Source organism: Lampetra fluviatilis, chromosome 3, assembly GCF_964198595.1.
Source record: "Lampetra fluviatilis chromosome 3, kcLamFluv1.1, whole genome shotgun sequence".
Taxonomy (NCBI): Eukaryota; Metazoa; Chordata; class Hyperoartia; order Petromyzontiformes; family Petromyzontidae; genus Lampetra; species Lampetra fluviatilis.
In genome coordinates this window covers 32,318,590-32,440,485 of record NC_136277.1, presented here as the reverse complement: position 1 = coordinate 32,440,485, position 121,896 = coordinate 32,318,590, and the positions used below count along the sequence as shown (strand labels likewise).

At 46.3% G+C, this 121,896-nt stretch overlaps 3 protein-coding genes across 4 annotated transcripts; 1 reads left to right on the top strand and 2 right to left on the bottom strand.

The window, feature by feature from the left end:
* Positions 1-5,315: 5,315 nt before the first annotated feature.
* LOC144950269 (potassium/sodium hyperpolarization-activated cyclic nucleotide-gated channel 4-like) lies at positions 5,316-41,771 on the bottom strand. Its single transcript, XM_078880342.1, has 8 exons — positions 41,104-41,771; positions 38,260-38,683; positions 34,469-34,630; positions 31,801-32,019; positions 25,047-25,193; positions 18,528-18,768; positions 14,171-14,335; positions 5,316-7,084 (listed from the first exon to the last, which is right to left on the bottom strand). Exons 1-8 carry the CDS (start codon positions 41,694-41,696, stop codon positions 5,316-5,318), a joined length of 3,720 nt encoding a protein of 1,239 aa, XP_078736468.1. The 5' UTR covers positions 41,697-41,771.
* A 6,719-nt stretch (positions 41,772-48,490) lies between these two features.
* REC114 (REC114 meiotic recombination protein) lies at positions 48,491-61,255 on the top strand. The gene is made up of 6 exons (XM_078879788.1): positions 48,491-48,805; positions 51,964-52,053; positions 53,053-53,145; positions 55,281-55,466; positions 56,665-56,742; positions 61,079-61,255. The coding sequence occupies exons 1-6, from the start codon at positions 48,491-48,493 to the stop codon at positions 61,253-61,255; spliced, it is 939 nt and encodes a 312-aa protein (XP_078735914.1).
* An 8,552-nt stretch (positions 61,256-69,807) lies between these two features.
* LOC144931022 (ubiquitin-conjugating enzyme E2 Q2-like) lies at positions 69,808-76,768 on the bottom strand. 2 transcript variants are annotated; one of them, XM_078854893.1, is made up of 13 exons: positions 76,396-76,768; positions 75,190-75,294; positions 74,894-74,998; positions 74,350-74,403; positions 72,888-73,028; positions 72,452-72,536; positions 72,283-72,343; positions 71,840-71,930; positions 71,650-71,708; positions 71,314-71,362; positions 70,959-71,054; positions 70,742-70,808; positions 69,808-70,634 (listed from the first exon to the last, which is right to left on the bottom strand). In XM_078854893.1, exons 1-13 carry the CDS (start codon positions 76,762-76,764, stop codon positions 70,603-70,605), a joined length of 1,314 nt encoding a protein of 437 aa, XP_078711019.1. In that variant the 5' UTR covers positions 76,765-76,768; the 3' UTR covers positions 69,808-70,602. The 2 variants fall into 2 exon arrangements, with proteins under 2 accessions (XP_078711019.1, XP_078711018.1); XM_078854892.1 differs by having other exon boundaries at positions 70,742-70,826; positions 76,396-76,767.
* Positions 76,769-121,896: the final 45,128 nt, after the last annotated feature.

The following is a 121,896-nucleotide window of genomic DNA, read 5'->3' as shown; positions in this document are numbered from 1 at the left end:
ACCACTGATGCTAGCCCAATCTCTGTGGTTCTGGTGCCCAGACTTCACAACCCCACGCTGGCCAGTGGGGTGAAGCAGGGTTAATCAACCCGCAAGACTGGCATGGTGTGCAGGTGAAGGTTGCCACCCGTTCCGGGTTTCCCAGTATCATCTTATTTTCGAGGTAGCTACTGTCCTGGGAAATGTACAAGTCTTCACGGGACATTACAAGTTGCATCACAATAATACAAATGATGATGATGATGGTGATACAACACTCAAGACAATACATTGCCACGCATGTACTGTGAATGATTCTCTTTCCCATGATATGTCCCGTTTTTTTGTTTGTTAAAGAAGAAGAATAAGTGGCAACCCCCATCGGGAATGCATCCCGTCGACCCCAGATCCTGCAAGGGGTTTATCAGTTCTGGAAGGTGTGAGCGTGCAAACGCCAGGCCGAGGCAACAACGCGCGCGCAATTCTTCTTACCCCACCCCCTGCCACCCTCTATCCTGCCCCCCCCCACAACCACCTCCCCCATCTAGATGCGCCGCTGCGTTGTCTCTTCTCAGAATAGACACTTTCAAAAAGCCAGACCTGTGTCACGCAAGTCAGTGTTTGAGCGGAAGCCTTGTCTCCGTAAGGTCCCAATTTTCTTAACCGTCGTGCGCAACAACAATGAGCACGGAAAGGTTCTCATGGATTTTAGTTTGTTTTGTTGCTTTTAAGGGGGGGGGGGGGAGGATGGCCATCGCGACTGGCTGCAATTACGCTGGCACGGGGCGGTGGGGGGCATTGTACAGCACAAGCCGAGGTCGGGTTTGCTGGATATAACGGATTGTCCTGCTGGCACAATGAGTGCTGTGATTTGGCCAAAAGAAACGGAGGTGGTTATTGACCGGCTCGCAAGCCGAGTGTGCCTCACCGCACCTGAGACGGAGCAGGAAGCACGTGGCAACGTGACGCCATTCCCGTGGCTTGCCCAAAAAAAAAAGGATCGTTGAAGCTTAATTGTGTAATATATTTATGTTTTACAGCACAATTTTGTGTCTGTGTGTGTTTAATTTGTTGTCCTTTCCCCCACGCCTTCGTTTAGCATGGTTGGCTACGTACGGCGCGAAAGAAGTCCAACATACATACACACACGTACACAGGCCCAAATTCCCCGAAACCGCTAAGAAGCCAGGAGCAAACATCACCCTTGAAAGTGTAATAGATAACAATGAATGTCTGTTGAATGTGAGCAAGGTTATATAAGAACTTGGCAAAGAGGAGATACTGGGGGGGAATTCCAGGGTTGAGCCGTGCGACGAAACAAGGAGAAGGAGAGCTGTTTTTTGACCTGCAGTTTGGTGGTTGAACAAAGTATGGATGAGACGAAACGTTCACATTTCATTGAGGCAAATGTCCTACAATTGCATATATATATTTTGTTTTTATAATGGCGTGAAGGTGACCTGCATGATACCGCAGTAGTAGTGGTGGTGGTGTGTGGTGACGTCCCCACGTGCACCATCGAACGAGGAAAAAGGAAAATCATCTTCGGGGTGAACTCTTGAAACTTTATTGTCAACAATACACACGAGGAGCTGGGAATAAATGTTGGTCTGAGTGAGGAACACGTGTACATGGTTCGGTTGTGACGAGCGGCTTGTGACGAGGTGCTGTGACGCGCAAAAAAAAGGTACAGCCGATGAACGAAATCAAAAAGATCCAGCAGCATTCTCCCCCAATAATACACGGCCCCACGACATCGGATCGCATGTCAACAATATTGGCCCCGACCCTAACGGGTATTGTAAAACGTTGGATTTCGTACAACCTTGTTACCGTGAAATAGGATCCCATAGGGTTGCATCCGTTCACGCGCAGAAACCCGCTGATAACACTGGTGGTTATTAGGAAAGTTATAATTCACCCCGCCAAGGCGGTTTGATGATTTGAGGTCCCGATTCCACTGAAATCGATTCTTTTGTCGCCTTGTTTTTAGAGATTAATTTGTATTCGTTCTTGCTTTTACTGTCTCGTTTGTGGTTTTGTTCAGTCGCCAAGATGCAATATTATCACTTATTTTGTATGTAATTTGCAAACTTTGTAACTAATCGATTCTCAGACCCATGCTTGAGTGCACGTGTCGTGAATTAAGAATGTTTTTTAACGATGCATCGATGTTTTATTCCACGTCCAGTAGTTATAAAAGCACGTGACTGGATTCCACAGGGCTAGGATTGTTAACGTGAGATCACATTCCTTCTGGCAAGTCGAGTTCATTTGCATCCAGATCGTACTCGGATGTGTTTTTTGGTTTAAACAATCCATTGGACTGGACGCAGATGTCTGTTTCCCGAATGCCTTGTAAGGACGTAGATGGCTGGGCCATTGACTCGCGTGCACTGCACTACGATCACGGCCACCTGAGTTCTATTCCTGGCCAGGGCTCGACATCGGTGGTTGAGCGATATCCGAACTGGTCCTGTCCCGCAAGGCCCTCTCACTGACCAGCGTGGTGAAGTATGTTCAAACAAAACCTCACGAACGGCACATCGAGCGAGGGGAGGCCTTCGTCCAGCGGTTGATTGACAATTACTTAATTAATTACCTATTTATATTTTAGTGACTTTTCTCTATTTTTGCACTACTATCGCTGTTGTTTGTATTATTTGCTGTTGTTAAAAAACATAGCCTCGTAGCTCAGCTGCTTCCTCCTCTCGTCTCAACAAAGATTATGATTCTGACCAAGCTGCCTCTACGTCGGCATCACCGCATGCCAGGTGGATTGCGCGCGGCGCGAGTCTTTTGTTAGCAAGCGATTTCATTAGCAAGGGGTTACTTTTCTTTTTGCACGGCGCCGGTAGCGTTGGGTTTTTTTTGTTTGTTGCGTCACAGCACTGGGTGATGTGGCACGGTGTGGTTCTGGCGACGAACCACACGTGGTGTGGGGGGGGAGCGGTGGGGTGGGGGGCTGGGATGGCAGTGTGGATATTGGGGGGGGGGGGGAGCGGTGGGGGGGGGGGCAAAGAACAGCATAGACCTTACACCAAGCCAGGCGTAAAATTGAAATAGAAAAGGAGAAAACAAAACAAAATAAACAGTAAAGGTCACGTCCCGTACTCGGCAAGAGCACATAACGGCACTATTTTGTGTGTGTGTTAAACACGAACAGCGAACATTAATTTAAAATAAACGTGTGATCTCTCAATCTAAAAAATAACTTTTTTTTAAATTCAGCTACAAAGTGTGCAAACGTATCTTTAAACGAGTAAATTTCACAGATCCTTAGATATCAAATACTGCTTTTGGATCGGTCGAGCGAGATAAAGGGTCCACCAATCTTTGGCCCTAGCTGGCTGTAAGATGCAGGTAGGATCCTCTAACCGACCTTATTTGGTTGTCTACCGACCGAACAAGCCCTGTCTGGACCCTGACAGTAAAGCCACCTTTTACAAGGGAGCTCCACGCAACAGACAGCGTTCCACCACCGCTGCCAGCAACATCAAGGCTCGCTCATCCCATTGCATTTGAACATCTCAAGGGGGTTAAACACTTTGCTGGCTCCACACGGGTTGTTAACACCACATCTCTTGGTCTTGTGCAGCTCCTGAACAAATATTTCCAGTGGGAAATCATACAAATCACTTAAAACAACAACAACAAAAAACGACACATCGTAAGACAACTTTGTATCTTGCCCGAATCCGAAACATTCTAGTTGTCCATATGGTAAACACATTTACCACAATATATGATTCGTACTTCAAAAGACAAACACCAACGTCTTTTATAAACATAGTTTAAAACGGGAAGCGTATACATTAAACACATCACAGGGGGAGAAAGCGGCAGCTGTTAGACAAGTCTAAAACGGGATAGGTTACTGGTAGTTGTTGTTTTTGTCTTTGTGCAGCTGCCTACGCCTGTTGGCTGTTCGGGGGAAGTGGGAAAGTTGACCGGACTTTCCTTTAAACAGAAAAAAAGGAACAAAGACGGGGTTGAGACGGACACACAAACAAAATTAACCGTATGTACAACATAGCACTGCGACAATTATTGGTCCATCAAACAAATGGAATTGGATTTCGTTTAATCATCGGCTTTCAAGTACGTTTGAGACTCGTGTACGTTTCCTTCGCTGAACTTTTACAAAGCTGCTTGAAATGATTTCAACCCCACCCAGCCCCCTTCGGCGGTATCGGATACAGACAAACGCGAGAGATATATGCAGCGATGAGCGTGGGGAGAGAGCCATGATTACCCGGGCGCGAACCGATACTTTAGGGGTGTGTGCGTGTGTGTGTGTGTGTCATGATATACACAAGATATAGACTCCCCCTGGTGTGCTCAGTGGGCCCCCAGGGTTTTTGCATACGCACAAAACGAAGACGCCTTCTCTCGCGACCGTGACACTTTCCGTCCTCCAAAGTACACGGGGTTAAAGTGCATTGGGCGAAAACACTCTCATTGGTTCAAGGCTTCATTCCGTGTAATTCTTCATATTGCTTTTCTTCAAGTTTTGGGCTGAAGGTCCCATTTATCCGATTGTTTCGTTTTTTTAAATGCAGGTATGGAAGACTATACAACAATGGAAGAAGGCTCTCTGACACATTTATACATTAGCAAAAAAATCCAGACACTACCACCCTAAACCTCTACTGTACATCCGTTCAGACTACAAAATAAAAACTGTTAGCATACTATGAAAATAATTCTTTAGAATACTATGACAGTGTACTTGTAAATAAATCTTTCAATAAAACCGTTAATATGTAGAAGTAAATATACTTTCTTCAAGTATACTTTTACAGTAATAGTTTTATAATTTACATATACATGGGCTCTACGCCCATTAGACTATATATATGTGTATTTATATATGTATATATACTTTATATATATTTGGGTAAATTACAACAATGTCCAATGGGGGGGGGGGCTCCTTCACAAATGTTGACGATGTTGAGGTTGCTGCATAAAAGAGACGTGGAATGCATGCAATTCCAGTCAAGGACCCACTTGGCTTCCCAAGCGACGCACGGTTTTCTGTGCCCAGTTTCTACGGCGGCGTCGCTCGTTGTTAACGTTCCAGCATAGCGGGAAAAGAAGAACACAAGCAAACCAACACCCCTAGTGGCAGATTCCCTGAGGAGCGAGACCACTCTGCTCTTCATTCCAAAGGACATTTGACTGGGGGTCAGCTTCAAGTTATCAAATGCGGACGTGAAAGCTTGCCTTTTTCTTTATTACTTCCAGCAGAAGCAGATATCACGCCTTGTGTGCGTGTTAACCCAATATGAGTCTTTCCATTTAGCATTTACACTTGTGTCTGGCGTTCCTCCTCACGGCTTGGGCGCACTTGGCGGTGGTTCGGTTGCTGAAGTTCTTGATGAGGCCTGTGCAGCATCAGGAGCTGGGCCGGAGGGCATCGCATCTCCGGGGTGGCCTGACGGGCCCGACTCCTTTCCCAAGGAGGCTGTGCTTGGTGCCGACGTGTGCGGAGTGGGATGCGCGTCCTTTGCGCCGGGCGACGGGCTGTACGATTGCGCTAACGTTTGTGCCGGAGGGGCGGAGGGCATCTTCGCGCCGGATGAGGAGGTGGACTCCGCGATCGAGGAAAGTGCACAAGAAAACTGGGTGGCGGCGGTGGCGGCGGTGGCCGTGGCTGCAACCGCGGCGGGCGTCTTGAAGGCGGCAGCCGCCTCTGGCGTAGCCGCGGCGTCTCTGGACGCAACGAGCGGGCTCATCAGGGGGCTCGCGCCGGGCGAAGGGGCCGCCGAGAGTGAGGCGACGTCTTTCGAAGCAGTGGAAAGCAGCGGGGAGTATGGCTGCTTCGACACGCTGGCGACGACCTTCGACGCCGACGCCTGCAGGGCCTGCAGCGACGAGGCGAGCGCGGTGGTCTCTTTCGGCGGCGCCGGCTGCGCCACGGGCGCGGCGGGCCCCGGCAAGCAGGGAAGTGCGGTCACGGACGAGGCGGCGCTCCTGGCCAGCGGGCTGCCCGGCGGCGTGGGCCGAGGGGAGGACGAGACGCTGGAGTCTCGCGCTGGAGCCGGCGAGAGGAAGCTCACGTGCGGCAGGGACGGCTGGGATGCCGAGAGCGGCTTGAGGTCCCGGTTGAGCCTGCCGCCGCTCGTGCCCTGCAGCGTCTGCGCCAGGGGGTGAAGCTGCGGCTGGGTCGGGCTGGCGGCGTCATGCTGGCTCGCGATCGACAGCTGCGAGCTGGCGGGGCTCGGCGAGCCCCTGCCTAGGCCCACCTCTCTGGGCCCGACCAGTTGTCCCGTCTTATTGAAGCGAGGTATGCTGTCGCTGGGCCAGTGGCCGAGCAGGGAGGATGGAGAGCCGACCAACTCTTGCTTTGGAAGCGGAGACCTTCGCGAAGGGCCGGACGATGGTGTGGATGGCCTGGACCCGAGTGGGGACACGTAGGCCTGGCTTTGTTCGGTCGGTTTGAAATGAACCGGGGAGCTCCTTCCCGTACCGGGGGACATGGTGGACTGATGGGCAAAGTGTTCGGTGGGGCCGGGTAACCACTCGGCGGCCCTCAACGACTGCTGGCTCTGAGCAGGCGAGTGTGCGGCCGAGCTGGGCGAACGCTGCCCAGCGGCCCCAAGCGGCTGCGAGCTGACGACCGCCGACCTCCGAACGCTCTCCTGCGGCGCGGGAGAGCGCTGGAAGATATCTGCGGACATCTGCGTCAGCCCGGGCGACTGCTGCCCTCGCTGACCTTGCACGGGCGACTCTTGCTTGGCTCTGGTCAGCAGCTGCGACTGCCGAGGGCTCGGCGACTGCACCATGGGGCTCTCGGAAGGCACGCTCTGCCCGCCGGCTGGCGTGCCCGCCACGGGCGGCAGCAGCGCCTCAGCCTCCGCCTGCAGGCTGTGGTGGTGCTGCATGAAGGCCAGGATGGAGGTGGTGGCCAGCAGATGCACGGCCGAGTTGAGGCCCACCGGGCTGTCCGGGTTGGTGACGGTGACGCCGAGGCGAGCCTGCTCGGCCATCTCGCGATCGCGGCTCACCATCTTCTGGATGAGCTCGCTCTCGCGGTTGTTGGAGATGCCCATGTTCCGCTCGTGCTGCACCTTGTGCAGGAGGATGGAATTCTTCTTCCCTGCAAGGCAGCAAAAATGGGGGCGTTTAATGTTTGTTGATGTTTGTTGTACCGGACGTTTGTGATATTTGTCTCGTGACCTCGAGCTGCTTTGGTTTGAATTTGCCGTGGCCTCAATCAATCTGATGGAGTAGCTGTACTAAATATATTGATCTGTTGGTATGTACTGAGCATACATTTAGGGTGGGGCCTTCAGGGTTAGGGCTGGGCCGATAAGGAAAATTTACCTCATTCATAGGACAAGCTGCCCTCTAGTAAAGTAATTATAAAACGTTACATTCGTAGCAATACTTTGGAATGTGGCTTATGTCATGCAGTCGCATTTTTTTAAAAACTAAAGTTTCAAACATTCTTCGAATATAAACCAATATAGTTTTACTCCCGACATTTTGATTTGGCATGCAAGTGAAATTGAACTGAAGACACTCCAACTTTATTTCATTTGACCGAGTTCAGCGTATGTGCATGCACGTACGTGTGGTATAGAAGCGCGCAGGGTAGGTAAAACATTTGTTTTCTCTTATTGAATATCTATCGGGTAGTTTTCATGCGACCTATATGAACGACTTCTAGGAATTCAGATGGGACTGCGTTTCCTGTTGCCATGACAGACTCTTCTTCCTGTTTGAAACGTTCCTCCCCCTCCCCGAGGGAAAGTCCCTTTCTCTAAAAACCCCTCTCCCTCCCCTCTTGTTAACATTCAAAAATTCCACTCCACCACATAACAGGGCTACTCCCCGGGCTGTTATCTCTGGGGTGGTGGTGGGGGCTCTCATTTGCACGTACAGTGAGAGTGATCCAAGACGTGAGTGAGCTAAACATCCCCTATGAGAGGCGCAACGAAAAGCAACGCTTGAGGTGATGTCACGTAAATTGTAAATGGCATTTCCCTCCAAAAACATGGCACACACACACACACTTAACTGCAAAGTGATAGGATCCATTGGACTGTTTGCTTAAGAAGGGGCAGGGGGGGTTTGTCTTCGTATTTCATTTAATCACCCGGGTGAACTGAAACGTGACTGATTTACACGCAAGCCTCGCTGTCTGATCCGCAGAAGACTGGAAACGCGCTTGGAAACGAGATTTTTTGAAAAGTATGAGTTGGGGAGTTGACTTCAGAATTAGAATCCGATTATTTAGTTAGACCGGAGGAATCCGATGAGCTATAAAGCTCTTTTTTACAGATCTCCAAGTGGGGCACGGGGTAAGAACGTTACAACAACAAACGGTGCACAAAAACACGACAGGAGTGCAAAGTACAAGAAAGGTAAACAAATCACACAAAAAAAATACAACTAAAACCATCCCAATCCTGCCAGGCAAAGCCCACGGAAGTATGAACTTATTTTTTCAGAAGCGACCTTGCCACAAATGATAGCTCAACAAAGTGAGCACAAAAATGAAATAATCAATATTGGCGAGTGCAGGATCCTTAATAAATATCGCACAACTAACTAACGATGTGTTTAACAGGAGGGAAAGATTAGACGGAAAAAAACCCCCACCACAATCGGGTTCTATAAAATGGTGGAAGAAACAACCACAACAATTTTGTTTTTTTACAAAAACACGATTTAAGTACGAGAACATGGTTAAAGTGTCCATAATGTGGAGGCAGTGTTTGTTGATTATTTTGAGAGTCTTGTACGACGAATGGCATTTTCGTGTATTGTTGAACGAGTAGGCAGGCACGCGTTTAATGATAGGTGGCAAGGTGACATTGGCGTCGACTGAAAAAATGTTAATGGTTTTGCCAGCGTCACGACAACGCGTTGGGAATGTATAATGTGTTGCCATGACGATCTGACGTTATGAGAAGAATTTTATTCCCCACGCTTTGCTCGCGTTTGTACAACATTATCCACCCCCCCCCCCCGCCGCAATTCGGCCGCTATTGATTTGTGTCGACCATTAACGCGTGGAGGGGTTCGAGACGCGCCTCAGTCAAAGCCGAAAACGGGGCGATATTTGCTCATGCCGTGTCCTGCGCTAGCTCTCAGGCATGCATTATTATTATGTGAGTGAAAAAAAAACTCATTGTTTGCCACTAATTTGTGTTGATAATTCCTCAGAAATGTTATCCCCATCCCTCTTAGATTTCGTTGTGTTCGGACAGCGTGAGTGATTGTTGTGTGTGTGTTTTTTTTTGTTGCGAGCAATGTTCATGCCCGTACCTTGGGGTTTCCCCCATTTTAAACCACCGTCCAATAAAGAGCGCCTTATTAAAGTTTATGACGTGGAAGTTGTTATTGCAATGTCCAGCAACTCGCTCGGTAATTGCACCTGGCCACATTTGAAAGGTAAACATTACAGCCACTTGAGCGTGACAAAGAATAAAAACCCTTTGTACATTTACAGTGGCATGTAACGGAGAGATAGGTTAGAAATTTGGGATCGAAAAGAGTGTCAATTTTTCCCCTTGTTGGTTTTCATTATTAGTTTTAATGCTGATTTCTGCCCCGTGTTTTAAAAAAATAACAACGTTGATATAAATTTAGATTTAAAGCTTTCGTGACTGCAGGGATTCATATTCTTGGTTCTTTCGGTAAAGTCACGTAGAAGGGAAATAATAAAATAATAAAAATATAAAACAATAAAAATTCTCACGACGTTTCGACTGCAACACAAGCAATCATCACCTGTGTGAAATCCAGACCTGATGATGATTGCTTGTGTTGCAGTCAAAACGTCGTGAGAATTTTTATTGGTATATTTATTTATTTATTATTTCCATTCTACGTGACTTCAAAGAAAGAACCAAGAATATAACGTTGATATAAATAATACAAATACTCATTTTGAAAAGCTGGAAACCTGAAAATGTGATGAATGTTCCAGGATATATATATATTTTTTTTTACGACCCATACACTTCTTCATCGCCGTGTAAAAGTGGCCAAAGCTCCCTTTGTTAGGAACCGAAGGAGCTTCAGCAACTTGAAGAACGTGGAGCGAAACGTCGCACACCATGCGTGCGGAACAACTCGAAAACGCGTCTCAGAGCCGCGATCGTAAAGCCGGACTTTCATTACTCCAATGTGCAAACTGTATATTTAAAAAAATACATACTCATTATGCTGTTTTAGTGTTTCTGCTGTGCTGCAAAGATGTGCCACTTAAATGAGTTCAATGGTTCAGTGTGCGTTGCGCTTGAGTTGGCATTGTCATGCGAGTGCATTTTTTCTTTCTTTTGTGAAGAGATTGCAGCCATTTAACGTCTCTAATTTAGGAGATATTCTCATTAAATGAGCCAATTAGAGAAAAAAATTTCGGTGAATGTACAATAGAATAGTAAACACTGTCATATAAAATGTAGTAATTCCCTCCAACTTAGATCATAATTTACATGTGCACATAAAAAAATAAAAAAAATTGACACTCGCATGACTGAAAATGTAGAAGCAGAGCAGTTTAGTTTTTTCCCCCTCGGATGTCTGGGTTTTATAATCTGAGCTCGATTGATCTGAATGTTCGTGATCACATTTTACTTTTGAATGCTCCGCTTCTAAGCCGAGGAAATAATTCTGCTCGGTAACAGACACATGTTGATTGGTTTTCCACCGAGAGAAGCACTCTTTACTTAAATGGATTACTGAGACCCTGGGGGACAAGGAGCTTGGCAATACGTGAGAATAAGTGTTCCCAAATTTCTCAAGTCAACTTTTACAATGTTGCTTTCTCTGGGGGGCCGTACACTAGCCTGGGGGGGGGGGGGGGCAGGGTGGGGGGGAGTAAGGGGGTGCTTCCACGGCATGATTAAATCAGCCATCCGCCAAACACCACGTAAAATATGAATTAGCGGCGAAGAACGGCCCGCGTCGCAAAGACGACTTTGCGTGGGAGGCTCCGCCGAGGGCACGCAAGTGAGTGCTAGGCGCCGCTCGCTAACATGTGTACGCTTTAAATTTTAATAGGACCCAATGTGTGGGCCCATCTTCGCTTTCGTTTGGAGGCGTCGACTGTGAGCGGAGCCTTCACAAACGGCGCGCTGGCCGTCACCCGGGGGGGGGGGGATTCCCCTTCAAAGTTGTAATCACTTCACGAACCGCGCCGGCGGTGTGGGGGTAGACGCACAGGGGCGAGCGTCCTTTGGGGCCGTCCATAAATGACGTCACGCGATTTTGACGATTTTTGACCCCCCTCCCCTCGTCACACGGCGTCACAAAAAGTCAGACCCCCCCTCAAATATGACGTCACAAAGCTCTGCCCCCCCCCCAAAATTAAACAAATCGCTTTAAACTATTGTCATTGTAGTGCGCATTTAATCTGGCGCTGCACTCTGACTTTGTAGGAGAAAACATTTATTAAAGTCTAATTAAGTAGAACGTGTTGTTTATATTTATTTAAAGTTGCGCATTTTGATGTGACGTCACATTTCTCGCACCCCCCCCCCCTCCTCGTCACACATCGTCAAAAATGTCTGACCCCCTAGGTGCGTGACGTCATTTATGGACGGCCCCTTTAGCGCTCGCTCGGCTTTGACAAACGCTGACATTCTGTGGGCATTCGACCTTTTTGCTCACAGCAGATGAGCGACTCTCCAGGGGGCCCATCCATAGCGACATTTGATCTGCGATTACAAGCTGGCAAGAGACGTCTTGCATTAGGTGGCAGTGTCCCACACTTTACCCCGCCGCATGCGATCTGCTTAACTGTGGCGTAACCACCTCGGTACAGTTGGGCGGACAGAGGTGGCGTGGGTGGGGGGAGATTTAATAAATTCGCGACATTATTTCAACTCTTACCACGGGGAGATTAAGTCGGCGGCGACTTCGGGTTTGCAAATGAGTGCAGGCGGGCACCATTGATGATCATATTGTCCCATAACGTCCGGTGGTGGAGGGTTATGGTTAACACTTGCATTGTACCTACACAACGATATAACCCTAAATAAACGAATCATGAAACATAATATTGGTCGTGAAACTCGACGTATAAAATGAATAACCCACTGACGTTTGCCATAATGTTTAACTTTGTGATTTAATTTGTCTCAGGATCTCATTTCTATGACTGTGCTCGCTGTTTACGATGCCTTTGCTCTGCAGTTGAATGTGTTCCTCCAGTGTCCTGTTGCAGTTATTAGCCATTTCATCTTGGTTTTCCCTAAAAAAGAGAATGCTGCTCTCAAATGGGATCTTAAATGACAAGAGTAGTGATGATGATGATATAAATGCACAAGCCTTTTTCAATACGCTGTTGAATGAATGTCTTGACCCCATGCCATATCACCCGTGGTAATGTTTGACCATATTTCACCACAATGGTCAACGTGTGTGTGTTACCGAAGGCATTTACCAGTCCTTTTAAGTAAAGAAAATGTATTGTTTTGTTTTCTCGTACAACTATATGAAACGATGAATCTCAAAGCATTTCAAAGATAATCCACCTCTGTGAGGGCAGCTGATTGATATGAAACATTTTATGCATGTTCGCTGACTTTCATTAAATAAAAATGTTTTGCCAGTTGATTGCTTTATATACTTTCAAAGTGTACCTTAATTACGTATTGCGCGTGTTCATTTCGTGACACCTCAAATTAGACCGTCAAAACAAACATTGCCGGGGCGATTGCCTCCCAGTCCAAGGATCAACGGCCCATCTGGAACCCCAACTCGGGAATGATCCGTTCGGCTGACCTGTACCCTTCGGCTCACCTGTACCCTTCGGCTGACCTGTACCCTTCGGCTGACCTGTACCCTTCGGCTGACCTGTACCCTTCGGCTGACCTGTACCCTTCGGCATTCCGCCCCAGAGCGGGCCCAGTGTGGAAATATGTCCGTCATAAATCCTTGCACTTCAGAGATTGCACGACCTTGCTTTTAAATGGCTTGCATAATTAATCGTACGTAAGCGTGAATGATGACGGTGAATAACTGTGGTTCAACGGCTGATGCATTTGTCCAGAGAGCACTGCGGTTAAGGTTTGCCGCTCGGCTCGCCATCAGAAGACTCTCAGTTAAAATCCCGCTGGACTCGGTCTACTTAACCTTCTCATGATCGCCGTCAGCTAAAGATTAAACCACTGCTGGGTGAAGGCCTCCCCGAGGAGGAGACGTGTGACCACACTTCGCCACCTGACATTGGGAGCCCAATCATCAAACTGAGGTGACACCTAACCACTTGGGAGTTATCCAAGTTTCACTCTTATAGGGTAGATAAAATAAGTACCGCTTTGTGGGATGTCTGGAGTGGTGATGTTATGCAGAGTGTGACCGTTTAAGTAGTGAGGCACTTTTTAATTGAGAGGCCACAGTAACTTGCACAAAAAATAGCGAGACGGAGAAAGAGTTTTTTTAAAAATCCTTTATATTAAGTTCACTTGCTTGCTTGCGTGCTTACGACCGTGCAAATCTTTCGGTCGTTTTTTAACCCACTTCCCGTGATCCAATCGAGCTGACGTTTTGCACACAGACTCGTTGTGCGTGACAATTTATTTTCGTGAAATTTTTTCCCAAAATTTTACACTTTTTAGGAATTTTTATTTATTATATTTAATTACCAATTGCTTAATGGTGACAGGCAATCATCTGACCCATAGGTGGCAGCCATCTCAAGCCAGAGGACGAGAGGACTCTAGCCGCCACGCATATAAAGGATTTATAGTGAAAAACTTTGTTTTTACGGGTTAAATTTTTTCCTGTTGACTGCTAATGCGGAGGGTTTTCTTGGTTATGCTGGGGATCGTATCTTATCGCGTGTTGTTCTGCGCGACGTCTGACGTTTCGTTCCAGGTACCGAGCTTCTTTAGGAACTGAACATTGTTCTGCTGGCTGACCTGTACCCCACCAGGAAGTGAACGTTCATCTCTATGAAGAAGTTCCCAGCAGGTCGAGCGAAACGTGAAGACTTCGTGCCCAGCAACACGCGGCTACAACCCACCAACGCATCGGGGAGCTATCCAGAACTGAACACATTCGTCGATAACACCGCCCTAAAGAGGAAAGGTCACATACTAGGTGGCATCTCATGCAGTAGGCTCTTCTTTATGGCACAGAGATCAGTTTGTGTTGTTGCTGTTGCTGTTGCATAAACGACAACTGACAGTGTGGATTGATGGCAGGGACGGGGGGTGGTTCTCACCGATGCGGTTGAGCCGATCGATGGCCACCTGCTCGAAGGCGCGTCGCATCATGGGGTACTCCTCGAGCACCTCGTTGAAGTGGTCCACGGAGAGCGAGAAGAGGCGGCAGTAGGTGTCGGAGCGCACACTGGCCGTGCGACGGCCCCGCGTCAACAGGCAGATCTCTGCGGGAGACAGGAGAAGAGGCGCAAGGGGGCGGGGGGAGTGGTGGGCGGGGGGTTGAGAGTGGGGGAGAGAGGGGGAGGAGGAACCGGGGGATCTCAGCTGTCGAGGTTCTGCAGGTGATGCCCACCAGCACCTTGTACGCCACGCGTGGAATCATTTCACTCGGGCCGGGCGGTGATGGTTGGTGGATCGTGCCTACGTGGGTAGCTCGGTGCCTGGCGCTGGTAGTACAGCAAGTAGGCCGCTGACTAATCTGTGCAGCAGTTAAGTACAAAGTATGAGTGTTCACTCGGCACTTTGGATTCTTCCAACATGGGATTGGGATCGAACCCAGGACCTCCTGTATACCGGGCGAGGTGGTTAACATCTCGCCACCGTGGCCTGGGAACAAAAGTATCTCTCAGATTGGCTGGTTCATAGCACAGTCGTCTCACCACTGCGCCACCAATCTCAAACAGTTAATCGGAATTCATATTTTTTTTTTATGTGTCATTATTCTAAGCAAAATTTTTATATTGAAACCATGCAGTGTTCATCTTTGCTACTCTGTGGTCTGCCAGCATTTTTTGTTATTTGTGTTTATATATAAATAAATAACGTCAGCGTCCTCCTCCATCCATCTCAATTGTCCTTGCTCATGCGGTGCTGAACACTCACTCATGCATGACGTACTACATAGGAACCCTGTGTGTGCGCGTTGTGCGTGTGCGCGTTGTGCGTGTGCGCGTGTGCGCGTTGCGCGTGTGCGCGTTGTGCGTGTGCGTGCAGTCGCCCTCCAACAACAACGGAGGGCGGAGGAGCGACGCTCACAACAACGAGCGGAGCGCCGGGTGGCTAAAGCACAGCAAGTTGGCACAGTAGGGGACACAGGTGGTGCATCAGCCAGTCATCTCGGTCATCTCAGTCAGTCGACCCGTGGCACCTGGGTCTGCCCCGTGACCTCCTGCCAGCGGGCGTTCGACACTTCACGTGGCCTCAAGGTGCACACAGCCTGGCACAAGCGTCGTGGTGACGTCACCGCCACTTAGTGGCGAATGGCGGTTGTTGTTGTACGTGCAGTGGAGCGGTTAGCGCGCCGCGCTACGAACCAGGCGACCCCAGTTCCATTCCCGCTTGCGGACAACAACGTTGACGATTATTTGAACCGGTGCTGGGTCTCCTCTACGTAGACTCAGCCTCAAATGAGTACCTGGTGCGGTGTGTAAGATCATTGCCATTGGGGAGACAAAGGCGGTCGGGAGAGTTTGCTGGCCACCCAGCCCCTCTCGTACCACCAGGCTTTATAGGGGCTGCTCGCTAACAGCACTTGCCCCAACAGTCTGTGAAGGCTACACGGAGGGATCTTTGTCTTTGTTAGTGTGCACACGCGTGCGTGTGTGCTTGCATTCGTTCGGCGGAGATGGAACAGATGGATGTTTTTCTTCTCTGGCACATGCGAGAAGGCAGTGCAACACGTTTGCATAAGTAATTATATATACATCATTCTAAAAAGAGATATAAATGAAAAAATTGAAGGTAAATATTCTGTCGCAATCGTTTTTTCTCACGGAGAAGCACATTTTCATAAAAGAAGCATGCAAAGAGTTATATAAATAGATTTGCTGCGTATTAAAATGGGGGAGGGGGGGGGAAGACCCACCCCCTACCACCACCCACCCGCTTCACAATTCAATTATTTAAAGGTGACATCTCTGTTGCTTGAACTATAAAGCAGCTTTGCTGGATACCACGTCGAACACTCGCAGAATAAAGAACTGCGGGACCCCCTCCCACCGTCATACCCCCCCCCCCTCCAAAAATAATCCTGAGCACTCGTGATGATGCAAAAAACAAACAACAACAACAAACCTCTCCACCAGCTTCGGATACCCCCCTCCCCTCTTGCCATGCTCACCCCCTGTTGCTCACCCTGTCCCGTGCTTCCCTTTCCTTCCACCCGTTGGTACTTGTGTGTGTGTGAGTGTTGTTTGACGTTGATTAAAGAGACCCCTCTTGGAGCGAGGAGGAAGACTACCACGCCGCGTGCCGCCACCGCCGCCACACGGCCCCGCCGGCCTGCCCACGTCCCCCGCGAACTGTCGACGACCGCGCGGGGCGCATTGTCGCCCGCGTCTAAACGAGACGCTCAGCCGTGCGTCGGCGTAACATTGCGTTTAAAGGGGGAATGTGCGCGCGTGCGTGCGCGTGCGTGCGTCCGCGTGCGTGCGTGCGCGTGCGTGCGCGTGCGTGCGTGCGTCCGCGTGCGTGCGTCCGCGCGTGCGTGCGCGTGCGTGCGTGCGTAAGATTCAATTTGTGCTTAATAACGACGACAAACACAAAAAAATGGAGAATTTGCGCGGTACGCGTTCGTCTCGCGTGAAGGATGTTGCCCGGCCAGGCCAGGTGGCCCAACGGTAGAGAGAGAGAGAGCGGCTCGCGGTCGCAAGGTTGAGAGTCCGAATCCTGATTGGGGGTCGACGTAGAACGTCGTCTGGGGAAGGCAACAGCGGTTGTCCCATGATAAACTTGTCTCCGCCATAGGAATGTGGAATTTCCACCGCTGAGTCAGGGCTGTAATCGGGAGATGGTAACCGATGCCTCAATGCTCATTTGAGCGGGACGTCGCTTTGACTTTGGGTTTTTGGGATGTGACCTAATGGACTAAATTCTTTTTTTTTGCCGGGACCTTTTTTGCCGGTATCAAAGTATGCAAAAACAAGAATAGGTTTTACACTTTCTGGCAATAAAACAAGAGGTGTCAAGATGTTCTCTGGTATGACACTGCTGAGACGAGGCCATAAAGAATGATGTCTCTGGTGTAGGCCAATGAGTTTCAAATACCATGGACATATTATCAGAGTTTGTGTGCATATTCTTAGGTTTTTGTGTGTGCATGTTCACCACAAGTACGTGTGCTTAATGTAGACCCGATTCCTTGCATTTGGTGTTTGAACATCTTAACACATCCTGTTTTATTGCCAAAAATGGAAAAACCTATTATTTTCCGAACTTTTCTATGGTTTGTGCTTTTTAATTTGGTGCCATTTCTTAATTTTTTTTATTTTGCTTGGTAGGAGGGTTATAATTTGCTTGGTGTGTAGGTGTGTGTTGGGGCTTCTTACGCGCCGTGCATAGCCAACCGCGTCTATGGGATTTGATCCTCATATATATCAGTAATGTTGTTCGCATGAATGACGATGTATAGAATGAAAGTATAATTATTAATGTGAATGAGAGAGGAAGCATCTGATTGAGCTTGGGGTGATGGTCAAAACCTCCCGAAAACCCGATTCCATGGGGCTATACAAACTTCTTCTGTCTTAGCCCTAGCCGCCAAGCAGCAAAACTTCCATTTAGAAGTCCTGAGTCAAGTCCACTTTTTCTTTTTGTAAAAAAAAAAGGATAATGCTATTGAAGAGAGAATGGGAACAATACTCCGATGACACCAGAGAGAGAGAGAAAATCACGAAAGCCCCAGCTGGCTCATACTTTTTTTTTAAATTGATGAAACATGTAAGGGTTGGATTCTGTCGTTTAAAAGAGCAAAGAACGGGATAGGATTTTCTTGTGTGTGTGAGACCATGCTTTCACGTTGCATAAGGCATTCAATCAGATTATATGTGGCTGAGTAATAATGTTCTTTTCAGGACGCATGTGTGTGTGCGTGTGTGTGCGTGGGATGAGTGGTACTGGAGTGATTAGTTCAGTAATTTACAGAATAAAATCATAGCGGCCAGGTTTTATTTCTGGCAAATACACGGCAAATGAATTGAATCTGGCTTGGAACTCAACGAGGTCAAGGTAGCCTTAAAAACTAGTGCCTGGCTGCAGTCGTGTGTGTGACCACCAGCACGAAGGGCTGTCGGCCAACGCGCTAACCACTCCCGATGTGCACGGTGGCCTTGCTAGGTGCTCGCTAACAGCACTTGCCCCAACAGTCTGTTGAGGCTACACGGGAGATATGTGTCGTTGTGTATGCGCGCGGAGAACGGGTGAGCCACTAGCGCATCTGCCTGTCACCTCGACCGCTACACCCATGAACATCTGGGCCTGCCCCGTGGCCTCTCACCAGCCGGCAGCAAAGCCTTCGACAATTCAACGCGGGGTCACCAGGATCACAAGCGCCGTTGTTACGTCACCGTCACTGAGCGGCGGGTGGCGGCTGTCGCCAGCGCGCCGCTGCGGATGCGTGGGCTGAGCGGAGACTCGAACCTCCAAAGTAGGAGCCGTCGGAGAGCTTCATCTCCTTGTTGCCCTTGGTGATGATGCTGACGACGCCGTGCTGGATGAAGTACATCTTCTTGCCCACCGTGCCCTCGCGCACGATGAAGTCCCCCGGCTGGAACACCTCGAACTGCAGCTTGATGAGCATGGCCGTCACGAAGTTGGGGTCCGCGTTGGCGAACAGCGGCATGGAGGCGACGAGCTTGCGGCAGTTGTAGCCCACGATCTCCTGATGGATGTGGGCGGCGAGGGGGAGGGGAGGGAGTCGGGGTGGAAGGGGGAGAGCCGGGGGTGTGAGTGACACGAGTAACACATTGTCCCTTCTGTACGCGCTGGAGTCCAACGCATCCTCATCGACGCACCGCCCGGAGGAAGGTTACGCTCGATTGTTATGCACAACGATGGCTGTGTAAAACGGATTCGGCCACGGGTTCTAAAGATGTGATCGTCAAATGTTTCAGAGAAGACCTATGAAGGGAAACTACCGGCCTCAGCTCCAGTAAAGACCAGTGTCAAACTCGCCGAACTCCAGCGGGGATAGAGACATGCCCGGCTTGCCTTGAGAACCAGCTCACGAATGCCCTCCCTGACTTCATCACTGAGCGGCAATCAAGTCGGACGACCAACCGCGCCTCTAGAACCAGCGTGACGGGCCTCACCTGGGGAAGGAGTCTGGGGCGGCTGAGGCTTGAACTCCAAACAGGATGTGCTCACGTGTAAGGATGAAGTGCACGCCTTCCCAAATGTCAGGGGGAAGTGTAATGCGTGAGAAATGTGGCCATTGACAGATATTGACGAAAAAAAAGTATGTGTTTGGTCCCATAAACAGGCAAACATTTTGTAGATGAGGCATCAAGTCTATCCATCACCCTGAATAATGCAAACACGAAATTAGAGGCACTGTGCTCCATTCTGAAGCCGCTTCTTAACTGAATCAATCACCATCCCGTTTTATTTGAAACAATATGAACCAGAAAATTCCAAAACAGACCGAGCTTAATGGTAAATGAATATTTGATGTTACCCATAAGCCCCCGTTACCCACACAAGTGTGTGTGTGTGTGTAAGCGAGCTCGCGAAAAGAGGGCCCATACAAATGTGTGTGTGCGTATACGGATGAAGAGGTCCTTGAGAGGGGTCATTTAGTATGCGAGAAGCTTCAGCATGATCCAGGAGAAGCCCTCTTGTCGACGGTGATTGGTTCCACGAAACCGGTCGTTGAGTGATTTGGTCGTTGAGCGAGTCTGGGAAATACCCGTCAAGGGCTTCATTCGTTCCCATAGCATCGAAAGCGACCCTTTTTCACCCAAAAAAACTGACTTTATAATATTAAAACAATGGCCATGAATACGTAAATATACTAACAACATTATAACCACATAACATTAAAAGAAACATGGTTAATCAATGCATTCATTAATATTCACTGCAGCAGCCTGTCGCGATAACAGGGGGAATGGTCGGTAAGCGAACACATTGGGCTCTATGGAGCTTCGTCGATAAGCGATTAGTCGTGAACAGGGGTGGTCGTTAAGAGGGGTTCTAGCGTATACTATATACACTACACTACTATATACTACACTATACACTACACTATACACTACACATTGGGCTCTATGGAGCCTCGTCGATAAGCGATTAGTCGTGAACAGGGGTGGTCGTTAAGAGGGGTTCTAGCGTATACTATATACACTACACTACTATATACTACACTATACACTACACTACTATACACTACACTATACACTACACATTGGGCTCTATGGAGCCTCGTCGATAAGCGATTAGTCGTGAACAGGGGTGGTCGTTAAGAGGGGTTCTAGCGTATACTATATACACTACACTACTATATACTACACTATACACTACACTACTATACACTACACTATACACTACACATTGGGCTCTATGGAGCCTCGTCGATAAGCGATTAGTCGTGAACAGGGGTGGTCGTTAAGAGGGGTTCTAGCGTATACTATATACACTACACTACTATACACTACACTATACACTACACTACTATACACTAGACTATACACTACACATTGGGCTCTATGGAGCCTCGTCGATAAGCGATTAGTCGTGAACAGGGGTGGTTGTCAAGAGGGGTTCTTCTGTAATTTTCGGCTGCTTGAGAAAAGGGCCGTTGCACAACTTCTTGCGTTGCGGCGCTCGAGGCGAACGGCCACGGTGTGTCCCGGTCTCCCGGAGAGCTTTCCGGAACAACAAAAAAACACTCTTCCTAGAGGCCTCCAGTGTTCACGTTCCCCCCGCGGGAAACGCGCGCCCCATCCGTGAAGCGGGATCGCCGGGATGAATCTTCGCGTCGGGGCGTATTGTTCACGACGCGCCGCGCTTCTCGACTTTGCGCCACCGTCCGATGGAAACTCACCCCTTGGGATGACGGTTGCCACCCGTGACGGTTAAAAAACAAAAAAACCGGAACGTGACACGGATTTGCGGCAGGCAGTGGGGCAGAAATCGGTGTGAATTGCCCTGTTTTGAGTTATTCCGCAACTGAGAGAGAGAAAAACACCCGGCACTTTTTTTGTTTTAAATGCGCAGGGGAAGACGACTTACAGATTTCCCACGGCCGACACCTCCGGTCTGGGGGCTCAGTGGTAGAGCTCGCGGCTCACGATCGGGAAGTTGCGAGTTACAAATCCTGGTTGGGGCTAACTCAGCCAAATCATCTCTCTGGAGGTCGATAAAACGAATTGCCCACTTTTTTGGGAAGTCAACATTGGTTGTCCTCTGAGGTGACTCAGCTCCATCACAGGAACGTGGAATTTCGAACGCTGGCTGGGGACTGAAATTGAGAGACGAGCGTTGCATCAATGTTCATTTGAGCGGGACATCGCTTCGACTGTCACTTGGCTACCTCGACAGGGAATGGGCCCTTGGAAAGCCAGGGCAGTTGGCAACCCGATATGAGACGTATCTTTCACCAAAAACCGATGGCGAGAAAATTAAAACATATTTTCACTGCAGCCGAAACACTTTCGGATGTGTGGGCACCATCAATAAAAATAATAATAATACAAATCTGGCGTGAGCCCCTTCGCATGGCAAATTACCCATAAGCGTGGTGTCACCAAGCAGTGTTACGTCACGAGGCCAAGTGGGGGTTCATTGTCGTGGCCTTTTGTCGCCAACCTTCACGGCTCAGCCTCGCGCGAGGCGCGCAGATGTCGCAACGAAATAATGAAACCCCTGCCAGCTCAACTGCAACGTCTCACGCGAGCAGTGGGTAAGACTCCAGTGGGGGGGGGGGGCAAAGAGGGCTTTTCTTAATAAGTGCTCCAATATGTCAAGCGGTGATATTCAGCAATGTGCTCGTTACACGCACGTAAGGTATTATTTTCCGTGCGTGGTGGATTCCCAAGGAAAGCGAATATCATGGAAGAGAGAGAGAGAAAGAGAGAGAAAAAAGCACCCAAATTGGATCCAACTGTGAATTTGGAGTAAACGTGCTGCCGCTGACGACAAGTAACTGGAGCACGTCATGAGTCCTCGCCTTGGACACTACAGATTCGGTCTCACGCAGAACGGGTGCGAGCCCTTAAGAACGCTCGTGGTTTCATGTGTCGGGGGGGGGGGATAATATCAGGACATATTGTGATGTGGGACGCCATTTTTCGTGTCCGCTCATGAATATAAATATTGTCCCCTTTAGCTGTAAGTGTGGGCGGTAATACATATGGAGCTATTCATTAAGCGTTCGTGTTCCGTGTTGCGGAGCAAGCTCACGGCTCCTTTTCAACCTTCGGGCCATTCCCCATCTCAGCAAAACGATGTCTCGTCTGCAGCCGCTAATGACATCGTCGCCCAGCCAGCCTGAGTGTGAACGATTACGTCGCGTTTCTTAATGTTTGTGCCAGCCGTGTCGATGTGGCTACCCGTGGCACCGGGGTCTGTCCCGTGACCTCCTGTCAGCCAGCCTTCGACACTCCACGTGGCCTCGAAGTACACCTGTTCTGGCACAAGCGCCATGATCACGTCGCCGACACTTAGTGGCGAATCGCGAGCGGCTTTTGGTATTGGTCTGGCTACCGAGTGTGCAGACGTCTGCACACTGCACTCCTCGGGGTCCCTGGGACTGAGAGGGGCTGGTGCGCCAGCCGCCGAGGATGGGTGGTAATTCAGACGAGAGGGCCCCGGTTTTATTCGTGGCACCTGGGGTCCATACCAACGACGCGACGCCACTGAGTACGGTTCAGAAATTCCTGCACTTTGCCCGCAGCGCTGATGGGTTCGTGCAAAGACCACCGTGTGGTGAACACGAGATGCTAAACTGCAGGCGTTAACCGACTGGTCCGTGGAAGGCAGTACAACAAGCAGGCTACCAGCTCAGGACTTACACCATTGGAACCTAATGATGTAAATGCTTACCCCGAGCTCTCATACTCTGATGGTGCATTGTCTTTGAGTTGTGCGCCTTTTGGCGTCATCTGGTCCAACCCATGTGAGACTAGGCTCTAAGGAAAGCTGTCTCGGGCGTGGACCAATCAACTTCAAGGACAGTGCATATATTATCAGAGTTATGTTTTTGTTTGCATTATGGCTCCAGGTATTGTGGTATATGCAAACATGACTCCTTGTAAAAAAAGGTGTCAGTTTTGTTGCCAGATAGAAGGGTAAAAAAACAATTATCAGCTCAGGACTGTTAATGTCAGTGGCGTAGCGTGGTTGATGTGGGCCCTCGTGTAAGGAATTGAACGGAGCACCCCACTTCCAATTTCCCACCTCTTCATAGCCCCGGAAGCTCGTTTTCTCTGTCCCATACGACCCGGTAGAGTTTCACTGCCTGCACACGTAATCAATCGCTATTCCACTGGTCGTTGCAACCCAGGTCAAATTTTTTTTAAAGGAGACGTTTAATCCCAATGGAATCTCACAATGTTTCAAATCAAGCACTGACTACGATGATGGCGATGGTGAACTTTGCTAATTGTGTATTTGAGCATGGAAACACGTGTTGTTGTTGATGTTCTCTTGACCCGACTGCTTCTTTTAAATCGTCAGTATATCATTATTAGAGGTGTAACAATGCATAGAATCATTGATTAATATTGATTCTTAAGCTCACGATGCACCCATCAAATTGCATGTGTAAGAATCAATGTTTTTTATTTGTGTCGTTTGTACGAAGTAGCTTTTCGTGACCTCTGAAGCCACTAGAGGCTGCAACATTGAACCACAAGGTCATCGACTGCATACGTTGTTGTCGTAATTTCAAAGCTCTTTGTTATCTTATTTGTGCTCTCGGTATCATGTCACAAGATGATGATGCATTCATTGGGATATCTGGCACAGCAGTGCAATCGTTTTAGAGAATGGCCCACGGAAGCGGATATCACAGAGCTGTCTCTGATGTTTTTAAATCCTTTATATTAAGTTCGCTTGCTTGCTTGCTTAGGACCGTGCAAATCTTTCGGTCGTTTTTTAACCCACTTCCCGTGATCCAATCGAGCTGACATTTTCCACACAGACTCGTTGTGCGTGACAATTAATGTTCGTGAAATTTTTTTTTCAAAAATTTTACACTTTTAGGACAAAAATATTATATTTAATTACCAATTGCTTAATGGTGCAATGCTATCATCTGAACCATAGGTGGCAGCCATCTCAAGCCAGAGGACGAGAGGACTCTAGCCGCCACGCATATAAAGGATTTATAGTGAAAAACTTAGTTTTTACGGGTTATACTTGTTTCATTCACTCTCTGGTCCACACAGTAGAAAGTAGTATATTACCACTCACTCTGTATATGTGAGTGATGTTCGTATCATGATAATACGACCGCAATAAACATTTGCAGAGCTGGAATTTCGCCAAACTTAAGTGCAAACCGAATAAAATTATTCTTCATTTAAAGCTTTCGTGATTACAGGAATCCATACTCTTGGGTTCTTTCGGTAAAGTCACGTAGGTAGAAAAATAAAATAAAATAAATAACGACGTTTCGATCGCAACACAAGCGGTCGTCCTCAGGCGCAAAAAAAATCCAGCAGTGGAACTGCTGAACAGCTTGTATTGCGATCGAAACGTCGTGATATTTTTTTATTTTCTTATTTTTTTCTATCTACGTGACTTTACCGAAAGAACCAAAGAATACGAATAAAATCATGTTTTTCTTTGTGTCGTAATAGGTGACCGGGTTGAAACCATCAACTCAATCACACACAGGACGCTGCCTGGATTCGAACCCAGGTGGTGTCTCAGCGGTTGTCAGTTCCGTGCTCTCACCTCTGAATCACTCGGCCAGCTAACATTCACCACGGCGAATCACTCTTGGATCGTAGCACGGGCATGGACTCGCGCCAATTCATCGCCCCTCCAAGGTGTACGAATCATCACCGTGCGTCCGTCGTGCAAGGCACTCGTTTCCCTTGGCCGAGCGTGGCGCTCTCCCTGCATCTCCCAACCGCATTCCCTCTCTCCGAACAGGACATGAAATCGGAAGCGAGGAGGTAACGGGGTGGGGGGGGGGGGCAGCAATCGCACCTCTCGCAGCGGCTCGTTGAGCTCCCCCAAGATGTTGTCCTCGTCGAACATCTTGCCCTGGTAGCGGTTCTCGTAGTACTCGTGGATGCGCTGGCGCAGCTCCGCCGGCAGCTTGTGGAACGACATGTACTGCTCCACTTGCTTGTACTGCACGCGGGGGGTCAATAGGTCAACGGGTCAAGGGGTCATCGACGGGTCGGTACGGCATGCACTGCTCCACTTGCTTGTACTGCACGCCCGGACACGAACAATGCGCCACGCGCGATGACCTCTCACGTCAACGTCGAGCCCTCGCATCGCCGTCGTCGAGTTGCCGTTGGCATCTCTCTCTGTCTGTCTGTGGTGCAGCCGGTCGTTCGGACAGACACGTGTGCGCGTGGACCGGGTTGGTGGTGGGGAAGGCTGACACGGATAGCCACCGTGTGGGGAGCGGTATTGAATTCGTGAAGCAGGCGTGGGTGTTGGACAAATAGCCAAATGATTCTCAAATAATAGCACCGCTGGGTGAAGGCTCCAACATGGTGCGGTGGTGGTGGCGGTTGCTTACCGTCACGCAGGTGTTCTGGGTTCACAGACGTCGTGTGTTAATCACGATGATACAAAATATTTCCGATATTGTAAAACACATTCAATAATATTGTGCCACAAAAGGTCCTGTACGTGTGTGTAGGGAACGTATCGGTTGAAAGTGAGGGAGGAGGAATGGAAAGAGGATGGATGGTTTTGGAAATTGGGAAATTATTTGGAGGATAATTTGTGATGATTTATTATGCTTGTTATTCCCAGGCGAGCCTCATGGAGTCTCAAGACTCCGTTTGAGGAGGGTCCTGGCCAAGTTGTCGCAGCAGACGGGAGGGGTGATGTTGCTTCTCTCTGTAATCCCTGGTGAGTGATTTTTAGGTGGATTTTTTTTTTGCATTGTCATGTGGCCAATACCCGTTAGATGTTATGCTTGTTGTCTTCTAACTATGGGACGAAACTGGTGAAGGCACAAAACAAACCCGTGTAGAACAGTGGAAGAAACATAAAAGCTCCAAGCAGAAAGGCACCCGAGGTTGGAATAGAACTCTGGAACGTTTTTGCTGTGAGGCACAAGTGTTTGCCCTCGTAATAATAATAATACGATTTATATGTGATTTATAATATGAATTTTGGAACGTACTGCTGAAAAAAATATGCAATGAGGAGCTTAAAAAACCGTGAGCCTTACAAAAAAAATGTACATTTGCTAAAATATTCCATAAAGTGGGCGAACTGGTATCAGGTATCAGAATGTAAGAGGAAAATAAACTTAACGCTTAGACATATTTTTGGTACCAAATCCAAAAACAGCAAATTTGCACCGTTGCGCAGTAATTATAAATAAAAATAAACGTGAAATGCATGAAATTGACCTCGTGATCTCATAACGGTTTTTTTTTATGATCGACAACGCTTCAAACCCACGGAGGGGTCAACCAGACGCCGGGTCAGTGTGGCTTGTGCTGTGTGTGTCCACTCGCACGACGGACGGCGGCCTGAGCAAAGGAACAATGCCCCCGGGACAGGGTGACGGGTTACGTCGCAACGCTGCTGCCGGTGCCTGCTAACGTTGGTGGGAGGACCTCCAGTGGAGGCAGCTCTTGAGAGAGTATTTTTGCCGACTGTTCCACGCTGACCCAGATGTCTCCGAATCGGCATTCGCCTGCTATGAATTTCCACACGATGGGCCACTTCGTTGAGCGATGATTTGTGGCCAGGTCGCGTCTGATCAAGGGCGAAATAGCTCAGTGGGGTCTTACCCCGTAAACAAAATAGCGATGTAAGAAGATGAAGAAGGTGGTGGGAATAACCCACGCTTTACACCACCGTAGGCAACCAACCGATTGAGTAACTGTGCTGTAATCACTAATAGGGATTTTCCCCTTTTTTCTGGCAGCAAAACTGACACCTTTTGCAAGGAATCATGCTTACATTAACCACAATACTTGCAGTCAAATGCAAACAAAAAACAATACTCTGATAATTTATGCATTGTCTTTGAAACTGATTGGTCCACACCAGAGACAGCTTTCTTTAGAGCCTCGTCTCATATGGTGTTCGACCAGATGACGCCAAAAGGCGTAGCTGCTCACCCCGAGCTCTCATTACTCTGGTAGTGCGTTGTCTTTGAACTGTGCGCCTTTTGGCGTCATCTGGTCGAACGCCATATGAGACGAGGCTCTAAAGAAAGCTGTCTCTGGTGTGGACCAATCAGTTTCAAGGACAATGCATAAATTATCAGAGTATTGTTTTTTGTTTGCATTTGACTGCAAGTATTGTGGTTAATGTAAGCATGATTCCTTGCAAAAGGTGTCACTTTTGTTGCCCGAAAAAAGAGGAAAAACCCCTATTAGTATATTTTGGTACTGGCAAAGGAGGTCCCATGATGTGCTGTAACCATTTATACTGCCGGGTGGAGAGAGGCTCGGTGGAAGAGGGGGCTTGGGGGGTGGATTTGATAAGCTTTCACCGTCGTCTCAACTACCGTACCGGGAGATCAAATCGAGCCGGCCACCTCTGGATTTTGAACCCAGTGTGCTTAGCGATGTACCGCAGCAGCGTGTCAAGAAACACGAGTCACCATTGATAGCCCACTTTACCCATTAAGACACTTCCGCCGACTTCCTATCAATGAGACAAAAGTGCCTTCGTTGAGGTGCCTATTCGATACATTGATTACAAAATTAATATACTTTGAAAAAATAAAAAAGTCCATCTTCCACAGAGATGGGTCAATAGGTCACCCTTACACATTAGCTGATAGTTGATGCGCAAACGCACGCGTGCAGCCGAGTGAAAACGTTGGACGCCAATATCCCCCTTGCAAAAATGCACTTAGCAGAAATACTAATGGCATTGTGACGCATCGCGGAGAATGTCGTCGTCGCTCGCTCGCGCGCGCCCTTTCCCAAACGTGACGTGTCGTCGTCGCGGATCGAGTCGTGTTCTTGCGCGCGCAGAGCCAATGACTCCGTCGATCGTAACGGGAAGATTATTCCGCCCCCCCTCTCTCACCCCGCCGCCACCACAACCATCCCCCCACCCCCCCTCCATAAGCGCGGGCCTGCCATTATGTGGAGCCAGCTAATTAGTTCATGGTTCAAGGAGGACTGAACTTGAACAAGTCACAACCCCATTAAGGGGAAATTACACCCAGAGTTTGGCACGGCCGGGAAGGAGTTGGCAATCCGGCCTCCTCTTTCTTTCCATCACTCCTTCAACAGGAGACGTTAACTACCTCGCCTGATACACGTAGAGGTCGTGGGTTCGCTCCCTACCCTGACGCCTGCTGTTTATTTGGAGTTTGCGTGTCTCTCTCTCTCTCTCTCCTCGTGAACGCGTGGAATTTTCTCCGGGTCCTCCGGTTTTTTTCCCTCCACATTTAAAATCAACGTGCGATTAGTGTCATTTGACGGCTATAAATTTCCACGCGATAAGCCACTTCGTCGAGCTGTAATTTGTGATTGCCAGTTCGCTTCTGAAAAAGAGAGCTGTACAGCTCAGCGCGCCTTATCTGGTAAATACAAACATTTGTTAAAACGTTGTTTGTTAAAACGTTGTTTTAACAGAGAAGAGCGAGTGCATGGATATAAAGAGCGTGGATTATTTATAACAATAAGGACGGCGGCCGTCGGGACTGCTGCTATTTTTGTCCGCGCGGGCACGTTACGCCGATCAGGCCGGCCGGCGGTGGTGGAGATGTGTCCGTCGTGCCAGCTTATTGAACTGTCGCTACGTGCCCAATGCATTATTTAGCACGGCACATCGAGTCAGCTTTCTCAAGTAACCCAAGGTCAAGGGAGAGCTGGAAGGACTTTGCGCGTGGTGGCACGCAAACAACGAAAATGAAAGAACTTTGTTCGGGTCATAGCCGAGGCTTTTAGTACTTGGGGCGGGGGGCGGGGGCACAAAAACAACACAAACATCAACAGGAGACGTTTTGCTTTTGTGGCATGTCTGCTGATGTCAGGCTACTCTTTTAAAGATGAACAATTATAGATACATTGCGGTCTCTCGCGCCGTACCAACAGGAGAGAGGCGTTTGGTCCGAGGCAACGCCACGCACGCGACACCCCAAGCACGGCCGAGAGGTGGGTTTGATCTCGTGATCACTGCGTGGAAGCCGCGGTGTCAATAATAGAACCATGCAAATAAATGCAGGGGTAAGATTACATATGTGGGATATTCTTTGGAGCACGTGACGTTTATCTGCACATGGCGCTAATGCGCAAAGTGGTAAAGATCCCTGTGAAGATTGTGAATAACGATAATTGATGATGATGATGATAATACAGGAGGCAGTTATTATTACCTGCAACGCTCCGCTTTTGGAGCACGCGTCTGTAAAATATTCGACGGCGAGGTTTTGCTCGCCGTGTTAATTTTAAACGTTTGAATTGCGCCTTCTTCTTCGTTCGCTATCACCGTTAATATTTAAACGCAAATTTTTTTTTTGGGGGGGGGGGGGAGCTGTGGTGGTGCCGTACTTTTAAGCCGCAGCGAGACAATTAATTATGCACGTCGAAGCGTGATGCCGCTCGCGAGGATGTGAATCACCCCTCGTCGTTCCGTAGCCCGCCACTATACGGTTGCATGCGCTCGCAACCGCACGCACACAAGCCATTACTGCCGTGTTATGTCATCGATCGCTTTTAAATGTATCTCCATGCGGTTTTTTTCCCCTTCCTTCCCCGTACCCCCCCCCCCACCATCCACCTCTCGCATTTGACGCAACAACAAAAAAGAGCTCTTAAATCATCGCAGCCTTCAGTTTCATCTCAATTTCTGCGCAAATGATGACAACAATCGGGTCCCATTGCTGACACTGCAGCTGCAATGGTGCCGCGTGTTTAACGGCGGGTAATTGAGAGACAGCACAAACCTCGCCCCTTGCTATGGCATCAGCCATGGAAGGGCGCGTTCTTTTGTTAGTTTGTCAACGCTCTGCTCGTCAACGGGTTACTGCTTTCCTGATGATTTCCACCATGGTGTAATGGTTAGCAGCGATCTCAGATGTGGCCGGTTTGATCTCCTGGCTGGGGCAGTTGTAACGACAGCGCACGTTTCTTAAACACCCCTCCACCCCTCCAACACCACTTCTGTCCACGCAGCAGCTTAAATGGGTAGGCTGCAGTGAGTCGACCGGCAGGCCGGGTGTGGTGATTTAAAGTGTGGGCACTCTTCCAAGATGTCTGGCCATCTTGAACGAGTAAACCAAACATCCTCTAGGAGGGGTCCTCTTAGAGCTCCCTCTGGTGGAGGCGCTTCCGCTTGCAGTGGCACGAGCGAGCAATTGCAGGACTGCGCCTTTAGCCCTCCTTTTTTGTGCTTGAATAACGGGCGACGACTTTGGCTTAATAAAGTGCCTTCGCGATCACCTTGACTCGAGAAGAGCAGCCAAAAGCAAAGAGTTGAGCGTTTTGCTCGGGTCGTCCAAGCGATGTGGCAGACCGACAGATGGGCAGCTGCCGGCTTTCACGACAATTGCTGAAACCCCCCCCCCCCACGCGCCCCCCCCCCCCTCGAAACCTATTCCTGGGAACCCCTCGGTTGGCACGCCACTTAAACAGAGAGACGTTGTCACCCCGCTCACCCGCTCCTCTCCCCCACCGTCCCCGGCCGCTACGAAGGGTCACGAACACACGAACGCACGCACGTGTCACTGCGGCGTGCCCCACGCTGACGGACGGGGTGACCAATCAGAGGATGGTGCAGTCGCACGAGGCATGCGGAGGAGTGGACAGGCAGGGGTCGGGAAGAGGTGTGGAGGATGACGGTGGCGGAGGTGTTCGGGCGGGGGGCGGGGGCGAGAAGGAAAAGCAACGCTTGTAAAGACACAATTTTATGGACTTGAATAGCGCCTAAGCCTAAATGCGAACTCGCATCTTCAAGTCGCTGTAGAGAAACAGCGGGTTGTTTATGTGCACACAGTGTTGGTGTACGATGCTTTTTCTGCAATATTTTGCTGTCTTTTCTTGGATTTTCTGTTTGCACATAGTCACTTTAAGATGTTTTCTTGTTCATGTTTTTTTTGTTGCGGTTGCACCCGATTCAAGAGCCGAATGGCTCACAGGGCTATACCTAATAAATGAAACTTGAAACTTGAAACTTTGATATAGAGAGAGGCACACAGTCGTCCGTGCTGTCGGCTCCCTGCTCGAGTTCAAGTCCCGGGCCTCAATTGCTCTTCCGATTGTTTTGAGTGCTGAGAAGATGTGGGATTTTGGATCACACCGGCCGTGCCGTGCCTGTGCAACATCCATCAGCAGAGGCATGGGGTGTCAGTGTGGGAGGAGACTGGAGTACCCAGAGAAAGTCTGTACTCTGGGAAGGCGTAACTCGTAGTTTACGACAGATAAGTCAGCGACCAATTTGCCATTCTGTCATGGAAGAGGTTAAGGTGCAGCCCTGCAATTACTTGCTCACGCCACTGCTGGCAGAAGAGCCTCCACTCGAAGTAGCTCTCGAGAGCCTCTTTTGTGCCGGACAGGCGTCTCGAAAGGGGTAGGGGGTACCCACACTTTACCCCACCACACGTGACCCATCCGTATTGCTGGGTGGACAGAGGTAGGGGGTAGGACATCGAATCGAACCGGCGACCCCGCGCCGGACCGGACTTGCAAGTGCGGCGCGCTGACCATCACGGCCCAGCGGCGTCCCGCATTAAACAGCGGGCGAGCATCGCTAACGAATCTGGTGGAGAATTCCGCACGATGGGGGGGGGGAGTCTCACCTTCTCCTGGTACTGGCGGCGCGAGGAGTCGAGCGACTGGATGAGCGCCGTGGCGTGCCCGATGAACATGGCGTAGCACGTGGCGCCCACGATCATGCTGAGCATGGTGAGCCACAGGTCGGCCATGCTGACGGGCGCGCGCTGGCCGTAGCCGATGCACAGCATGTGGCTCATGGCCTTGAAGAGGGCGTACGAGTACTGCTTCCCCCACGAGTCGTTCTGGCACACAGGGGTATTCGCCAAAAATGAAAATGTGTTGGTTAATATATGTGTGTATATATATAATAATGGTTGCTGAGCACAGGCTCAAACGCTCATAATGTATGCAAATATGTTGAAGTTCTTTCGCACCGTACGTAGCCAATCGTGCTAATGCCATGCGGCGAGGAATACACTGCGATATTGAATGAAGGCATAACACACGATGAGAGGTGATACGTTTCTTGAATTGGGCAAGTTGGGACGAGGAGAAGAGGCAATTGTTGGGAATTCCAGAGTCGAGCATTGGCGAGGTAAGATGCTGGACGGGACGCGGAGTGGCCTGCGGTGTGGTGACTGAACGCCGTTGTGGAGGAGTGAAACCGATCAGATTCTGGCTCACGACAGGGGCTCAAATGTTTTCAATGGATAGTTTTCGGGGTCACTCGAAGTACGTGGCTTTTGTAGCCACACCGTAGCGAGAGTTGCACCGGATTTGGTGAGGCCGGGTGAAGACGTATTTTCTGCGTCGGTGATCCGGACAGAGCCAGCTGAAATTAAGCGCCGGTTCACGATGTCCAATTGAACAGTGAACTTTGCACGTGGATTTACCGTTTCTATTTTGAGCAAACGAACCTTTTTAATATTTTTGTATGTTCCATTTAATCCGACTTAATTACTTTGTTTAAGCAGGTGTAAGACAAATGAAATGTGTTTATCTGCGTTCCAGGCTGTACATCTCTTGCCATTGGATTGACTATGGACACGCATTTATTCAGTACTTTACAATAACCACAAACCCACCCCCCATAAATTAACGTAAAAAAACAACAACATTAGGAAATAGCATTTTAAATTGTGCACAAGATAGCTACAAAAAGTAGAACCTCGTTTGCAAGGGAGAAACTGGGTGTCAACAAAGCAAGACGCTGCACAGCAAAGCTCTCATTGCTGTAATTTAGTCGCAGGTAATTTTCAAATGTGGGATTTGGACCGTGACATCAGAACACGTTGTTACGGCTCCTGATAATAACATGACACTTAAGAGTCCTGGGCCCATGGCCAGGTCCCTAGAGCACATCCTGGTTGCAGCGAAATCTGCAGACGAATCAGTGCCGGAGTTTGAGGTTTTCAGGAGACAATGCACAGATGTACGGCCGATAGCGTGGCGAGATTTTTAACACTGCCACTGATTCACCACAGCGGGTAGAGAGAGATACATAGAAGACTCCCCCCAAAAAATGTGACCTGTCCCGAGTGGCCAACAAAAAAACCCTTCGCACCAGACGCAGATAATGGCTGCAGCGAGTTTGCCGTTGAAACGGGTCGTTGAAAAATGGGCCCCTCTTTTCGTCTGGAATGCAAAGTAAGGCCCCGTTGTGTGTTGCTGCCAGGGCAGCCGTGGCCAACGGTGTAGAGTGTTGAGGCAGTGCAACGACACCAGGGCCCACGGTGCCAGAGGGTGCCCAGGTGCCAGGATATGAAAAGGGGGTGGTGGTGTTGGTGGTGGGGTGGGGAAGGGGGTGGTAATTGGACATGGGAATTCCATCTCATTCGCTGCACCAGGGCCTATGCCAATCATGTTTTGTCACTGCACATCACGGGTGCGGGTGCCTTGTCACGGTTGCTGAGGATAGGACCACAAGTCCAATTTGCCAAGTGGCCAGCCACAAACAGCACTGTTGAAGGTGTGATGAATGTCAGTGAACATATTTCTCGAATTGAGCAAGGGTTACATAATATCTTGGGAAGGGAGACCACGGGAGGGAATTGCAAGGTCGAGCAATGGAAAATAAACGAAAAGAGGAAGTGTTTCATTTATTTTACCTGCAGCTTGGCGGATGAACACAGCGTGGGCGAGACGAAACAGTCGGATAGACCGAGTCCTCAACATGTAGTGGAGGAATGAATGAGCGAAGCATGGGAGAAGTGACCGTGGTAATAGCGATAGAAGAGCGATGAGGAGTGGATTGGCTGGCTGCAGGTGATTAGCGAGTGATTGTAGCGAATCAAGGGGTGCTGGATCGTCGTCTGTGAGTGTGTGTGTGTAGGGGGAGTGGTAGTGTAGCGGTTAGCGCTACGCTGCGCTACAAACCCGGTGACTCGAGTTAGATTCCCGCTCACGGCCAACACCGGTAACGATTATCTGAACCGGTCTTGGGCATCCCCTAGGTCGACTCAGCCTCAAATTAGTACCTGGTGTGGTGTGTAAATATTGCCACTGGGGAGACAAATGCGGCCGGGCGTGGTGCTGGCCACCCACCTCCTCGTGTGCCGTGCCGGCCTTAATAGGTGCTCGCTAACAGCACTTGCCCCAAAGGGTATATGAGGGCGAAGTGGTTGTCTTTTGTGTGACCATGCCGTACGTATATTGAACTTCTTTTGCACCGTACGTAGCCAACCGTGCTGATCGGAGGTGCCGGGGGAAAGCGAATCTCTGAGGTGCCGTCCGTGACGCTGCGAGGCTCACCACCATGCCGTTGAGGGAGATCCAGCAGTCGTGGGGGAATTCCTGCAGCATGGGCACCAGGAACTGGAGGCAGCCGTCCCAGTGACACAGGAGCAGCATCATGGCGATGAGGTTAACAATCCGCACCACAGCGCTCGCCAGGTCGTACGTCATGTGGAAGATCTGGCGGAGAAGGTGAGGGACACGGGGGGGGGGGGGGGCGTAGTTTGGCGCTGTGACCTTGCCCCGCGGCGTTTGGAATGTGGACAAAGCCGCATGCTCGCCCTGACCCTGCTCTCCTCGGGGGGGTGGGGGGGATGTGCGTGGCGTGCGCGCGTGTCCGTCTCGCGTTTTTCTTGATGGCAAGAGTACAGCTGAGTTGAAATAATTTGCAGCAATTGAATAAAATATGTTGTCTCTCCCGACCCCCCCCCCCCCCATTGTGTTGTCGCCGTCACGTCACGAGAACCCTTTCGTGTTTAAGAACGGTCTGCTGGATGTGGACATCATGGAGCTATTTCATAGTGCCTCTAAGTGATCTTTGTTTTCACACAGTAGGGGGCCGCACTTTCTCACTGGCTCTGCCATACGATGAGAGTAATGTTCGGCGCTCGATAGTCAAGCCAGTCTTTTTAAATTCTGACCCTCGAATTTAGCCAAATCAAAGTGCAGAATCAATTGAATGCCACGGTTGCTTTGCGCAGTCACTGGGCTGAGCCACGAACTCACTCCTTGCGAAAACCCAGGCTTGTTCACAGACAGCGGAAGCCGGCATTAAAATTTATAATCTCAGCAGTGTCAGCTCTGAGCTCTGACCTCTGAGACACCCGGGCACCTGATTCTCGTTGTTTTTATTTATGAAAAGGTCAATTGTTTCGGCCATTTGTTCGCATCATGGGATGTTTTTTTAGCAATGCAGTTATTCCGTGTGTGCTCATGTCGGACACATCTCAGTTGATACGCCGATCAACTTGTAATTTTGCTCGCGTTCAATGCAGCTCACCGGGACGTTTCTTTTAGGGAGGCGTGCATGATAACGGCATACCAATCACAAGATGCCTTCACTGGAAGAGGACAGTGCCCGCCAAATATTTGCCGCTACAGTTAGCGGGCACGCACAAACCGCTGTGTGCAGGTGAACTAGTAATCACCACTGTTAAAGCGCGAACACAAACCGCTGCTGTAATTGGAACCGTGTGGAAATTATGGCAATTATGAATGCACCTGCGCATAACAGCATGTCTGAATGAAAAAAAAGACGCACTTGGGGCAGGACAACATGAGAGCTTTGGTAAGAAAAAAAAGGTTAAATATATGTAAAAATCTCATCCGAGTTCTTTCAATAAAAAATCGTCTATGCTCCCATGAAGAGATTTGCCAGATCAAAATTCAATGGTTGGGCTAAATATTCGGGAGGTTTTTCTTTTCCCCGTTGGTAAATGTTCGTCTTTATTTACTTCCACACAGTGTGCTGTCAAACATTCTGGTCAGTGCCAATTGGACACACGAAGTAGCAATGCATGATGCCAAACTCGCACTTTATTTTTCCCTTCATGTTAAAATGTATATCAGACCAGGCAGCTCAGTGGTAGCAAGAAGCTCTCAAGTGCAAAGTTGTGAGTTCAACTCCCGTTTGGGGGGATGACTCAGCTTATCGTCTCTCCTGGGAAGCCAACAGTGGTTGTCCTACGGATAGACTTTCCCCCGCCAAGAGAATGTGGAATTTCCACCACTGGCTCACGGATTCAAACAGGAGATGAGCCACAATGCCTCTCAATGCTCATTCGAGAGCAGGACATCACATTTGACTTTGATTGATTGTCCGTGTTAGATTGAAATGAATGCTACCGTGTTGGGGTTTCAGTTTGCTTTATTAACGAAAGAAACATGCCGCAAACACATGCTGTTGAAATGCCATGCTCTTTGGGTTGCAGTTGATGTTTCAGTAACCCCGAAACAACAAAGGGAATGCTGTGTGCATGCTTTACGCGTGCCTGTGCGGGAGTGGCAGATGAGCCCTACCATGCATTTTGAATGTTAACTCAGAGTCCCAGTGAATGGGAATTGCCTATTTCCAGGTAACCAGTTGAAACGTCATCAAATGTAAGGATTTTGTTTTATTTATTGCTTACCACGTTTTAGATTACGTTTAATCTTGCAACACAACGGCAAATACCTCTCATCAGGGTTGGAAGCAATTTACGCTGGAATATAATTACCGAAAGCCCATTAACAGTGACACACCCACAATTACCCTTAAGGGGAAAAGGTACCTGAATGCCATTAATTACTTTTGGAATATGTAATTATAATTATTACAAAACTAAATGTTACGAATTGTGGACAGGGAAAAAAATGCTGCGTTCTTTTATTTAAAGTAGGATAGATCGAAGCTCGTCTCAAGCTTTTTTTACAGCTAAAATGTACACGTTTGATGAATGCACATTCTAATGCAATGAATATTTTCCAGCAAGGTACTTTGTATCTGTTTTAGGTAATTCCAAGGGATAAGATGCTCTTAAAAGGTATCTCACAATCGATTAAATGCGTTTTATCCGCGCCTGCTGAAATCAGAATGCTGCGGCATAAAACCCTGTGTACATTGCCTTCGTTAAATTAATTGAACATAGATTTTGATGGGAAAAATTAGATACAATTAAGGAAAGCATTCTGTCATCTTACATTTTAGCGTTCACGTCGCCAAGAAAAGGTCCCGCTGAGAAAATTAACGCAATTATTGATGTAATTTTAATCTGTTGTCTTTCATTGCAGTTTCTGTTGATGTGGTGATGGCATACTCAACAGAGAGAGAGAGAGAAAAAGTCAAAGTATTATTGATTAATACGCCTATTTACCCAGGAAAACCTCTTGGAGTCTCAACACTCTTTTTCAGGAGGGCCTTGCCAAGTTTTCACAGTGAGGGGAAGGGGACGATATTTGTGATGTGTAATCTCAATTGAATAATTTGCAGGTAATGTTTCAGCATTGAGATGTTTTGGACGATACCGATTACATTAAAAGTGTTTTGTTATTTATTGTTATGGGAGGGAAACCTGAGAGCCCGGAGAAAATCCATGCAGAACAGGTGGAGAACATACAAACTCCACACAGAAAGGCGCCCGATTCGGGAGTCGAAGCCAGGTTCTTCTTGCTGGGAGGCACGCGTGTTAGCGCTGCGCCACCCTGCCGCCCACTGTTTAGCATGCATGCAATCAGCCACCTACTGTACTCAAGCCTCCTAGCTTGATGCGACAAAAATGACCACATGTCTTCCCCCGCCTACGAGATCCACTATTTGAGTCAAATAGAAGATATGAAATAAACATCAGTGGTGCTGCAAATCACCTGGCCGTGAAAATTAATAGACATTGCAATAAAAGAAACCCTCACACAAACACAGACACATACGTGAATTGTACACTGCAGTTTTTAACAGAAGACACTTTCACGATGGTGTTTCAGAAGACTAACTGGTACTTTTCCGTTGGGTCTTCCACAATTTGTACACAGGATGTATTTAGTATAAACTCTTAAGCATCGATTTTGTTTATTGAAAGCGCCGGCATTCTGAGAATTATAAATGAGTAATGATTATTTTTTGTACTTAGATCAAACCTTAACAACATTCGCTACAAATACATTGTCTGCTACCTTTATGATCACAAAATGCTCCACCGTGCATATAGGTCGGTGGGTAATGTAGAATGGGAATTGGGACAGGATTGGTAACGTGAAACAAACTGCGGTGGTCCGCACTAACAGCGGCACGTGGTGCAGGAGTAGCGTATCATGGCAGTTGTCTGTTCACTCACCTCTTCCCACTGATGGATGTAACGGATGAGCCGGGAGAGTCTTAGAAGCCGTAGCAAGCTCAGGATCTTGGTAAAACGGACAATGCGGAGGGCTCTTGCAGTCTTGTACATTTCTGAGTCGATTCTGGTCTCCACGATGAGGAATATGTAGTCCACGGGTATGGACGACACAAAGTCTACCAGGAACCAACTTTTCAGATACCTCATTTTAATAATCTGTGGATCCAATATAATATCGGTGTTATCTTCTACAACGATTCCTGTTCTGAAGTTTAACACTAGATCCACTATGAAACACGTGTCCGACAACACGTTAAACACAATCCAGGCAGTTGTGTTCTCTTCGTGGAAGAAAGTGATCCCCACGGGGATTACAATGAGGTTTCCAACCATCAACAGCAGCATGATGATATCCCAGTAGAACCTGTGGGAAGGAAATTGAGCGTTAACCAAGGTTGAAATCGCGTAACAAAAATACTCCCTGAGTGTTGTTCCACATGAGTAATGTTATGGCTGTTCTCTAACAGAAACACTGAAAAACAATACCGGTTTTACTTTGCGGTGATACACATTATACTCCCACAGTAGTGCCCTTCAATGTATTTCATTATAAAACACACGAGATCATTGCCCCTCATTGTGTTTCATGCAGTACTCGTAAAACACACCGGATATAAAATCGTCAGAATTATTTTTTGACTGGGTACAGCTCGGTGAAGACATGAGGGAATGAGGGGGGGGGTTCAATTGGTGACCTAAAGCACCATAATGTGAAGACAAAATAATGCATTACAGAGGCTTCCAAAATATACATTATTCAACGAAAACGATTGTAAAGTTCCGTATTAAAAGGCACTTTATGTTTACGGGAACAATCTGTACCCAGGCGTGTGGCATACATGTAAATGAAACCACTGCATTATGATGTTGGCGCGTCCTTTGTGTGAGGTGTAGTGTGAAAAGGGCTGGCGAACAACTTCGCTGACATCATATGTTGGCCCTTAATGAGTAAAGAAAAAAAAGGCACCTTTCCAATTTTACATTCTACATTTACAATGCGGACGCGTCGCATTCTCGCGGAAATGTATCAAACGAAAACGGACTTTGACGAAAGTAGCATGCAAATGTGCACCGCATCCGTTGTGTTACAACACGGGGTGTGTAACCAACGGGTGCAATGTGGCGCGCGCGTGTCTCTGCGGACAATCTCGTGTTTGTGTATTTGCGTGAGAACATTGGGAAAAATCCAAGCGAGGACACCGTCCTGCCCCTCCCAGCCCCATCGAAAATCTGAGCGCAATCCCGTTTCAGGACCTTGGACAGCGCCGCTGGAATTCTGCGCACGTCCTGGCGACGCTGGGTCACCTTGACAGTGGCCGCAAGCAGCAGCATCAGCAGCAGCAGCATCAGCAGCAGCAGCAGCATCAGCAGCAGCAGCAGCATCAGCATCAGCAGCAGCAGCAGCATCAGCAGCAGCATCAGCAGCAGCAGCTCCGGCTCCGTTAACAGCACGGGCGAAATATACAAAATCGAGCTCGGCTAAGATGTGCCGAGATATGTCTTAAAAAAAGGGGGGGAATTCACAATTGGAGAAAAATTGCAACTAACAGGCGAGCGCAGTGGCTAGCAATGCGCGAAGTCTTTTTTTATTGCATTCGCTTAAGGGGCCACGTATTTCCATACCGGCGTCTTTGGGCGTTGTCGAAACAGGATTGCTATGAGTCGGCTTAGCGCTGAGCCGCCTGTGTTTTGTTTAGAACTGAGCGACGTGTACGTTTGCATATCTGTGGCCATTGAATGTTTGGGGTTAAAAAAAATACGCAGCCCACCTCTCACAGTTGAACGCCCTGCGCAAATGATCGCCGCGGTTATTTTGCGCTTGACGAATGGCTGCATGATGTGTTTGTAACGCAAGCCCGGTGTCTGTCGCGCAGAATTCAACTTCTGGTTGGGCCCTTATCACGTCGACTCACTGCGCAACCAGTGACCTCACACTGCAGTCAAAGTGACGTATAGTTCAGTTGTAATTAAGAAACATCTGCTAGGCAGGTAAATTATGCATCAGCTGCGAGAGACAGTGTACGACGTCACTGCTGGCCTTTATAACGAACACCTTGGAATTGATTTGAGTAACTTATTATGCGATTAAAAGGCAGCGTGAACAATGCCGCGTGTAGTGTAAGACCACCAGCCCCACAGGTGTATTCCAATGGCGGTGGAACTTCTGCTGGTGTCCTCTAGGACAGCAGTGTTATCCGATACAAAGGGTTTATAAACATGGGGAGTGGGCGACCGTGGTGGTGGTGGTGGTGATGGTGGTATACAATGTCCAGATCGTACGTATCCTTCACGCATGGAAAAAGTGCAACGAAAAATTACGTGCGCGACGTGGCTGGAGCGTTTGCTGGTGTATATATAAAAAAAACAGGTTCTCACCTGGTTTAAAACACTATTACTGACTACTTAGTAAAGATGCGGCAAAGCAGTAGCGTTCACTGCGTTCGTATATTCATACCGAAATAAGTTCAAAGGTTGTTTCTTCAGTGACCCAAACACCCCGTTAAGTAAAAAAAATATTTTACAAAATGCATTATTTTTATGAATGGGGGACCGTAACACGTTAGCAACGGGAACAAAAGAGCGAACAACACGCACAGGTTTTGTTTTGTTTAAGACAGCCGTCGTTAGCGCGCACACGTGTCCTCTATAGGCAGTCGCTCGTATCATAAGTGACACGCATGACCTATGAATGTATCGATGTATCGCCAATATCTGAACGCGGTGACAGGCAACCCGCGTGTCGCTCAGCAGGGTAGCGCAGCGCCAGCACTCTCACTTACCCACCTGAAATCACTGTACGGGTGAATAATCCAAAAGCCGGCCGATTTCACCCGTTCTCGTTCCCGCTCCACCGCCTTCTCGCTCCCGAACATGCGCAGGGAGAACTTATTGACTCCCGGCTGTAACATGGCGCTAAACTGCCTCTGCATGAAGGTGGCCTGGATGCCGCACTGTTCGCCATCGTCCAGCAGCATGGGCTCGGCCGACTCGCCCTTGAGGAAGCCCACCGAATTGGCCTGGGGCCGCTGACTCTGACCTTTCCTCACGGACCCTGAGCGAGAAGCGCGTGGCGCGTCGCCTCCTGCTGCTCCCTCCTGCTGCTGCTGCTGCTGAATGCCCGCCGCGCTCTCTTCGCACTCGTAGGCACCGCCCGAGGCGCACTCCCCCTCCATGATGGAGCGCTTCTCCTCGGACAGCTCCTGGTCGTGGAAATGACGACTGGCGATAGAGGTCAGGCTCCCCTTGGTCGCTCTCCTGCAGTCCCCGTTGGTGCTACGCTTCATTTTCCTGCCCACGTCCGTCTCCTTTATATTGGACTCGCGCCCGCCGGCGCTCCTGTCCACGCCGCCTCCCAGCGACGAAGACACGGTTTTCATTCGGATGCTCTTGCCTCGCGCAATCTTCCCTCCTTCCTCCTCGTCGTCGCCAATGCCGTCGCCGCCGCCGCCTCCTCCTCCTCCTCCGCTCGCTTTGCTCTTCTTCTCCATGCTACCGTTTCCCTGGGCCGCCGCCGCCGCGCGCTGCGACAGACTGGCGCGTTCCCCCCGAATAGCGGGTGGTGGTAATTTATCCATGTCGACGGGACGCGAATGTCACAGCGTCCTCTAGCACCAACAAATCTCGCCGCACCGGACGCCGGGCGGGCGGGCGGAGGGTAGCGCTTTCCGACTTGCGCCCCGCGATCGAAGCGATTTGGAGATTATAGCAGTTTGATGCCTCCGCACTAGCGGCCCCTTCAGCCTGGGCTGGCGGTGCAGTTGACGCTGCGAGGTTTCACGCCGCAATACCTTTCCACGCGCTCCTCGTCTGATTAATTTTTATTGTTCTCTGCCTTTCAACAAGATCGTCACGTTACGCCGAAAATGTTTCCGTTACGGAAGAAATCGGGTTCTTGCATGCGTATGCAGTTCTTTGCTTTTGGGATGGGATCCAAGTATTTGATTCTGGGTGTTTTTTTTTGCATGCTTGGTTTCGCTACAAGGGTCATGTGGGGTTTTTTTTTGTATAATTCGAATTTCTAAGAAGCGAATGCATCTGTCGTTTTCATCTAAGTTGATCCTTTTTTGCAGAGGTGGTTCGTTCAGGACGGAACCGCATTATCATTCACGAAGCTTGATTAAACCGAAAATCATAATCCGGATCAGAAATGGCGCAAGGGCTCATTTCACATCGCATTACTTTGAGCGAATATAAAAGTTAGATGTAAAAGCTAAAGTATATGAAAACGTGTTACTCTCAGCAACACATTTATCATCACACGCATGCGAGGGACACACATAGTACAATAATGTCCCGTTACATCCCAGACATTCATTAGGGTATAGTGAGTAGAGTTGTAGTTTCAGTTCCCCTTAACTGCCCAATAAGGCCTCACCGTGTCCCAAGACTCTTTTCAGGAGAACGCCGCATTGGGGTTTTTGTCTATTTCCATTAATCACTGGAACACTGTTCAAGGACATGGACGATGAAAATGGAACAAAAGCTGACCAGTGCACAAATAAACGCATACGCACAGAGAAGTGAAATTTTGGAATTACACTGTGATGCAGAGAGAGGAACACATCGAACGAGTTTCACCATGGAGTTGGTCGAGTTTCACCATGGAGTGGAAGCTGAGGGCAGGAATATGCCAGATAGGGCATCCACTGTGGAAATTGAACCATGGGAAGAACGGCTTTTTTGCAGGAGCTCGGTGAATTGTTGCATTGCGTGACTGTCGGGGATGGTAATGGCTTGAGGAGGCCTTCATCTAACAATGGATAGACCATGGCTGATAGCGATGATGACGTGCCATAGATTCTCAATGAGCGCACTGACTGATATACATTAATTTAAGTTGTTGATGCTTTTCTTGCAGGTGAAGTCCACGTATCCAGCATACACATTTTGTTTGATAAACATGACTTTCTCCTAATAATAAAACACTTCATATTATGAATACTTATCGTCGCAATGGGCTCTAATCTAATTCGTTATCATTGGGAATTAGTATGTTTGCTTTTGTGCTTTAAAAATGAAACCTGAGGCCACTCCTTTCAATAAAAGAAAAATCGCTTTCATTTCGCCTCTTGTAAAGTAATCGTCTTATTTATTCCCGTACTGTGAGTCTCTTGCTATCTTCGGCAAGAATAGCCTTTCTGCAAAATGCGTATCTTCAACTCGTGCAATCACCACATGACACGTTACTCCGTATTATTGCGATTGCAATTGAACAAATATGCATATATAAAATGATAATACACTGCCCTTTGCCAATACATTTCTTGATGACGGCTGCCCCTTCATACTGTGTTGATCACGTGTGTTCTTTTGGCCAAACTGCAGCACGCTGGTCAGCGCGGGTTGCTGAAGAAGTGGGGGGCGCAGGACCAATTCAGACATCACCTCGCCACTGATGTCTGTCATGGCCACGAATGGAACACACATCGTCGAGCGTGCTCGCCACTGTGCCATTGCCCCCCCCCCCCCCCACTATGTGTATATATTCATACTTGATTTAAAAAAATATTAAGCCACGTGTTGCACAGGGGGAAAATAAGACGTAAAATACGCCCATCCCTTAAATCGATAGATAGTTCTTTGCAATATGTTACTCCATATATTTCTCTCGTTTTTGTGGGTCTATTTTTTCATGAAGACAGCCATTCAGGAGAAAAAACACTTTAAAACAAGCCCTTTTCAAAGAATATGGAATTTCACATCACGCAGCAATGATCGCACCCAAGTGATGCCTCGCTTGTCATTTTCAAAGAACGAGAAATCTGGCTCCACTTGTGATGTGAACAGAATAAGGGGATAAAGAGCCCTTGACGTGGTCCACTTAAAACGCATTTCTTTAGCTTTTTTTTGGTCTTGCTTTTGGAGGTGACTCGCTGTCAGAACTTGCACAGGTGTAAAGTAGTGGGTCAATTGACGTGTGACTCCACTCAGCCTGACGTGGCTTTCAGAATAGTCTTTGTGAGTGGGTCTATACAGGAAACGCAAACAATGTTCAGATATAACTGCTGCATGATTACGCGGCGTGGTTATGTAAAAGGCCCCCTACGGGCTTACCTTTCGAGCTATTAATAGCGCACTGGACTAATCTTTTCACAAGTACAGTGTGGACGGACAAATAAAATATAACATTACCATTGTCGCCATTAACACACCAAATGAAAATTATTCATTCGGATAACGGATTTGACAATGGAAAGTTTTAGACCATATGGAGTGAAAAAGCAAGTGTTGAATTACAGCAAGTGCTAAAATGCTTCGGAAACCTTGTCACGAGTTAAACCACAATTTTGGTTAAAACGGACTCGAGAAATTATATTAGTTTCAAGAGGGGAGTGGAATTTAACTACCATATATATCAAATCCACTGCGGTGGTGAATATTTGAACGCAACACCTGCAGCTATTAATTATATAGCGCCTACGTAACACTAAGCCAGCGTCTGTCTAGGCTGCAACGCCACCCTGTGGCCGTGATGTGATGACGATGTTTGGATATGGTGATCGCCACTAAAATAACAGCGAGGAGGAATGATAGAGGAAACAACATTTTCGTTCAAAGCATTTTACACGTGTCACATTAATCACAGTACACTTTTTAAACCATTTTATAAATATATTCATCTGCAAGATCCGGAGCAATCGCTTTCACAATATTCAGTCACCTGTTAAGAGGAGAATCATTGAAATGTCTATAAATGGATTGCTCTGTATACATTATTTGACAGGTTTAATTTCACAATGTGTAAGCGTTTATTGATTTATGGCGTCCTTTAACCAGATGAGAAGACGTTGATATTCAGGTTTTATTTTTAAAGAGAGGGACATAATAGAGATGCCTTGTTTACAGTAGATTGAGGTAGCATCTGGAATCAGTTGCGTAACAACGCACATGACTTGAAAATACCGCTTAATTTACACGTTTTACGTTTTAAATGAAGGGATAATTCCAATTAAGTTATTGTATACATAATTGAACGCAATGTTCTAATTCTACAAGTAATTATGTCAGTGTGTAGTTAGAGTTTGAGCCGTGGATCTTTGCGTTCCCTGTTAATAAGTGGCATAAGCCGGCTCGGGTGTTTTCATTTAATACTGTGCGTAGGTTAAATATTGCACGTCTGAATAAATCGCCCCATCAAGAGAGGCATTCGGGTGACAAACAGTCCCATAGATCAACAGCACAATGGAAACGTCATCTTACTAACCAGGCATTCCCCCCAACGCTTGCACAACACACGGCAAACTACCTGATAAACGAGTCCTGCCACATCTGGCCAGTCGTACATTCATGCATAGCCACTGATGAATTATCTGGATACCCGACGCCCATTGGTGGTTGGTGGTGTTGGTGGTGCGAATTCTACTATACAGTACTTCCATAATATAGTTTTTGGTGTTGGATCGACAACATCTATAATTTTCGATTTAAAGCTTTCGTGACTGCAGGGATTAATCTACTTGGTTCTTTCGGAAAAGTAACTTAGAAGGGAAATAATAAAATGATAAAAATTAAACGTAATAAAATACAATTCTCACGACGTTTCGGCCACAACGAAAGCAGCCGTCCTCGGGTGAAGAACAGGGCTCAAACTCTAACTACACACTCAGATGCTGTCTTTCCGACAGCCCTGTTCTTCACCTGAGGACGGCTGCTTGCGTTGTGGCCGAAACGTCGTGAGAATTGTATTTTATTATGTTAAATTTTTATTATTTCCCTTTACGTGACTTTACCGAAAGAACCAAGAAGATGAACATCTATAATGCTAGATTATGTGGGTTTACTCTCCAACACACCGGTGTGCTGAACGAGTAACGCATTGGCATGTTTTGGTTACGTGACAAACATTCCTAATTGGCTGTGTCGGGTGGCGGCGGGTTTTACGACACATTTATGTTTACGCAATCTAACCTAAAAACCTCTATTATGGATATTTGTCGCGAAAGCCTACGTGTTAAACCGTATAATACGTATTAGTCCATGAGGCCCAGACCAGATGTTGGAATTGTCAATTGTCATTGGCGACGACCATAGCTTTGAAGTTCATTTCAAGTTCAAGTTCATTTATTTGGTATAGCCCTGTGAGCCATTCGGCTGCTGCATCGGGTGCAACCGCAACAAACAAAAAACTTAAACATGAACAAGAAAACATCTTAAAGTGACTAAGTGCAAACAGAAAATCCAAGAAGAGAGAGCAAAATATTGCAGAAAAAGCACCGTACACCAACGCTTAGTGCAGGGGTCAGCAACCTGTGGATCTTTACGGACCGCTTCGTGACATTATGTGATGTATGTATTCATTCACATGCATTGCGACTCTTGAAATACAGTATTTAGTTAGTACCGAATTCGAATTTTATTTTATTTTGGTTGCCAAAACCTGCTTTAATGGTTCCAATTTCTCAGCCTGGCCAATAATAGCGAATTTAGTGATAACCGTTTAAAACGAGTGGGGTTATGAAATCATTCACTCTTAGTAGCCTAAATAAATCCGTATGAGTTAATGTTTCGCTACCTAATCCGTATGAGTAATGTTTTGCTGCCTTGGGTGGATATCGATGTTTTGCTCTGCCCATGGTTGGTGTTTGTGCGGTTATTGAGCGGTATTGAGAGTCACCACCGTGTGGATTTCGGTTGGATGGTGGCTCTGTGGCTGGTGCTCATGTGGTAGTTGGTGGTCCTGTAATGTTGTACAGGGACTCCTCTACTCATGAACGAGTTAGGTTCGTGTGGTCTGTTCGTAAGTCGATTCCAAACATGTTGTACGGCAAGTACACTTTTTACGGGGGATGGCTTTAAAAGTTGTATAATATTCTGTAGATGCCACTGGTTCTTCATGTTCTGCAGATGTAGATGCCACTGGTTCTTCATGTTCTGCAGATGTAGATGCCACTGGTTCTTCACGTTCTGCAGATATAGATGCCACTGGTTCTTCACGTTCTGCAGATATAGATGCCACTGGTTCTTCATGTTCTGCAGATGTAGATGTCACCACCGCCATCTATTGCGCGGCGGTTGAACTAACGACTCTCGATCCGAACAGGCAACTGGACATCGGGGACAGGTTTGTTCGTATCTCTGAAAGTTCGTAAGTCGAATGTGCGTAAGTAGAGGAGTGTGAGTGGGGAGCGGACGCGTAGTGGTTAGCGCACCGACTACACCACGAACCCGGCGACCCGAGTTCGTTTCCCGTTCAGAGCCAACCGACATCGGTGGCGAATATCTGAACCGGTCCTGTACTTCCCGTAGGTCTACTCGGCCTTAACTGACGAGCTGGTGCGGTGTAAAACAGCATTAGGGAGTGTTAACCACCTACGCATCCGTGTGCTGTGCCGGCCTTCATAGGTAGGTGCTCGCTCACAAGGACTTTCCCCAACAGCCTGTTAAAGAGCTACACGGAGGGGGATCGTTGTCCTTGGTGGTGAATTTGGTGATGATTAAGTGTGGGTTACTGACTGACACGTGGACGTTTCCGAAGACTTCGATTCGTATTGGCGCGGTTGCTGCTGCTGGTGATGGCCAAGCAGTTGTGTAGCCTCCGACACTGCAACGTGACGAGCCTCATGGTGCACCTAGCCTGGCACGAGCGCCGTGGCGACTCAACCGCCACCCAGTGGCGATCTTGCGGCTTTGATTGTTGTTGTTGGTGGTGGTTGTTGGTGGTTGGTAGTGGTGGTGGTTGTTGGTTGTTGTTGTTGGTGGTGGTTGGTGGTTGTTGGTGGTGGTGGTTGGTAGTGGTGGTGGTTGTTGGTTGTTGTTGGTGGTTGTTGGTGGTGGTTGTTGGTTGTTGTTGGTGGTGGTTGTTGTTGTTGGTGGTTGTGAATGACACTTGGGCCGCCCGCTGTTCGTCGTGAAAGGTTCGTTCACGCTGTACCGCCCACACCCTTCACGGCGTTGCGATCAACGTTCGGCAATTCGATTCGGCAACAATAAAGCAATTCTTATTGTAGTAATTAATAATACTGCTCGCGAAAGCCTACGCGTTAAGCGATTGTAATGTTCTTGTGCACGGGGCAACGCCGTGAATAGAGCCCCCCCCCCCCACACACATCCTTTGCGTTAATCAATATTTGGTTACGCCGGTTCACCTCAACATATTTTATTAGTCAGTCCCGAGTTTTTAAACTCCTTCGTTTTGAATCTCACATCGCGAACCACCCAGGCCCAGCGTGTCATGCAGAGGAGGAACACTTTGAGGCAGGCCTTTGGCCAGGATCCCGCTGCGGGCGAGGCCCCGGGGCCTACACCTGAGGCCCCCACGGCTTGCTCCTCACGGCCCCTGGGACCGCCGCTCAGGGCCCAGGGCTGGGCCCTCTCCGCCTACAGCCGCCTCGTCCCGGGCCCCGTGGCCCCCAGGCCTCCCGGGGCCCTCGGGCCTCCCGGGGCCCCCAGGCCTCCCGGGGCCCTCGGGCCTTCCGGGGCCCTCGGGCCTGCCGGGGTCACGGTCGAGGCGGGCGCGGGCTTGCTGCAGAGGGCGGCAACGTGGATGGTACGGATTATCGTGCGTGACCACCACCACCATCATCGTCATTGTTGATACTCATCAGCTTCATCGTCGTCGTTGTTAGACTCATCAGCAGCATCATCATCATCGTTGTTGTTGTTAGACCCATCCATTAATCATCGTCGTCGTTGTTGTTAGACCCATCAGCAGCAGCACCACCATCATCGTCATGGTTCAGACCCATCATCATCATCGTCGTTGTTGAGACTCATCATCATCATCACCATCATCGTCATCTCGAGCATGTAACATAATCGGCACCAGAAATATTGTCATCGTCGGCATCATTGTTTTGGGCAGCAGCATGCTGTAACAACTAGTTACCAATGTTAAACATCACCACAGTTATTGTATCATGACCCATACAGGTAATCATCGTCGTTATCACTGATTACCACCATTCTTAACCGCTAGGATCTGAACATCATCAGTAACACCGTCCTCGGTTACACGTCTACACTCGTACCAACTCCATACCTGTCAATTCCTTATCAGTGCTCTACCTTATTACAGACAAATTAAGATCTTAGTGGTCACCCCGTGCCCCTTATCATTCTCAACGTTCATCCTACAGTCCCATCACAAGGGAGAAACACAAACACATACACCACAAGCGTGTTTTATTGCCAGTATCGACACGTATGGATCTGAAAACTAAATTTATCTGTACAAGAACACGGGGTAAACCATAAGGGTTGACAAGCTCATCATCACCACCATCGTCATCTTCATTATCCACGCCGTCAGTATTGTGCATTGGAATAGAGCATTGCAAATCAGTAATTACCAAGCACCCTTCACGAGGACTTTGCATCATCTAAATCGTTTTAATTTACATAACCGCACTTGTCAACACGCGTTCTCGGTTCTCAACATTTGTGATATTAATCACGTAAACAAAGATGTTGTTTACTGAAAAAGCCAAGCTATTAAGACGTGTTCAAGATAGTATCGCACGGACTCCCAATATCTTTGGTGGGCAAGTTTGCATCATTGACTAAATCCGCAGTACATTTTAATTTGTTCTCTACGCTTTGAAGATGAAAGGGAAGATGATTTGGAAGAAAAAAACCCAATGCGATTAAACAGCTATTGTGTCGAACAAATGTTACATGGGGGGGAGGGGGGGGTGTTTTGGTGGGGAAACTTCCTTGGGCAGTGTTAGTAGCAAAGTTGGTGAACATCTTCGCCTAGGATATGGGGGGGGGGCATAAACACTTAATAAACCGCATTGATTTATCGAAATTGTGCAATTTCCCGCGGCTACTTTGCTCCGCGCTCGGCGTTTTAATCATAGGGCATGGCGTGTTTAGTGAGCGCCGTTTTAGTTCATTTCTCTTTACACTGCCAACAACAACGACGACGTTAATTCACCGCTGTGGTATTAACCCTTTCAGAGTATTTGTCGATTTACATCTTTTTAAACGTGTGCTTTGAAACGCTTGCGCTCCTGGTAAAGAAATGCAGGATTAGTCAATTCTATATATTTTTAAACTGGATTCAAATATCAGATAAGGTAAGGTAATTGTTATATTCATATTACATTTTTTAGTGTGCACTTAAAGCCAAAATGTAAGTCGGGTCCTGGGTGAAGACCCCTCCCTCCCCACGTTGTCCTTCATTGGTGGGGGGCTAATGTAGTGGGGGGCTAGTGTAGTGGGGGGCTAGTGTTACTTTATTTCAGCACGCTGGTTAGTGGGAGTTTGTGAAGAGGGGGCCCAGGAGGGGTTCAGACCATCACTCGTGGGTCATGGAATATAATTGAACCGCGGTGGCGAGATGTTAGATCCCTCGCCTGGTATAGAGGAGGTCGTGGGTTCGATCTCGACCCTGACGCTTGTATATTTGGAGTTTGCGTGTCTCTCTACATGTAGTCGTGCGGCTAGTTCCTTGGGATCCTCAGGTTTTCGCTCCGCATTTAGAATCAACATGCGTTTAGGAGTATTTGGCTGCTATACATTTCCACAAGTCACAATGTTGAACTATCAATTGTGCCCAGGTCGCTTCTGGAAAAGAGCAATATAGCTCAGTAGGTCTAACCTGGTCAAATAAATTTTTTTTCGTTTAGTTCAGAACCAGCAGGGTCAATTGCGCAGTGCGCTAACCATAAACCACTGCTGTACCTGCACCACCCCTCAGCACTATGGATGCTATAATATTGTGGTAATTTTACTGAAGTGACAATTGGTTAATTCTGGATGGCAATTTACATTTTTCATCTTCATGTGTAGACATTCACGCATAGTTAGATTTTTCCCCAAATGCAGCTTAAAAGTGGTTATATATTGGTACAGCTTGTGGCACCTATTGCACGTACCCACACAAAAGTAAACATTTTCAGATGTGTCCATCCTGATCGACACTGCATGGCAGCAGCCTGTGTTGTCTTCCTTGGTGTCATGTGGATGTTCTCCTGTTTGGGCGCTTGGGCTGTTTGGGTTACCTGACAAGACAATTTACCAAATGTGGTATGGTGCAAATGAAAAACAAATTCTGCTTCCGCACCCTAATGTTGAGTGAGTGTGCATTGTTGCACCAATGGGAGTTGGGGTCAGGTAAAAGGTTATATCTGAAAGAGGACATGTTCAAATAACACTAGTGTTCATCTTCTTGGTTTTTTCGGTAAAGTCACATAAATTGGAAATAATAAAATAATAAAAATAAAACATAATAAAATAATTCTCACGACGTTTCGGCCACAACGCAAGCAGCCGTCCTCAGGTGAAGAACAGGTCTGTCAGAAAGACAGCGTCTGATCTTGGTTCTTTCGATAACAGACGCTGTCTTTCTGACAGACCTGTTCTTCACCTGAGGACGGCTGCTTGCGTTGTGGCCAAAACGTCGTGAGAATTATTTTATTATGTTTTATTTTAATTATTTTATTATGTTTTATTTTTATTATTTTATTATTTCCATTCTACGTGACTTTACCGAAAGAACCAAGAAGATGAATTCCTGCGGTCACGAAAGCTTTAAATCGAAACACTAGTGTTGCAGAACTCTTTAAAGTCTCTTTATAATCCACCTGCAATATTATTCCCAACAGCTTTTCTTTAATACCCTTGCATTATAGCCAGGCCATATCACTTTCTGTATACATAAGACTTACCGAAATAAGATGAGATGAGTGTCTATTCGTGCAGGATTTTGAATGCTCTGACAAGCGGAGGAAGCTTTTGATGTCCATCACCGAGTCTGGTAATTTGTCGGTAATGGATGGAGAAACTGCACTGGTAAGAACACACTAGAATTAGGCAATTGATGTAGTGTGAAGATGTGAAATAACTCATTTTCGTTTTAAGTACGCACATAATTTCACCAAATTGTAATTTTCAGTCTGCAATTAATTTATCTTATTGTCTATAAATGGTGATACCCATTTGATAATGTGTATAACTTGGTGGAAATGGCTAAATGCTTTCCCAACTGCAAGTCCATTCCTTTGAGTTGGTGGGACCTGATGCCAGATGGTCCATCATGGACATGTATTTTTAGCACAGAATAACATTTGGCTTTTTATATTAGCTGACAGTTGAATTTCAGTGTTCACTACTGAGAAACATACACCCTTCCCGCTAAGGCTACATTTATATTGTAAAGTCAACAGAGGTGAAAATTGGAATATATGTGTAGAGTTGTTGGTGGATGTTAATGTTTTTAACAGTTAATCTGTGAATGCTGAAGGACATCTAGAAGTCAATCTGCCCATATTTTGACAGTCTGGTACTTTTCTTTCCCCAGGCTACAGTTTTATTTTAAATAACCACGTAAGGCAGAACAAGATGTAACTAAGAGGTGGCACAGACTATACATGCCATTATTTATTAACGTGTTATTGTAGTCATCCAGTGGGATATGTCAAATGTGGTATAAAAAAAATACATTTTCACAGCTCATTGTCAATCCAGAGTTGGACAAAGGGCTCATGCTGCCTCAGTCATGGGGTGTAGGTGGGTGAAGGGAGTTCAGACAAAACTTGCCACCAAGGCCCGGAATAAAACTCAGGCCGCCAGTATTTATAGCGCAGTAGTACACTAACTGCTAAATCACCGCTCCACCACACAATGTTACTCTTGTACTATAATTGAATAATGTAGTTTCATGGGGTTTTAAGTTACGACAAATGACCTAAATATCTTAAACAGTAATTGCTTGCATTATTGTATTTTAGTTTTTTTTTTACACACGTGCCTACATTTCATGATGTGATTAATGTCTCTTTCTGTTTATAGGAACAATTTTCCATTTATCAAGCACCGTGCATGACAAACTTGTGTCATGTCTTTATAAAGGAAGAATGTGTTTTCTTTTCAACACAAGTTAAGGTAATTTTATTTAATTGCCTTATTTCTTAACCAGTTCCAATTTGAGTGAGCAACACCATGGAAAAGTAACCTCGGAATAAAGCGTATAATTGAATAATAAAGGATGATACAATTATAGATACCCCACTAAAATGTTTAGAAATTAAACTGAAAGCATTTTATTCCAATCCATGGTCATTTCTACCAACTCAATCCACCGATTAAATCTCTGTAACACTCTCCCCTGCAAAATATGCAGCTATTGCTTTCACAATATTTAATCATTTGTTTTAGAAAAAAGTAAGGTCGTTTGAAATAAGTGGCATATCTCTAAATGGATCGCCCTGTATATGTTAGAAATACAATAAGTCGGCAAAACACTTGTGTTAAGTAGATCACTTTTTTTCTTGGTCATGGTGTAGTGGACATTGCTATTTCATCAGACCGTTCGAGTGACTGCAGTATGTCCCTAAGCATTGGTGCGCATCACTAGCCAAGATGTAAAGGGTGTGGGGATGTTGCCATTTCATTTACGAGCCAGTGAGAAGAGATTCCAAAGCAATCAATTATAAGATGTGTTTGTGCACATGGCTACAAATTACAAGCACATACATAGTGTGTGGGCAACATCTGGACATTTTTGGAGGCACAAGAGAAGCAACCAATGTGTAATTTAATCAAAGTCGTTTTGGAAACCCAGACTTGGCATCACAGTTTCAGCATGTATTGTATTTGAAAGTAACCCCAAAAGGGAAATGGCGTTTTCATCTAATTCCCATGCGTAATATGCTGGATTTTAACCGCAACACGTTGTGTTGGAGATCACATTTTGAAATGCCCCGCATTGTACAAAATGTTCATATCGACTGTGCATTTGGTGACAATGGAGCGCGCGTAGGTTTGTTTTTCACAAAGCCAACTCCACCCGAAATTGATTGAAATGGTGTTGATTGATGTGATTTAAATGTATGAGTAAATGGAAGCAATTTGCAGTCTTGTTACAGTGTCTATTACTCATATTTCAGTCTACTGTGGTGTCTGTTACATGTTTTATTCGTTGTATTTATGTAGACAATTTATAGCTTCTCTTTGTTGCTGTGTATTGGCTGCAGAAAAGCAAAGGTAAAGTTGAAGGATCAGGTTGTTTGGCATGCGTCCAAAGTATTGTACATTAAAAGATCGCTGTCTTATTTCAAAGATTGAGTATGCATTAGTGGAACAGTGCCATTTCTTTGAAATTACCTTTGCAGTCTAAATAATTCCACAATGGATTTCAGGATCTCGGCATGTGGTCAAAAATGGCCTTGGTTAAAAGTAGAATCTTAATTTTGTAGCAGTAAACACATCCAAGTACTTTATTTCAAAGCCGTTTAAGAGAGGTAAATGTTTAATAGTGAATTTACCATGTTAAAAAAAATAAAACATGTATTGCATTTAATTCAAATTTCATGCTTGAGATTGTTTTCATAAAAGCCTTTGAAGCTGGCGGCAGTTTGTAAAAATTATAGATGCATTGTGATTTAGACTGATAAAAAAACAGTTATTGATTTGACCATATTGTATCGTGCATTTTAATGTTTTATATAATAATCTGTTGTTGTTGGACAGGTCTAAATGTTTACATTTGCATTTAAAAAATCATTGAATTTAACCCTTTTTAATACTGTAAGATATTCTAAGTTCAAATAAACTTGACATTGCTACAGCGGTTGCCGACCTATTCGGTACAAAACAACACAATTCATCCTCAATATAGCTTCATTGTAACAGGCACAAATGTTTTAAGAGATGTGTTTGCGCAGCATACTAAACAGTTAATATTCTACACGTTGCAAGAACATTTACTTTTTTTAAAGGTATTGTGGTAGTCTTATAAATGATTTTCCAAAACATTTTCCGGGTAAGATTTTACACTACAGTATAGTTATTTGTACAAAGGAGATGTTTTGGTTCGTGGTATTGACCTTTTTTACAAAGCCTTCCCACTTTTCAGCTATAAAGATAACTTGCAATCGGCACTGACCCCCCAACTTTTACGTGAATTTGTGAACTCCAGACTGGTAAACTTTCAAGAGCTGTTTTGTTTGGTATTTGACTTTGCAAAGTGAGTTTGTCAAAACTGCAAGTCACGTGTTGTATTTTTTTGTAACCCTTAGACAGCAGGGCGGACGTTTCGAGTGAAGTTGTACGGAGAAACCAAAGAGCAAGCCCTAGAGCAGTGCTCCAGCTGTGTGATGGTCCTCTCTAACTTCATAAGGGTTCACAAGATGACAGCGGTGCCTGCGGAGAAGCAAGTTGGTGGCGATCTCACGAAGCCACAGCCTGTGACCCATCATCTACTGGTAACCGGAAACCTCCATAATTGAGGTTTTTTGGGTTAGATGGCGTAAATATAAATGTGTTGTTAATCACGCCACCACCCAACACAGCCAATTAGGAAGGTTTGCTACGTAAACAAAACATGCCAATTCGTTACTAGTACAGCACACCGGTGTGTTGGAGAGTAAACCCACAACGTTTACAATTTGAGTACAGCGGTTCGTCGGTAATTACAACTAACATCAAACGACAGCCAGATTTGTCTGTGTCGGGTGGTGGCGGGTTTAACGACACGTTTATATTTACGTGATCTAATAAAAAAAACTCTTATGGATAATATAGGTCATGAAAGCCGACGTGTTAAACGAAACGAAGAGCTGTTGGTTCACATTCCAGTAAATAATGGTGACACAATACAGCTTGCGCAGTTATTCCTTGTAATTTATACCATTGTGGTATAATTTATAATTTATACCATTGTGGTATAAATTATTGACAACATTCAAGTAAGTTATGCATTGAATGTATAAATGAGAAAAAAAATCGGAGCACATTATATGTAATTGAGGTTCAACGTTATAAACAGCTTCTTCTTGAGATATTTTAAATACAATGTAAATAAATGTTTGATAGTCTTGAATATTTATTTTTAATTGTACTAAAGTGAGACAGATTTTGAATATTTTAATAACTGACTATTTCAGTTACTATATTCATTGAGAGTATCAGTGCTTGAGATAGAGCCATAGGTATAGCTTGTAATATTTGTGTTGGTGTACTGCTTTGAAAATCTAAAGGTCACAATTTGGTCTACCAGCGTGGCAGTGAAAACTTACATTTATCACACTATTCACTTGCAATCCAGAGATCACCAGCTCTATTGATCAGCTGGCTCAGCAGTTGAAACAGTGGGCAAGCTTCTTAAATCTCCCCCGCCTCTGTCCACCCGGCTGTATAAATGGGTACACCACCGTTAGTTGATCGGCAAGTCGTGTGTGCTGGTGTAAAGTGTGGGTACTGTCACCTCTTACCAAGGTGTCTTGCCAGCGTCGAAGAGTAGGCCAGTGTATTTTCTAAAACTCCCTCTAGTGGAGGCTATTTTCTGCCAGCAGTGCAGTATGCAAAAACAAATTTTCAGGGATACAACCTCTTCCTTCTACCATTACCTCTTTGCAAAAATGCGTTGAAACGGTGTGTGTTTTTATTTTGTTCCAAATGGAGGAACCTGCTCGGCCCACTGGGAGTTTGCCTCAAGTGCACTTCTCAGATGGCACTGCATCCATGAGTCAGCTTGCGAAGGTACATGTACAGCCTGCTTTTATTATCAATCCACTGCTGCTGGATGGGGGCCTCACCCACACCTTGTGGATCGTAAGGGATATTTAACCATACTTCACACACTGCACTGTGTGTGTTGGTGAAGATGGGCGGGGGGGGGATTGCAGAAAAAACGATGGACAATGCTGCATTGTTAGAATGTATGCTCTTTGTAACTCACATTGTTTACTTGGTTCTGTTACTTCGCGGCATAGTTTACTGTGTGGTCATACTCATCAGCTGTGGACTTTTAAATAACTTCCTTTACCACCATGTGTTTTTTTTATACGAGTATGATCCTTTCAGTTATTCCTGAATTCAGCAATTAATAGCAACGTACCAATGTGCCTAAAGAAGACTTTTTGTTTTGGGTTTATTAACTGCGGTGACATACAGATCATGAATACAGAAATTGACAAAACATTTATTTTAAATATGAAAATATGCAACAAAACCGATGTCGAAGTGGATGTTTGGAAATACATTGAGAGATAGGAAAGGAACACACGGATCAGAAAACATACGCATTGACTGTTTATAAAACTAAGCAGACTTGGACACGACATGCCACAAGGAGGGGTCATGTATGTATGAATGTTGAACTTCTTTCGCATGGCACGTAGCCAACCGTGCTAATCGGAGGTGACTGCTCGTCCAGACTAAGGACAGTGGTAGACAAATGAGGGAGACGCACCCAAAGACGGTATCAATCGCGTGAGCGATGAGATCAGCTCGTACGTTGGAGCTGGCTGGATTGTGACATTGAGAGACCATGAGAGATGGTGACGGCTTGGGAAGGCCTCCATCCACAAGTGTTAAGTTATGGCTGATGATAATTCCTCCAGGATAAATATATATAGCGACTGGTTACGATCCTTTTAAAGTCTGTGACATGTTTTTGCATGTTAATTGAGTGCAGTGTATCTGTAGAATAAATCGATTTTTACTGGTAGGAACCACCTGGTTCCACCAGCCCACAGGGGAATATTGTGTCCGTCCGTCATGAATCCAAAAATGGGAGGGGTGGGGCTGGGTGGAGAACGGAGGGTGGGGAGGGGCTGGGTGGGGAGGGTGGGGCTGGGTGGGGGGTGGGATGGGTGGGGCTGGGTGGGGAGGGGTTGGTCATCCCGTGGTGCCCTTATAAAACTCAACGTTTAACCTACTCACGCCGGCTTGTGCCCGCCCTCACAGTCGGCCATATTTGCGGAATACACCACGCCGCCGTTGACCCTGGCCATTGACCGAGCAACCCAACGTTCCTACCAGCTCCCTCCGCATGAATGTGTTTTATGATCCTGATTATACACAACCATAAGGGTTACAATCGTGCTTCGCAGTGCCTGTGTGGAAATTCAAGTACTCAAAAGACTTGGCAGCCAGAGAGACAAGTTGTGCGATCCCGTAGTTGTAGATGCCTGTAACGATTTGTTGAGGGCAGCGGCTAACTCAGTGGCAGGCAGGTGATCGCTGAAGGTGACTCCTGCAATGGATGTGATGAAAAAATATCGTGGACATAAAGAGCAGTTCAGGTTTCAAGGGTTTCGTTTTTTCCCCTCCAATGCTTTTTCCTAGTAATGTGCATACATTAAAACCCGTGTGTTTTTAAAAAAATTTAATCCATTTTGAGCAAACATGCTATTTATGTTACGGAATTCTTCATCAACTGTTGGAAAAAATATCTCTGAAATGTGGTGCATGAATTTGTGCTGCAGAATTTGAATGAGTGCAAGTGGCACAAGGCTGTAGATTTTATTTTAGCGGCAACCCCTTTGCAGGTTGTACGTGTGTGTGTACGCAAAGTTAAAAGGGTATGAAATTAAGTCAATTGTAAACTTCAAAAACTGAGCTTTCTTGGATGCATATATACGCTGTATTTTTATTGATGTGGTGGTGACTGTGCGGGCAAATAACAATGTATCAATGCATGGAATTTCAAGATTATTTCCTAAAAAGTTTGTTTTATTCAACCTCTGAACAGAGATATAAGTGCCAAGTTGATGAAGGTGGTGATGACCATAGTTTTCCCCCTGGCATTCATGCCCGTGTAGAGAATCGCCACTGCCGTTGAAGCCAGCCGTCGGCTCAAAGCCGCAAATCAGTGGCTAAACACGTGTAAGTTTAGAATTTATTCGAAGGGCGTGCACATTGCTCACTTGGACGTGCTCTGAGGATGGCGTTGTGTAAGCACGATCTGACAGATGGTTGACATGAAGAGGCGTTCTCTGTCGGTACAGAATTAAGCAGCTCTGCTGTTGAGCATTACACACACCGCTGTTCTACCAACTGCTGCTGTGGCTGTGCCAATGCATTGGCCATCAATTTACACGTACTATATTTACGCAATTGATCTGATTACACTTTGGTGTGCGCTTTGGCTGAGTTTTGTTAACGCTGCTGTAAAATGAGACCAGAGCGTGCGTGAAGCATTGAGCGGGGAAGACCGTTGCTCCCAATTGTAAGTCCGCGCGGCCTTACAACTGTCTAGTGTTCACGCGTCTAGACGGAGCTTGTGCGCCGCCTAACAAAAAGTCTTCATTGTAAAAACGTGCAGTTTTGAAAACAGAAAAAAAGTGTACTGCATAACCGGGATTATACATGCATGGCGTATGTATACACTATATATGTTGTACGTGTACGAAACATTGTGTCCCTGCAATCCATTACAATGGCATTTAGAAATCTATCTTTGTCTCTTAAAAGTCATTTCGGAGCCAGTGAAGCAGTGTGGTGCTAAAGCCATAAATATTCTCCCAAGAACTGCCGACCTTTCAGTGTCCTGGCCACACCGTGATTTCCCATCTAGCCAGAAGCAGATGGGAAAAAGTCTCTTCAGTAATACATTGCCGCGGTGTGGTGTGCTTGGCTGCTCTGGTCAAGGTTTGGTAAATGATGTGTTCAGCGCTGTATCGTCCGAAACCGCTTGTGGGTTACAAGGTTCGGTGTTTTACGGTGCCGTTGATTTAGCCGCAAGCCACGCGGCCTGAATTTACATCGCATCGTTCAATGGTGTGATTTACATGATGATGCCACAGTGCCACATGGCAATGTTGTACAGCACAGTATTTAAAATGATTTATGTTAAGGATGCAGCTGCCTCGTATTTTAGAAAATCGCTTTTTCCTATCTTTGTAACATGGCAACACAGTCAAGCAGATTTGTATTAAATATACAGTGGGGCTTGTATGATAAGTTTCTGAGCTAAATGTAACGATGAGAGCATTAAATTTCGATTTAAAGCTTTCATGACTGCAGGGATTCATCTTCTTGGTTCTTTCGGTAAAGTCACGTAGAAGGGAAATGATAAAAATAAAACATAATAAAATACAATTCTCACGACGTTTCGGCCACAACGCAAGCAGCCGTCCTCAAGTGAAGAACAGGTCTGTCGGAAAGACAGCGTCTTCACCTGAGGACGGCTGCTTGTGTTGTGGCCGAAACGTCGTGAGAATTGTATTTCATTATGTTTTATTATTATTATTTTATTATTTCCCTTCTACGTGACTTTACCGAAAGAACCAAGAAGATGAGAGCATTGTTGTCCTACTTTAGTATTCGTACTTGTGCTAGGTATGAAGATAAACTGACATTAAGCTGCACTCGGTGATGGTGTCGCCTAAAAATACATTGAGGAAAGCAAGGAAATACAATGTCGGCTATCCTTCCACGGTTTTTTGGCTCCTCCACAGAGCGAGCGGCTCTCAATCGTAAGGTTTGCGAGTTCAAACACTGGTTTTGAATCAGCCCATCGCCTGTAAAATAGTTAACACTTTGTGGAGAAGTCAACAGTGGTTGTCCTATGGATTAGCCTGCCCACCCCATATCTGTAAACCCATACGGTTTACCCGTATTCTTGTACAGGGAAATTGAGTTTTGAGGTCTATACGGCGTACAGCCGTTTCAATACGGGCACATTTTTTTGTCAATTTGTTTGTGTTTCTCTCCCTTGTGATGGGACTTTGTAGGATGAACGTTGAGATTGATACGGGGCACGGGGTGACCAATAAGATCTGAATTGGTCTGTAATAAGGTAGGCACTGATAAGGGGTTTACAGGTATACCACCCCGCCATAAGAATGAGGAATTTTCACCTCTGGCTCGGTGCTATAAATGGCAGACGAGCACTGCCTCACCGCTCATTTGGGCAGGAAATCGCTTAGACTTTTAGTTTCGTCTCAAGATCCTTGATTTTGACTCGTGCCAAACAACACGCGGCGCAAGCAACCCGAAAAACACATCGGAGAGCAATACAGCACACCCGCGAAGTAACGGATGTGTCCTGTCATACCCTCCTCCGTTCCCTGTGGTTTTTCATTGTCAGCTGACATCAGGTGCGGCCACGGCACCCTTCAGGCCCCTGGCATCGCTGCAGTCGCCCAACTTCCCCGCGCAGCAGTTGGGGCCCTTGCTGCGACTGTGTGTGCTCGATCCCAACTTCATCGCCCTCGTCGAGCGTGTGGAGCAAGAGCTGACCAAGATCATCGCCGAGGATCCATAAAGAGCTCCCGGGAAGTTGTATTTACTCATTCTAGATTTGAAGCTTTCGTGACTGCAAGGATCTTTTAGCCCCGCCCCCCCCTCCCAATACGTTCCATTCACATTCTGATAAGCTCCCCCCCCCTCCCCCTTAACTTGTATTTAAGAACTTGCATCTTGGAATCCCTGCCTCACTTGATACAGCAAATCTGGCTGTGACGGTCCCACCTGATGACGGAGACTTGTGTTGCCTCCGAAACGTCGTGATTTTTATTATTTTATTTTTTATTAATTTTTATTTCATTTTTTTACCTATGTGACTTTACAGAAAAATCTAAGAGTTTGTATTTACTCAATTAGACCATTAGCACGATGAGGATGATGATGCTTTCCAAGCATTAGCTTCTGGGCCGTAACCCTGAATCGCAGCCACACAAACCACGGCAGATGCAGATACTGGATGATGCACAAGATCAAAAACTCCAGTGTGCCGATTGTGGTCACCCAGAACGTAGAACGACTCAATGCCCGCTGATTCACAAATATACCAAGGAAGCATCACAGCAATACACCACTCCGCTGCTCCTGATGCGATTATCTGGCTCAACCACCTCGGTGTAAAATTCTAGTTGTTGCTCCGTATCAATATCAGCCATCCGAAGAAGTAATTTATCCTAAATGTAAGATTAACATATAGACGTGCATGTAAGTTGTGTAAATCCTAAATAATTAAGAGGAAGATCGGATGTATGCAAGTGCATGAATAGGTTTAGAGAATAGATATTAATGAAAGAATGGATGCATCTTACGTGCACCCCTGGTAACATTTTGACGGCAGGTCGAGCGAATGGTGTGGCGTACACCTCGTGATTGATAGAAATTAATTGGTCCTCAATCTCTCATCATAGCTCATATCTGGTCACTCACAAATGTGTCCTTAACCTTACATGTTGGGGAAGGACATTTGACAGTTGTTAAGCTTTACAATTCATGGTTTATGCCAGTGACATATGTTCAGCTGAGCTAAAACGATTTACTCACCCCTCCACCACATATCCACCTCCCCCCCCTCCACCTGGCGATTCGATCATTCGTCGCAATTGAGGATCAATTCAATAATTGGTTCATGTAATTTTCACCGCCATGTTTGTACATTTTGGTGGCTTAATTAGCCGCAAGGTAACGTTCACATATAATTAGCATAATTGGACAACATCCATTCGTACACACGTGGTCGATGCCTATAATTTGTTATCCTTAATTATTGATATTGCCGAATCAATGCCATCCTTCCACCCCCTGGTGATCGGTTGTTTTTTTTTCTACCATAAACTTTTCAGACGGCTCCATCTGTTGTTAATAGCTTATATTGCAGTTTGACGCGATGCGGTATTTCATCGTCGCTGTTAATCATCTCTTTCACGATGTTACATCGCAGATATTAAAAGCACGTCTGCCAAGTGGTGTGTTTACATTTGGGTAATTGCAGAGTTAAATTTTAAAGGAAATTACGCATGCGTAGCGTGCGTTTCAGCTACAAAATGTGTAACCCGCTCACGTTAGTTTCAAGGTGCATTGAGGGAACAAACATATAGTGTGTTTTTGTCGACTCGTGGCTATGAATAGTTACGACTGGTATGCAGTGACGGTATTATTTATAGCAAAGTTAGACTGAGAATATTCCTGGTGTTGCAGTATGAATGTAGTGAACAAATCTTGGTTGTGCAAACAGATTTCTATCACACGTTTATGAAAAATGTACTTTGAACTTATTGCACGTGCAAAAATGTGTTCACGTGCTCTTCAGCAATTGGTGATGTGCAAAAGACAAGACAAGTATTATTAAACAAGAGCACTGCATTGTTAAAATCTGTCGCCCGTGTGGAAATTAGTGTTCCTTTATTCGGATGTGAGATTTTTTTTCCAAAATAAAGCTCCCGAATTATTTTGTTGTAGCTTCTACAAGTGATATTTTCAATGCCAATAATTAAACCCATTGAAGTGTTTTTTCTTTCTCTTTTTTTTGTTACGAGATCACTAATGACATAGTCGGTGTTAATTTTAACTCTGTAGCCCATACCCCAGCATGTATGTAGCCAGTCACGTGTTCAGTGTGTGTGGCTTGTGCTTCACAAGTGGCAGCTGTCTTACTGTTCGGACGTGTCCAATTTTAGACCCAAGTCATTTCGTGTAGCTCGCGAACCCAATGCAGCTTTGTGCAGTTTGCAAACCGAGTTATTGACAAATGTACTGAATGTAGGCAGCTGTGTGTGGCGTCAACTTCTTGTTGGTTGCTTGAAGATCAACTAAAATCACCCAAACGGACGTTCGGTTAGACCTTAGCGGTGGTGTATAGAAGTACAGCCCGCAGCTTTTATGTGGCGAGCCTGAAAACTCGGCTGAACTTTTGCGACTCTGCGGCTATCTTGGAAGTCGTCGCCGGGTTCCCGACTGTAGACTGACTTTAGAGGCCTGCGCAAGGTACACGACGATTGTTATGAACGAGACGGATGTGACGCCCAGCGTGCGGAGTGAGTGGCTCCTCGGTGTGAAGGTGCATGCGGTCGTCATCGGAGTGGACTCCTATATTCCTCTCACGGAAATCCGAAACAAGGTAAACGAGCGAATGCATGTCACGTGTGCTTAGAAGTCTTGATGCGTTTTTTTGGGTTGCAACGCATTTTGATCGGCGTGATGACTGACATTTGGCTCCACACGATTGGAGCTTTGGATATCCATGCTGAAACACGCGGCACAGCCCAAAAATACATCGGAGAGCTGGACACTTACGCTTGCTAAATTGCAGGGCCATGATGGTAACCGCTAGGGAGGCCTTCATCCGACAGTGGATTGATCATGATTGATGGTGATGTACTTGTGCTGCTAATCCTGCTGCGTTGTGTCGAGACGACTGTGCAACTGCAACTTAATGTGCCATTTAGCATGGAATTACAAAACACGTCTTGTATTTGGTAGCAGAATTATTGTATTCACAGTGGGTCAGTATAAGTGCATTATTTATCAACACGCACAACCAAGTTTTCCGTGTATTATATTTAAATAAATTGTGCACTTGGGCCAAAAAAAACATACAACAGATTGTGTTTTGTTTCTTAAAAGTTTGCTGGCGATGCCAAGTTCGTTACTTTGTGCCGGACACTGCAGTTACTGCACGTTGATGAACTTTACTCTGCAGGTTTTATTCAAGTCTTCAGCACGCATTTATCAAAAATGTACACAGATGAATCTGAAGGTATGTGCGGGAAATTTCAATTTTCAAACAATGCAGTTCTGACTTTGGTCAGTGGAAAAATGTTTACGGGGTGGTCCATTTTTCTTTAAACGTATATACAGTCCTATAATCTGTATCTTGCAGTTAATGTTTAAAAAAATATATCTCCTCCCCCCCCCCATTTAGAGTATAATTACCTGTCCTAGCCTGCATTTTAAGCACTTGCAGAGACTCGGAGTGGTTGAGTTCAATGCCAAGACCTGTCGGATGATCAGTAAGGTATGTCGTACCTGCACCGCCGGTGACATTAACCTGCACTGTGCACATGCACAACGCCCATCTGTTTGTCCGATGAAGGTTATTGCTGTAATTGCAACAGATGTTCAATTTGCCCCTGCAGTTGGAGGCTGAGGTTCTCATCCGCTCATTCAGAGACCACAATGTCATCACATCAATGGCATCTCGACTGCAGCTGCAGCAACAGCAGGATCAGACCCACTCTGGAGCGCCAGCTGTAGACCTGCGTGTGAAGGCAGCTCGCTCCACACGACCGCCAGACAGCCTGGGAAGTGGCCAGCTGCTACCTGGAAGTGTTGGATTGCGAGATGATGTGCTGAGAAGTAATGCATTTTGTTACTCCTTTAAGCCACTGCTGGATGAATGCCTGCCCACAATGTCAGTCAAAAGGGGTGGAGGGTTAACCATACCACACCATGGTGGTCAATGCAGGTTGTTGAAGGTGGGTGGGGGGGGGTGATCACGGAACGAGTTCAGTTGTTGCCCGCCTTTGATAGGCATGGCTGGGAATTAGAATTGTGTCACTGGGTCGAATGTTCGTAAGTAGAAGAGTCCGTGTCCTGGATAAACATGACTGGTGGCAGGATACGAGAACACCACCTCAAGTGGAAATATCCTGATTGCTCTTTATTGAACGATAAGCCAACCACCGATGACATTCCATCAGACGGCGTTCATCAATTGGCAACACTCTACCTGTTCCTGCGAGTTAACCCTGTTTGGGATTTGAACTAATAAATTCAAGAACAAGTCTTCTGTTCATAACCCCTTTTTTGAAGCTTTATATGTTAGGGGTTTAAGGTTGGAATCGGAGTGTTTGTTATTGGTTGCAAAACTGACCTACATGTTATGCGATGCCCATACCATAATTCGTTTTAATGTTGAGCACCATATTTTTATTTATTCTGCCTCAAGACATATGTACGCTTGTGCTGTGCACATAATTAAAATCAAGGAAACCTCCAGTGCCATTTGAACATAATGAAAATACATTCATATGCGGACCAAGATTACATAGACTTACGATAATTAATAACGGGCAGATGTTTTGATGTGTTGTTACTTCGAAGCAGTGGGCAGTGTTTTCCGTACACGTGACTGATTAATCCTGTTTTGTTTGCAGCACCGGCACCAGCAGCTGCAACTGCTGTAACCAGTTCGACATTCAAGTACTGCTCACCTTCCCTGAACCTTACACTGCCGTTGCAGCGCTGTGGAGACGACGGGGTACAACACGGCACCTTTGTTGCGAAGTGAGTTCGATATCAGTGGTAGAAGATCGCGCGAAATGCGAACACCACAGTAAGGCGATTTGAATTATCCACAACGGAGATGAAACTTCTTATGTTGTTGTTGTTTGACTTGCATCCCACTGGGATTTTTGCACACAGCGTTGGTGTACGGTGTTTTTTCTGCAATATTTTGCTGTCTTTTCTTGGATTTTCTGTTTGCACTTAGTCACATATTCACTTTAAGATGTTTTTTTGTTCATGTTTTTTTTTTGTTTGTTGCGGTTGCACCCGATTCAAGAGCCGAATGGCTCACAGGGCTATACCTAATAAATAAACTTGAACTTGAACATTTGAAAAGGACATCCCTGCAAGGCTAATGCCTAAATAATGGGCACGATGCACTTGCATAGCGAGAACATGAAACGAGCTGTGGGGTTTTCCCATACATTTAAACCAAATAAATATAATAGGCAGGGCTATACAGGACACACAAAGGGGCTGGAGTTCGATTCCCGGACACGGCTAATATTAGTGGGGTGTGATGTGTTGTAACTGGCACGCCCTTCACTCACCCATCCTGACCAGAATACCTACGATCATCACCCAGGAATGTCTGTCCTTAACGCTCGTGACGTCCCTCCACATCAAACAGCCCCCTAATCAATAATCATGAACAGGTGACGTCCTCCAAATGAACACCCCACCCCCCTTCAAAATAATTATCGGGTGACGTCACTCCACATGGGGGGACGGGGCGCCTCCTCCCCCCTCCTCGGCGTCAACTCACAGCCCTCACTACAAAGGAAGAACCCTCACGTCACGCGATCTCCGTAACGCTGTTGAGACATCAAAGTAAAAAGGTCGTCGTGATGAACAAGGGATTATAACCTTAAAATGAAATTGGTCTGTGTCACCGCGCTCTTATGAATTGCACACGTATTGATGCAATGAATATATCACGTCGCGGTCTGCTTTTCGCTTGCAAGTTTCAGATTTACTGCAACACACCCGTCCTTGAACGGGCAAAAGGCTCGTGAGTAGTTCAGGAGAGTCGAGCAACCTCCACCACCGACAAGGTGGTGGAGGTGGATTTGCAGGCTGTACATTACATTATACATACATAGAACTGGGTGCAGTAATTTACTATGAAGCCAAAACATGTCTAATTAGCTTGCTTTGCTTTTACATTTTTACGGATTTTTTTCATCACACAGGTTCTACATTTCAGGTTCAGACTCGACGTGCATCAGCTGCGACGACTGTGGCACATTATTCTCTCCGGCGGCGTTTGCCACTCATGGGCATGACAAACAAGGCAGGTCCCTTACGACCAAAGCAGGGGTTCTGAAACTCGCCACCGATCACCCCACCACAGAGCAGCGGCAAATGTGGCTCCGTTTCCAGCTTCAGAGGAAACGTCCGACCTCGTGCTCCCCCATCGGAGGACTTCCCGCAGAAGGTTTTCTTCCCATGAAATGCATGTCGATGGATTTGTCGGGGGATGCCGTGGAGGGCTCGCCTTGCAAGATCTCGCGGCCCTGCTCGCCACCTGTCAGCAGCCAGGGAAGCGCACATGACACGGCGCTGGAGAGAGGCCAGGGTCCGTTGGGTACCCATGTTGCTCGCAATCGATCAATCAGAAATAAGTTATTGTGCGACTTTGGATTAGAGGTGGTTAAACACCATCTCTTGAAAGAAATACAACCTGAACCGGTCACCGATTCACCTTCAAGTTCATTTACAGCTAATAGCATATTTAACGAAGAGGCCAATTGCACAGAAAAAAGCAATTCTCGTGAAAAATTTGTTCCAAGTTGGAAGGAGGACGTGAGGGACCAGAGGACTGCAGTAATTTCAGATTTGCAATTACCCGACAGTTACAGTAAGGGCTGGATGTGTCCCAGCAAAAGTGCAATGTTGCCAAAAAGATGTGCGAGCATTGGCAACCTAGCCGAATTTTACCCTACAGAAAATCACGGGAATGCTATATTTGTGGACACTCAATTTTCACACCTTGGTAAGCAACCGCACGCCAAGTGTAATTCTAGCTTCAGCTCCAAGCTTGCAGCCAGCTCCAGGCCCTGTTTGGTTAAGAGTGCCAACACTGTGGTCAAAGGTGGCATTCAACTTCACAGGAAAGGGTCAGCAGAGTGCTCTGTCAATGCGGACACTTATCGTGGAGAACTCGGCCAGGTAAACCGTGAAACCGGCGAGTCTAAACACGTCATGGCAGGCATCTCTCACTACACTGGAGAAAAAAACGTAGAAATACCCACTCCAGACAAACATGTAAATGAACACGAAGAGCAAAGTGCCACCACAGCCCATACGGCCACTTCCTGTAAAGTGGGTCTGGGAGAATTCAACACCACCAATGCAACAGTGTTGTCCAGGACTTCAGGGAGGTGCCGCACGGAGGGCGGTACAGATGTCACGGACGGTAAGATCATTTGAACGCCAATTTAATCGGTGTTATGAGGCTGCTTTTTTTTTTAAAACGCTTAAGATTACATTGCATGCATATTACCAAGTGTCCACATTATACTTTAAAGAGTACATTGGAAATGCACGTTTAAATATAATGCCCATTGCTTTCAGATCCCATCAATTTGCTGAAGGCTGCACATACTATGCTAGGAATAGCAATAACCCAGCTGCAGGAAGGCAAGTATCATTTTTACTTTGCACCATTTCACATACAGTAAACACACCTCTTGCTCACACTATCTTGAGACCAGTTTACCCCGTCCACAAAGCAAACCAAGGTGTTGGACCACAGCAATCGATGTGCCAGTAAACATTCCATGCTATATTTTGTGCTGCCAATAATTTTTTTTTTACAAGGGGGCTACGGTTGCATTTTGTTTTTAGCTTACTGTTTGTGCATACAGCCAAAGAATGGAAAACTCTGTACGAGAAGGAACGGTGGCTGCGTACCCAAGCAGAAAAGAGGGAGGTAAAGATGACTGAAGATGTAGACACTGCCCATGAAATCCATTAACCCATTCATTAATAAACACTACACCAGCGTCTGTAACCCTTATTTTCTCTGCCATGCAACATGTAACCCAACAAGGTTAACATTTAAATCTAGCACTTGACATGTTATTGCTGTAATCTGGGTACATTTGCATATTTATTAAAAGGCTCAAATCTTTACAGTACTGGTTTTATCATTTTTATGTATGCAGTTGTTATATATTAACAGTAGTATGACTGGTCGATAACATTTTAAAGATGTTCGGTAACTGTGTAAATTTGTGTGCGATTTTTTTTTTACAAGTCTATAGGTATAGACAACCACGGCAAAAAAATGGATATTGTTTTTTTTATCATGTCAAAACTCACAAGTGATGTTACATTAACCACGTGCAGCTTCAACGTGTCTGTAATTTTACAACTAAAACAGAGGGAATATGCCAATAAAGAATAGGCTTAAAGACATGTTTTGAGTCCATTTTTCATGCACCCAAACCTACAATGCCCATCCCTCATTCAATTACACCATCTTCTCATGTACGTAAAGGGTAGTTTCCGTTGCCGCTAACGCAACTATCCTCGACTTTACATGCCTGGGTCCAAGGATATCATACAACACAACGTTCAAAGTTGAACCCATTTTACTGTCGGGTAAATAGACTGTAACAGAATTCACATTTTAGCACAATTATATTTTGCAGTACTTTTACCAGAATCCTGCAGTTTAAACAGCTTCAACATCAGTATAAAGAATGCAAAGTCATACAATGAACCCTGAAAAGTTAAACTTCCATTTGCTTTACATAATGCTTATAATGAAAACAGAAGCTGATAAAAGTTGGCTATTTTATTTAATTTGTACAATTACACCGTCTCCAGCAGGTTACACAAGCCCTAATGGGTGACATTGGAAGTGTACTTTATTTTGCTTGGACAGTGGTGCATTCGGATATAATCGCATTAAGTTAAAATGAAATTGTGTGTTTACTTGACCTTTATTTCTATTGTGCAGCAATACGCAAACGAGGGAGTTCACAGCCAAATGTAAACACTCACAATGCACTTTCCAATGGCAAATGATTTTAAATGGGGAGAAGACAATTTTCTGCAAGGACTTAGTAAGTGCATGAGCAGCCCATTTCCGATTACTGTGGTCAACAGCTTTATCCTGCACTTACCATTGTTACGCAGAACTAACAAATTACACCTAAAAAGTTTGAGATGTGTATTCTACAAGCCAAAGAGAACCAAGCAGCACATTCTTTCATCATAATCAAACTATGTCATTGAAAATAACAAGGTCAGGTGTAATAGAAGTTTTTTTTTTATAACGGAACATTTTTCCTCATCACAATCAAGGCTTCTTATTGAAGACGAGGCTTAAACATTGCAGCTTCTTCACGCATCTTGTATACTATTCACCGCAGAAGCAGAGAAGAATCTTCGAGTGAGCATCCAGAAGAGGAAAAGGTTTTCACTTCAGTTTTCTGTGACGAAGCTACTTAACTCATGCCTACATTTTACATGAAGCAATACTTGGAGTGAAAGTGTCCTCAGCAGATTCGGGGAAACCCTAAGGGAACTGTACATGGTCCATTCAATAACAAGGCGGGTGGGGGGCTCCTCAAATTAGCCGTCCTCTTTAGGCGGTGTGAACCATCCTGCAAGGAAAACATTGCATGGCATTGTCAAGAGCCGACAGTGGAGAGACGAAGGGGTGCGTTATTTATTGCGATGGGATTGTGTAAAAATAAAAGTTTAATCCTACCATTTTTTTCGTGAATCTGGACGAGGGATTTGAATGACTGCTGCGCTCTAGCCAAGCTGTATTGGTTCTGTGAAAGAAATCCATTCTGGTTTTTACCCAAAGAAAATGGATTAAAACACATATTACTGGTTGCAAAGTCATGTGCACGCAAATCAACATACACATAGAAAGTTTGAATGTTTGCACTGTAAAAAGCGTGTAAACTAGTGTGGCTTACCGTATTTGCTCCAAACTGAATGCGTGCCTTGCCCTTCACAAGGGTTGCACTGATCTGCATTATGACCGACTCGATGGAATATGCACTGCTCCAACCCTTTCACACCAGGACACAACAATTATAAATAAACTGCACAATTTAAAGTATAGCACATAGCACATTGTCCAAGATGCACCACTGATTCAACAAAGGGTATAATAGTACATTACACAGTTACGTTAACGGTGCATGCAAGAGGTTATCGGGTAAAATACTATTTTTTATTAAACAGTAGAATACTTTAAATCGTGACTATGATTGAAGTCATCTAAATGTGATGTATGGTGTTGCTTGAGTAAATCAACTAAAGTAGTACCTGTTTTGTCAAAAGTTCCATACATATTGCACCTCCCCCAAGAACATATCTGGAGATGGCAAATATTCGATCAAAGGAAATTAAATGTGCAATGCATTTTAACGAAACAGATTGCATGTACAATATGTTAGCCAACTTACACCCTATTGGCAATACATTAAAATTGAAAACGTCAAATGGAGAAATACAAAATGTGATTTGTACAAGAATATTTGTTGTAGGCGATTGTCATGCTGAAAACGTTGTGTTCAGCCTTGGTAGTGGATGTCTATAAAAATGCAGTGAGATTATGGTCAGCTAAATTGTGAAGGATTTTATAAGAGTTGAAAATCTTACCCGCCAGTCAAGATTGGCGACACCACTCTCACAAACGGTGGGTCAAATGGAAAATTATCCTGAAAAACATGACATTCAGTTATTGATCACACTCAAAAGATATTTGTATATAATGATCATGTTAACCCCCAATGAATAATACAGCTTGATCCCAATTATGTGATGCAGCACAGATACACTCAAAACTTACTTTAAATGAAAAATTCATAGAAATGTGACATTTGCCCTCTTTCTCCTTCATCACCTGAAGGTCACTGTGCAAAGCACTGTCTGGGTCAACTCTACACAGGAGTGGGAAGAGCAAAATGGCAGAGTAATTAAACCAGAATCTCTTAGTAGCAATCACCTGTTCACATCTTATCGATCACGAACTTGAAGGTGTATTCGGCATAATTCAATCGAATGCATTTCTGAACTGCCAACTAACCATGGCTCAATGATAGCTGTAATTTGCTACATTCATTTTTGTATTGTGTATGTTTGGCAAATCTTCAATCAACCATCTGTTCCATACCTACATTTATTGACAAGCTGCCAAAGAGAGAGGCCAATACTCTAAAGCATTTTAAATGCTTTTTACAATATTTAACCAAATAATTTCAACGTGAAGGCACAAATAAGAAAAATACTTACTTCAGAATTTTCACATTCCATTCATAGAGACTGTCATTTACAAGGTCAACTGCATAGTTTCCTGTGAAAAGTGCACACAATTGTGTGAACCACAGTATACAAAATATTATTATTTATAAAAAAAATACAAGGTGGATGTGTTATAAAATACTGAGAAATACCAAATTACCTGCTTTGAAGCTTGCAGACCTATAAATATCCCTGAGTTCTTTCATCAGCCTGTCAGTAGCCTGGACAGAGCCAGATACTGTTCCCTGAAAACATTTATAAAAGCGAGGCCATTAGGTATGCACAAAACGTAGTGTTCAACCAACAAACACATTTAAAACATGTCAATAGTACACTTAAACATTTAACCCTAGGATGCAGCCCTCAAATACTCCATGCTGGCTGGGTCAGGAAGACCTGTTAAAGCATTGATATGTTTGCTCACAAAAAATGACCGACTGATCCCTTCATGTAATACGATGTTAAGCATATTGGATAAGGCGAGCCAACAGTCTATCATACACAATACCAAAGACATTTCATGTTTCTTTGACCCAGGGTTGCATCCCAGTGTTAAAGCTGCAATAGTACTGCAATAGTAAAAGCGTAAAACATACATTTAGGTAGTCTCTGCGCTGGTTCTGCCGGATCTTCTCTAAGACTTCCAAATTCTCTTTTTCAATCCCATCCTCGTCAGTCTTTTTCTCTTCTGGCGGCTCATCCTCTTTCATCTCATAGTGGTCCATGTCATCATTGTCCTGTCCAGTCACATGTAACAGAATGCAGACATGAATATGATAACATTTTATACTCTACCCCTTGGACCTTTTATAAAATCAATTGCCAATAACTTAATGGGAAGCAATTCTAAACATTGGCTGAACTGTCTTTAATGGTAATTTTAAGTTTTTATTTAAAACATTTCCTTAAAAAGGCACAGCCACTAAAATATAAACTATGCTCTAAGGAAAATTAACAAGTTGTAATTGAGCAATTGGCACACGTGTTTTGGAAATTGATATAACTGAAATATAAACGAGATTCACATTACAATATACACATCTTGCACTGTCCACCTAGAACATGCAGTTCCAATGACAGTTAATAAAAAATGAATAAATGATAAAGAACATTAGCCAATTTATCTTAGTGTTTTCTAAACACTTCACCTCATGTTAGTCATGCCAGACTGAATCTTGTTCAGCATTATAAGGCGTGAACATTCTTTCATATTTTGCATCACTGTTTGATACTATTGCTAATTTTTACGTATCAGAATATTAATTTAGACTGGAGGAATCCGATGAGCTATGCAGATCTTTCACACATGTCCAGTATGGGTGGGTCAGCAGGTTACATATATTGGCATATACATGTTGAAGCTGCAAAATGTTGTTTAAAATAGAATAATCTACATGCCAATGTGGAGCACTTACAAAATAAGCCTCATCCGTTAGCCATTGCCCCCCTTCTATTAATGTGTCCTTCCCATGACCACTTCTGGTCCATTTTCGAGACTTTAATGAAAAGGGTTATCTTCGTGTCCCTCCCTCCCTCCTGGCTGCGAATATGAACAAACAATTGCTTACTCTTTGGTTCTTTCGGTAAAGTCACGTAGGTATAAAATAAAGTAAATCACGACGTTTCGGGCGCAACACAAGCGTCCATCATCAGGTGGGAAAGAAAGAACCAAAGAGTATGGATTCCTGCAGTAACGAAAGCTTCAAATTAAAACAATTTCTAATTTCATTTCTAACTGCCATGCTAAATGTACTGATCACTCTTATCTGCTCTTTTTGCCTCCCTTTACAATGAGGTCAACTATCATCTTGTAATGGTTTTCCTTCATTAGAAGTTGGTTCCTGTCTTCACAGATATGGTCAACGTCTGCATCTTGATGGCAGAGTGGGATTTCTAAGTCTTTGCAGGAATCGAGCATAGAGCACTTTAGATAGTGGAGTGCAGTTAAGAGTAAGGTCCTAGAACGATAATATAAATACAATTCGCATATACTCTACAAGAAAATTAGCACTAGTGGATTCCATGGCATTATCTGGAAAAGAATTACACTAGTCATACCTCTGCCATATCTTCATCCTCTTCGTCCGAGGTCATGTTTTCATCCGTGGTACTCTAAATCGCAGAAAAAAATATAGATTGTTTATTTAATTTCATGCACCAACTTCAGTTGGATGCTAATATCCATATCTTTAGTCCCGGCTTGGCTCTGGTTTTGGCCACGAACAGCTCGGTTTGAGCTGCTCAGTTCCTTGCGAAGACACATAATCGAGTCCGTCGTGGCTCGGCTCAGCTCATGTATATTATCCTGAATGTGGCTGGGCCTACACCCAGTGCCAACTAAGTACGATTTTGCGTTGGCTCACTTCAGCTGGAGCAAAGCCTGATTTTAGCCGTGACCAAGAGTATGGGCCTTAAGCCTACAAAATTACACAAACTGACATGGCACACACAATTCTTGACATCTGCAGGCATCTACATTGGTAGAAGTGAGGTGTAAATAGTGAAATGCATCTTTATAACAACGTGACATTTTTTGCATTGCCAAGTTGTCTCATTCATGTGTAAGACGAGCGCTAAAGTAAATACACCAATGAAAGCTCACCTGCTCACTGGGGAGAGGCTGATCCAGCATTTCAATGTCGGGATGCTGCGGCAAGCCACACAGCTTGCACAAGTCTGTCAGCAACCGCTTGAGCTGCTGCAAAAGCTGCCAAATCATGTGTACGTAGCGAACACACATTAGTCTCTTACAGAATTGACGTCCGCGTTCGAACTTCCAAACAAAACTGCAGCATACACAACAGTTATTCTTATCGACCCTGAATATTTTATGTTTTGTACTTCATAAAAAAAAATCTGTACTGCATACAACCAAATAAAAATTCCCCACAAACGTACCAAAGTTCTGCTTGAGTTTATGCTGCCGATTTTCTCAAGTACAGCAGCCAAGTGAGGGTCATCTGATTCTGCAAACCATATCGGTGCCGAACTCGGGTAACCTTCCTGTTGACACACAAGTTTGGGATGGGTGAGGACAAGGACGCGTGTTATGCAAGCCGCATTTTATAACGACGCTTACAACCAAATAATACGTTCAAAGGTCTTACGATTCTACATCAGTACACACCCTGACACGCTGTTACTGTATAGCCCACTCTATATGCAAAATTTCCACTTGAACTTGTGTGCGTGGGCGCACACAGTATGCGTTGCGATGACGCTGCTGTTGCAATGCCATTCCAAGCTCGGTTTATGCTGATGGCTTAAATGCAAGTTCGTCATTTGGATGGCGATTGCAAGTCCCGGCAAGCTCAGCAAGTTTGTTTACGCTGCGAGGGGTGAGTTCCAGGGTGTCCCCTACCGCCATACACCCCCCCCGCCCCAACTCGTGTTCAAACCAAGGGGCCGCTGGTCAAACTGGACACGACGGGGTGGTGTTTCACACCAGCAGGCCACGCACAACACCCAGGCGCTCGGCCACTAAAGCTACAGTTACAGTAATAATATTATAAAATGGAAAACGACTGCGGCTGGGCACGGTGACATCACCGAAGAGAGAGCAGTCTGTTCCTGCTGCTGGTTTGGCGTGACGCACTTGTAAAAAAAATATTGGAGGCGATAGCCGCGCTACGAGCCAGTCTCCGTGCTCGGTTGCGTAAAACACGTCAAGTGTCACGGGGAAGTCGAGTTTGACATTCACAGCTGTCAAATAAGCCAGCAAAAACAGTCACCCACTCCCCAAAACAATATGGTGTAACCGACCACTGCCTCCACGTATCAGAACCCCTACACGCGCACACCTATAAAAACACATTCACCGCAGAAATCACAATTGGAATACAAAAAAATAACATAAATACGAACCAAACAATCAACGCCGTCCTAATAATCCCCATTTCAAAGCTCCCTCTCCTCTCACTGTGCATTCACACAGCGGCCTACACCGTCGCGCCGCGCTAGCGGCCTCGACTAGCGAGCGCGGCCGGGCTCGTGCGCTCCTAAGGCGGCGGGAGCGAAGGAGGGGGGGCGAGGGCAGAAGCGAGGCGGGGCGGCGGAGACGTCGTCCGCCCCTCGTCCACCCCTGGCACCGGCGCTCTCCCTCACCGTAATGGTGCAGTGGACGACGAGCGGTGCGGACGCGCCGCTGAGGAAGTGGCACGCGAGTTCGTCGACGCCGCCGCTCACGATCCGAAAGCGCTCGTGGCTCTTGTCGAAGATGGACTCGAGCAGCTTGAGCTCCTGTTTCAGCGATGCCAGAGACATCTTCTGAGCATTTCTGACAACAGATAAGGATAAAATGACGACGAAGAGAGAAAGAGAGAGAGATAGACGATGGGGTTTGTGGTGGTGAGGGTGGGGGGAGAGACGAGGCTGAACGCGGCTTCGCGGAGCCCTCCTCGCTAGGCCTCCTCCTTCATGGGGAAACTTTCCTTTTGTCCAATATGGCGGCGCGGGAGAGAGCAGGCCCGGCATGCACCGCGCGGGTACTTGACGGGGAGCGTGAAGGGGGGGGTGGGGGGAGGGAGAGCGTGGGACTCACTCTCAACACTCACTCACTCTCAACACTCACTAACACTCGCTCACTCTCATTCACATTCACACACTTTCATTCACACTCACTCACTCTCAACACTCACTAACACTCGCTCACTCTCATTCACATTCACACACTTTCATTCACACTCACTCACTCTCACACTCACTAACACTCACTCACTCTCACACTCACTCACACTCACTAACACTCACTAACACTCGCTCACTCTCATTCACATTCACACACTTTCATTCACACTCACTCACTCTCACACTCACTAACACTCACTCACTCTCACACTCACTCACACTCACTAACACTCACTCACACTCACACACTCACTCTCACACTCACACACTCACACACACTCACTCTCACACACACTCACTCACACACTCACTCTCTCACTCACACTCACTCACACACTCACTCTAATTCACTCATTCACTCTCACACTCACTCACACTCGCTCACTGAACACTCACTCACACACTCACTCTCATTCACTCACACACACACTCACTCTCACACTCACTCTCAACACTCACTCACACACACACTCACTCTCTCACACACACACTCACTCACTCTTTCACTCACTCTCAACACTCACTCACACACTCACTCACACACTCACTCTCACTCACTCAAACACACACTCACTCACTCTCTCACACACTCACTCACTCACACACTCACTCACTCACACTCACTCACTCTCACACTCACTCACTCTCCACTCACACACACTCACTCTCATTCACTCACTCTCACACTCTCTCACACTCACTCACTCTCACACTCACTCTCCACTCACACACACTCACTCTCATTCACTCACTCTCACACTCACTCTCACACTCACTCACTGTCACACTCACACACTCACTCACACACTCACTCTCACTCTCACTCACTCAAACACACACTCACTCACTCTCTCACACACTCACTCACTCACACACTCACTCACACTCACTCACTCTCACACTCACTCACTCTCCACTCACACACACTCACTCTCATTCACTCACACTCTCTCACACTCACTCACTCTCACACTCACTCTCCACTCACACACACTCACTCTCATTCACTCACTCTCACACTCACTCTCACACTCACTCACTGTCACACACACTCACTCACACACTCACTCTCACTCTCACTCACTCAAACACACACTCACTCACTCTCTCACACACTCACTCACTCACACACTCACTCACACTCACTCACTCTCACACTCACTCACTCTCCACTCACACACACTCACTCTCATTCACTCACTCTCACACTCTCTCACACTCACTCACTCTCACACTCACTCTCCACTCACACACACTCACTCTCATTCACTCACTCTCACACTCACTCTCACACTCACTCACTGTCACACTCACACACTCACTCACACACTCACTCTCACTCTCACTCACTCAAACACACACTCACTCACTCTCTCACACACTCACTCACTCACACACTCACTCACACTCACTCACTCTCACACTCACTCACTCTCCACTCACACACACTCACTCTCATTCACTCACACTCTCTCACACTCACTCACTCTCACACTCACTCTCCACTCACACACACTCACTCTCATTCACTCACTCTCACACTCACTCTCACACTCACTCACTGTCACACTCACACACTCACTCACACACTCACTCTCACTCTCACTCACTCAAACACACACTCACTCACTCTCTCACACACTCACTCACTCACACACTCACTCACACTCACTCACTCTCACACTCACTCACTCTCCACTCACACACACTCACTCTCATTCACTCACTCTCACACTCTCTCACACTCACTCACTCTCACACTCACTCTCCACTCACACACACCCACTCTCATTCACTCACTCTCACACTCACTCTCACACTCACTCACTGTCACACTCACACACTCACTCACACACTCACTCTCACTCTCACTCACTCAAACACACACTCACTCACTCTCTCACACACTCACTCACTCACACACTCACTCACACTCACTCACTCTCACACTCACTCACTCTCCACTCACACACACTCACTCTCATTCACTCACTCTCACACTCTCTCACACTCACTCACTCTCACACTCACTCTCCACTCACACACACTCACTCTCATTCACTCACTCTCACACTCACTCTCACACTCACTCACTGTCACACTCACACACTCACTCACACACTCACTCTCACTCACACACTCACTCACACACTCTCACTCACTCAAACACACACTCACTCACTCTCTCACACACTCACTCACTCACACACTCACTCACACTCACTCACTCTCACACTCACTCACTCTCCACTCACACACACTCACTCTCATTCACTCACTCTCACACTCTCTCACACTCACTCACTCTCACACTCACTCTCCACTCACACACACTCACTCTCATTCACTCACTCTCACACTCACTCTCACACTCACTCACTGTCACACTCACACACTCACTCACACACTCACTCTCACTCTCACTCACTCAAACACACACTCACTCACTCTCTCACACACTCACTCACACACTCACTCACACTCACTCACTCTCACACTCACTCACTCTCCACTCACACACACTCACTCTCATTCACTCACTCTCACACTCTCTCACACTCACTCACTCTCACACTCACTCTCCACTCACACACACTCACTCTCATTCACTCACTCTCACACTCACTCTCACACTCACTCACTGTCACACTCACACACTCACTCACACACTCACTCTCACTCTCACTCACTCAAACACACACTCACTCACTCTCTCACACACTCACTCACACACTCACTCACACTCACTCACTCTCACACTCACTCACTCTCCACTCACACACACTCACTCTCATTCACTCACTCTCACACTCTCTCACACTCACTCACTCTCACACTCACTCTCCACTCACACACACTCACTCTCATTCACTCACTCTCACACTCACTCTCACACTCACTCACTGTCACACTCACACACTCACTCACACACTCACTCACTCTCACACTCACTCACTCACACTCATACTCATTAACTCTCTCTTACACTCACTCACTTTCTCACACTCACTCACTACTCACTTTCTCACACTCAACACACTCACACTCACTCACTATCACACTCTCTCTCTTCTCTCACTCATTCACTCACATGCTATCACACTCACTCACACTCACTCACTTAACACTCTCTCACACACTCTCACACTCATCACTCTCACACTAAAACCTCTCACACTGACCCCTCTCTCACACTCACTGTCTCATTACTCTCACACTCACTCACACTCACCACGCTCAGACTCCCTCACCACTCTCACACGCACTCACCCTCACCACCCTCACACTAACTCTCTCTCACACTCATCACTCTCACACTCTCTGTCACACTCACCCACCACTCTCACACTCACCACTCTCACACTCACTCACACTCACCACTCTCACACCCACCACTCTCACACTCACTCACCCTCACCACTCTCATCCTCACCACTCTCACACTCACTCACCCTCACCACTATCACACACACTCATCCTCACCACTCTCACACTCACTCACACTCACCACTCTCACACTCACCATTCTCACACTCACTCTCAACACTCACTCTCAACACTCACTCTCTCACAATTCACTCTCTCACACTCACTCACCACGCATGCCTCTCTCTCTCACACTCACTCTCACTCACCACGCGTATCTCTCTGCTTGTGAGGGAGAGTGAGAGAAGAACTCTCTCTCACACTCACTCACTCACTCTCGCCTCGTTCTCTCTGGGAAGGAGGAACCCACTTGCCACTCTTGACCTCTCCCCTCCCCTGTGTGAGTGAGGGGAAAGTGTAAGAGAGGGAGAGAGAGAAAGAGGGACTCACTCCTCCTCACTCAGGGAGAGAGTGTGAGGGAGAGAGATGGACTCCCTATTCACTCTCAATCCACCCTCTTCACTCCCACTCCTCCCTTTCGCTCACAATCTCCCCTTTCCCTCACCCCTCCATCTTCATCAGACGGAGGGGAGAGGGAGACGGAGTGAGGCTCTCACCTCCACTCTCACATGCACCTCAACATCCCCTCCCACCGCTGATCCCCATCCCAACACCTCTGTAGCAATCCCCTCTCTCACACCCCTACCTCACAATCCCACCACCTCCCTCACGTGCGCGAGAGAGGTAGGACAAGAGGGTAAGGGAGAGTGACGGGGAAGAGGTATGGGAGAGGCAGGGCAGAGTTGTTAACATCTCACCACCGAGATGTTAACTCCCTCGCCTGGTATACAGGAGGTCGTGGGTTCGATCCCGATCCCGACCCTGACGCCTGCTGCTGTATATTTGGAGTCTGCGTTTCTCTCTCTCTCTCTCACCGTGGTTAGGTGGATCTTTTTCTGGGGTTTCCCTCCACATTTAGAGACATGCGTTTAAAGTTTAAAGTGCTGTATTTGACTGCTATACATTTTCACGCGATAGGCCACTTCGTTCAGCTATCATTTGTGACCAGGTCGCTTCTGAAAAGAGCTAATGTTGTATCGCTCAGTGGGCCTTACCTGGTAAAATAAAAAATGGTTTAGTTTAAACAGAGTGATGGGGGGGGGGCAGAGAAGGAAGGTGAGCCGAGAGAGCGGAGGATATCGGGGGTAAGGTCTGGATAGAGTTATGATTGATGCTCTTAGTTTTTTTCGGTAAAGTCACGTAGAAATACATTTTTTAAAATAATATAATACGACGTTTCGATTGCAACACAAGCAATCGTCATCAGGTAGAACTAAATTTGAGAGAGAGACAAAACACGGACACGGAGACACACAGAGAGACACACAACATAGACACACAGAGACCCAATGCCTCTGTCGAGGCCTTAAATAGAGAGGGGGAGGGGGGCAGAGAGAGAGAGGTGGGTCTGCTGGAGCAGAGAAATTAGCATGTCAATGAGAGAGTTGTGTGGAAATCCACCCCGAAGCGGCCGGGGGAGAGAAAGAGCGAATCCACGCAGCTCTCTCATTGACATGCTAATCCATCTGCTCCAGCAGAACCACCTCTCTCTCTGCCCCCCCCCCTATCTCTCTATTTAAGGCCTCGACACAGAGGCATTGGGTCTTTGTGTGTCTATGTTGTGTGTCCAAAACAAGTAACCTTTGGTGAGCTGAAGAATGGCAATCAAGCGCAAGGTGGCCCCAAAAAGCGCTACAAGGACACCCTTAAAGCTTCCTTGAAGAGCTTTGCATTTGACCTGAAAAGCTGGGAACCCCTAGCACAGGACCGACCTGCCTGGAGAACAAAAGTACAGGAAGGTGCAGTCCTCTGTGAGAGTAGGAGACGCTCCTGCGCTATCTTGAAGAGGCAGCAGCGCAAATTTACCAAGCGAGGACTTGTGGCTGCACCTCAGAGCTCTACATCCTCCCTGACCTGTCCAGTGTGCCACAGGGAATTCCGGGCTCGGAGTGGCCTGTTGGGCCATCTGCGCACTCGTCAAAACCCAACAAAATGACAAACGTGCCATGGTCATCATCAACTATGATGGACGAACAAGAGAGAGAGAGATATATGTTGTGTCTCTCTCTGTGTGTCTCCGTGTCTGTGTTTTGTCTCACAAATTTAGTTTTACCTGATGACGACTGCTTGTATTGCAATCGAAACGTCGTATTATATTCTTAAATTTATTTTCTTTCAACGTGACTTTACCGAAAGAACCAAAGAGTATTCCTGCAGTCACGAAAGCTTCAAATCAAGTTTTGTGATAGATGGGTAGTTTTAAATGATAGCGCTACAGTACTTACAATGGGTTAATGAATCGTGATCAGCCACAATCAATCCACTGCTGGATGAAAGCTTCCCCAAGCTGTCTCCTGCGATGTAATGATTAACTTAGCGCCTGCACACGAGCTGATTAAATCATTTCTCGAGTTGGGCGTCCCTCTCGGGCGAGTTATCTCCCCTTAGCTGCCACTCTGTCATTGTTCGCGACCATAGGCCATCATCCCTTCTAGCAACGTTTCATGCCCGAAGCCCACTTACTTTTCTGTTAGAATATTATAGTATAATTATAATAATATTATAGTAAAAATACATATACTGCACCCTTTCACCTCCGTACGTCCATAATATAGTTTAAGCGTTAACTACCAGCCCATCTGATGTGTCTTCACAAATATATATAATGCTGTTTTGAAATGCTGAATCTCGTAAATCTTGCTCAATGTAAATGCACACACACACGTGGATTATATTGCTGTTGATTATTTTAGGTTTAAAAACAATGTGTACTGTAATGTATAAGGAATACACACGGGCCCTTTGTAAATCCACTTATGGATGTATGCATCCCTACGCCATATTGGTCTTGGAGATTGTTTGACCATACTTCACCACGCTGGTCAATGCGGGTGGATGCAAGCGTTGGGCCACGGCTAATATCACTGAGAATGATATTTTATGGATACAATCCTTAATTGTATTCACGTGTTGTTATTGTGTGCCGTACATTAATTGAAGCGCCAATTGACAATTTCAGAACGCCGTTAATTGTCTATACAAACCAACAACAATACTATTATATCAAGGCACTTTTTAAAAAATAATAGGCAACGTGTTTTGTAGTTGCACTGTTAGTGGCGGGATTAGTGGTTATATCTTATTATCACGAGCTTCACAGTCGTGTTTCCAGATCCGGATAAAAAAAACATGCTGGAAAGTGGCCAATGGAATAAAAAAAAATTACATGAGAAAATTTGACTAAATTTTCAGACTAAAAAAAACTCCAAATCAAATTGCATCAAACTCACTGGTCTCAGGTAACGTATTGCGTGCCCTTTTTATTTATTGGTATTAGGGTGAGTATGATGTAATCATTTGGTTGATGTCATTTAAGTAATGTGGGTAGGCATACATTTAGTAAGGCGTCATCAATTAAGGCAGATATCGGTGATATATTACACGGCAATTGTGTTATTATAAAGAGTCAATTTCCAACTTGGTAAAAAAAAACCACTTTTAAAAGCCAAACTAAAATGCCCCTTAAAATGACATCCATTGTTTTACCTCTAAATGTCATGAACATAAACAGGAGACGTAATCCGCTAAATTAGACCCCGAGGTAAAATCCTCTGATGTGGCTCTTGTGAACCACACCATTGCGCATGCGCGGCAGCGCCCTCCTGTCTGCTTCGCACGTGGCCCTCAGCAGAACAATTTTGTCGGTGACGTCACCACCTGCTCCTGGTAATTGCAGATAATAAGTTACTGCCCAGTGCCTTATCCTAACGTTGGGTCAACGTTGGAGTGTGGTTGGAACCGTTGGACGAACGTTGTCCCCACGTTGACCCAAAGTTCCACGCTTACTGGGTGTATTGCAATTGTTGTTTACAGCGGGAGCTTTAAAGCTGCAAAACAGGAGTGTGAGTGTTGTTTTTATTGTGATAGGGGTAATCGCATGCTGTTACTGAACATATATACGTTTAAATGCGCCTTAATTCATTTGGGTGTGGCAATGGAGGACGACATTAAACATAATTTAGACGTAACTTTAAAAACAATTCAAATGTGTTTGTTGTAAGCATGCGAAATCACCGTGACGAATACTTTGTACAGTACGTTTGAAAGCCGTCTAATATGAAAGGCGGGTATTGCATTTGTGTAATTTGGCGAATTCATATTTCAACTTTGCAGCAAAACTTTTTCTTGTCTTGATTTGTTCTGTATTTCTTTTTTTTTTTACACGGAAAATAAAACAGTTGCCATGAATTATTTCAGGAAAACAAAACCAACTTCACGATGCGATTTGTTTTTGCTACGTTTTCAGAACCAACACAATTTATTTTTAAACGATAGTGTATTTGAAAAAATGTGTTAAATTATATATACTCTCGTTTAATAAGGACTTATTTCACCGCTCACGAGCTATACATTTTTGCGTGCGAGATGTACACAGTACGTATAATTATTTCAGACTTCAACAATTCACTGAACATTACATTAGGCTGCCTCAATGGAACTGTTTCAAGATAAAGATTTGTTTCTTCCATTGAACACATACGCATGCTCCTGAAAGCGTTAGGATCCTGTCTTAAAAGCACAAGGCCTGCACGTACGATCATCATCACAAGCCATGGTCTGTTCACTGCTGGGTGAAGACATTTATTCTCCTATCCATGTGTTGCTCTTCCCGTCTCATGGAAATGCCAAGAATGCATCCACGTTTCTTTGCGCGAATTTTCAGAGTTTTTTTTCACATTTCCTTCGTCGGTGTCCATGTTTCAGATCCACAATTCGCAGCGAAAAATATCAACACGCTCGTCAACAACACTGCCTTGAAATAAAAATATAATACTAGCACATGTAATAATAAGAGGAATGGGCCATGGCCCAAAACGTCGCCGATAATTGTGCTCGTGCACCAATGTCAATCCATCATTACGAAATAATGTGTTTACATATGTCATAGCAGGTAATATGCATACAGAATATGGTGCACGGTGTTATTAGAGGCGTGGTCGTGGGTGAATCTTTCATGATTGTGGTTCTTTAACGTGTTGTAGTGTGAGAATGTGACAGTTGCAGGGCATCCGATGCCTACACCACCACCACGACTACAACAACGCTTTATGATGAACACAGTGACATAATGTGAAATTTCAGGCACTGAAGTTCCACCTGTCATAACAACATTAGCTCATAACTTTAGCGATAATATTATATTTCGATTTAAAGCTTTCGTGACTGCAGGGATTCATCTTCTTGGTTCTTTCGGTAAAGTCACGTAGAAGGGAAATAATAAAATAATAAAAATAAAACATAATAAAATACAATTCTCGCGACGTTTCGGCCACAACGCAAGCAGCCGTCCTCAGGTGAAGAACAGGTCTGTCGGAAAGACAACGTCATTCAGACGCTGTCTTTTATTTTATTTATATTATTTTATTATTTCCCTTCTACGTGACTTTACCGAAAGAACCAAGAAGACGAACATAATAACTTGTGCACAATTCTTAAACCCTAACCCCTACATAATAACCCCAAACTCTTTTTTTCCCAATCCAGTATGCACTAGGATGATTCATAGAGGGATTTGATGGCATTATTAACGAATAAAGTGCCGATGTCAATGTTTAAGGATATGGGGCACTGCGGTGTGAAGTGATGATTTAGAAAGCAATTTACATTAATCACATCGATGTCTCGAATACTGTGTCGCATTCTTTAAAAAATGAACACCGACCCACGATTGGGACGGCTCCTATGTGGTTAGGATCAATTCTAAGGTTCAGACATGATTAAGTTTAGGTTGAAGCCACTTTTGTCGAAAATGGAACTTGCCCTCGCCTTGGAAATGTGGAATTTCAACCACTCGCTCAGAGGTAACCATTGGGGATGGGCAATACCCTGTGGCTCATTTGAGGAGTACTGTGAATGCTGCAAAGTGTAGAGTAAATGTATATTGTAGTTGCCAAACTGGCTCGAACCTGCTCTGCAGAGTTCTGTTATGCGTGTGGAAGGACCCCATTTTGGCGCTTCCCATATATCTGCAAGGGTATGATTGCTTTAGCCTTCGGGTCGATAATAAATAGAGCTAGAATAGGTCACACCGAGGAGGGAGCTCTACCCAGAGGATAACTACCCCGGGTGAAGATGGCGGCAGAAAGAGAGCACCTCGTGTGGGAGCTTGGGGTGTTCAATCCTAATTTCGGAGCTTTCGTGACTGCAGGAATTATTCTTTGGTTATTTCGGTAAAGTAACGTATAAAGATAAGATAATAAATAATAAATTATTATAGTTTTCTGGTTAGATTTTTTGTTGCCATTTCATTTATACCTGATGATGATTGCTTGTGTTGCAATCGAAACGTCGTATGCTATTATTTAATTTATTATTTTATCTTTATACGTGACTTTACCGAAAGAACCAAAGAATAGCTTGGGGTGTTATTGAATCGCACGACCGTGTGAGATGGCAACGACTTGCCGAGGCCTTCATCCAGCAGTGTATGGATCATGGCTGATGACCAATATAATGCAGTGAAATGGCTGTAATCCAGCCCTGTAGAGGCGAGGGATGGTGGATCACTCCATTCCCGTGAGCGCCGATGTTGCCATACCATGGCTCGCCAGGAGAAGGCAGTAGAGCAAGTTGACTAACCTCAATCTGTACAGGAATAGAGTGTTTCCCCCTCGCACGTATAGGTTTTCGCCGGTTACTCCGGTTTCCTCCCACATGCATAAACACACTCATCATAAATTGGCTGAAAATAACTTTAAAAAGTAAAACCCAATGCAGGACCCTACTGAAAAATAATCCTAGAACTCGGCATGGCTTTGCAGGATAAATAAATATTTATTCACATTATATCATATTAATGCAGTGCATCAACATATACATTTTAAAGTGTCTTCTCACTCATGGAAATAATGTGGTCGAGTTAATTGTACAGAGTTGTCCAGACGTCTAGTGCCCCCCCCCCCCCATTTAATTGTCTAATACGTAATATTTCTAAAGTAATTGGGGGGGGGGTCATAGGACACCCTGTATTGTGTGGTGGGTGGATGGGAGCAGCAGTCACAGTTGTTGCGGGCTCCCCCCGCCTAGAAAATGACAGCTGCGTGATGGGTGGCGTCGGTTGCGGCTGACACCAGAGGTGACCTTCACGCACCCATGTATCCGTGTTGTATTAGCATGCACCAAATGCACGCGCGCACACGCGCTCACTATTTAACGTAGATGTATTGTTGCTGGTGGAAAACTGCCCGATGTGTGTGTGTGTGTGCCCGGCTTGGTATACTTGTATTTTTATTGACGGGGGCCCCATTGTTATATTGTTATATTTAGAGCGCTTTGTCAATCAATTGCTGGATGAAGGCTCTGCTAAGAGGTGTTTTTTGGGGGGGGGTGTGGTTTGACCATATTTCACCACACTGGTCAGTGCGGGTTTGTGAATAGCTCCCCCTCCCCCCCCCCCCATTGATGTTAGCCGTGACTGGGAATCAAACGGAGGTTGCGTGCTGACCGCTGCACCACAACGGAATGTGGTGTGTACCTCATTCTGTTTTGGCAGAATTCCACTTTGGCAAAAAACTATTTTTTTTATTTTTCTGCTGTCTTTGGTACACTGCAAGGGAATTTATTTATTTTCGAGCTACTAACCGTTCTGTATTTACACAATATATGGCGGATCATGTGTGCGTGTTTATGCAAAACTTGATGTTAAAATTTCTTCACGAGTATGGATTGTCATTGAAGCCGCTCTAATGATACTATATGCTGTGTGTGATGAACAGAAAGGCATTGTTTTTCGCCATCATTACAGTGCAGTTGGACACGGTGACACTCTACCAAATCCAGGAAGGGGTCTGCAGCACACAATGAACTTAGGACAACTCGAAAACAATACAAGTAGGATGTGGAAGGGATGTTGAAGAGTAATAATAAATGCAACATTGATATCATCACGGCTAGGTTCACACAGTGCAGAACCGAGCATTCCCATGTTTACCGATCGTTGTAAACGAATGTTGGACATGAACAGATTCGACCTAAAAACGATTGTACACAAACGGTGAAAAGCTCCGTGGTAAGGTTATGCTTTTGTGACGTTTACATTCAAAGTAAAGCCAGTTCTCTCCTTCCCCTTCCGCCTCTTCCATGTAATGTGCTGTGCGGTTTAACCTTTATTACATAAGCGCTCACAAACCACACCGTGTGCACTGACCTGCTACGAAGATATGGAATACTTGGAACAATATCAGCAATTGACCTTTATGCGGAGGAAAATGTACACGCGCTCCAATTTGAGCGCCTAATAATGTTATCGTGCACAGGTTGCTGTGAATAGAAAAAAAACATCACCCGCTGTTATTGCTAGAAAGGAATCACTTAAGAGAATTGTGAACAAGGAAGAGTTTGCTGAAATGTCAGATTCATCTCTGGGCCTATTTCACCCTTACCAGTAAAATGTTTATCAATGACCCTCTGCTGCTAGACCACCCAGACTTTATGGCTTACCAAAAATCCATAAAGAAGGTACACCACTCCGTCCTATCGTCTCCACCATTAACTCACCCACCTACAAACTGGCCCGATTTCTGTCTGAGACCTTGCTGACATTCACTGGCAAGACCACCTCAGCTGTACTTAATTCTGCTCACTTGGTATCTCTAATTAAAGACATCTCACTATCTCCAGGTGATTTGCTTGTCAGCTTCGATGTAGTTTCTTTGTTTACCTAAGTTCCTGTGCCTGACACCATTGCAATCATTGAAGATTTGGTCCAACAAGCACTGAATGCTGATGTACCGGCCCTGGTGAGACACTGCCTCACCAATACTTACTTCACCTGGAATGGTACATTATACAAACAAGTTGAAGGTACCCCAATGGGTTCTCCCTTATCTCTAGCGGTAGCCAATGTTTTCATGGAAAATTTTGAGACAGATACCGTACAGACATCCATCTTACGTCCTTCCTTGTGTAAGAGATACGTAGATGACACGTTCGTCACCTGGCCACATGGCCTGCCAGCTCTGAACCAATTATTCAACCACATCAATTTCATACACCCAGCCATCAAATTCACCATGGAGGTGGAAAAGGACGGCAAGTTACCATGTTTGGATGTTTTAATTGAAAAGAGACCAGATGGCTCATTAGGACACTCTACAGGAAAGCCACCCAATACGGATGCCTCTATCTAAAACCTGACTCCCACCACCATCCAGCCGAGAAGAATTCCCTCATCAAAACTCTACACCACAGGGCTCGTTGCATTTCCGACCATCACCACGTAGCCAGTGAACTGGAGCACGTGCACCAAGCCCTCAAGATGAATGGATATTCGGATTGCACAATCCGTAAAGCTGTCACCCCAACCGTTGGGAGAGAACCACCTGAGGACCTAATCAAAGCCATCACCTTGCCATACATAGCAGGGGTCACCAAAATATTTCCAAATCATGAGAAAACACAAGATCCAGGTCCGATTCAACACAGTACATACAATTCTTGATCTGATCCCATCTGTGAAGGATGTGATCCCTGACATGCAATACCCCGGTGTCTACAAACTAAGCTGTGCCTGCGGCAGTAGTTACATTGTTGAAACTAAGCGACATGTCTCAGACCGTGTTCGTAAACACAAGGCGGATCTGAAACACGGTAGGACCAATACCTCTGCCGTGGCTGATCATTGTTTTAACGCTGTGGGCACACACGAAATAGATTTTTCCAAGACGAAGGTTCTATGCAAACCCACTGGCTATCAACAAAGATTTGTTCACGCAGCCATCCAGATATATAAACACGTACACAATTTCAACCGAGAAGATGGGTACAAACTGAGCAATCATTGAAAGGACGTTATTAACCAGGTAAAGTCATAACTGGATGTTATGCTTCCATCCTACCTGCCGATGTTAACAGTTATTTCTGACTCTTTGAGTTACATTACATTGTTAAATGTCTCTACATTAACAGGCTAAATGTCTCACTAACACAGCCACTGCTCCCTTCTCCTCGATGCGGCGGTGGCTCTCGTGGTTTAATAGGCTGAATGTGTCTCATTAACACAGCCGCTGCTGCGGGAGCCCTCTCACAATGACATGCTAATCTCCAATCTCGAGCAATGCAATGGCTTCTTCAGCACCGTAACCGCGGGGTTACATTAACAGATTGACCCAACTCTTTGAGTTATATTATCTTGTTAAATGTCTTTACATTAGCAGGCTAAATGTCTCACTAACATAGCTGCTGCTATCTACGTGACTTTACCGAAAGACCCAAAGAGTAGAATAACATTGGTTCAGAGTTGACAACGACAACATCAGATGGATAGACTACAACCTCGCGGATGAAGTTCATTGACAATATTGTCATACTTAGTAATAAACACGCTATTGGCCAAAAGGCCAGTGTAATAAAGGTCGTTTATAGTGATTGAACAAGCTCCCTCGCATATCTATATAAGTATAACATACTCAGGTTCACTTGAAGCATTCGTATACGTATGCATTGTTTCATTCATATTTGAAGAAGACCAACGATTCCTGATGAAACATGTTGTTAAACTGAATTTAACATGCGCTATGTTGATTATAGACATTGCGAGTTAATTAACATAAGCACATAATACAGGTTTTTTTTATTCATTCTAGTTGCAAAGTGTCTGCTAGATGACACTATAAATGAATGGCAGTTTTTGTCGGTAATATTCCGACTATTTCCCCCTCCTTTGGATCTGCCACTGCCTGGTACCCTATGTTCAGTGACATGTCAGTGCAGAGTCTAAGACTTCTCTGGATTGGGACATCTATCGGTCCCAAGACATGATCTCAAAAGAATCAGAGGATCGTACCTTCTCAGTGGATGGACTAAGACTCACTGCGTGACCGTACCCTTGAAGGTGGTATGCGTCTGAGAAATATGAAATGTCATTGCAGAGTATAACATATGCAGGCATTGGCACAATATTACTTTATCTGGACAAAATTACTGACAATTCTTTCTTCCATTCCCCCCTCCCCACTTTTCCACACTGTAGGAAATTGGTACATCGACACTTTCACGAAAGCACTAAAGATGGGATCGTTAGCCCAATGTGTAAATGTGCCTTGCGGCAGCTGCCGCTAGCAGTGATATATTGTGTCTGTGCAGGAGATGGCAGTAAACATCCACCGAACGTATTCGAGAGAGAGAGGGCTCACCTAAAAAAAATAGCTGTGCTTTCTTTGGCCCCGCTGCCGCTGCACGGTGCATGCTGATTAGAAGTGAGTTGATAGAAGATGATGTTTTTTTTTGGTTTCGAGTGAATTCTTTAAAAGTCTGAGTGCGGTTAAGTGCACTATAACATTTTCACGGTGTAGTTGTGATTAAAGGTTATACTTTTTGGTTGTGAAACGTCATGGGACAACATTGTTCCACTGTTTCGAACGATCATATCGCAGGGTATTTAAAGTCCACTTTCACTCTCGATAGCTTGATGTAGTATTTTGCTACAGAAATTTCCGGGTGATTTGTGAGAATTGAACTCTCGACCCGGTGCTATCTGGCCCACGGTGTGGGCGTGTAGAATGAATAGCCATTTGGCTGCAGAGTGGTCAGGTATATTTGATGATTGCTTAAACACAAGACATCTGAGACAGGGGGTGGTGTGGTGCCAAATGGGCTTGAATGGGAGATCACTGTTCACAAGGCATGTAATGATTTACCCCTCCCCCAACCCACGCAGCCACCCATGAATGCGTGAATTGTCAGGATTCAAAGGTCGCGATTCGATTCAAGAATCAATTCCTTAGGTACCAGACTTCATTGATATTTTAAGTGCCCTGCTCATATTGGTATGCTAATTTTAATTGTGTATACTATGGTTCCGTTAAGTATACATGTGGTATTGTTGTGCAATGACAGGAACTATGAATAATTATTTTTTACCATCTTATTTGGATTGTTTCTTATTTTCTCTCTCATTTGTATTCTGTTGTTTGTACACGAGCCGAAGCGTAACACGAGCATAACAATCGAATGCTAAATGTTTCTACGTGGCAAATAAGCACTTTTAACAGGCACGATTCGATGCGTGTGTCGTGAGCTTAATGCATCGATATGAATGATTGCATCGTCAATATTATGCACAGAGACGATCTGCGGTTTCAGAAGGTGGAAGGGGTCCACGTCTTGAAATCTTTGGCGGCTCCCGCACACACTTTCTTACTGCCACTGTAACTTTAATCGCCATGCTGTATTGATTGAAACATATATGTAAAAAATGCACTAAAATCACCGTCCCTACAGATTTAGCAATTTATGCTTAATGACCTAATTACCGGCAGAGGATATTTGTTGCATCCATGCCATTGGTTTCGGACGGACCCAACCGATAGTGGGATGTTTGCACTCTTGATCCACGGCAAAGGGATGATAAATATTTACGGCAATGAAAGCGTGAAAAAAGGAGAAAATTAGATTATGTGGCCCGGGGCGAAAGCTGAATCGGCAGAACTGCCTATGTAATGAGATAATTCCCTCTGGGGCATCTGGTCTGCATAATAAAGTGTCCCTCCCTTCCATTATAAGTGACATTGTAAACAGTTGTTTTCGCCGCTAATCTTTTTTTCCCCCCACAACCTTTAAAATCGCGCACAGCACAGGGCCCGCTTCGGTGGCTTGCTGCCGGCGTGCGCAGGAAATCTTGGACGTTTGCAGCGTGGTACGTAAAAATATATAAATCACAATGTATCATTTCGATACGCGTCACCTACAACGCCTGGCGAACTGCAATTCTCATGTTAATGACGGTTATCAAATAATTATCACGTGATTTAATGTGTGCTCTCACGCGGTATATGATATTTCTGTGACGTGTAAAAAAAAATAGTAGCTCTTAACCTGAATTATATCAAACGTCCCGGTATCTGTAATTACCGTGTAACGCGGGCTTGATACTGTGCGTATGTCGTTTTTGTAAATGGGGTTGGAGTAACCTTTATAATGCAAATCTGAAGAGACATTCGACCCTGGGACCACACTGGGAATGACGTGTCCCTTGCAGCAGTCGTGTGCAGGACACCCTCGAAAAGGAATTCCAAAGAAATGAAGGTTGTTTAGGCATTGTCTTTTTCTCATCGACGGCGACATATGCAATAAAGCAAACATTAAACGGTGTATTTAGAGCAACCGCTTTATGAGTAGAGAAATAATGAGACGTGTTCCGTTTTGTTTGTTTGGATGTTGGTTGAATTTAGCTATGAAATGGTAAAAAAAATGACTGCAGGAGATAATCGGGTGGCTTATAGGTCAAAGCACTGGGTCAGCATTTTTGAGATCCTGCGTTCAAATCAATACGTCAGACATCCAGGATTATTTGTAGTGAGTTCATGGTCTCAGCATGGGCATTAAATGCATGAAAAAAACGTGTATTTACACTGAATGTGCTTAATTCTAACTTTAGGAATTAAAACATAGGTTTTACTATTTTATGGGTCTTTCAGTAAAGCCACGTAGATAGAAAAATAATACAAATATCACGACGTTTCGATCGAAACACAAGCAATCGTCTCACATTTTTATAATTTTTTAGCTACGTGGCTTTACCGAAAGACCCGTAGAACATGTATTCCTGCAGTCACGAAAGCTTTAAGTCAAGATAGGTTTTACTGTTATAACAACATGGGCATGTCCCTTCAGCAGGGTATGTGGGGAAGTGCCCTTCGTGTGGCAGATGCACAGGTGTCGCCAGTCATCTCAGTCAGTAAACCCATGGCACCTGGGTCTTTCCCGTGACCTCCTACAAGCGGGCGTTCGACACTTTACGTGCCCTGAAAGTGCACATAGCCTGGCACGAGCGCCGTGGTCACGTCACCGCCACTTAGTGATGAATGACGGTTGTTGTTGTCACTGTGGATAAGAGGTCACTCGAAGGGTTCTCAGAAGTAGTTCAGTGACAACTACTTCCACGGGCTGTTCTATCGAATACATGGTGATGCACTGATTTGCGAAGCGTCTCAAAACAGCTTTCCGCCTCATGAAACGATGCCGATAGCCTCCCATATGAAATACAAATGGGAAATGGCCAAACAAAAAAAGATAAAATAAATAGAACATGTAAAAAAAAACTGGAGTTAGTTGTGAAAAGAATCACAATCGCCTCTTCCACGGCTCATCTGCATTCCCAAGTGAATCGCCTCTTTTTAAAGTTTCCTGAAAAAAAATCCAGTTTGCTGCAACATTAGTCGTTTGCCTCCCCATTACAATAAATAAACCAGTTTAAAAGATTACCTATTGTTGTGTAAGTTCACTGAAGCAACAGCTGCATACTTATTATTGCATCTGCATACGTCTATATACAGTTTATATCTAAATTCTATAATATATATATAAATATCTAAGAAAACACATTAATTATCCTAACTTAACTTGGCAGCGCAAAGGAGGTTTGAACATTATAAAGATACATTTGACCTAAACGGATATCTAATCAGACGTATCTTTGTTGCGGAGATTACTCACGTTGGCAGAAGAACTTTGCCGTGAATTTGCATTTGAAACGACGGCGCGTAGCAAAGCGTGACGCAAACGGATTACAAGCCTCATCCATTTCGGAAAATGTCGCAGGGTAATTGAGCAAAGGATCTGCATATTGTTTCGTTGTGTATATATAAAAAAGGTCGATTGAAACTATTATTGTCTTAATATGGCAGGGGGGGGGCATTCGCAGCGATAATGATGGATTGTGTTCCACCGCCGACCGGTGACAGCACACGATAATGTTTCGCCAGCACGTGGAGGAAAAAAAAATAGCCTCGGATGCCGCGCGACATTTGCGTTAACATGCGCATGGTGTCTGCGGCCTCAGTTGTAGCAGGTTAACGTCACCTGAAGTCAACCGCGGTGCCTCGAGGCGAGGGAGGGTGGGAGGAGAGTGATGTTGACTCGCTCGCTCGCTCACGCGCGCGCGCGCGCGTGCGTGGGGAGCGGTGGTGTAGCGGTTAGCGCTGCGCTGCGCTACGAACCCCGGCGAGTCGAGTTCGATTCCCGCTCACGGCCGGCACCAGCGGCGATTATTATCTAAACCGGTCCTGTGCCTCCCCTAGGTCGACTCCGCCTCAGAGGAGTACCTGGTGCGGTGTGTAAACATCGCCACTGGGGAGACAAAGGCGGCTGGGGCGTGGTGCTGGCCAACCACCCTCTTGTGTAACGTCCCGGCTTTCATAGGTGCTGCTCGCTAACTGCACTTGCCCCAACAGTCTGTTAAGGCTATACGGGGTGGTAAGGGGTTTTTGTCTTATTTTTGTGATCGTTAGATTTTTGAACATCGGCCGTGGCAACTCGCTCGCGTGGGGTCGCGCGGGGCAGTGCCCGAGGGAATTCACCGCGAGTTGCGCGATTAATATTCTCGTCCACTCGGCCGCTCTTACATACACGTGTGGCAGCGGGCCGCCTGTTAAAATAATTAAAGGCAGTTTCGTCAGAGCATCCGATAGAATAATGTCACGGAAGCGATCACGGGAGTGCAAAAGAGACTCCATTATCAGGGTGAGGTGCAGGGTGTGCCCGTTTGTACCACAGAGCGCGCGTTGCCCAGCAACCCAAGGCTAAATGGATGGCATCGCCCTTTGCATTTCGTTTTTGTTTTTGGTTATATAAAAAAAACAACACATCAATCCTTGGGGTTACTTTGATTATTTTTTTACGTGAAACCTGATCCACAATTTATATTTTCATCATCATAATCAGCAGCAGCAGCTTTGATCCAAATGCACATCTCATGGTGCCATATCTCGCGTGATGTAGCCAGCCATTTAGCGCCTGCACAAGAAGCTGAGTTCGTTGCTCTGTCTCCGTTTAGAATGTCCCCGTGGGCATGTTCCCTCCGTTGGCCTCAACCTCAACCCCTGTCCTTCGTCTTGACAACCAGCCGTCGTGCCTTGAAGCGACGTGTCCTGGCCCAAGCCCACTTTCTTAACAGCCAAATACACGTCGGCTTTCGCGACCAATATTAGCAATTGTAAATGTTGTGAGTTTTACTCTCCAACACACCGGTGGTGCTGAACTAGTAACGAGCGGGCATGTTTTGTTTACGTGAAAAAACCTTGCCAATTATGACTTGCGTCGGGCGGTGGCGAGTTTAACGGCACATTTATATTTACGCGATCGAACCCAAACCACCTTGATTATGGAGTCAATACGACGTCTGTTAATTGTCGGCGTACGCTGTCGAATACACGCGTTCCTTTCCCGTCCCAGTGTAATTCCAAGAATGCGCCTCCACGTGCTTCTTCGCAACCCTCTTCAGCGTTGGCTTCATTCCCCTTTGCCAATGTCCCACGCCTTTGATCCGTCCGTCGTGGGAGTCTAATTGGGCGAACGCATTCCGTTCTGCGTGCGGTTCAGGTTTGACGCGACAGAACGTCCGCAGTGTCTTGGTTGTGTCTTTGTTGTTGTTGTTGTTGTTGTTTTTGTTGTTTTTGTTGTTGTTGTTGTTGCTGAGCTCGGGACAATTGTCGGCGGTACGCACCGCCCCTGCAGATCCGAGTGCAGTGAGTACTGGCCGCTCACCCAGTGCTACGGCTCGCAAGGAAGGCACGGAAGGGGTTAATATCAATCCACTGGTGGGTGAAAATCCCTCCAATCCACTGACATCTCCCATGATGAAATCATTCTCCCAGCCCCTGCGAGAGAATTAATTTATTTTTCCCCATATCCTCGGTGGATAACCTTTCAGACACGCTCCATCCTTGGCTGTCACTCCATTACCATTCTTGACCCGTCGACCCTGCTGACGACATGTCTTGCCCAAGCCCCACTTACTTTTCATGAAAGTTTGAATAATTTCTCGGAGGCCCCCCTTCCCCCCGCCCGGCTCCCCCCCACCCCTCCCCCTCGGCTGACCCCCTTTGTCTTCCCGATGCGATGCCTCAATACTGTTCAGCTACGATCAGGCCTGGCCACAACCCCTCCTTAAACACACGCGCCCGTTAGAGTCGTCGCTTAAAATTAGACCACCACTTTTAATAATAACCCCAATCTTCATCTGAAACCACACGATCATCTTACGTACAATTTTATAATCGCTATGGAGCGCCTTGGGAGGAAAACCAGGCGCTGTGTAAATTTCTGTAAAATGAAATAAGATGAAATAAGATCCATGCGCTCCTCTATGCGCTGCTCAACGCAATTCCAAGCGCGCATCTCGCAATGCTGGAATGGTTAACTCGCGTTAATGACGGCGCGTAGAAACAACGGTTAATTACTGCGATAATGTTGATTTTATAGAGAATGTTCTCACTTGTATAGATTTATTTATTTATTTACAACAATTAATTGTCGACACAATAACCCCCACCCCACCCCGCGCAAGCTCTTGCCGATTCCGGCTTTGCATCGCAAAAGACGTGAACTGTCAGGCATTTCAGCTGTTGTCTAATGACCCATAAGGGCCGGGCTAGTGGGGGGTTAACGTTGGCAAAGTGTGACATCAATCAAGGGGTGGGTGGGGGGGGGTCACCGCGGCGGTCAGCCAGCCGAAAAAATTGAGCGGAGGGCGCCCACGTTGTCATTGCGGAAGAAACATAGTTCCCAGCGCAATGTCGCTTTCCTGAGAGGCTAAACGGGGACCTCAGGCCCCTGTGCCCGTCGATAAAATCACCCCTCTCCCTCATTGGACGTGTTTACCATCCCCACTCAGGCGTGCGACGACTCCGAGTGTATCCGCCTCCATGCACCCGCCGTACGGAAGAAGCGTCGCTCAGTGCGGCCGTTCTCTTCCCGACGGCGTTCAGGGCGTGCACGCGTCGCGGGCTGCTTCAAGGACGGATCGGTATTCATACTCTTTGTGGTTCTTTCGGTAAAGTCACGTAGGTATGAAATAAAACAAATTAAATCACGACGTTTCGATCGCAACACAAGCAAATCATCATCGGGTTGGGAAAACCACAGCGAGAATTTTTTTTGCTCAAGCGGGAGAGAAACGTCGTGATTTATTTTAGTTTATACCTACGTGACTTTACCGAAAGCACCAAAGAGTTTGGGAGAGATTCTGTGGCAAGAGGTTATACAGTATAAGTAAGAGAGGGGGGAGAGGTTTTCCCACCTGATGACGATTGCTTGTGTTGCGATCGAAACGTCGTGATTTTATTTATTTATATTTTTATTTTTATACCCACGTGACTTTACCAAAAGAACCAAAGAGTATGGATCCCTGCAGTCACGAAAACTTCAAATCTAGATTGCTATTCAGTGGCGGAGGTAGGAAAAGTTAGTCGGTAATAATGTATATAGATGCCTTTTTAAAAGGGCTGGATATTCTGTATTTATGAAGTCTTTTCAAGCACTTAATAAAATATATAACACAAGGTGCTTGGTAATGTGTTTTATTTTTAAAGCACACGCGACAAGAATAAATATTTTACTTCTTTGTACATTACCAGAAGTCAAAGCGATTTCCTGCTCGAATGAGCACTGGGGGTGCTGCTACAGCTCTGTGTCTGTGTTGAAAATGTCTGATTCCTATGGTGGGAGAGAGTCGATTGGAAAACCACTGTTGACTCCCCGACAAAGTTGTACTAATTTTATCGACCCCCATACGGATGATGGGCTGAGTCAACGCTCATACAGGATGTGACCTCGCAACCTTGTGATTGCTCGCTGCTCGCTGTAAGGCATCGGTTAATGATGTTTTTTTTATTGCACCGATCTTGTCAGATTCCTCAGACGTTAAGCAGGTATGTGCCTGCATTGTGCTTGGATGGGCGTAGCACAAATTTTCAGAGGCGGCTGCTGAGCGACGCTACGTGGAGAGGGGGGGTGGGGCAGTGGGTGGCCTGACAGCAAACCCCGTTGCAGTATTGTTCACCTATGCTCACCACCTTCACAAACCCACGCTCAGCTAGCTGTGTGGTCAAATGATCCCAACAACCTACGCCGCATTGGGAGGACCTCATCAAGGAGCGGACTGCCAAAAAATAGATCAGTGCGTGATGAGTATTTTGCACGACGAATTGGAGAGGAGGCATCGTTAAGAGCTTGCGTAGTTAAATATCTATTAAGTCAATCTGAATAGTTGTAGGCCGTGAATTACTGAAAGTGAGTTTCGCCAACGCTCTCATTTTTTGTGCATTTGTATTTGGTCGGCATGCACACGAGGACCATTTAATTAGACCGGCTTCAACACCGAATTGACAAGCATAATTGACTGGATCCCTTGATTAAGATATATTTTTCATTCATTAGCAATATACGCAATACATCAACTTCATGCGGCACTATCTCAAGGTTTCCCAGGGCTTCCTTCCCATGTGCCCTTGTCATCGAACACCAGTTTTGCAATGTCAAATGGCAGGATTTAAAATAACACATTTTAATTCCGGTTCGGTTTGAGACGCAATTCTTGCATGGATGCATTTTTTTCTTGAATACCAAAGTGCAACACAGATCTTTGTATACATTCTTAGTAGATGGTCATGTCTGTTTTTTTGTCTTTTTCCCACTTTGTATTCCAAGTGCCCTGTCGGAATTTTGTGATGAGACAAAATATGTATTCTAAACTCTCTTAGAACAGTGCATCAATCCAAGGATATGTTTGTCGCATGATAGTCAAAGCCATTTAAAATAAATTATTATCACAGCTGGAAATTAGCAAAATTAAATCAAAGAAAATTTTAATGAGATGGATGTTGTTTGTGCAGTCATTGGTGACTAATGCATTATTGTTATTATCAACTCGCTACACCTGAGAACCCAGTTTAATCACATGCAGCTGAGACGCAGTTTAGACCCTAGAATTTCAAGCAGTAAATATCACGCACCAATACCAATACCCCGGCCATTCGCCACGAAGTGACAGTGACGTCACCACAGCGCCTGTGCCAGGCCAGGTGCACTTTGAGGCTATGACGTCAAGTGTCAAACGCTAGCTGACAGGAGGTGACGGGACAGACCCAGGTGCTATGGGCTGGCTGACTGAGAAGACTGGTAGATGCACCAGCTGTACCCCCTACTGTGCCAAATATCACACACACACACTAACTAGCAATGCACACTGATGAACAGAATCAACGCAATTGTGACCCTGCATTGCCAGTGATGCACAAAGCACACATTATAACAAATAAGTATAACCCGTAAAAATAAAGTTTTTCACTATAAATCCTTTATATGCGTGGCGGCTAGAGTCCTCTCGTCCTCTGGCTTGAGATGGCTGCCGCCTATGGGTCAGATGATTGCATTGCACCATTAAGAAATTGGTAATTAAATATAATATTTTTGTCCTAAAAAGTGTAACATTTTGGAAACAAATTTTCACGAACATTAATTGTCACACACAACGAGTCTGTGTGGAAAATGTCAGCTCGATTGGATCACGGGAAGTGGGTTAAAAAACGACCGAAAGATTTGCACGGTCCTAAGCAAGCAAGCGAACTTAATATAAAGGATTTAAAAACACAATCATCAATACCACTTTGGTCTAAAATGATACAAAATAAATAATTGGTGACGTTTCGAGCTCAGAGTTTAAGAAGGAGGGCCATTGTCCAAAGACATCGCCTCTTTTAGACATATGCGTAGTTTGTAGCGCGGCGTTATTGACGAACGTGATTTTTTGCTGGAATTTATGTTCAAGTAATTAAAGTAGCATTTCAGGCTCAACAAACTCATATTATACCAGGCCCATGCACACACATATATATTTTAGTACTATTTTTTTTTTATTAATGTGCACTTGTTCTTGAGTTTGTTGTGTGACGTGCTACGCTTACAAATAAGTATCTTTGAATTCAGAGTGACCTTTGTGAAATTGCCCATATTCGTAGCAATTGCTCATAGTAGCAGTGTGAGGCGCCTCTTATGGGATTCCGCGCTCCAAAATTCTGCACAGTGAGCATCTGACAAGCGATTCCTGTAATTGGGTCACACTGCAAAACTGTAATTTAGCACTCTCTCTCCCTCTCTCACCTGAAGATGGTCTTTTTTTTGTTGAACGACTTATTATAACCGATGTCACAAATTGAATTGCAAACACTCCTTTTCCCTCCGTCGGCAGTGGTGCAGAAGCACAGATAATAAAAGGCAGCCCTCGACAATCTCTAGACGCTACCTCTCTGGCCTCTACCTCTGTGTGCGCGATGTGAAAAAGGTCCATTGCCCGTAACCTTTTGTTTTTAAGGCAGTCTTATTGCTGCAATTCAGATGTTTTTGTTGGTTATCTTCCTTTCCTCCGTGTAGGTCTGAGAGTCATTAAGCATCGCAAACTATATAAGTTTAACTTTGTAGTAGAGTTTCAAAGTGTGTACATTTTTGCAATGCTTGGGAGGTTGGGCTGACGAATCTTGTAGGGATAAGTGTTATGATGTGCAGCTGAACAAGTGTTTGTTTCTAGACAGAAGTAGCGTTCAGAAAGCCTGTCCATGCGTCATCTAAGTATTCTCCACTTGTGTGGATTTGGATTATTCCAAGTGCTCCACGTACAAAGATGTTCATAATAGGAATTGGTCCAAGAAAGCGGAATTCACGTGGATGCCTACTATGTAAGACTTGACGAGCCTCTCCGAGGTGAGATATACATTTTCAGCGCTTTGTCGATGCAGTGATTAATGAAGGCTTCTCCTCACACCGTGTTGGCAGCGGTGGTCTTTTAACCATACTTCACGACCCTGATCAGTACGGGCTGGTGCAGGGTTGAGGAACGGAGGCATAGACTGGCTCAGATCTTACTCACCGCTGATTACGAGCCATATACGAGTGTAATGAGATAGTGACATCTACTGGTTGGAAATGGGAAGCACGGGTACAGGCTCCACTATAAACATCATCCAATCTCCAAAGGGAGAGGTATCTGGGCCAAAGGTGAAGGGCGGGGCCGGACGAGAAACTCTGAGAACCGGCTGGAAAATTCCACGAGAGGGCGTGGCCGGAGGCGGAGCCTGGGCACGCCCGCGGCTATATAAGCGGAGGAGGACTCGGACTCGGGGTCGGTGCGTGGAGTCTTGGGTCCGGACTGCGTCGCTGCTCGCCGTCATCTCTCGCCTTCGTTCGGCCACGTGGCGGATCACCTGCGGAGTTCCACCGCCCTCCCCGGCACGCCGTCAGCCAGCGGCGAGACCGGGAGCGGACGGGCGGAACCCGCCGTGTGATCAACCGTGTGTGCAGTCTGTAGAACGGAATATCTAAGTGTGTACTTGGAGAGGAAGCCGATAACGTTGGCCTGTGCTGTGCCTGTATGTGGAATAAGGAAGAGTACCCGTTACACGACGTGTCGTGGAAGTCGCTCATGACACGAGTATCACCCTCAGGCCGCAGGGGTCAAGATTGCAGTTCTACAACCACTGCACCACCACTCCCCTTCTTTCCTAAATAATGGCTTCAAATTCTGTCTATGTAAATAATACACACGCTGTCGGCATGTCTGCACAGATTGATGATACTGGGAAGGGATGTGAGGCAAGTTTCTTTAAATCCACCCCTCCCTCGCCTCCCCCACCACGAAAATCCCTCCACCTTAGCCCAATGAATGGATAACTGCACATGTAGGTCGCACGGGGTTGGGATACAATGTGAGTACTCTCCCCTCTTACAAGACGTGTCGCCAGCGTAGAAGCGTAGGCCAAAATACATTCTGGGACGGGGACGGGGGGGCTCTTTGTAGCTAGCGGTGGCGTGAGCAAGAAATTGCAGGGCTGCGCATTTGCGTCCTCCTGGCCGCTAATACGCGTGCCACTTTTGTCGATCGCGAGGCTGATCTAAAGTTAACCCAGACGAATCGCGGCGCCCGAAACGGTCGCAATTAACCGCGAGCCTGGGCTGCATCACAGGCTGTTAGCGCTCTGCCAGGAAACTGCCCACCGCGAATCGATACATCAACGTGTGATATACGACGCTTCCTTAATTCGATCGTTTTTGCACCATTCCCAGCAGTGCACCGGTCGTGTTATCATTATTATTAATTTTATTACTGCAGAATGTCAACCTCCGATAAGCATGGGTGGCTACGTACGGTGCATAAGAATTTTGACATACGTACGTGCCTGCGTACTGATTTCCAACATTTTACGTGAATTAAATTGTCTAAAAAGGCAACAAAGCAGGAAGAGGGAGGAGAAGAAATGTTTTAAATCCAAGAATGCTGTAATCCTATAATTTGGGTGAGAATTAACTTGTCAGCGAGATATGTTAAGCTGCATTGTCTGCACGGTAGATGTGATAGAAATAGCTATATTTCCTGGCATTGACACTGTTTGGCTCCTGATGTCAAATTGCACTTACGTGTCATTATAGAGAGATAAAATCATAATTACTGGGAAGCAAAAGAGATAATTGTAGGAAAGTATTCCCCCGTGATAAATGTCACGTGGCTTCTGTCAAACCCAATATTCAAGCCTGTCGACACTAGACAGACATTTTTGCAACAACCAAAAAAAACGACTTTTATCTGATAAATTTCCACCTCCTCGAAACACGGTCACGATTTGCCCACTCGTAAATTTTGTATGAATTTCGAAGCCAACTTTTTGTGCGCGGAAAGAAAAAGCGTTACTGCTGATGCGAGACAAATGTGAGTGAAAAAGCAGGCAAGTGGAAAGTTATGAAGTGCCTAAAAAAAAGTTTTAGTGGGATATGAAAGCATACTAATAGTTCAACTGTATGTAAAAAAAACAAAAAATACGTTAACTCGAGCGGTGTTAATAAAAAAAAGTTTGGAGAATCGTATTGCAAAAGGATAACAGGGTTATTCCTCAATAACTCACCCGCAACAAGGGTAACAACTTTGACGCGGTGATGCATCAACCCTAATTCACTTAAAAGTGTGGGCTTTGTCTCCTCGCCTGCACAATAAGGGACGGTATTTGGCAAGCGCTTAGAAAGCACGATGAACCCATTAGAAGCTGACATATTCTGTGACACTCATTCCAACCTCTAATGGGAACAAAGGACATTGTTATTATTTTTTCTTCATATTATTAGGCGATAACGATGGTGCTGGCCACAGGCGCTATTTTAAAACGCAGTCCGTGGTTTTTTTTCCGGCAAAAACTTAGGTTCACTTTCGCGGCCTAAAAACACAAACACATTCTCCAAAGGTTATGCTGAGCTCCCCAAGTGGACCTTCTTTTGTTTTCCCCATTCTCTTAAACAAGAGCGTGTCGGAGACCTCTGTAAGTGGAACGGGTGCTGCGCAGTGCGGTGCATCACACGCCGCAGTTTTCGTTTTGCGTCCTCTCAGTGTTCGTCTGTGACGTCGGTGCTGCTACACCCATCGTCCTCAGGGAGTTGGCCCATGGGGCGAGTGCTGTGGGCATCACGCAATGCGTGACACCGTGATGTTTGCCACCACGGTGCGTGTGACACCGCAGCATGTGGCACCGTCTAGTGGAGCACCACTGGTTAGTGGCACCACGGAAAGCGTGGCACGGCGAAGTGTGGCACCATCTGGTGTGGCACTACGGATCTGTGGCACCACGGAGGGTGGCACGGTGTAGTGTGGCACCGTGGGGTGTGGCATTACGGATCTGTGGCACCACGGAAAGTGTGGCACGGCGAAGTGTGGCACCATCTGGTGTGGCATTACGGATCTGTGGCACCACGGAGTGTGGCACCGTGGACACCTCGTGGCACCGTGGGGTGTGTGGCACGGCAGGCAGAGTGTGCCACGGCGGAAGGTGTCGCCCCACGTAGCGCAGCGCTGACAAAAGGCTTATCAGAGCGGCCTTGCGCGCTCGCCCGGCAAACGCACGCCACTCCGGTGGACCACCTGGCGACCGCGATCAGATAGCAGCCGCGTCGGTGACCACGTGGCCGAGCCTTGTTATTTTACAGTGCTCGGGGTCACCATCGAGCGGGAGTGTGAGCCGTACAAGAGCACCCGGCACGCTCCCGAGTGCGTGGGGTCCGGGGGAGGACGTTCGCATCCTCCCACGGTCCCTGTCATTCGCAAAGCCCTTTTGGACAATGTTTCCATGTCGATGTAGGTAAAAAATAAAATTAAAAGTTAATAAAAGTAATAATGTGATTTATCATTTTATTTTATTTCCATTATTACTTTTATGAACTTTTAATTTTATTTTTTACCTTCGTGACTTTACCGAAAAAACCTAAGAGTATGAATCCTTGCAGTCACGAAAGCTTCAAATCTAGAATCCATGTCGATGGTTGCTTGTGCACCTTTTGCCTCGTGCACCGAGAATAGTAAGACGATTATAGATTTGAAGCTTTCGTGACTGCAAGGATTCATACTCTTTGGGTTTTTCGGTAAAGTCACGTAGGTAAAAAATATAATTAAAAAGTACTAAAACTAATAATATAAATTTCATATTTTATTTTATTTATATTATTACTTTGAGTAATTTTTTATTTAATTTTTTACCTACGTGACTTTACCGAAAAAAACCTAAGAGTATAATAGTAAGACGTTCGTGGATCCAATTTAAGTTTTTGCAAAAATGAAAAACCTTCTTAAAACCAAAGGCCTCTTTAAACTCTAAACCTCGCACATTACAGCTCTGGGTTCTCGCCGTTATCCACGCGTGCAGATTTTTAAATGAGCATTAGCCCAAAATTACGGACTACGAATTCATTTCTCCGTCTTCGAGGCTATTGGCCCTTGAATAAGGTGATTATAAACTGTCAGCTGCAGCGGCAAAGAGTTATTTTTTTGCAGAAATAGCTTTCATCTCGAGGACGGGCGAAATGCAAAGAGGTTAACGGAGGTCAGCTGGCACACTCTTCCGTGGTTGCTGCTCACCAATTGGTCGGGGGTTCAGCAGCTGATGTCTGATGAATTGGAAGAGACAGCAGTTGAGCGCCCCACGCTGATGCCAATGGTCGCTGTCTGCTGAGGATTACATGCGCGTGCGCTCGTGTGTGCTCGTGTGTGCTCGTGTGTGCTCGTGTGTGCTCGTGTGTGCTCGTGTGTGCGTGTGTGCTCGTGTGTGCGTGTGTGCGTGTGTGTGGGGAGCGGTGGTGTAGCGGTTATCGCGCTGCGCTATGAACCCGGCGACTGCAGTTCGATGCCCACTCATGGCCAACACCGGTGACGATTATTTGAACCTTTCCCGGGCCTCCCCTAGATCGACTCTGCCTCAAATGAGTACCTGGTGTGGTGTGTAAAGCATCGTAACTAGGGCGACAAAGGCGGCCGGGCGTGGTAGTGGCCACTCACCTCCTCGTGTGCCGTACCGGCCTTCATAGGGTGCTACTCGCTAACAGAACTTACCCCAACAGTCCGTGAAGGCTACACGGGGGATCTTTGTCCTTGTGTGTGTGTGTGTGCGAGCGTGGGCGTGCGCCCGCGGGATGAGGCGGCCGGCGCGCTATGGCCCCGCACGCTCTCGAGATGAGAAACGATGGAGAGTTCGAGACAAGACGTCGGGAGCCTGCGCGGGGAGTGGGGTGAGGGGTGGGGGGTAGGTGGGGGAGGGGAGGGGAGGGGGGGCCGTATGCGCTTGCCCGTACGTGCATCTGTTGCTGTGCTGCCGCGCGGTCGACGAGCCCCGGGACGCGGTCTCGTCTCTCGCGGACTCGTTTGCGCGACGCGAGGGAGCGGAACATTTCCGTGCGCCGTCGAACATTTAGGAAGAATACACAAAACAAAATGTGGCAGGCGAAAGAGTGAGCGAGAGACACGGTGAGAGAGAGAGGGGGGAGGGGGGTGGGGATGTGAACAAATGTCTCCAGCACATTGGTCTCATCTTTGATTTGCAGCCTGGATTGGAAATGTGGTAAAATTGAACTTTGACAAATGTTCCGCTGAAATCGCCGTCCACGCGTGATTTTTATACACGGGCTGGGGGTGTTTTGCTAATCTTGGGGGGGACCCCCCCTCCCTCCTCCACTTTCTTTGAAACCAACAAGGGCTGTGTGAAAGAAATGCATTTTAACACTGACACGTTGCAATATTGTACCGTGCACTACAATGTGATCCTTGTCTTAACCTGTAGCCACGATCCAAACGCACGTTTATTGGAAGCAATTTTAAAATCGAGTTTGTGACAGTATTACCATTTACCGCTCAAAGCTAAACCAGCTGGACTTCTTGAACTCTTGCTTTAAAGTCTGAACGACATTACGACAAAAGGACACACGCATCACATTCATCGCCATCCTCCTAAGCCACAAATGCCACTTTCAGAACCGCTATGCCACCGTTGACATAATGCGTGTGTCTTCGTGTGTTGACATAATGTCGTCTGTGTCCGTGTGTTGACACAATGTCGTGTCTCCGTGTGTTGACACAATTTCGTGTGTCTCCGTGTGTTGACACAATTTCGTGTGTCTCCGTGTGTTGACATAATGTCGTGTGTGTCCGTGTGTTGAAATAATTTCGCGTGAGCTGCGTGACTTCTGATACTCGGTAGCCCATAATCGGCAGTGTACGCATTTAAGCGCGCAGTATGAATTACGTGCGCATATATACAGCATATGCATGGGTTGGTACATAGCCCTGTGACTGGGGACCTCCATTAGGAGGGCTTTGTTGGCTGGGTCATGTAGCCCCCCACATATGGACAGCTTTTGCGTGACCAAGCTGCTTTCGTTTGGTTAAACAGAGGAGATGCGCAGGTGCAGCACAGGGTACGTGAACCGACGTAGTACAGACGGGCTTGGAGTGAACTTGCTGCTGGCTGGTGCTAGCAATGCCAAGACTGGCCTCGGCAGAGGAGGCTTGCAACAGATGCCTCGAGGCGTCTGGCAGCAGTCGATATAAAGCGAATAAGTATAATCCGTAAAAACAAAGTTTTTCGCTATAAATCCTTTATATGCGTGGCGGCTAGAGTCCTCTCGTCCTCTGGCTTGAGATGGCTGCCACCTATGGGTCAGATGATTGCATTGCACCATTAAGCAAGTGGTAATTAAATATAATATTTTTGTCCTAAAAAGTGTAAAATTTAGGAATTTTTTTTCACGAACATTAATTGTCACGCACAACGAGTCTGTGTGGAAAATGTCAGCTTGATTGGATCACGGGAAGTGGGCTAAAAAACGACCGCAAAATTTGCACGGTCCTAAGCAAGCAAGCGAACTTAATATAAATGATTTAAAAAGACAGGAGGTGATGACGAGAGCGCTGGTCACGATGCAGCTTGTGGAGCATCGTAGTCAACCAACTTAGCCCCTCGAACCCACAAAGCCTGTATCTATCCCACGACTTGCCGTAAGGTATGCTTTGCCATTCCCATGCGGTCTCAGAGCACATCTAGCCTGGCACAGATGTCATGGCGAGGTCACCGTCGCGTCGCGATGAATGGTCGTTATTGCGTTGTGCGTTTGAATTAAAATCGCCGAAGTGTTTTTCTTTTCTTCTTCAGCGTGACATGGCACCGTGTCTCACACCTGCTTTTATTCGTGAGTCACCCTGGTGATCGATGAGTTCATTGTTAGTTCATTTCTGCTACCTTTTGCCAGGCCACCCGTGTTTGAAATGTTCGAGTTAAAGCCACAAGGTACATTCCAGCAGAGCTTCATCTCAGCTGGGTCAGCGACCCGCACAAAATATTGACACATCCGGGCGGCACCACATCCCGTGTACCTCTGGCTATAGCAGTGGCGAGCTGCTGGTCACATGTCACCTCTGGGACGGCCTAACCAGTGACATGGTATTATTTTCGATGAGACATTAAGCCCCTGTAAAGGACCTACACCTAAATAATGAATAATTGTGCTTGCCGATGATGCTTTTGGTACCCAGTCGGCTGATATTTTAGTCAGAGCTGTTCATCACCAACGTCTGTTCGGCAAGAAAATCGACATATTGAACCAAATAATTCAAACGCCATCATCCAACCATGAACCATCCATGCATCTTGAAACAAAAAAAATCACTCGGACTCTCGGTTTGTCGAAAGAGCAGCTTGTGGATTTAGACACATAGATAAAGCGTAAATGCTTGAATGTTATTATGATTTTATAAAGCAATGTTATGTTTAGACACGTGATGAATCGTGATGATTCATTTCACACATTGTGCTTTTTGTTGTTCATTGCGGTTGTATGTTTGTATAATCTGTAGCGGCTGCATGGTTTCCATCAGCAGCGATGATATATCCACTGCCGAATTAAAGTCCTCCCCAACACCGAGACGCAGCAATCCATCTCTTATGGTCATTCCATTCAGCGATCCAACTCGCCGTTGCGCCTCAGTTGATCTGCGGTGACGAGATGTTAACTAGCTCGCCTGGTATACAAGAGGTCGTGGGTTCGATCCCGACCCTGACGCCTGCTGTATATTTGGAGTTTGCATCTTCTCCCCGTGGTTGCGTGGTGTATTCTCTGGGTTCTCCGACTTTTTCACCCTCCACATTTAGAATCAATGTACGTTTACAGTATTTGACCGCTAGAAATGTCCACACGATGACCAGCCACTTCGGTGAGTTGCGGTATGATTTGTGGCCAGGTCTCTTCTGAACAAGAGCTAGAAAGCTCAGCGGGCCTTACCTGGTAAGAAAACATATATAGTTTCAACTCTAGTTTTGATAATTGGTTTTTACCCTTCTATCTGGTAACAAAACTGACACCTTTTTACAAGGAGTCGTGTGTGCATAGACCACAATACCTGCAGCCATAATGCAAACAAAAAACATAACTCTGATAATGTATGCACTGTCCTTGAAGTTGATTGGTCCACACCCGAGACAGCTTTCCTTAGAGCCTAGTCTCACATGGGTTGGACCAGATGACGCCAAAAGGCGCACAACTCAAACACAATGCACCATCAGAGTATGAGAGCTCGGGGTAAGGTGTCAGTTTTGTTGCCAGATAGAAGGGTAAAAACCAATTATCATATTTTTTTACTGGCAAATGAGGTTCCAATGGTGTAAACTCTGGTTTTATCCCACCGCTCCATCTCTGCTCCCGACATCAACTCTATCGTTCGTCCCGTACGAATCACCACATTGATTCTCGCGCACACACGATCCGACACACGGCTCGCGAGTTAAGAAAGAGAATTTGCACAACCATAGAATAATATTTGCGTGGCTGCGAAGCGAGCTTCATTTGGCACACACACACAGGTAATGCTCCCCCGGGGTTAAACGGTACGAACCGTAATCTGGAGCAGGTGCAATACTTTGGGCTCTGGGGTGTTTGCTAATTCTTCAGCAAAGTGGATGGCTTCCGGGCAACAGGATTATTCTGGCTGATGTGAAGCGGAGAAATGTATGGTGTGACAGTCCATCTGGATGAGCGATTTAATGTGAAGTTGCACGCAGCCTGTCGATGTGAGCACGCATGCGCACACACACACACATGCTCTTGTGGGCACCACAACAAAGGTCGCACGCCTTCTTATACATTGTGCCCACAGGAGTGTGTGTGTGTAACAATACCAACACCTAGTCATTGGCCACCAAGTGACGGTGACGTCACCACAGCGCCTGTGCCAGGCCAGGTGCACTTTGAGGCCACGTGAAGTGTCGAAGGCTCGCTGCTGACAGGAAGTCTCGGGACAGATCCAGATGCCATGGGTTGTTGGCTGACTGAGATGACCGGCAGATGCACCAGCTGTACCATCTACACACGGACACTCACACACTCACTCCCTGTGGACACCACAGAGAAAAAGGCGAGCGAATTTTTTTTGGGTTCCTCTGTGAGGCATTGCCGTTGTGAAACAAACGCCATCGAACATCTGCTGAGAAGGTTGCCAAATGTGTGGGGCTGCGTACGACAAAGGGGTAACCAGCTGCTTGCATTTGCCTTTGCCAGGTAAACTCGGCAAGTGCGTTGGAGCACTGCGAAGTTTCGATTTAAAGCTTTCGTGACTGCAGGTATTCATCTTCTTGGTTCTTTCGGTAAAGTCACGTAGAAGGGAAATAATAAAATAATAAAAAGAAAACATTATACAATAAATGCTTGCATTGTGGCCGAAACGTCGTGAGAATTTTATTTCATTATGTTTATTTTTTATAATTGTATTATTTCCTTTCTACGTGACTTTACCGAGAGAACCAAGAAGATGAATCACTGCAAAGGTGTCCCGAGCGCTACGTCTGTACGTCTTTTCTCTCATTGTCATCGTCGTCGGCCTTGCTCAGTCCCACGACGCATTGCTCCTGCGATGCAATAGTCCGCGGAACACCGGCACGCGAGCGGATTTCCTCGCTCCATCTCCTCGGTGGACGACATTCCTTATTGTCGACCCCTCTGCCTGCGTCGCTCGTGGCGACCTATCTCGCCCAAGCCATCGTTTCCTTAGCACGTCGGATGCTCTCATTAAAGCTGCGTACGTTGCTCTGCTCTGTGCTTCCGGTGTTCAGAGGTCTGCTTAAGGCACGGCTCGGGCTGGAGCACGCGTACCACACACATGTCGGTGATGTGCACGTCTTCTTCGAACGCTGGGGAGCCGGAAAAGCCCCTCTCTGTACCAGCGTGGACGGCACCCTCGTGTTCACCTTCTGAAGCGCTCGCTCGTCACCGCGGCGTGCACGATGACCACCACAACCATCACGTGATTTTTCTTTCGTGTTGTGAGCGGTGCTTTTAGCGTCACAGCGCGTGGATTTGTAGCATTTCTTTTCATTTGTTTGCTGGTGCCTTTGTGTATTTCATATCGAAATCGCCTCCAGTGCTTTTGCTGCTGGCGGCAATAAAAGTTGTTTAAAAGTCAAAGTCTGCCTCGCCGTGGGAGTTCCAAGCATGCGTCTCCGCCACGCTTAATTGTTTACTTTTCAATTTTTGCTCCACGTTGTTTGCACGTACGTACGTTGATCTTCTTTCGCAGCGTACGTAACCAACCGTGCTATTCGGCGGTGCGGTGCCACGATTTGTTAATGACCACGGTGATTCTCAACCACTGATTGAAAGCCTTCTCCTTTGGGCCACATTGCTACGTTGCTTTTCATCGTTTATTTTTGCATCGTTCAAGTTTGAGATTTTCCAAAGGCACTCCAACCTGCCCTTTGCCCTCTTCCTCTTTCGTCTTCTTGATGTAGGTCACGCGATCAGCGGCTGCCACGTGTATGTTACTGTATGTATGTTGAACTTCTTTTGCTTCGTACGTAGCCAACCGTGCCAGTCGGTGGAGTGGGGGGGAAGGACACCAAACTAAACACAAAAGCAGCTCTAAAGAAATGAGTTTGTCCATCTAGATTATTTAAAAGTGCATAGCTCCGGTGGTTTCCTAATGTCGGAAAAAAGCATTCCAGACGGCCACAAAAGCGCAGAACGAGAGTACGCGATGCGGTGACCGCCGTCTTTGTCCGATGGCTAGCTGTATCCTATTATTATTTCCCTTCTACGTGACTTTACCGAAAGAACCAAGAAGATAGCTGTATCCTGCCATGGTTTTCAAGTTGCGTCCCTTCCGGCAGATATCTCCAATTGTTCCCGCCACGCCATCGCACCCCCACCTCCACGAGTCTACGGAGAATAACGCAGCAGTGTCGGGACAGGAGTTCATGAAGTTGTGCTGGGGGCTGCTATCGTGTTGGTTTATCTGTGGCTTCAATGGCTTATGGGTGACGGTGCCCAGACCACAACAAACAAACAACAACAACAGCGCATGATCGCTGTTGCTACGTGAGCCGCACAGGTGTTTCCTCTTGGCGGATATTTCCAAACGTAACCATGTATGACAAAATAATATTGTACATATACCGCAACACACAGAGCCGAGTAGCCACCACTATAGGGACCCCGCAACACCGAATGCCAGTTTGGCACCACCCCTATATCCATAGCGGGCATTTATTGCCCAATGGGTTTTACCTGTGCTCAAATAACACATTCCTGCGGAGGGAGCTGGTAGGAACGTTGGGTTGCTCGGGCAATGGCCAGGGTCAACGGCGGAGTGGTGTATTCCGTAAATATGCCCGACTGTGAGGGCGGGCACAAGCCGGCGTGAGTAGGTTAAACGTTGAGTTTTATAAGGGTACCACGGGGTGAGCAGCCCCTCCCCACCCAGCCCCACCCCTCCCACCCCCCACCCAGCCCCACCCTCCCCACCCAGCCCCTCCCCACCCTCCCCACCCAGCCCCTCCCCACCCTCCCCTCCCCACCCAGCCCCTCCCTGCACGACGGACACAATAATCCCCTGTGGGCTGGTGTAACCAGGAATTTCCTACCAGTATTAAACCTAAAACCTAAAGGTCTCCGTCGTGGTGGTGGCACAGAATCATGCGCTATGTAAACACAGCTGTGATATAAGCAACACGTGCTTGTTGCTACATTGGTGGGTCGGAAGGCAAATGACAACTTCTGATATAAGCACGCTACTTCTGATATAAGCACGCTACTTCTGATATAAGCACACCTGGCCATGCTCCCCAGACATGCGAATCTGTTCACTGTCTTACTGTAATCTCCTCGTGATTTCAGGCTGCGTTATACTTAGCCCATTTTAGGATGACGCAATGCATCTTTTATATAAGTTGTTTTTGTGTTAATATCCCGGAACTGATCGTCCCTGCTGCAGCGAGGACACTAACTCCAGACGTTGCATTATTCAAATTGTTTTTTTTCTTTTACGCACACATGAGTGCGAATGTAATGCAATATTTAAAAATATATATATGAGACGTCCGCACGAATTAACTTTCAAGTTGATGTTGATTTATTTTGTCTCTTAAAAAAAATACACGTTACTTTTGCGCAACAGTCAAGAGTTCATTCTGTGCTTATTCACGACCGAAGATGCAAACACCGCACTTAATATGACGACTTGCATATGACAATATGTAGACAATACGACCACGTGATTGCATCGTGCGTACACATTTACATTATAAATATGCGCAAGCACCCGGCAATGCAATTTCGACTTACGAAGCAACTTTAATGCGACCGTATCTTAAAATGCTGCACGAATTTAGGAGGGATATACACCTGAAGATTATTTGACGGTGACATTTGTTGTTGGGAGAGATTGAAGTGGACAAGGCAGCTCGCTTACTGGGCAGGGAAGGAAAGACGATGGTGCCGATGTCGATGAAAACAAGTGCAGTGTGTGTCGCATTAATTCCAAACTTGGGAAGAAAACAAACTCCCCAAGACCAAATTGCAAAACATTTATGAGAACTTCCTTTGTGGTTGTTCATATTTATTTATAACCAGCTATGAGCTTTGCTGAGGCCAGGTGGTCTCTTTGTAAATGGATACATGTTTAAGGGATCACGCCAAGAATTATCATCCCAACGTTCTCTCACGTGTTTAAATAAAGGACGCAGTACACTATAACTGCATTCTGTAATATTCTCGTGCGTGATGGCAATATGTTCACGGGCTGAATGCGAATGTGTCGAGGTCTGCTAGCCACGATAGGACGTGCTGATGTTATGATGCGGTTGATGTCTCCACCTGCGTCTGCAAGCAATGCCAAAGCCAGGATGTTTGGATCTCGAGCGAGGAGTTTATTGTGGACGTCCGCATTGTTCCACTCTGTTCGCACAGCACTTCTGGGTGCGATTCTCCGATGGTGACTGCGTGATCCCTGAAGGGGGATTGGGGCGTTTACGGGGTGGCGATGAACATTGGTGAGGTTTTTGGTTTGATGGATAGGCTGCCGTTCGCAAGCAAACGGGTCAACTACTTTGCAGTTGGCATTTCTCCACGGATATTTGGATGCATGTAGAGGGCAGTGCACTGCCATTTATTTCAGTCGTCAATGATGCTGTAACATTTTGGAATGATTCTTTACATTTTGCCAACAGCTGTCAGAGCCCACCGGACCCAATTACTCATCAAGTATGGCTGGTTTATTGAGTCCACGTTCAAACTGTGTGGGGGAGGAGCAGTGCAAGTTAATCACACACTGCGCTACCAATCTGGGGAGGCGAGTTCGATTTCTGGTGATGGCTAACAGGAGTTACAATATAATGTACTTCCACTGTTTTCCTTTATGACTCCGGGTCTCACGGAAATAAAAACAGTTTAAAAAAAAAGTCTTAATGGAATGGGCTCTCACCCGTTTTAAACGAAGTTTGATGGTGATGAAGCTGGGGCGCAGCTCATTGCCGTGTCTTGATGTCGGTTACGCATACCTCGTGATGCAGGTGAAACTGTGGATTAAAAACAAAAAATCCGTCAAGCGATCAGAGCGCTGAGCCGGTTCTGCCAAAACTTCCGTTTGAAACCTAAGTTTTCTGCTGCCCCATGTTTAAACCGGATTCTCAAATGTAGCGAGCTTGATATTCTCACACTGGTAACCAATAATGGGATAAAAAAAAAAACATAATGCTACATTAGGGTTTACATTAGATTTGCCAAATATGAAGCTCTGCGAATAAAATAAATTGCATTATCTTTACAATAGCATTGCAGAGTGTGTAAAAACGCGCCCCCTACTGTGTAAAGGATAGCATTGATAATAGAGTTTTTTTTGGGTTAGATTACGTAAATATCTAAATGTGTCGTTAAACCCGCCACCACCCGACACAACCATTTAGTAAGTGTTGTCACGTAAACAGAACATGCCAATTCGTTACTAGTACAGCACACCTGTGTGTTTAAGAACAAATCCACGACATTTACAATCTGAGTACGACGTTTCGCCGGTGATTACAACTAACTGAGGATGGCATTGCTTTAACACGTAGGTTTTCGCACGTCTGTGAGATTTTATAATGGATTCTTCGTGGTATGACACCCAACAGCATAATTGTACTGAATTTGAAAAAAAGTTAAAACAAAGTCCAAAGTCGGACAGCACTGAAAGCCCACGATACGTAATATAAGAGCTGCATGTACGTGTAAGTCCACTATACTCTTTGTTTTTTTCGGTAAAGTCACGTAGGTAGAAAATTTAAATAAATGAAATCACGACGTTTCGGGCGCAACACAAGCGTCCTTCTTCAGGTGGGGACAACGTAGCGAAAGCACAACCGCTTAAGTGTGTCGTGATTTAATTTTTTTTTACCCACGTGACTTTACCGAAAAACCCAAAGAGTATGAATCCTTGCAGTCACGAAAACTTCAAATCTAGAATTAAGTCCACTATTTTTATGGGCTTTCCCAACTGGAAAAAACATATCTGATAAAGTGTCCCCAATTAACAATTGTTAATTCATTACTGTATTAGCTATGTCGATCTTCTTCTTCCACGCGTTTGTCCCACTCACGTGGGGATGCGCGCATTAGCTATGTCGATACCCCACTTAAGTTCGGTGCCAACAACAATTTATAAAGGGGTACAACTCAATTCAGGCACATTTTTCCTCATGCTGTAGTCATTAAATTCTCAATAACATTAAATTGAGGGAATCGTTATATATAATTATCACTGTTGCAGGTCTTTGCGGATAGCCACTTAGTTTAATGATTTAGGACGAGAGACCTGGCTCTGATTGCAAATGTATCATACGCTAACATGGGCATTTTTATGGTAGCAGTCATCAAAATACAAATAAACGAGGCTGTGCCAAACCTATCTTATACATGAGCCTTCATTCTCCCGCGAGCTTTCTACCAACCACGTGCTCATACTTTAACAGAAGACGTGGCATAACATTTGATAGCTGAATCCTTTTTAAAGCATTGTTTTTTGTTTTACTAAAAACAACACAGAGCCGCGTACTGGCCAATGCTTTAGAGTTTCTGTTTATTCTGTAAAAAAATTGCGAGGTATGCTGAAACGAATGGACGAATGGGCACAATATTTTCCAGGCATATAGAGACGTGATGCTTAATCTTTTTTTTGTAATGAACATTGCAGGCCATGCTACGGATGGGAATATATTATCGATCGGGATTAACAAAACAAGATTAACTTTATGTTTGCGCGAGTTGTAAAATCGTGGTCAAACAACCTTCATCGCCATTACTGCATGGGTGAGGGGGCGGACGTGGGGGAGCCTTCGCCCAGCAGAAGATTGACAGAGGTCTCTAATTTATAAAGTCTTAAAATAATAACAAATGGCAGAACTTAATTAGCTTTGCACTGGTTGACCTCAGGTGCCTGGAGGTTGCGTTGAGGTGACGGTGATGTTGATTAAAAGAGGCCAGCCAAGTTAATTGAACAATTCCGTGCGCTTCGCATTGTTGCGACTGAATATGCCTTCTGCTGTGAGAAAATCTGCATAGGCTGCTGCGTATTGACCGCCCATGTGTAGCAAGGTGGGAGGGTGTGTGTGTGTGTGCAGCACCGTAGTGATATAGTGGGGTGTGTGGAGTGTGATATTGGCGGAGTAGGGTGTGGGTGGAGCATGGCAGTGGTGGAGCGGTTCGCAAACCAGATTGCAATTCCTGTCACCTGGCTTCGATTTCGTGCCATGCACCGCTGGAGCAAATTGGGTTCTGAACCAAGTTTGGGGCCTCCCTTAAGTTGACTGAACCTAAAATGGATTCGTGTTGTACTTTGCCAAACATCGACGCACTTTGGAAGGCGTACGGCTGCTGCGTGACGTTTGCATCACCAATACCCCCCCCCCCCCCGTGCCATCTCGGCCTTAATGGTAATCGCTAACAGCACTTTTCCCAGCAAGTCCATCGTTAACTGGGGGGGGGGGGCTCTGTGTGTTTGTGTACATCATCATCCGTGTGGAAAGTATAGCCTTGCCAAACATTGCAGCCTCAAGGGCTTAATAAAAAGGGCCTCAGGTGCTGGACAGATATCAGTAAAAACACACTCGTGTCAATTACTGCTGTGCACGCAGTTAGTACTTGGGGCAAACCTAAAAACGACTGCATAGGGAAACTTTTCCTCCCAATAACGAATTTCCGCCACATTCACAGATCTGTCAGATGTTGCGCCACGCAGGCCTCGGAAAGAGTGGCGGCTCGAAGAGGAACAACCGCTATCAGAGGCGGTGACGGTAATGACGACTTTGGGCGAGTGTGATGTATCGTTTCCCCCCTCCCTACCCCCGCCCGTGTTATTCTTTCAAATCGTGTAGCGGGCGGCTGCACATCTGTGATTGCCATCGTCAGCGGCGGCGGTGTGTTTGCACGTTGCGACTTTCACACCGGTAAAACGCGAGAGGAGGAGCGGGGGGGTGAGAAATGTTGCTTTCTCCCCGCCGTAAACGTAAATCATCTTATCTCATTTATTCTGCTCCTTCGGCTGCCGCCATCGCAGCGGCATGGAAAGTTGTTCACTTATCACACCGGTCTCCACGGACACGGCTTAATTTATCATGGAATATTTTCTAGGTCCTCCCCCCCCCACACCGCCGCCGCTCCCCGCTCACCCACCCCACCACCGAGCCCCAAACCTTCAACCGGCCGTGTAGATGCCCCCCCCCCGCACAGTGAAATATTTTCTGGAGCTCTGCCCGCCGTCCGTACAGCTCCGGCCCGAAATGAATCCTCTACGGTTTGTCCGCCCCCGTTCGCTGGCTTTCGCTGCAAAGCCGTTTTATACTGGTAGGAAACTCCTGGTTACACCAGCCCACAGGGGATTATTGTGTCCGTCGTGCAGGGAGGGGCTGGGTGGGGAGGGAGGGGCTGGGTGGGGAGGGGAGGGTGGGGAGGAGCTGGGTGGGGAGCGTGGGGTGGGGGGTGGGAGAGGTGGAGCTGGGTGGGACTGGTCACCGCGTGGTGCCCTTATAAAACTCAACGTTTAACCTACTCACGCCGGCTTGTGCCCGCCCTCACAGTCGGGCATATCTGCGGAATACACCACGCCGCCGTTGACCCTGGCCATTGACCGAGCAACCCAACGTTCCTACCAGCTCCCTCCGCAGGAGGAATGTGTTTATTCTCTCTCTACCTTTTTTGCCCGCTCGCGTCCGCGTGACTGCCGGCTCCCGGGGTTGTGCGGAGCGCTCGCTTCCCGAGGCTGCGTGGTTTGCGTGATTGCGGTGTCCCCACGATGACGCCGCTTCTCTTGAGCGCGCGTCAGAATGTGAATCGACGAGAGGGTTTTTTTTCTTCTTCTTTTTAAACTTTACTCGCCGCCGGGTTCGTTGTTGTTCGAAACATGTCTCGTCATCCGCCGGGTGAGATGTGTGTGTGTCGTCGGTTTGCCGCGTGCCGACGAGGACAACCTTTAAGGGCAATTAATGGTGTCAGTTTTATTTTAGGATCGATTTCTCGTGGTGCGTGAGACGACTGTGAAGCCGAGTTGCGTCACTTACGGAGTGGGAAAGAAAGGCGGTATGAAAGATTAGCGGAGATGTATTATACATGGGCGAGGGTGATGAATTGTCTTGTGGCACGTGCAAATTGCAATTTGTAAAACTCTAGAAACAAAGGTCCTTCTGTCAAAAACGCACAGTCAATCTCCACTCAACGGGAGGTGACACATTTTCCACGGTCTGGAACTCCATAACCCTGGTCATGCACGCCGCTGACTCTATGGCTTTGTTCAAGTCTAGGCGTAAGACTTTTTCTCGATGTTTAAGGATTGTTTCCATCCATCCAAATGTCTCATCGAGTATTGAAATCCTCTTCCACCCGTACCCTCCTCTCGTACAAATAAAATGTTTCCTATTTGGCATGCACTCTTATGTGCTTGTCTTAATTTGTGCGTGGCATCTTGCTATGCCGTTAAACGTAGCAACCGTTAAACATGCAGAACATGCGTTACGTTGTTATTGTTGAAAAATAACAGCCATGCAAGTCGTACAGTGTAATATGTTCACTTAAATCACAATCAGAATATGTATGGATACTGGAGAAATCCGATGAGCTATGAAGCTCTTCTTCACAGATATCCAGTCGGGGTGGGTAGGAACGTTACAACAACAAACAATGAAACAACACGATAGGATTGCAAAAGTACAAAAAAAGTAAACAAATCACCCAATCACGTACAAATAAAAATAAACTATCCCCACCCGAGTAGACAAAGCCCACTGAGGTATTAAAGTATTACTCAAAAGCGACCTGGCCACAAATGATAGCTCAACACAGTGGCTTATCATTTGGACATTTATAGCAGCAAAACAATCGACGCATGTTTGTAAATGTGGGGGGAAAAACCGGAGGACTCGGAGAAAAAAAATCCACGTTAAACGTAACATACCCCCCCCCCTCCCATAAAAACACACGATAATGACATTAAGTTGCCACATGCTGTAACTTCGTAAATTACCTGCAACAAAACAACCCAAACCGCTCTATCCGTACTTAAATGTGAACGAGCCAAAAGTGCGAAACAAATGACCGTTGCAAAAACAACAACAACAACAACAACAACAGAGAGAGACGCATTCTAAGTGGCGATCTGCGGAACCGTTGCCCGGTTAACCAAAGCGCGCCTAGTCGGCAATGGAAAACATCCTGGGGACGATGACGGCCCAGCTTCGTCTCCGCGATGCCAAACGACGCTCCCATTACCTGCGTGCCCTTCGGGAATAGCCGTGGCCTGGTTTTCTCGGGTCCGCTCTTAAGGAAGGAACCACCGCGTGAGCAAAAGACGGCGACACAACCAGTCCATGTCCTGGGGGGTTGGGTGCCGTGCCCTTGAGATCCTGGGCACGGCGAAATTAGTGGGGGGTATTTTATTTGTTGTGCTCGTTTTTGTTTACTGCCACGGATGTTGATGCCACGTTAATGCCAGTGCCAATTTAAGGCAACATTGTGTGTGTGTTTTTTCTTTTGATTTTAGTCATAGTCTTGTTCTGGTCGACGACAACTCGTGGAGTTTTTAGTCGAGGCTTCAGTCTGTCAGTGTTTAGTGAGTCGTTCTCTTAGTCTAGTCCATCAAAGCTGTCACGTTTAGCCCAGTGTCGTCGCTCATTAAATATCGACGTGAAGGGGCAGACAATTTTCTACCGACCCACAATGTTATACTGGTAGGAACCTCTTGGTTACACCAGCCCACAGGGGATTATTGTGTCCGTCGTGCAGGGAGGGGCTGGGTTGGGAGGGAGGGGCTGGGTGGGGAGGGGAGGGGAGGGTGGGGAGGGGCTGGGTGGGAAGGGTGGGGCTGGGTGGGGGGTGGGAGGGGTGGGGCTGGGTGGGGAGGGGCTGGTCACCCCGTGGTGCCCTTATAAAACTCAACGTTTAACCTACTCAAGCCGGCCTGTGCCCGCCCTCACAGTCGGGCATATTTTCGGAATACACCACGCCGCCGTTGACCCTGGCCATTGACCGAGCAACCCAACGTTCCTACCAGCTCCCTCCGCAGGAATGTGTTCAGATAAGCCGATCAGTGCATTCGGTTCATTTCTTACGTGTGTATATATAGCCAATGAACATCTTTGGTGTTCCTCGGTGCAGCTGCAGTCTCTAAAAGACGTTCCTAAAATTACCTCGGTCTGCGTCTTCGCACCGACTCGTTAAATTTCACCTCGCCCGCGGTCAGTCGCGCCTTGGTCCGGTAGCCGCTGTCATCGTCGTCGTGTTTGATGACTTTCGTTCACTCGTAGGCGTCGTCGATTGGACATTCAGGAGCGTCCTTCGATATTTTTGACGGCGACTTTTGTTGGATCAAAAAATGTAACGCTGGTTAGGCGCGAGCATCGAACCGCATCGCATCTGTGGCTGTTGGCGGACGCTTTCGCAATTCACGAGGGTTGAAGGCATTGTGCAGCATTAGCATTGCGATGTGCAGGCGTCCCTACCGATTTGCCGCTCTCCGGGGATATGGGCTGCTGAATGGAAGGGCGAAAGGTCATCAGGCTCTTTTCGATGTGGCCTGTAAAGGTTTAATCTGGACAAAACCAGCGGCGAGTTATCCCAGGTCAAGGGACGAATCAA

Coding starts and splice junctions, on each gene's coding strand:
- LOC144950269 (XM_078880342.1), bottom strand. CDS start 41,696: ATGAAAACCGTGTCTTCGTCGCTGGGAGGCGGCGTGGACAGGAGCGCC. Junction 25,194..31,800: donor GCCGCCAGTACCAGGAGAAG/GTGAGACTCCCC, acceptor CCCCGCGTGCAG/TACAAGCAAGTGGAGCAGTA. Junction 7,085..14,170: donor CGATCGGCTCAACCGCATCG/GTGAGAACCACC, acceptor GCTGCCTTGCAG/GGAAGAAGAATTCCATCCTC.
- LOC144931022 (XM_078854892.1), bottom strand. CDS start 76,764: ATGCCGGGCCTGCTCTCTCCCGCGCCGCCATATTGGACAAAAGGAAAG. Junction 74,999..75,189: donor TAAACTCAAGCAGAACTTTG/GTACGTTTGTGG, acceptor ATGATTTGGCAG/CTTTTGCAGCAGCTCAAGCG. Junction 71,709..71,839: donor CTATGAATTTTTCATTTAAA/GTAAGTTTTGAG, acceptor CATGTTTTTCAG/GATAATTTTCCATTTGACCC.
- REC114 (XM_078879788.1), top strand. CDS start 48,491: ATGCAGAGGAGGAACACTTTGAGGCAGGCCTTTGGCCAGGATCCCGCT. Junction 48,806..51,963: donor AGAGGGCGGCAACGTGGATG/GTACGGATTATC, acceptor CTATTCGTGCAG/GATTTTGAATGCTCTGACAA. Junction 55,467..56,664: donor CTGTGACCCATCATCTACTG/GTAACCGGAAAC, acceptor TTCCAAATGGAG/GAACCTGCTCGGCCCACTGG.